The 144,179-nt window shown below is 41.0% G+C and overlaps 1 protein-coding gene across 7 annotated transcripts; it reads right to left on the minus strand.

Annotated features, from left to right (window-relative positions):
* Nucleotides 1-5,853: 5,853 nt before the first annotated feature.
* On the minus strand, nucleotides 5,854-117,786 carry MBNL2 (muscleblind like splicing regulator 2). 7 transcript variants are annotated; one of them, XM_074815427.1, is made up of 10 exons: nucleotides 117,655-117,786; nucleotides 78,957-79,812; nucleotides 40,860-41,024; nucleotides 37,618-37,818; nucleotides 36,197-36,460; nucleotides 29,643-29,696; nucleotides 28,844-28,997; nucleotides 25,481-25,516; nucleotides 23,973-24,067; nucleotides 5,854-8,801 (listed from the first exon to the last, which is right to left on the minus strand). In XM_074815427.1, the coding sequence occupies exons 2-10, from the start codon at nucleotides 79,128-79,130 to the stop codon at nucleotides 8,787-8,789; spliced, it is 1,158 nt and encodes a 385-aa protein (XP_074671528.1). In that variant the 5' UTR covers nucleotides 79,131-79,812; nucleotides 117,655-117,786; the 3' UTR covers nucleotides 5,854-8,786. The 7 variants fall into 7 exon arrangements, with proteins under 7 accessions (XP_074671528.1, XP_074671526.1, XP_074671531.1 ...); XM_074815425.1 differs by lacking the exon at nucleotides 117,655-117,786 and adding an exon at nucleotides 100,875-101,533; XM_074815430.1 differs by lacking the exons at nucleotides 29,643-29,696; nucleotides 117,655-117,786 and adding an exon at nucleotides 100,875-101,532.
* Nucleotides 117,787-144,179: the final 26,393 nt, after the last annotated feature.

Here is a 144,179-nt window from a genome sequence, read left to right on the forward strand (position 1 = left end):
TGGTCATGCTTCTTTCTATGCAGCCCAGGATACAACTGGCTTTCTGGTCTGCAAGCACACATTGCTGACTCATGTCCAGCTTTTCATCCACCAGTACCCTCAAGTCCTTCTCTGCAGGGCTGCTCCCAATCCCTTCATCCCCCAGCCTGTATTGATACTGGGCTTGCCCCAACCCCAGTGCAGAACCTTGCACTTGGCCTTGTTGAATGTCATGAGGTTCAGATGGGCCCACTTTTCAAGCTTGTCCAGGTCCCTCTGAATGGCATCCCATATCTCAGACATGTCAACTGCACCACTCAGCTTGGTGTCATCTGCAAACTTGCTGAGGGTGCACTCAATCCCCCTGTCTATGTCATTGATGCATATATTAAACAGTACTGGTCCCAATACAGACCTTTGAGGGACACCACTCATCACTGGTCTCCATCCAGACATAGAGCTGTTGATGACTACTTTCTGGATGTGACCATCCAGCCAATTCCTTTTCCACTGAACACTCCACACATCAAATCCCTCTCTCTCCAATTTGGAGAGAAGGATGTTGCGGGGGATCATGTCAAAGGCCTTATAGAAGTCAAGATAGATGACATCAGTAGTTCTTCCCTTGCCCACTGATGCAGTCACTCCATCATAGAAGGCCACTAGGTTGGTCAGGCAAGACTTGCCCTTGGTGAAGCCATGCTGGCTGTCTCTAATCACCTCCCTGTCCTCCATGTGCCTTAGCATAGCTTCTAGGAGGACCTGTGTGTTGTCATAAATTACTTCTTAGATTGTACTTCGTAAAGCAGAATATTTAAAATACCTTGCTACAGAGTAAGTTCTGTGAAGAGTAAGAGGAACTGATCTAGATGACAAATGAGCACATCTGAAATGTGTGTTTAAAGATGACTGAAGCAAACTTGAAATAAAAGTAGTTTGGCCCTTAAAAGCTACAAAGGATGCATGATCAATCTAACAAGTAAGCTGGGGAGAAAAACACCAAACAAAAATCTCCATACATACCTGCAACTCCAAATAAAATTGGACTTGAAGAAGTTCAGCCTCTCCCATCACCCAATTAAAAGGAAATAAAATGAAAGTCCATGGGCCACAGGAGGAGTTGCTGGTATGCTTCTACTGCTGCCCATAAGCACTTACCATGGACTCTGAGATGACAGCTGAGGAATGGGCAGTGCCATCAACCCAGGGACTTCTCCAGTGATTGGTCTTGGAAAGTTCACGCTCATGGAGGAGGGCACTGATTCTCTATTAGAAGAGTTCAACCTCATTTATTTCTGCTAGAATGGGTATAAAGTAATCACCTTTAAGGTCAACAGAAAGAGAAAATGCTTTCTATCACATCCTGTAGTTAGAAAACCTACCGAAATCTACTCAAGGCTGACCACTTTTTTCCCCTGTGAGTCCTTGTTTACTTGTACTTGCTTGCGTAGCTTTTCTTTTGAGCACATTTGGCTTGAGGAAGGACACAAAACAGCACTCTTGCCTTTCACCATTTATCTTAAACGTGGAAATGAATGTGTAGGCTCTACCTAACACCTGTCCAAGGGCAGCTTGTTATCAAGACTTACAGAGAAATTAAAGCAACGTAACTAGATAGAGTAGGGTACAATTGTTTCACATGAAACTTTTAAACAGAACGAATTATTTGCATACAGGGACAGCCCATCCCATTGCAATTGCATTCAAAGTTATACTGATAACATCACATCTTCATTGGCATAATAATAATTTAATAAAGCCCATGTGAAGATTAAGCCTGAAGAAATTCTATTATGTGCCAAAGGGTTACCATATTTCTTCATTCCTCCCTGTAACGTGGTAAGAGATAAGAACATCTTGAATTCACCAAATCTGTAAAGTTTGTGTTGTCAGGTTTATGAGCGGCTCTTTAACTTTACATCCACGAGCACATGGGCATGTTAGGTGACATGAAAAACATTTCTAGGCATCATGGTAGGAGAGAAAAAGCTTAAATATGCAAGCTGGATGTAGTCCAAATACCTACAGAGAAGAACAGGGATTTTAACTATTAATCAGACCATTTAAGCCAATCTCATGATTTTGTGATTTCTTGCGCATGACAGTGTTTTAAAATCCATCAAAACCATTGTTACAATTGACAGTCCCTCGTGAAAACAGGTGGAATTCATTGACTGAACTCATCTGAGGTGTTGTAGAGTATCTGAGTGTCGTGGCTTAACCCCAGCTGGCAACTAAACACCACGCAGCTGCTCGCTCACTCCTCCCCTGCCCCTCAGTGGGATGGGGAGGAGAATCAGAAAGAAAAAAAAGTAAAACTCGTGGGTTGAGAAAAGAACACTTTAATAATTAAAATAATATAAAATAAAATATTATAATAAGTAACAGTAATAATAATGGAAGATAACAAAAAGAGAAATAAAACCCAAGAAAAGACAAGTGATGCACAGAGCAGTTGCTCACCACCCGCTGATCAATGCCTGAGCAGTAATCTGCCCCTCCTGGCCAACTCCCCCCAGTTTATATACTGAGCATGACATTCTGTGGTATGCAATATCCCTTTGGCTAGTTTGGGTCAGCTGTCCTGGCCATGCTCCCTCCCAGCTTCTTTTGCATCTCCTCGCTGGCAGGGCATGGGAACTGAAAAATCCTTGACTTAGGATAAGCACTACTTAGCAACAACTAAAACATCAGTGTTCTGTCAACTTTATTCTCATACTAAATCCAAAATACAGCACTGTACCAGCTACTAGGAAGAAAATGAACTCTGTCCCAGCTGAAACCAGGACACTAAGGCACCTGCATGGGGCTGGCAGACTTGAGTTAAGATACCCATCCAGACCTGTGCTCCTCCATAGCAGCAGCTTTAGGCCAAGCGGGTACCCTGCAGTGTCTGAAATGATACTTGACAGCTACAGAGAGAAAACTGGATCCCGCCCTAACAGCTTTCCAAGTGTGAAAAACTTGCTTGCTTGCAGTCCTGAGCTGTGCTGTCAGCTACCAACTTTAGCATCTCTGAATGTACTCCGCTGGCACTCAGTGTGGTGACTACAACCATAAAACAAGGAAATAAAAGCATTTCCTCCCTCTAGTCTCTCTGAAAAGGAGGCATTCATGGCAAATGTAAACACAGCTCAGGTTTAGCATAGGCATGCACCTGGGTCACCATCCCTGGGGCTATTCCTACAAGGTGGATTTAGGTGGTTTACACCTATTGTGGTCACCCTCCTCACCAACACATCCCAGCATCTGTTTGGTCCAGTGACCCTCTGAGGAACCACACACCAGGTAGGCTACACCCTGACTGTTTTGTGACAATTAGACTAAGGAGGATACTCACCGGAATTTGTTTTCCTTAAAAGTAGTATCCAAATCCAGCTCTCTGAAGATGAGAGGAGCAAGGCGTCTTTCCTGTAGTGATTTTCCTAAATCATAAAGCCAAGTTTATTTTCCTCACTCTGTAAGAAGCTTTGGTGGAACTAATGCAACTGCAACACAACATTGCATAAGCAGCTCACACCGATATCTTCCTTTCACATTTCTTAATTTTTTTTTCCCCTGTTACAGCAGAAGGTATTTTCATGTAATGAAACATGTGATCTACTTTCCACAATCTATGGTTTCTGTTACAGAATTAGAAGAATAAAAATTTAGAATACATTTCTGTAGTTTATTAATTCACAGATAATCTGACTATATCTATACCTATCACAATTTGCTTGCAAACCAGCAATAGTAACTGCTTTAATGCAACAGCTGAGATAGTATGGCCCTCACACACACTCACTCCAGCAATAAAAATCATCTTGACCCATGCAAAAAGTCTCCAGAACTGCCAATTATATGACATTAAAAAGGCAGGTTACTCCACAAAAGGCTTGGCTAGCGAAATGATTGCAGGCATAAAGAGCATGGTATGCATATGATCAGATGCCAAGGAAGGTTTTCAGCAATTCCAGACACGGTATTTTTTTTGGTCCCATGAAGTCGCGCAAGAAATGCCTCTAGCAGAAGACTCAATGCCCACACTGTCAAGCAGCCTTGCCCACAAGTCCGTTTTTCCACAAGCACCATACAGAATGTACAGAAATGTTGGGTTGTTCCTAGGCTCTCTTCTGGAGTGAAACAACTCCTCCTGAAACAAAACCCAGCTGCTGTTTCAGTACCTCGCTCAACAGACACTCCCAAAATACAGCACGGACAAGGCTGAACCAGTTTTGGCTTCCTCCGCTGTATACAAACATGCAAAGCTATCCCAGCAGGCTCTGACCCCTCAGATGTCACATCCCCTTTTGTTTCATGGTATTAATTCCAGTGGGCTGCAAAAAAACCCAGCCCTCAGATTACTTCAGACTTTTGAACTGAAAACCAAACAAAACATACTGAAAATAATAATTATGATTTATGGTCATGGCTACACCATGTGGGGCCAGAAGGGAGACACAATGAAACGCTGTGAGTGTGGACCTGGCCAGTCTGCTCTAGAGAAAGCTGATGTTGAGCAACACAATGCTGCTGCAGCGCTTGGCCTGGGGTGAGGGACTGCTCCCTGCTGGGGAGCAGCCTTTGGCACCAAAGCTGTGGCCACGGTCTGTCTGTGAGGACGTGCGTGGCGGGGGGAATACCAAAAGTTTCTAAAGCCTCTTCTCTAGAAGTATCTTGCTTCCTTTTGGAAGCACTGATGTTACCTGAAGGGGGTATGCGCTGCACACAGAGGCGTTACAAAGATTGCTGGTTTGGTGTGGCTCCTGAAAACTCACGTCTACCACAAGTGCTTCTTCACTGCCAAAAAAGTGCCAAAGTTGACAAGAAACAAAGCAGCCTTCAGACAAGAAAATGGACAGTCCTGACCGTTCCTGGCAGCCAACTGTCCAGGGTGGGGTTTAACATAGGAAAGTGTGAACAGACAGGGTTTCCGCTCCTGAATCATTAGGAGTTGAATTTGAATTGTTTGCTGCTTCTTCTCTACAGTGCCCTTGCAGCCCTCTAATGCTCCAGTCCTTCTCTGTCCCTGTAAGTCACTCCCATATCTCCTCTCCACCCCATGTGCTTGTTCTCAGCAGGCTTCTGGCTCAGTACGTTTGTGATACATCCAAATTCACTGGTTGACCTGAGGGTTTTCCACATCACTTGTGTGACCTTGGACTCCTTTCAAACCAGCCCTGTGCAGATGAAACGTATACAACTTTATGACACAAACCCTTCTTGATTCTGCAGGAATTGTATTTCCTTTTTTTAAAACATTTAAAAAAATAGATCAGAGAAGATGGTGTGAAGAAACCATGGAGCTGCAAGCCAGAGATTTTAATCCCTCCTCTGTCACTAGCTTGCCGTGTGATTGCTGCCCTTGGGCACGCAACTCCTCTGCCACGCTGCTCTCCCCAGAGGAACCAGTAGATAATGGGGATTATTGGTTGGTGTAATATTCTCTGAGATGTAGGCAAGAAAAGAGGATGCAGAGGATACACTGGTGAAAAAATCCCCCAACGGTTAGGCATCTGCGAGCCACACCGCTGAGATAACCACTGCCTGCCTGCATCCCAGCATGCACGGGCAGGCAGAAAGGGCACGAAAGGCCTGTTAGGGGCTAAAGCCATGCAGCATGGCATCCTCAGCACGCCGTCTCCAAGGGGAGAAGAGTACATGCTTCCTCACATAGCATCTACCTCTGTCCCGCACCTGGGGATTGCACTTAAGGATTTGTTACTTGAACATGCAATTAAGGAAAAAATAGAATAAAATAGAAAAAAAAGAATAAAATAAAAATAAAATATACTTTTTAAAGACTCCTCCACTTTCTTTTGACTGTTTTTGTTACCCCAGACCCCTCTTCCCAGAGCCGCGCCACAAGAAAGGATCACCGTGACTCCGCTCTCATTTTAAAATGCTTCTTTTTATTTCAGTGGTTGTACATTGGGTGAATGAATTTAACGTCACAACAGAAATAGAATGGCTATTTAACAGACCACTAGTAGTTATATGCTGAAAAAGAGTGAATGGAGGGGTTTCTTTTAACTGTTACCGAAATATTCATCGTACGCGTTTGTCAATTATGCTGGATGAGAGAGGCAAACAAAAAGGTATTTTGGTGAGGTGCTGTATCCTTTGAAGAAAATAAACACTGAGACACCTCAAGTCACTTGAAATCGTGTCCCAGCTACGCTATTCACTGTCTCTGTGTTGGCCCATCTCATGGTTCTTTTAGGGGGTTTTATTTGTTGTTTTTTTTTTTTTTTTTAATTAAACAAAGCATTTAAAATTTAATCATTTTCATTAGACTTTTTTTAAAATATAAACAAAGTTTTGGCAAATAATATTTATACAGAAAAATAGTTTTAGATCTTCCCAAATTTTGAAATAGTCTATAAAATTACTTTATAAATAAATAAAATGCAGAATCTGTTGTACACGTATTTGCACATCTCTGTAATTGCCTCCTTACTGTTAGCATAGGTTTGTACTTGTACAGTTTTCAGGAATATTACAAAGTCATAAAGTCGGAAAGTGGATCTCTTATTAAAAATACATTTTCTCTTTTTGTCTGTCAGTTTATCTGGATGAAAGACCTGATGTATCTGAAGCTGTGTCATCCATGGGCAAAAAATAGTAGTATTGGATTAATTGTAAAAAACATAGAATAACAGTTATTTTGAAACATAAAAAGTTCACACAAAACAATGTCTTGAAGAGTTATCTACATAAAATATTTAAACAACATGGATAATTTACCATTTAGTATTATACAATAAGCTACCCAAATGCCTAAATTAACTATTATAAAAAAATAAAAACAACTTTGACAGATATAGGCAAGTTGCAGTGTCAACTACCTAGTTATAATGACTGAGAAAGTCTACAAATATTAGTGTTTTAATAGTATATAATGGTGATACCTTAACTGCTAAAGTAACAAGTTAAGATACATTATTTTTCCACAAATTAAAACTAACGCAACGTTACAAGCACTATGTTAATTTTACAATCAAATTGTGATTATTTTTTTTCTTTCGGATGATCAATCTCCAGCTTTATATATAAATAGATAGTAATTAGACATCGGACAAACAAGATTTAGCCTGGAAAATAATTTCCTAGACAAATAGTTATATGGTTAGTGCCTTCAGTCGTTCAGAACAGGCAGTGCTGCCAAAGTTTAAAATAGTTTACAATCAATCTGAAGAGGTTAAGTTAAAATACTGCAATCACTAATAATGTCCACATAGAAAACTTATGCTGCAAACAATTATACATAATATCCATTTATAACAGCTGTCTTGTTTTTTTAAACAATAATTTAAAAACTATGTCATTTATGTGATACATGTGCAACATATAAAATGTGAAATATGAAATATTTGGTACAATAGTGCTTGAAACAAATCTCAAATCAAACAAATGAAATTTTAATTATACATATATAATTACCTTGTAAATCAACAAAGTATTTAAAAAAGTAAACAACATTAAAATCTGCTTCATCCATATATATGTATGTATGTATATATAACATGTATATAATTGTATTAAAGATATCTTCATACTTTTGTGACATAAAATATGTTTTTAAAGAAAAACAATTAAAAGAACTAATTTTTTTTCTCCACTCTAATCTGGTTACAATCTTATAATCCAATTAAAAAAATGTAAATACAGTAATGATTTATTAAACTGAATCTCATTCTACATTCTTAGTGTTCAGTTAATAGTCTAGATTAAAGTCACCTACGAAGTTTCAGTGACTCAACTGAATTTTAATTAAATTAGAGTATCATACAAATCTCTTCATCTACAGCCTTCTTTTTCGCCTTTTCTTAATTTGGTCTTTTGTTTTGTTTTGTTTGATTTTACACTCGTAGAAGTTATTTCTTAACAGCTTGGATCTTTTTGGTAACCTGACTATGAGTTTGAAAGATTATTCGCTTCTGGTGAGATTTGACTGTTGGCATCAGGCTCACTTTCATCAAGTCTGATGTGACAAAATTTAGGCACTTCTGCAAAGTCTCTTTTAAAAACATTATAAATATACTCGTAAAATAATATTCTCAAGACTTTGTTCTTTTGGGGATTGAAAGGGGTATGAAGTTCATACTGTGCAAAATTTTTAAATTTTCTTCTGCTATTCTGCTATGATTCAAATGCAACTTCTCCATACAAGTCAAACACCAACCATGTGCATCTAAAGAATTTGTGCTTTACTTTGGACTTCTGGCTAAAAATATTCAGATTGGCAGGGTGTTGTGCAGGACACTGGGCTGCGTTTCACTTCCTCTGTCTTGGAATCAACTCGCTAGGGGAGCAAAACCAAGATTTTTTTTAACCGAGAAGAAAAACCCCAATCATAGTTCGGGTGAAAATTAAACCTGCAACTGGGATAAGTTTTTAGCCAATACAACTTAATTATTGCTGAGCTCGAAAGATCCATAAACACTGAATCTCACGAGACTAACTCAACTGGACCATTTCCGTTAGGTATAGTTATGGAGAAAAGACAATATTTGCAAGAATTAAACTATGCTTAGAAAATCTTTAAAACTAAATGTTACCCTTTATGTCTTGAAACATCACAGCTGGTATCAGGTAGTTAACTATTTTAGGTTGGAGTATAGTAAGCATACCATATTTAATATTCATATATGACATAGCAGCACTAGCTTTTTCGAGTTTGTGATTTGTCCATAAGAACAAATTCTTGACTTAGCATGCAGTTTGTGGCAACTCTAGAGAGGAGGAGACGGGGTAGTATGTACAGTAGCCGTGCTTGGCCGTCCGCAGGGAGGCTTCGTGACACTCCGTTCCGCTCCTGCTGGCTATTTCAGGATTATCTGTTAAGAGAAAGGAAAGCGTGATCGTGCTTTTAGGTGATGCAGGGAGAGCAGTTCACCCAGACGGCTGGTGCTGGACTAACTAAGCTCGAGTACAGCATCCCATATGGGACAGCATCCCATATCCTCACGCTGCCTGGGAGGCATTTGCATTTCACAAACCTGGTCGTCTTCCTCCCACACACTTCCTCACGTGTGTGAGAAGATGCAGAAGGGGTATTTTACGTGTCAAAATACTGGAGATGGCGCCGAAGCCACAAAGGAAGGGCCTGGCTGTAGGTGGGGTGTGCACCCTCAGCGCCCCAGCTGCCAGTGGAGGGGGAAGCAGCCCTGCACCTCCCCAGGAAGCTCAAAAGTGCATTGGTGCCTGGTACAATTCTCCAGCTCCCACCCTGCTCCCACAAAGTCAGGAACAACCAGGGCAAACGGTGGAGGCAAGGACCCTCACCACTAACAAGCAAAAAAATGTACTGGGCTGGGTGTTTTCAAGAAGCTCAAGTGTCTTTTCAATGCACTTTTAGCAGCTGCTTATTTCCTAAAAAAATTATCTGCAGGTCAGAGAACTTGAGAGGTTTTTTCATGCTTCCTTATGTCGGGGAATCCAAGGGGCTGATCATAACAGTACCTCTGTGTGCCTAGCTGTTCAGTAACCTTGCTGCTTTACCTCCACAATGTCTCAAACTGAGGGTGAAGCAACCATTTCACAGATTCAAATTCTTGTGCTTCCGATACTGCAAAGGTTAAATGCACAATGTGCCCACCAACTGACTCAACCTGCTCACAGTATTGGGAAACAGTCCAGATTTCCATCACCTGCCTGAAACAGCTGTTGGTGAAAGTGATGTCAAAAGCCAGGGGTGTGATGTTTTATCACGCCATTGCTAATCTGTGCTCCAGATTTAAGCACAAGTCAAGGAATTAGAGTGCATTGCCTGCTCTTCCTGTTTAATTTGGCACTTGACATATTTTTGAGCTGTATTTGTAGGTGGTATGCAAGACAGTCATGACAGCAGTTTGACCTACTTGTGTATTACGAAGCTAGACCGCTGCTTAATGCAATATTTATTTTAAAAGGAAAAAAAAAAAAAAAGGTGTTTTGAAAATAACTTTAGCAACATACTACCTCTGACATACAGATTGCCTAAAAGAAACACACTCGCCTCTGCGTGAAGGGCACCTGTTCCAGTCCCCTGCCCGGTCACATTTTAACACACCTCACAACCGCAACTGCCTTTCTCTCTGTACCCAATGACCAGCTCCCTGACCCCACCTAACTTGCTGGCATGCCAAAAAGTCATCTTCAATTACCATCAGCACTGAAAATCTGGTGACACGCGAGGTCCCATTGTAATGACACTGTACAAACACCTGCTGCTCCAAAGGGCTTAACATCTAAATACATCATACATACAACAAGGACATATATTTTTAATGAACTTCCACCCATTGTGAGTTTGTTAGCTTATCGCCTATCTTCTGTTTCCTATTGAAATAACAAAGAAATACCATTGCTGAAATAATAAAGCCCTGCCTGTGATAACCCTGGCTCAGATGCAGCACGGTGATTTGACAGTATGTACAAAGAACGCAGCCATGCTGAAAATAAGAAGTGACCAAGATTATCAGCACTGATATTTTTAGCATGTTACAACCCAACATGTCAATGTAATTAATAAAGCAGCTTTAGCTATACTGGGTTAGCCATAATCACACGAGTGTACTTAAGGGATCCTAAGGTCTGATTTAATGGGAGACAACCTGAAATCTGCTCAGTGTAAAAACCCAGAATTTCAGACACTGAAGCTGCCTACATTGTCTGCCAGCTTCTGAGGGGATAAACTTGCATTTTCCTGTAGCTTTTTTCTTCCTGTACAGGGAGACAAGATCACTCCCCTTATGCCGAGATGTCCTAAAAGGTCAAACAGCCCCTCAAGGCTGATGCTCCCAATTCCCCCAAAATGCGTGACAGTGGAGGCAGAAGGCCTAATCTCAGGCTGTTTCTTGGGAAAAGGGTTAGACTATCCCTAGTGCTTTGATTAACCCAAGTGCAACTCACCCTGCCACGTGCTGGGCAGGATGGAGGCGTCCTGGACAGTGTGAAAGATCAGGGACCCCTTCTCTGCCCTGCTCTGGCCAGCGGCAAAGGCCAGGTAAGGACTTCCACCGCCCTGTCCCTACTCCTGCCATTTCTCCCCTCCTCTTGAAACTCAGGAAACAGCGAAGACAATGTAAACACTTTCCTTTTGTGTGAGAGCACGTCCTGTTTATGGGGCTGCGGGTGCAGGAGGAGCAGCTGGAGCTCTGCCCACCAATGCTTCTCCCACTGCCAGTGGCTCCAGAGCTGGCTGGCTCCCGCCGCATCGTCCTCGCCACGCTGCTGCTCGTGCAGGGGATGTAACTAGGGCATGTTGCACCCCGGCTATTTCTAGTACACGTAGGAGTCCTCCTAGGAAAAAACCCTCCAGTCTCTCCTTCAGAACAAGCTTCTCCAGTGTGGAGACACAGAACTGTGGAACTACATTTTTTTTAACCTTATCCACAAAGTGTAAAACATATCCCGTAGTCTTTAATTATACGTTCACACCCTATTTCTCAGAAGATAACACAACTCTGCCATAACTACATACACATGTATCAGCTTCTGCAACTGTTTTTTTCACTGTGTCTGACAGAGAAACATAAAATGCTACTTTACATGGAAAGCACACTGCAAACCTCTTCTGTTTAATCTACAAATGAAGTAATAAACTGTGATGGAAGATGGAGGCTATCTTAAGTCTGCATCACTGCTAATTGCTCCACTGCTTGCACGCTGAAAAAGGAGAAGCTGCACAGAACACACTGACAAAGGGACAGCCCTGCAAACACTTATTACAGAGTCTGTGCTCCCTCGTTACTTGTAAATAGGTCCAGCGACCTTCATGTTCACTACTGTTTGAAGAATTACATCTCAAATTTACATATAATGATATAATAGTGCAAATGTGACAAGTCATATATATTTCACAGCAACTTGATATAATATATTAACATTTTTACCATAGTAATAAGCATAAAACCCTGAAAAATAGGACTATACAATGAGTTTGCATTGTGCCATGTACAAAGGCCTACAGGTCAAGCATGGGAAAGCATTTTCTCATGCTCTGTATGAATAAGATCCATAGGTATGCATACAGACATGCCAGAAAACACACCTTCTGCTGCTGCAGTAAGAGATCTAGTAAGAACACTATTTCTAGCATAAGCAGAATGGCCTGGCACTTACAGTCTGGGGTAGTAATGCACAGAAGATTTAATAACAGCAAAGGCCATTTTCTGGAGGCAGTCACAGACATAGGGTACACATTCCATTGCCTTCTTGCTTGGTACCTGTTTGAAGTGCCAGAAAGCTGGCTACTCTTTAGACTAAAATCACAAAAATTGTGCCAATGTTAGTTACTAGACCTCACTGAAACTAGTAACACATAGTGAGCCTAAATTTCTGCAAACTACTTTCTAACAGCCAAGAAGCATCTGCTCTTCAAAATTTTCCAGCTCTTTAGAGGTGACGTTTTCAGCTCCCAAATGCCAAGACTTTCTCTCTTTTCTATCAGAGTATGACTCTTTCAGACCTTTACCTTTAGGACCTCTGAGTGACCACAGTGGTCATTAAGCCCCTTGTGCAACACAGAACATGCCTAAATTCAGCCATGCTCCTATGGGTGATGCAGTTCTGCAGTGTCATCCATGGAAATGACAACCAAGAGAGATGCTACTTGCCAATGGTTTCAGCTTCTCACTGAACTACCAACCCATGATATGCAGCAGACAAACTGATGTCAGCTTGGGGTGTCCTCAGACCCAGCAAAGGCGGCTGAGATCAGTCATTGTCTCAAGACTTAAAAAGTAAAATTGAGAATCTCTTTTAAATTAAGGTGGAAATTCCACCTTTGTGAACTCTTTTTTGACACCCAGGTTACTATGTGCACAGCTTTACTTCATACACTTCACAGAATTAAACAAATAACCTAGAATCACAACTGGGTACTAGGAATTTCAAGAACACCATTTGGCTTGAGATTTTCTGTTTTTAAGCTATAACTCACGAAGCTTCTTTATTGTCTCTGTGTTAAATTCTGTTTCCAGTTCCAGATTTATTAATACAACGATGAATACAGAAGATTTACCATTCTGCATGAATTCAGTGTACATGAACTCTTGTTCAACTATAGATCTGTCACAGTGGATCAGCTGGAAAACGTAACTTTGCATCTACCTCTGACATGTTTCTCTTTCAGAAGTTTTGAAATTATTTCTCCAAATCACACTTTGCTCTGTAACCATTAATATATTTTAAGGGCATTAAGATCGTGTTTGACCTCCACACTGTGAAGCCCTTATCCCTCCAAAAATGAACTCATACATAGTAAACATTTTAGACTGCTCAACCTTTCATTTTAAAAGCAATGTAGTAATAGGAGCTTCCTGTAGACAAGATTCATCTCTGATGATTTCAGACTTGTACGCCTCAGCTGGTCACCCTATTTTACATCTTCCTAGCCTACCTCAGGCAACTTATTTTAGCATGAGACAGATTATCAAGTCATGATGCTTTTTTCCCCTCCACCAAATGTAAAAGTCTGTGGCAAACAGTTCACACTGAGGTATTTAACTTTTAGACACCCGCATCAGGGCAGATGAATCCTTCCACAGTGACATTTTCTATTTTCATGTTTTTCACACAAGTAGCAAACTGGTCAGATATATCTAGGGTATACATTAAAAATGACAGATATTTTCAGACAGCCAGCTCATATCAGGCTGTCTCATAACTTCTCCTGCTTTCTAAAAATAAAACTAACACCATGTATTTCTTCCCTTTGACATGAAACCCAAGACTATTTATATTTTCCCATGCCTTTGGGAAATGTCTCCATCTCTTTATTTTTCATTTTCTCTTAGAATGCTCTTTTGTGGCATGTGTCGTTCTTTTTCTTCAAAATAAATCAGTCTTTTCTTTTTTAAATCAAAAGTGGAAAAGGATGAGTAAATATTCAGATATTTACTGAGAGCAATCACTATAGTATCAGTTATGCTTGGTCTTTATTTTTACACAGCCTTACAGATGGACTTTTTCACCTCCTATTTCTCCATAGCTTCAGCAGCAGCAGCACCTCCACGGAGCACCAACCTGAGCTCTTTCCAATCCCCCACCCCTGGACTCCCACCAACACTCCCCCAAGGGACGGGGTTTGCCCCTGTCCTTGACTGGCTAACAGCCCAGCTGACTCCAACTCCCTCTTGCATTAAAAGCATCCTGTCTGCTCCCAGTGCTCAGGGTGGAAAGGTACTTGGGTACATGTGCCCCATCTCTCCCACCTTAGCTGCTGTCCTTCCTCCTTTACTGGTCCTCACGCTAGCTGTAATCCCCCGCTGGAAGCCTCTTCCTAACCTACTGTCTGCACTACATTGCAGGTCTTGTCACTGCTGCAAGAGCCCCCCTTCCTTGTCTCTACCAAGTATGTTTGCATGTTTGTGCACCCCTCTAACCCCAGGCCTGCCTCACTCATTTGTCCCTTTCCACTTTCAAAATTCATCGTCACCGGTTTCTACCCCTGTCAAACTAGCGTCCTTCTACAGGGTCATCTGCAAACACTGAAAAGAAAAAAACCTGAATAAATGTATTGCCAAACAAAACCTAGAGGAACTACTAACAGAGTTGGAGGGACCTGCTGAAAGCAATTTGTTACCCCTGCTACCACTGCCGTACACTTCATCACTTTTCATAAACACACTGAGCTCCACCTTGTGTCGCTGGCTTCTTTCCTTTGCTACTCCTCCTCTCTTGATGGCCAGAAACCTCATTCTCATCTCCAGCATATTATGATTTACTCTATACGTGCTTTGTTTTTCTCACTAACTGTGGACCTCTCCTCAATTCAGGGTTGAAGGAGGATTTTTATCTTATTGCTTCTCCATTAACCCAATGCATCCCCAGTACATTTGTCTACTCTGCTTATCAGTAAGGTGACCTCTGATTTGTATATAAAGGGTGAGATGTCTAGGCCACAGATGATCTCCTTGGTTGCCTGCCCATACGGTGACTAATATGGGGGGCATCAGGTGTTTTCTGAGGGGTAGAGGTCCTATTTGCTTGGCTTTCTCACAGCCCATCTCCTGCCACGGTAATTCCGGTGCCTTGCTCCATCCCTAAATCTGAGTGTGCCCAGTTCTGCCTGTCCCATATGTTGATGATATGCCTCTGGAAATGGCTGAGGGTCAGATGTCCAAGCTGAAGTGGACACATCTGCTAGTACATTTTCATTCCATCAGGTACAAGCTGTTGGCCATCAGGTTATCATAAAGCTGACAAAGACTTTGTGTGAATCCAGCTCTTCATGATGATCTAAAGAAAAGATCAAGGCAGCTATGGGATCCCAAAGGGCTCACGGGTTCAACAGCATCATTCTTCTCATTTAATGTTCACAAGATCCTGAAAAAGAGTCCAAAGCCACTTGTGCTGCCAACTCTTTAGCATGCTTATGAGCTTCAATAGGTATTCACTCAAGTAATAATGTATAATATTTAAGTTCAACTTAATAGGTATTTACTCACTCTGAAGAGACAGGACTAGTTGTTTTAAAAATGAAAGCAATCTGGCTCTATTTATTCTTCCTTAAAGTAATAAATAATGCAGTACTAAAAATTGATCATAATATAGTCTAATATATTCTACCAAAATCTATTTTAAACTAATCGCATAGGCAGCAGACAGACTACATTAGAAATGAGAAAACCACTGCTGTAATATTTTAGGAGCACCCGTACAGCGACTGTTTTGAATAGCCACTCAATTTTACCTTTCATCAGGTCTGAACTACTGCAACCATCTGTGTTTTTCACTTCCTATTTTCAGGTCGTTTTCCTTCTCTTCTTGAATTTAAGAAACTGCCAAAATAGGCTTACATAGAGGAACTGAGAGCACAGAGGAGTAAAAGTTGTGCATTACCTGTGAAAGTGCCCGTATTCCTCTTGTATGGGTGTTACTCCTCCAAACCTGCATTTTCTTAGGTGTCCTCACCTAGCCTTTTCTTATTCTTTTAACAAAACCTGCTTCATATTTTCCTCTTGTACATCATTCACGCCCAGATCATGCAAGATGAGGCTGCCACTACACAGATGGCATCCCTTTTAGGCAAACACTGCAACTGCACGCAGAGCATGGCCAGCACTACTGCAGGTTCCCCAGCAGTAACCACTGCCCTGAAACCTCTCCTCTCCCAAAACCTGTGCTCCAGCTCAGACTCCCTTCCAAGTGAGAGACAGTCCACTGTAACATCCAGAACTTAAACACAGAAAGGTACCAAACTTATGTTCATCAAGGTTACTCATCGGACACCACACTTATAACACATCAGTTTCATGAAACTCACCATATTTATAACTTCTCTGAGGAAATCCTACTGTTCCTGACATTTGACTACTTACTGCTTCCTTAATTTTCTTCTTACTGGAATACTCTCACATAAGCAGACATACATACTATTGTGTGTCACTGCAGATAATACTGCACCAAAAATGAAGTCAGTCAGAGTTAACAAATCCCTGCCTCAAGCTGAAAGTCATAACAGGTACAACAAACAAACAAATAAATAAATAAATAGATGTTTCCACTACAGTTATGTGGGCAGCTCTCTGCACACTCCAAGCCAAAGACTGGCATTTCTGGCGGGCAACAAATCATAGACTGAGATAAAAATATCATGTTTGTTTAATTCAAGGGAAAATAGTTGGAACAGCTAGAGATGTCCAGATGCAATTATTTCAAAGAACAGAATCCCAAACAAGTACAACTGGAGCTCTGCACTGCACTGTGTTGTTAAAATTTTATGATGGAAAAAACCAGACTCACATGAGCTGTGTGTATATGCTAAGCACAATGAAACTAACTCATTTTTCCCCAATGCTACAAAATGAGTTGACCTCAGAAAAATTTTCCTATGTTTAAATAAGAAATATATGCCCCAGAAGACTTTTATTCAACTTGTCAAAGTATCATTTGTTGAATAATTGAAAGCAAGAACACAAAACAAAGTTATCATATCAAATATAAATACATTTTTCTAATTGCAATGATATGAAAGCTAAGCCAGTCTATAGCAGGAAAGGGAAATATGTCTTGATTTTTGTTATATAAAAGAAATAAGTGTTTGCCTTTGCTTACTGCTCATGTTATGTGATACTGCCATCTAGCAGGCTATCAGAGGAAGTCAGATTTCAGTCCTCTACAGGGGCGGGGGTGTGTGAGGGGGGAGTTTCTAAAAAAAAAAAACCCCAAAACAGAGACTTTCCATTTCTTCCCACTGGCTTCTTGTATATAAGCATGTGATCTAAAACTCTGTATGAAAGCCTGCCAGAAGTATTCATCATCTATACAGAAACAACATGCTATCTTAAGAGACCAAAAAATGTTATTAAAAGTAAAACAAAGACTTGGTTAAAGTTTGCATGAGACCTAAAATAGAGTTCCTTTAAATTTTCCAGGGTAATCTTTTGGCTTTGTTTCTTCACTGCCTTACAGTTTAAGAAAACAAAGTTTTGCCACGTATTTTGTAACGTCAGTTGTTTCAAGGCAATTCAAAGGCTCTTGACACTGCTTGAGATTTGTTGTGGGCTTTAAGGTTGGAAACTCTCACTTCTTGAGTCTGCGAACTGTTAATTCTGAAAGTTACAGCTACTTACATGTAACTCAGTGTCTTCAGACTAGATAACTTGATTGAATTGAGGCTTGTGATTCTTGGGTGTCTAGCATAAAAGAGGCAGCAAGTGGTTTAAGTTTGCCTCCTACTGTGACAACCTATTGTTATTCAAATACCTTCTCTAGAGAAATGACTCTTTCATGATCAAGGATCATTTCAGTTCATTTTCCTGGCCTGGTGCAGGTGCAAGGTGAGATGTCCAGTCCTGCATCCCAGATGCCAAGGCTTGCTGGTACCTCTACATGCAGCAGCATGGCACCATACATGGGCTTGCTAGATGCCCAACACTCTTCTGCCTAGGGCTCGCTCCCTGTAAGCATCCCTCTGATAACATCTCTGAGAAAGGAACCTGTTCCTCCATCTCCTTTTTTTGACTTTTTCATGTCAGATTCAAATCACCCTTTCTGTTGCTCAAACAGAATTTTCTACAGGAGTATTTAATTTGGGACTTTATGAAACTTTTAGACCAAAACTTTTGGTCAAAAAAAGAGAGAAAAATTGTTTAGATACTTATTATTCACAGCAGAATTGCTTTCCTACCTGTTTCCCCATTCCCTTAGAAACTGCAACTAAAGCTTTTCAAATCACTAACCAGAATTTTGCATAGGCTCTCATTTGTAATGTATACTGGCACTAAAGATGTAAATAACATTTGTTTCCCCTTCCCACCTTCCTTCTCAAAAGCTTGCTTTTAATCAACAAAAAAGGCTGTTTCCTACTACCTTCCAGATTTTTCAAATAATTTTCACAGTATACTGCTACTCTTCTCCCCGTTTACAAGTTCAGTAGGTTTCCACAAGGAAGAAAGGGAACACGAGACAGAAAAAGCATTGTCAGCAGCGCTGAGGACATCCCTCTGCCCTGCCAGAATGGTTCCCAGGGCTAGATGGGTAGCCTGGAGAGGAAGCCCTTTTTGGGGACACCAGGGAATATTTGCAAGAGAGAGAGCAACTAGCGCTTCTGCTTTACGCTGAAGCAAAAATTAGCCGAATAGGTGCCACATGACATTTTGGTCTAAGAAGAATCTGCCTCCTTTGGGAGTGGCGGCTGCCTTTGTGAGCACCTTGGCAAGGAGAGGTGCTGTGTTGCTGCACGTCCCAGCTCTCCTCCCTCCTGAGGGAGCTGCCATGCACGGCACCTCAAATCCCCGTTAAACATTTGGCATGTTTGTATTTTACGCTATGTTAACTACTTTTTGAATTCCGGGGCAAATATTTTAATTGTCTTTTTGTTTGTGGCACTTGAATGTAACATAACTATTTTTATTTTCACTTCATTGTATTTTTACAGATTTTGACAAGACTGAAGGCTACTGAATGATTTCATAATTAATATCTGCATAATTGCCACCTAATTTAGTGTGAACGCTGATGCATAATTTAAAACAGCTGTGCTAGATAATCACAAGCCTTAGCATGAGACAGCCTGTTGATCTGATATTTCTTTTCAGACACAGCCTATGAGTATTTCATTTTTCTACTGGATCTGCCTTTGAATTTTTCCTTCTTGGTTAAAGGTCATATAACCAGTATAATAATGTTGTCACTAAATAACTTTTTTATAGAGCATTCTCTGTAATGCTATTTCTATACTGTCAGTTTTTGGCCCAAGTTCATTGCTACAGAAAATAAAACCATGTACTGTTCTGTACTGAAGTGATGTGAGCAACACTATTTTCTTTAAAACCATCAGGAACTTGGTAGTTGCCCTGTAATAACCAAGAACTAAGGAAGCACCCACTGAGCTTGAGGACACAGATTAAGACACAGAAATGCTGGTGTCTTAACCTCCTGCTGCAGTCAGTGGGGTGATACAATCTAGTCAGTAAGACAAGAAATCCTGGAGATCACTTCACGTGATCACCCACTGCAGGCTCAGGTCATTTGCTCACCAGGCTTTTAGTACCATTTGGGCTAAGGTCTCCTGCTTGTAATCCACCTGCCAGTTCAGAACCGTGCAGATATGTCTGTAGGTCCTGTATTGCATCTGCCAAGCTTGTCAAAATGTCTTGGGTAACCTAGACTTCCAAGGTTATCTTGGGACAATCTTAAACGTTAGTAGACAAATGTTTAGGCAACTGAATGAGTTCTGAAGGGTAAGCCAGACTGTTCTCCAGACTTCATCTGACTGTGCTGATAACCTTCACAGTCTACAACGGATACTTAAACTTCTAGCTGGCATGTACACACCCACACTCAGACAGCAACACTTAGGTGTCTTGATTTTGGGCAGAGTCCTAATCTTTTAATCCTTATAGGACTCACCAATGAGTGTATGTAAATGAAGCAATAGTAAGGCTTTCTACTTAGAAATTTAAAGCCCCCAAAGCAGGTGTTGGCATTATTCAAAATTGAAATTCAGTCCCAGAATTCAGAATAATACCTCTCTAAAATAGTGCTAGGATAGGTCATCCTCTGTGAAACCTGTGAGTGAAGCTGAGCAGGTAACAGTTTCCTTGCTTGCTTGAGTACTTCTAGTCCACTAGCTACAGGAATAATAACTAAAAGCTTTGTTAAAGATCTCTCAAGTATTTATTTACACACAATTACTGTTTTAATATTTTAAATAAGATGTTTTACATACCTCTGCCCACATCCATGCACTAGAGGGAGCTAGGACCAAACTGTCCATATACATGCCCTAATGCTGCTTCTCACCATCATTTCACACTACTTGCTGGTTCCATCTTCCAAGAAAATGTTGTCAGCATCCCCAAACAACAACTGAACGTAAGTTTATGAAGGATCTAACTCTGAAGCAAGGCTAAGCAGCTGTGGCTTCCAGCTCCACTCTGGTAGGAATGGCTGGAGCAGTTGTGAAGGGGGGAAAGAGGAAAAGGGGAATGATCTCTCACCTCTGACAGGTCATGCTCCTGGACTTCTCACATACCTTTGGAAGTCCACCTGCCTTTCAGTGGAAATCCCAAGCTGAAGTCCTCCCCTCTGTCCCCTCTCATCACAGCCTGGCAGCTAGAGTAAGTGGGGACACCCCCTCACAAGATGTCCACACGCAGTGAACAGCAACACCAGCAGCTCTTGTATCAACCGACTTAGATTTCAATCAGGATTTGTAAAACAGGGTTTGCTAAAGCACTTTTGCTCCATCCTGTTTTCATTGCACTGAGCCAAAGCAATTCTTCCCACCTCTGAAGTACTCTGCAAGAAAATTATTTTGGTTTTAAACCTAACTTCCGTAAGTCTCCAATTTTCCATATATTCTTAACTTGTGTCACCCTGCATGGATGTACTACCGTATAGCCTTTAACCCCACACAATTTTCTCACGTGCCTCATGCCATACATTGAACACACAACGCATAGAGCTGCTGGCCAAGCATGACTGACTGTGTGTGTTCAATGCAGACACATTTTGAGCCTCCTATTTTCAAAAAGAAAGGACATATAGAACACATGAGACACAGTTCATCTTTTTTCATAATACAAGCTGACAGCACATGCTAAATAATTTACTGGACCCAACAGAGTTTTTAGGGTTTTTTTAGCCATCAGCTGAGACTTCGTAACTTTTGGAATGCTGACTTTTCCTTCCACTGGTGCTTCAAGGATACCTGGGTCATCACACTCAACCCAAGGAAGTCCAACAGACCTTCCTCAGGGCAGAATACTAAGTCAAATGATACTGAGCTAAATGATTAAGTCCTGCTACAACTTTCTTCTCATGCCTGGCATTGTGAGGAGAAGCCATGGGAGCTGAAGTGGGACAGGCTGAAGACTGCAGGTTGGTTAAAAAAGTGCAGTAGAGACACTGGAAAGAGGAAACCATATCCCACAGATACGTAAAGCACGGTCCAGGAAAGGAAATTTTATCTAGATGCGAATAAAAAAGTCCTTTTCTGAAATACACAGGAGAGTTTAAATCCATACAAGAGGACACAAAGGACATTATGACCATGAACAAAGTCTTAACCCAAGTTAATTACCTGCTGCTTCTGTGTTTCTTGGGCTAAAGAAATACTGAGAGTTAGGACCTACTATAGGGACTTTCCCAGTGTGGTAGCTTTGTCTCCAACTCTTAGGAGGTTGTAAATAAACAGCAAACTTGGAGATTTGCCTCTTATGAAGAAGAAGTAACTACTACTACTTTCCCTACTTTAAAATAGAGTTTTTTTACAGAAGCTTTTAAAGATTTACAGTGACTAAAACAAAGACAGGAGTGAGAAGAAAAAGACAGTGATGGCACATGCTACAGAAGCCAACAAGAAAAGCTGCTGGGGTGGGACTTGTCTCCTCCATGTGCAGTGGTGCAGAGCTTTGGTTATGCACCTACGCTCCTTCCACAGGCAAAAGAAAGAGGCAGGACCCTCCAGGGCAATTCATCTTGCCCTAACACGGACTTCTAGAAAAGCAGATGAACTGGATGCCGAACTTCCAAATGGCTGAAGTTAAACAAGTGGAAACCCATCCCAGTGTTAAACTATCCTTTAATTTCAGCATGAAGTTTTATGTCTACACATACACAAATATATGCAACTAAATAAATACAGGCAGACACTTTTTACAACTCCTGCTAAATTTAAAATGCTCTGATCGTCCAATGCAAACAAAATCTGCACTGGGAAAGGAGGGGCTCTGCTTGCTATACTGCTAGATGAGAAAGTGCATTAAAGCACACCTATTTCTACCCAGTGGTAGTTAGTAGTTACTCATGTGAAAGTATTCCCATTAACTAAAAAAAAAAAAATAAAGACTGCTTACTGGCCCTCTTGTAGGTATACATGTATTTATTCTACTTCAGCCACAGTTGGCCTCACTGGTGCTCAGGAGTGCAGGTGGTGGAGCTGCAGTCCTGTGCTGGAGAGGGTCCCCAGCTGACCCCCTCCCCAAACCGCCCTGTTTTCTCATAGTCCCTTAGCATCTTCAAGTCACTCTGTCACCACTTCGGGATCACAAAACTACACTGGATACCACCCATCAATTTTCTGCTGCAGACGCTGTTCTGGGAAGGACAGGGAAATGCACCATTTTCTTGCTGCATCTTCCTCCTCATCCCAAGTTCATTAAAACAAGCTAGCTCTCAGAAAAGAACACACAAAACGACAACCCTCTTTTGATGAAAATGCTAGAAGCACAAACACCACAATGCTGGCAAACGAGCCTTTCAAAGAAAATAGAGAAAACGGACTTGTTTGTGTTTCTTTAAGAAAGTAGTGTGTATTTCAGAGGTAGTATATTTTTCCTAAATTATTATAAATAAACTCTTGCAGCAATATTTTTCCATGGGATAATTAAATAGGTTTGGACCCAACAGTAAAAAAAAAATAAATCTGCTGGTATAACATTATTAAGCAAAACATTTTCACTGATTTCTCTGTAATTCCTTGGCAGGTGAAGGGGAATGAATCAACACGCGAGTGTTTCTACTAGGTCTGCAACAGCTTGTTGGTCTGGCCAGGAGCAACACAAGGAAAGGTGATGGTGACATAAGCCCTTTGCTTTCTCCTGGTGAGCAAATCTGCTTGCTTCCTCCTCAAGTTAGACTTCTCAAAACCTGAGGGAAAAGAGCTCTCAGGTGGAAGTGCCCAAGCATGGTCCCAAAGCAACTGAAAAGCCAGAGCGACCCAACTGCTGTGCAAACCCCTCTCCTGGCAGAGTCTGGGTGCATCGGGGTGGGAATCTCTACACCCCCAACAGAGGAGTCAAAGCTACACATGCTGAGTCTACCCTGGGAATGAGGTCCTACAGGAGGAGGGGGAAATCCCACTGATATGAAAACTGCCATTAACATAACAAACCGCAGAAGAAAAGGAGAAAGTATTATCTTTCCTAGCCTGCCTCTGCCAATAACTCTAGGGGTTCTTTGTAACAATGTCTTTCCTTAGGGAAATATAATTCCTGGGTTAAAGATATGCTTTCAAACATAAAGCAGGCATAGTCATAAATATCTCGAGTGCTGTTTTGATCTCTAGCACTTACAGAAGACATTCAATTTTGTTTCTTTTCTTTTTTCAGCTGCCTTGTCCCGCTTGTGATTTTAGACAGCTTCTATGCTTACAAATTAGTCACTTCCACACACCACATGGAGAAGGCTACGTTAACACACCTGAACGTTTGAAACCTGTGATGATCTCCCTTTTGAACTTAGGAGTTAATAACAGACTTTTGTAAGTACTTCAGTACTAGGGTGATTCTAACTCCAGCTGGGTTAATTACACAATAATTAGGTACAAACATCGCAACACAAAACACAGCTACATCATTATTTGCAACAAATGTTAACTCTAAATAAGTGCAACCTGTCCCACAAACACTTGCTATAAACGACTTAAAAATAAAAGTAAAATTTGATGGGGTAAACACAGAAAAAAAAAATTCTCTGGGAGAATTTTTTTTGTTAAAAAAAATTAAAATAAAAATCTCAGCACTCATTTAGAGTTCGGGATCTTGTGAAAGAAAGCTTTAAAAGGAGCAAACCTGATTTGCTGTGGCTGTTGCGGCGAAGGGAACACTTGTTGCAGGAGTTGTTGCTGCAGAGACAGTGGCGGCCGTAGCGTTGTGCATCATGGGTACTTTCAGGAGGGGAACCATGGAAGCAATGAACAGGAGGGTGCAGCATTATGGTAAGAGAAGTGGTATTTTTGGCATGGTGAATATCAAGAGCAGCAAGCCATCATCATGGGTTAAACCGGCAGATGGCATGCAATCACAGTGCAAAGCGAGAAAGCGTGGCGGAGAAATAAAAAAAAAAAAAAAAAAGGGAAAATAGCTTATTACAAGTACAATTAAAAGAAGGTTGTCAACACAATCGGCGATTCCCAGAAAAAAGAGCAAGGACCACTGAAAACGCAGGCGTTATTTCTAAGAGGAGGATTATTTGTGCAAATGAGGTCTCTACCAAAATAGGCCGTTACCTGAGAATTTTTACATGGGCAATTTGTTCTCCCCCAGGATCAATACAAAGCACTCCAAAATAAAAATCTACTTAAAAAAATACAGTGGTTTGTACTGGGAAGGAAGTTGATAAATGTTTATCTTCAGTTTTAAACACAATTAAAAAAGAACTTATTTTCATGTATCTTCATTTTGAAGTAAGCCAGATACTCACTGTCTTCCTTTATAATCCAATTCATGCATTTTTCTACTAGCACTGCATAACTGTTAGACTTTATCAGAGTTAAATTACCATCTGCTTTGAGGCAAAAATCAGGAGCAGGATGATAATAATTTTTCTGATTTAAATACTACTTTGTTTGATCTAAAAAAGCAAGGTCGATTTTGTGAAAGTCGCTTCTTTTGCTCATTTTAAGAATTAATCAGCATCTTCATGGGAGAATTAACTTGATGTTTTAAAGGCTTGATATTTTAACTGCTTATCTGAGTAGTCCCACAAAAAAATAAATCACTGGGATAGGACTATATAATAGAAGAAAGATGACTTTTCTGTCTTAGAGGCTGTTGCACTGGACTTCCATTTTGCATGCCCAAAATGTTAATTCCAAGCTGCAAATATATTTAAAGGAGGAGCAAGATTCAGATCATGGGTTTCAACAGAACCTCTGTGGATCAAAGCAGGCATTTCTGGGAAACGCTGATAAAACTTTCTAACACACAGCAAAAAGGAGAAATAGGCACACCACTATGAAACTTTAAAACACTGATGAAATTTGCTGGCTTTTTCCAGTATTTTATGATTTTATAGTACTAGACAATATAAAATATAAAGAGAAATAAAACTTCGGAAACTGAAAAGCAGACTGGAATTCATGGTATTATGCTTTTGCAGTGTAGTTGTTATAGCAGGTGATATCATATCTAAACTGCAGCTTTCATCTACAAATCTAAACACTCTTCAAAGTCAACCAGAAGGACAAGCGAACCTTTAATTCTAGTCAGTGCCTACATCTTGCCTAGGATTTTTGAAACAAGTGAATATACATAATATACAGTATAAAAAGAGATCAATAAAGAAATTTGGAACCTACCAATACTGGTAGCGGGTGTCATGCACAAAACTGACCCTGCGTGTCATGCAATGGTAGGTGAAAAAAGTGGATAAAGGGAAGAAACAGGTTAGCCGTTTAGAGTTAACATTCAAAGTGAGATTCAAGCATAACCACAGAGAAGTAAGTTAGTTAAATGAAACTGTAAGGTCATTCATAGTTTTGCTTTAACACAAAAAAGGTGATTGTGTTCTTTCTAAACTCCTGCGTATACTGTGTGACTTTTGGCATGTTTCTGTGTATATACAAGATACTTCATAAACTTTTTTATTTAGTACTTTTATCCTTTCACCTAGTACTTTTGCAGCAACAGGTTTTTGCTTATAGAAACATCTTTGGTTAAATAGAACATTATTTGGGGATTTTAGAACTCATTGCATAATTCAGACAGCTCAGTAGTGTGCAGATCAACATTCACCAACTTTCTGATGTGCAGCAGAGAAAGAAATTAAAATGGAATAAGCTGATATTGTTCTGCAAGGGCTTTGCCACATTTGCATTTGATGTTAATATACTCATTCTTAACATAATGCTGGAGGTGGAGAGGTGCTTCCGACCAAAGAAAACACTACTGTGACAATTCCCCAAGCTAAACACCTCGAAGTGTGTAACGCTCCAGCAGAAGGCTCTCAGCGCACCTCAAAGATGCTCTGGAAGGATGGCTCGCCTGCCATGCAGTTTAGTTTTGGTGCCTAGTCCATCTTTAACCTTTCTGAGAAGACCAAATGATAAAAAATCCCTGCGTATTTTCAGTACAGTGCATATAGCAAGCTGGTGAAAGTGAGCAGGTAAGACGACTAGTCCCAGGTACCTGCATGTTTGATACAAAGTCAAATATGCTTCCTGTATTCCTGCTTAATTACTACTGCAGCCCTGTATCAGACCATCACAGCAGCAGTGTAACTATGAATGACCTTATCCAAGAACAGTTCCCAGAGAATACACAAAGTTCCTCCTCTAGAGGCTATAGAAACACTAACAAACAGCAATGGGAAGAGAGAAAAGATCTGTTGTTTTTAAGATCATCCACTAAACAATAAGGAGAAGGTGACAAAGCAATCAAACTGATGTAAAACAAACAAAGTGCAGAACTTTGGAGGTAAGCCATGCTAAGTCAAGCCCCACACTTTTTATTAGGGGAGCAAGTGGTTAAGAAAGCAGAGAAGTTATATAAAACAATTAAGTTTTATATATATTCCAGCAGCAAAACTTATCTGAAAATTTAACTTAACACACACACACACACACACACAAGGAACACATTTGAAAATTTATACCAGTTCAGAAAATATCACATATTTGTTTAAAATCCAACAGATTATGTCATGCATTGCTCCTTAGGCCTGGGTGGCATGACAGTCCTTACACCCTTCCAACCTTCCCAGGAAAGGTGGGAATATCAGACGTAGCATCTTTAACGAAAAGTTCATGACACCCTCTCATATAGAGGGGGTTCCCCTTTCCTAACCTCCTTCCATACCCCACTCCTCTTCCTAACATCCCTTCTAGGTGCTCTTGGTGTTCACAAAGAGCAGGAGGTTCAGCACTTTGAGAAAGGTTTTCTGCTCTGGGCTTGGGCTCCATCTGCTATGTTATCCCTCTATTTCTTCTTTTTTCATGCACTTGTTTTGGGGCTTGCTAACAACCTGGCCCTTAAGGTTTGGTTTCAAGATCCACCCTTCCTACCATCAGAAATTTGTAAGATAAAATTATAATTACAACCATTAGTTGAAAAGAGGGATGGACAATAAAACGCACAAAGAATGAGCTACTTAAGGAAGCATGAGCACTCCAAAAGTCTGGAAAATAACCAAATGCTATTTCACTGAAAAAGGTTTAAACTACTGTATTTTCCATAGTTAATTTAAAATCCTTGGCAATTGCAAATAATAGCGACAAGCCCTGAAATGGAGTGCTTAAGAGAAAGAATAATGCATATCCTACTGCAAATTCTCAGGGTTACAATGTAAAATAAATTTCTGGAAATTTCTGTATGTCTGTAAGCATAGGGTAGTCTTCCATTCAAGTCCAAATAGGCAGTCTCACAATTTATTTATTTTTTTCAAACACTTCCATAAATGTCAGTATGTTTTCTGCCACAGATATTCTGGTGGACCAATGTGCTAAAAATACAGCATGCTATAACTTACTATTATAAATACAGGGGCAGGCTCCAAGGTTTGTTACTCAGGCCTTATAGGAAATTCCATGAAGTCAAAGCCATCTGTGTTTGTTTTTATCTTTAAAAACATATGGGAATGCTGATAGATTGGGAAATCATCATGTGTTGCATTTCATTCCTTGTTTAACCTACATTATTTCTATAAACTAAAATAACATCACTGAAATGTCAAGTGCATTTGCAAACACATAGTTTTAAACAATTCTGGAAGTTCACACTCGATAACATTCTGATACTAAAATATGTAATTTGTTAATTACAAATGAAATCACAGAGTTCATTAGGCAGGATATTTACCTTTGGGAAGTTTGGAGTGGGGGTGACTGACATAATTTAGAGGGTTATGTTGTTACTGTTTACACGAGCACCTAGCACATTCTTTCTCTCGCAGTGTTAAAGAGGAGCCCTGCCATCAGCCACGGTGCAGTTCAAGCCATCTCTGAATGCTCTGATTTTTACAGAATTCTGAGCACTGAAATGCAAATTACGTTCACTCGTCTTCAGATCACCCCTTTGAAGAATTACAACCCCAGCTATTAGCTGCAAATGCTAGGAAAAGTTCTGGTGGCGTTCCAAAATGAAAACCATGAAAACGCATCTGATGCCTCAAAGCCCTTTACTGCAGCTGCAACGTGGGGAGCAACGTGGTTCGCCAGTGCTTCCACACAGGTATCGACTGGAAGGTTACGGCTGGTGCTCCCCTTCTTGCTCTGCTCGTGTGCGGCTGGGGTAGTCCCCACGGCTGCAAATCAGCACCCGAGGCAGCAGGAGGATGTGCCCCAGCCACGGCACACTTTGTGTGGCATCTCTGGAGCGTGGGGCTTTTCCCAGCATTTTTGTTGGCGGAACTTTGCCCTCTTGTCTCCTAGGAGAGTGCTGGCAGATAAAAGTCAAAATACAGACAATTTAAGGTAGGAAAAAAGGGGCAAACTCTGGACAACGATGAACAAGGCCATGAATGTGAAAAGCAGCCTAACGGCATGTTGAAATTTCTGCTTCAACTCTTGTACTTTGCAGGAGGAATTAAAATAATGTGTAAATATCTGTGCAGACTTCACCTCAAGTAGGGCAGGGAGCATAATAAAACCTTCAGTTAAGTGCAACTGCCTGACACGGAGACTACCTAAGGAACACAAAATTGGTTCAACGTGGGTACAACATACCTGTTGGGATAAATGCTGCATGTTGCTGCAACTGAGCATTGGCAAGAGCCTGTTGATAGTGCAAGACACTGGGATTGAAAACGGCACTGGCACCATTGCTTTTTTCAAGTGCTTGTCTCTTTGGTAAAGGGTGAAGAACACCAGGAGGAAAGGCCTGTAAATAAGAAAGTTAGTTAAAATGGCGTCATTTTTAAGACATTGTCTGTAACACATACATAAATACAAAAACTTATTATTTTTTAAAGCAGCTAAGGATGCCTTGCCATGCATATTAACTCAAAGCACAGCAATGTAAAATGAGTGAAATTTTGTTATTGATAGCAAAAGCATGGTACTATTAACCTAAAACTGTAGCAGCACAACTACTGAAAAGAAAGGCCTTTAAAGCAACAAAAATGGCATTGCCTTTAAATAGGTTTTCAAATATTATAGGGAGAAAAAACCACTTGTGTTTCATTGCCAAGTATTTTCTTTTTTAGATTTAAATATCATTTCCTATTATTATACAGATTAATGGATTACGTTAAGCGTTTTCAATTACAGAAGCAGTTTTATCTCAATTCGACTTTTCATGAGAGGATATTTAAAAAAATGAAACCATGTTAGGAACCAAACTAAATCGTCTGCGTTTATTACGTATGAGAATGAGATGGATAAATAGAGTTTCTGGTAAATTAACGAGTATGTGAAATCATTTCCGGTTGATGTTCAAAAGTAAAGCGATACAAATTTCATTAGTTGCTTCTCTGAAAAAAAAAAAAAAGCTACATGCAAAGCAAAAGGTGAAAGGTCAAAGTACCAGGTCTACAGTTGCTTCGAGAGGTCGCTTCATTGCTTTGGCAGTCGACTGAGTCTTTTAATAACAGGCAGCGAGCACATGATGGCAGTGGGCCAATGGGATTCAAGCGAATTAACATACAGGTAAACAGCAAGCAGAGGTGCATCATGGGAACGGCATTGCATTTGTGGATAGGTGAGAAGGAAAAAAATATTCTGAATGCAATATACAACATACAAAACACTAGGCATGCACAACAACAAAAATGTCTTCTAAAGAAATGAATATTACATTTCGAATTAGTACCGAAGCAAAAATGCATCTACTATACCTTAGTTAAAAGCATATAAGAGAGTAAAATATAGATGTTTGAAATTCAGGAAAGTTGAGTAAAACAGCAGCTTGCAGACACTATTAAGCATCGTATAAACACTTCACAGAGATGCAGAAAGTTTTAAGGATATGCCTATAAGAATTCCTGATAAGTTAGTGAAGTCACATTTTAAAGCGGAAATATCCATTCGGAAGGCTACATTTTCAAATACAAAGCACTAATGAAAGTTGCAATGCATTACAAATGCTATTAATATCAGTGCTTGCAAGGTGAGGGTCTTTGAATTAAGAGAAGTGTGTCACTCCATAGATTTGGGGTTCAAAATGAAAGAGGTTCTCCTCTTCAAATACAAAGCAGAATAAACAGTATGTCTAGTTACACTAACTTATCATTAATTCCATTTTTTTCCCCTACAGCTGGGTAATTTTTGTAGATTTTTTTTTTTCCTTGAAACTTACCACATTACATTGAGAGGGGAAAAAAGTCTTTCAGAATTTAAAACATATTTTCTAAAATTTGCTACAACCTGCAGAACTAGCTTCAGAAGCAGGGAGTAAAAGTACTGCTCTAAATTCATAAGCGAACATTAACGTATAAGTTATGATACTAGTCCTGCATTATTAATTTTTTTAAAAGAAAGTATTTAGGCATAGTACATAGACATATACATTTATGTATACTTCCATAATAATATCAAACTTATGGCTGATATGATGGCATTTTGTTAATAATCTTCTCATATGAAATACTACTTTCAAGTTTTATAGTGTAAATAATTCTTACAAACCTTTAGAAAGGAAAGGAAGATTTACTTAGAAATCAGAATTTTTACTTTTGTTTTTTAAACACAGGCTGATATTTAGCTCTTTTCAGGATATGCAGATTATGTCTATCTTAACATCAGCATGTGGAAATAGGGAACAAAAGTGAAAAAAAGGAGGACAAGGCACAAAATGCCTACAAACAGGTTATGGTCACAAGATTAGCTGTTGCCAACATTGTATTTTGCAGGATAGCCCTCACTGCCTATTCCTTCTTCCTGGTTCTGTTGCATCTACGTTGCATGGGGCTTCCTTCCCCATCTCTCCTTCAGCACATTTCTGGATTACATACCCTGACCTACAGGATCTGCTCATCTGTTTGGGTGCAAGACTCAAGATATAACAAGAAACACCTGGTGCAAAGTGAGGATCTGAAGAGCCTTCTTGTGTCTAAGCAGGGTGCTGTGGCAGCCCACGTGTGGTAACTGCCCACGGGTACCCCCGCAGGGGACATCACTCCATCTGCACGGGGCACAGCCTCAGACCCACTCTGCATCCACCATGGATGGAAGTCTACGTGGAAGTGAAGCATTACATCTGAATTCAGCATTATGTGATGATGAAGTCCACAAATTCAAACCAACATCATTAAGAGTAAAGCACTTCAGTTAATTACCTTCATTATCCAAATACAGATCTTATCTGATCTCACTTGTTAACTTACTATCTCTCTGTTTATGATGGCCTTTCTCCACTTCTTCTCCATGCTCTTCTTAACCTCACCTCCCTATTTTGAAGCTTTTTGCTGGCTTTCCCCTCATCTTCCACAGCAAGTTCGGTCTCACTGTTTTCCCAACCTGAAGGCTTTAACTTGAACTGTTTCTAGACCTGCTCATCAACCTTGTTTGCATGTAGTCCCTGCCTCTTTTCAGGCTTTCAGACTGACTGTCCATTTTTCTCTCCCACCTTCATATTTTCTTTCATTTTGTCCTGATAGTAAAACCTCCTTTGGCTCTTCCTGTTCCATCAGGTTATCTCCTGCTCAGCATTTGATCTCCTACGTAACTAACAAGCGAAAAAATCAATAGCTACAGTCTGGAGAGGAAAAGGCTACGGAAGGAAATAAAGATGATAATAAAAATGATCAAACATACTGAGGCATAGTATTTGTCTGCCGTATGTCACATTGGTACGCTATGCCTCCTGGAACGTGAGCAAGATCTACACAGCAGAGGCCTGCATGTATGTGCAAGGAGCTCCTCACCAAAAATCAAACACAAGAAGGGATGCACACAAGAGATGGAAGAAGGGACAGATGGCCCAGGACAGAGGGACACAGCCTGAGCATGCAGGGATGGGTTAGAAGAGCCAAAGACCACCTGGAGTTGAATCTAGCAAGGAATGTGAAGGACAACAAGAAGGGCTTCTCCAAGTATGTCAGCAACAAAAGGAAGAGTAGGGAAAATGTGGGCCCACTGCTGAATGAGGCAGGCGACCTGATGATACAGGACACTGAGAAGGCTGAGGTACTGAACATTTTCTCCACCTCAGTCTTTACTGGTAAGACAGGCCTTCAGGCCAGTGGGAAAGTCTGAAGTGGAGAAGATTTACCCTTGAAGGAGAAGGATCAAGCTAGGGAATATTTAAACAAACTGGTTGTACACAAACCCATAGGACCTGACAGGATGCACCGACTGAGGTGCTGAGGGAGCTGGCCAATGTCACTTCAAGGCCACTCTTAATTATCTCTGAAAGGTTCCTGAGACTGAGGGAAGTTCCCGAAGATTGCATGAAAGTCTATGACACTCCTATCTTCAAAAAGGGCAGGAAGGAAGGTCTGAGGAATGACAGGTTGGTCAACCTCACCTCAGTGCCTGGGAAAGCAGTCAAGTTCCTGAAAACCGTCTCCAAACACATGAAAGCCAAGAAGGTGATGAGGAGTAGTCAGCATAGATTTATGAAGGGGAAATTCAGTCAGTGCTTAACCAACCTGACAGCCTTCTACGATGAAACTGGCTTTGTGGGTGAGGGGAGAGCAATGGGTGTTGTTCCCGTTGACTTCAGAAAGGTTTTCAACACTGTCTCCCATTTCATCCTCATAGACAAACTTATTTCATATGGGCTAAACAGGAAACACTGAGATGGACTGAAAATTGCCTCAACTCCCAGGCTCAAAGGGTTGTGATCAGCAACACAAAGTCCAGCTGGTGGCCAGTCACTAGTGATATAAAACTTGGAGGAGTGAATGATACACAAAATAGATGTGCTGCCACTCACAGGGACCTGGAAAGGCTGGAAAAATGGGCACAAAGGAACCTCTTTAAGTTCAACGAAGAGAAATACCAAGTCCTGCACCTGGGGAGAAACAACCCCAGACACCAGTACAGGCTGGGGGCCACCAAGACTTGGCAGAAAAGGCCCTCAAGGTCCTGCTGGACACCAAGTTCAACATAAGCCAGCAGTGCGCCCTCACACCAAAGGCAGCTGACAGCATTCTGGGCTGCATTAGGAAGAGCATCACCAGCAGGTGTAGGGATGTGATCCTTCCCCTCTACTCAGCACTGGTGAGGCCACATATGGAGTGCTATGTCCAGGTCTGGGCGCCCCAGTACAAGAAAGACATGGACATACTAGTAAACAGTCCCTTAATCATCCCCAAAGATGATTAAGGGACTGAAGCACCACTTATATGAGAAAAGGCTGAGAGAACTGGGACTGTTCAGCCTGGAGAAGAGAAGATGCAGGGGAATCTCATAGGTGGATATAAATACCTGACAGGGGAATAAAGATGGAGCCAGGTTCTTCTCATCAGTGCCCAGTGACAGGACAAGAGGCAATGGGGACAAATGTACATACAAGAAACTCCATTTAAATGTAAGGATTTATTTTTTTTTTTTTTTTTTTTTTTTTACTGTAAGCATGATTTAACCATGGAGCAGGTTGTCAACAGAAGTTGTGGAGTCTCCATGCTTGGAGACTTTCAAAAGCTGATTAGGCAGGTCCTGGACAATCTGGTCTAGCTCACCTGGTTTGAGCAGGGGGATTGGACTAGGTGATCTCCAGAAGTCCTTTCCAACACCAACTATGAATTCACATTTTAATTTAGGTTGTACATACTTCAGTGACTTTTTATGCTCTCTGATGAACCATATGAATATTTGGAGCTCCCTGAGTACAGTGATAGATGACACCGTCTTCTAATACACTTCACATTTAAGCTATACACTGTCTATAGCCTCTTTCACAGTGTCTTTTCCATTTCTTTTTACTTCAAATGATGAGGTCACCTAAAATGTTTGAGTAAAAAGCCCTAAACTTCAGTGTACAGAAATACAGACAGGGCATTTTCTACAAGGTCACAGATTGCAGAATTCATTGACCTTCAATGATCTTATAAGGTTTGCCTACAGTGCTCTAACCCTATCCACAACGCTCACCTATACGAGCACCTCTGGACCAGAGCAATGCAGCCAGCTCCCCCAGGAAGGAAAATGTCTCGGACAATTTCAACCTGGGAGCAACCTGCAAGTGAACCCTACAGGGAAGCATTTCCGCCTTACTTCTGCTCTCTAGATCCAACTGAGTATTCTCAGTTGTTCATGGGTGGCCTTGCAGGCATATGTCTTTTCTATCACTTTTTTGTTGTTATTGCCATTCCGGTGATTTTTCATTCGCTCTGATTGTTTCCAATCTATATTAAACAAAAAATAGTTGGATTGTAAAGAATCTTTCCTGTTTGGTAGTCTAAACAAGCCATTAAAATATTTTGTACGTCTTTTTCTGCAAAAAGTTACCCTGAATTACAGGTCCCTGCCTTCTTCTCTGTGGCATTAGAATGCTAACATTTCAATTCTGTGTTTCCAAAGATGCCTCATATTGCTTTGAGGCTAATGCAACTCCAATTACAGCTTATTTAAAATCACAGGATATATATCCAATCATTACTGAAGTGCAAAAAAATTAATCCCCTCATCTCTCTCCTTTCTTCTTTAGTATACTGCCTAGAAATATTACATTCTCAAAATGGACAATAAATATTGCACAATAGAAGCTAATTAGAAAAAAACCTCCACAATCTCCTTTGCTTTAATTTCCAGATGGTATTCAATTTCTACAAGCACAGGAAAGTTTAACTAAAAATCATCCAATTTGAAACAGAGACTGGGGATACTATAAGAACATTAAAACTTAAGGAATGTTCTTCGGTTTAGAGGTTTGCTTTCTTGCATAACTTACCCTTTGTGCCTCAAAAAGTCTGGTCTTTGCTAATTTGCTAAGTACAATAGCTTGGGGTAGTTATATACTGTACTGTATTGTGTTTCTGGTAGGCTTTTTACCCAGAGAATAACTGTATTGTCTGTAACTATTGTATGCACTGCCCACAAGTCCACAAACCACATCTGCTTAATTATTCGTCCACTGCCAGCAATGAGGACAATGATTCTTTGATTTGCTGCCAGCAACTTTGTCTCCCAAGTCAGATCCTGCCTGCTCGATTTATTTAACTTTTATCAATACCACTCTATTTACATTTAACAACCTTCCTGGTAGCAGCCGTAAGAGAGATCCAATACTGGTTAAATGGATGGGCTGACTTGTCTGAACAGTTTTAAGTAAGAGCTTAAAATACCCAATAATAGAAAGTCCTCAAATCTCCTTTCTTCTGACTACAGTTACTATGCTGCTTCTTAATGATTCCCATTTTAGTTTTCTGCTTTAAACCCTGTGATTCAACTAACTTGCCTGTGACAGTGGGAGAGGCAAGAAAAGTCTCTAGGTGTGAGATTCATCTAACCAAAGTTCAAAAAGATATAGTCAACACTTTTTAGTCAGTGGGGATAGACGTTTATCTATAGAACACAGTTCTTTCTCATCCACAGACAGGTACTAATGATAGATCAGATGAATGTGCTGGGTTTTTCCAGTACCTATAAAGTGAGACCAAGGTGGCTAGGCTAGGCTCAGATATCTAACTGTCTGACATCTAAGGTGGGGTCAGTTGAATCTTAACACAGGTTTCTTTTCTACTACCAATCTCTGAGGCAAAAGCTCTCTCTTTGCTTTTCTTCCTTTTCTTCCAAATTTCCACATGTATATCTGTCATCAAAGAGCTAAAACAGCATCTGTGCCCCTATTTTCCAGGGGACATTGAAGTTTATCAGTTTTGTTTCTGTTTGGAAATACTAGGGGCAAATTTAACATATAATCAAGGCAGAGAACAGAAGTGGTATAGAGTGTCATTTGCTTCACTGTCTTGGATAGAAATACAGCATTAAAATAAGGGCATAAAAGAAAAAAAGTGCTTCCTCCCATCAAGCAATAGTAATAATTTTATAAATTCTTATCTTCTATCAAAAAAAAAAAAAGAAAAAAAGAGGCAAAAGAGAAAAGAAAGTATAAGCAAACAGCATTAAATTGAAGCAAAATAGGCATCAAAGAGCTTCTGTCAAAAAAAGGCAGCCATATATGCCAGCACTTACCATCACAGTCGCAGCTGCCGCAGCTGCCTGGGCTGCCACCGCAGCCTGGTTGGCTTGGTGTTGCGCCGCTTTGATTTTGGCCTGCAAATGTGCAGGAGGGTGAAAATACTTGCATTTCTCCCTCATGCAACGACCTTTTATGTAATCCATACACACGGTTACGGTGTTGTCGTTTGTGTCAATCATTGTGCTGTCTGCCGGGTGCGCAAAGCGGCAATCAGTCTCTCCACGCGCACAGTTTCCCCGCTGGAACTCCCTGCACACCTACGTGCAAAACAACACGCGTTGCAGGGGAAGAGCTCGGCGCAATGCAAAAGGGCAGGGAGAGCCCCGCAACCCCAAAAGACAGACCTGCCCCCTTCCCCGGTTAGTTCAAGTTTTTCAGCAAATTCAATTTAATAAACCCTTCATCTTCTGGGAGAGGGAAATGCATCTATTTCACCCTCACATGTTTGGCTCCTCAGGTAGCTCTGCGGTACGGTGGCTAAATGAACTTGACATGCAACAGAAGCATTCCCAAATGCCTTTCCTTTTTTCTGTCTAGAAAACACCTGGGAAGGATACTTACTGAAGTAACTGCCCTTGCAAAACTAGCTGGGAATCAACAACATATTCAGTCCCTTTCTGACTACACTTTATATTCTTGCAGGTCTAGTAGGGAAGAAGTTCCTCTTGCTGAGACCTGGGGAAAATATGCGTCAGATGCCCTCTATTTTTTAGGGAGTCTACAAACAAAATGGAGAGGCTCCTTAAAAATAATGAAGACGTTGATTTTCCCAAGAAGAAACATGCTCTAGACACTAGTGCTTAGGCTTTTGGGAAAGGATATTAATTTCTGCAAGAGCCGTTTGGCCTTCTTGTGTACTTGGTCACAGATTCCACTGAGCCCAGTCATGTGGGGATCCACCAACACCAGGGAGGCTCTGCACATAGCTGGGGGCTTGCCCCTTCAGCCTGATGCAGGGTTGGTAACATTCGAGATCTCCATTTGTAGCTCAAGGCTGAAGGGCTATACCACTCCCCTAATATCCACCTATAAGGCTATAAAATCCCCTAATATCAAGGCATAGAAACCTGGATAGAATCAATACCGCAATAAAAATATGCTTGTTAGATATTTCAGCGAGGCATACCTTTACAGTCATGTATACTTGAGGTATTTTGGAAGAGATTAACTTTACCAAAGATTAAAATTCATGTTGATGTCTGTGTATTAAATTTGAGCAAACACACTACCTTAAAAAAAAAGGTGTTTAATTACCACTGGCTGCAAGTGTAGAAATCCTGTCTGATTACAAGGTCTTTATTTGTAACAACTAAATTTAAGCATCGTTTCTAAAACAATAAAGTTTTTCCCTCTAGGATCTTTCACACAGCCTAACAGAGGATTGCATTTCTAGTTACAGCGGTGTCTACAGTACCTCCAGTTTATCAGTCCTGAGAAGTTTCTGGGTAGCAGTTGAACCGGGGACTGAAACCGGTGGACTTCCAGGAACAATGACAGGCGGCGTGGGTAGGATCTCAGTCGGGACTAAGCCAACTCCCGGTGTTACTGGCGTTAGGTAAGGAGCAAAGCTAATAGCCGTGTTCGTTCCTATTGTGGGACCCACTGGAAATGTGGGCTGAAAAAGGAAAACACAGACCAAGATGAAAAAAAACAACCCCTTAATCAAGAGCTTACTAGTTGTCTTTTGTGTGTTCTTTCTGGCACTGATTCATTTTCTTAATGAAAAAATTTCAAACAGCTGGCAAAACACACGGCATACTCTCTTCTTCTAATCAGGTAACACATTCCAGCAGCATATGAAAAACCGCCTTTGTAGCTCTATTACTAGAAAAGAGGTTGCTGATGCAAAGGAAGTTGTACTTTGAACCTGAATCTCTACAGAGGTCCAGCTTACATTGCAGGCTTATTTACACATCTAAACGTAGAAATAACATAGACTTTATTGCTTTTTCTCAATACTTGTTTTCCTTGGGAAAACAGGCTATTTTTCAAAGTACCAGATTTCATAGGTGAAGCATTATTAACTATATTTAAGCCATATTTCTAATAGGCGTATATATAATGAACTCTTTGGCATGTAACTTCCATCTGTTTGCATGCTGTATTTTGCCACCTCCTGCAATTATACGTTACTATGGCTCACACATCAAAAAACCTCACCTTTGCAAATGTTTGTGTGCTCAGCTGTCACCAGTGGCAAGCAGAATAAATATTATAATCTCAGCTGGACACAATATTTAGAAAGGGATTATTCAGGCTTAGCTAGAGTTCATCTTACGAAAAAGTTTGATTGGAAGGAATGATATGGGTCTAAAAATCTGTTTCATGTCTTCCTACAGCAAGTCAGTGAAGTCACAAGCACAAGAAAGAGCACTTGTGTGATGCTAAAACACCACCCTACCAAGGCAGAATGGTGGGTTTGTTACTGCCAGCCCCGTGGAGGGTGGAGGCAGAACATCACCATGGTCAGACCACGGTCAGACCTGGAAAGTGCTTTAGTTCTGCAGAGCTGATGTTTACCCCAGAGACTGAAGCTATAATTATAAAGGAGAAAAAACTATGCAGAAAAACAGGACACATCTCAGATTAGCCTTCTCAGAAATTAAGTTCCCAAAGAAGCCGGCAGCTAGAAATGAACCATACAACAACAGAACACTAAGGAAAGACTTAAAAACGCTTAACGAAGGGGGAGTGTCTTTCTCATCAAGGCAGCCTGCATGGCCTTTGTTGGTGAAGGAATGCCAGCCATGCACAGTATATAGAAAATATGCAAAGAGAAAGCATAGGAGCTAGAAGGCTTATTTCTGGTTTGGTTTTGTGTTTTTTTGTCTTTGGAATCAATTACCAAATTATAAATGAACGTGAGTTAGTACTAAGAAGGTGCTCTGAGCAGCAGATTAGCCAGGATATCCAACTGTAAAGAAATGGCATCTACCTGCCCTAGAGAGTTAAAAGTAAATAATGCTCTGTTTTTATCAGAGATGAAAACTGCTTGATATCAAACAGCCCAGTTTATATGTCAAGAGCGAGTGAAATTCTTTGGAGCATAGTAACAAACATTTATATGAAACAACGGTTCAACTATGTTGAGGACAATATGTGTTATGTGAAATATAAATAACAGCTTTGTATCAGATATAATTTTAAGAATAAATCCACATGTCAAATGACTTCTATGGAATTTTCTTTCAGTTTTTATCCATTTGGTCAAGACTGAGTCATCTTAGTCTGTCAATTTATGCAAGATGAAGAAATAAAACCCAGTACTTTTATCACAGCAATCAGTACAGCAGGCATTACGTCAATGAAACTCTGAAGTTCTAATGATGAAATGGGTGAGTAGAAAAAAAGTGTAATTTTGACACTTCAATTTTTCTCATAATACTAAGAGATGGAATCTATTACTTCATCAAAACTTTTTCTGGTGAAAACTCACGCAGTAAAAAACCAGGAAATATCAAAACATATTATGTGCCAGTATACCAAGATACATTTCAATGAACATGAAATTCAGGGACTCCTGACACCCAAATTTTGTTCATGCCTCCCACCCTACAGCAGATATTTCATGTGTAAAAACTCATTTGAAAAGGGGATCTGGAGTGAGCTTCCTGTGACCAAATACAGATGTCTTCCTCTGAGATGCTTACACTTGGCTCCTGTGGTAGCCGTGGAAAGACAAAGGCACTTAAAAAAACAAATAATCTAACCCAAATGCAAACGTTTGAAACAAGCCAAGCAAATAGTAATTAGAAGTGCCTATGTCTTTTGATAAACTATAAATGGACCTTGGAAGCCCAATGCAGAAGTTGATGCCAACACTCCAGATGCCTCAAGTTAGCGAAAGAAATCCCACTCCAGTGGGATGCCTTACACTAGGCATTCAGATTGAGAAAACATCATTAGCAGTCATGTGTGAAAAGTTTAATTCAGATTACTTGCCTAACCACGCTTTGGAAGTCTGGTACAATGAGAAGCTCAAGTGCAAAGGCAGCCCAGAGCAACTGATCATTTTAATGTATATCCAAAGGTGTTGCTCATGCATGCAAGGCTATAGTTTTATGTCACCTTCTGGATTTGAAGTGTTCCAGGCACCGTATGCATTACCTTAAAATAAAACATGGAATTTCTAAAGTGCATGCATCAGCAATGTCTTATTCTGGGACACTTCAGATTTCAAGAGAGTAAGAAAATGCTACCCAGAATGACAGTAACTTTTGTTCCTGGTACTGGGATTAAATACTATTTAAAGCCATTCAAACCCATAGACTCCTGAGAAACTCTGCATTCCTACTCAAATAGCTTACTAGCAAATTATTATTATACAGATTTTCACCTCCAGAAGTAGTATGGATAAAAACCTTGCAAATATAGATTGAACCTGACATGAACAGAATGAAGGAAAAAAAAAAAAAACCAACCAGGAAAAACATGCAAATTATTCTGGGATAAAAAAATAGATCAAATCTACAGCAACACTCCATTATATCTTCAAATGTAAATATAAATGAACATATCTCTAGCATCTCAGCAATTCCTTAAGTCAACAGATGAGGACTATTTTTATTGTTACTAGTTTAGAGTACTTTTGCAGGTCAGTATAGTCTTCTACTTCAACTTTACTTACCATTAACACCATCAGAGAAATATACTTACCACTGGCTGTAGTGGTGTCCCTGGAAACATGAACTGCATTTGCTGGGCAAGCATTGCTGCTGCAGTTTTTTGTTGGATTAAGTTGTTTCTGCCATTGATTTCCAGTTGAGTTTTTAAATGTGTTGGTGGATGAAGGTACTTGCAGTTCTCCCTTGTACAACGACCCTGGAAAAAGAAGTCACACTAATTGGTCTGCTGCTTTTGATGATAGTTTAATGCCTTCAAGCAAAATATTACACTATAAACTAAGCAATAACTAATGAAATACAGGGTGTTTCCTGGGAACTATGTAGCAGACTGGGAGGAGCTGATGGCCTTGAGCTCTGCCTCAGCCCACTACCTCTGATTGATCATTAAGGCTATTAGCCATGAAGGAAAAAAAGAGAAGGACTTTGAAACAGCATTTTCATTGTTAAGTATAGATTACTGCTATACACTTAATACTGAGTATTATCCAGACTGCCTGAACTGCCTCTCATGGTATCTTGGCTAGAGTATCTGGTGTTACCATAACATAAATGTCTTTTATAAATTACATTACATTATGAATAACAAATTTAAACCTTCTTTAAAGAGAAACACAGCTTTTAAGTACATTATATTAAAAAATAATTGTGTGTCCACAGCAGTAAGGATCTAAAGTGGCTGCTCTCTACTTGTATTCTCTCATATGTTCACCCTCATTCCAGTTCACTGCCTTCTGGCCTCCTGTTTTTATTACATCAGCACTACTTCGAACTATTTCGATTCAAGTATAAAAGAACAGAAGTCAAGCTGGTACTTTCACAGCCTAAATTTAGAAGCAGTGCATGGAGCTAAATCTGAAGGTACACAGCAAAAGGAGAGCTCCTGGTCAACCTGAAAGCAGGAATTTTTAGACAGTTATGAGACAATAGAGACAATAAAAATATGGGTGGGCAGTCACCTCTGAGGTGGCTTGTGCTGGAGAGGATGGACATGGAACTCACATCTACAAGCAGTACATCCTGACCAAAAGATAGGTAGTGCAGCATAAGATGTGCTGATACATTTTCCCCCAGAAAGGGAAATCGTAGGGTGCATCAGCAGGTTGTGCAGCTTGCAGGAGGGGACTTGCTGAGATCAGAAGCTCCTCGATGACACGGCTCACAAACAGTCACAAAATTTTAGGAGCTGTGACCAGAGGACCTAGAGCATTAGACAAACTGCATTTGACACACTCAACTTGTAGAAGGTAAGTTTCCAAATTGAGGTATTTTTTAAAAGCGCTTTTTAAACTTTCCATTCCCTTGTATAAAGGCTTTACAATTTGTATCCAAGCAGGAATATCCTCCTATAGCCAAGAAAACATTAAGATCCCTATGCAAGAACATCACACCATACACACGTACACTCTGTGTATGCATACACACACATGCACACTGCTACAAAACCTTTAATACACTTCAAATGTCCCAGAACAACAGTGTTAATGTTGTATTTTTTACTCAGACACTTAAACACTGCTGATTCTGCCTCTAATCTGCTGTAAGGATGTAATAAGCACCTACACAGGAGTGAGTTAAACATGTTCAGGAAGGTTCTCCTGCACGGAGACTGACAGGAATGCAAACAGCTATTGCCACACTATGAAACTATTGAGAACAGCCCTTTCCTGAACTGCACCTGGCCACTACTTGGGAGCATGCTAAATGGCAGAGGCCAGAAGAGTTCAAGCAAGCTAAAAATTGAAGAAAAAAACCTGGTCTTGGCACTCAGGAACACTTCTTGGTGCTGTTTTAACCTGCTAGTATAGATGCAGCCATTTTCAGGACATCATGCCTTCCTTCTGACTTCTGTTGTGCAAGTCACTAATGTTTTCTGGAACATTACTCTGTCAGCTGGCATGAGCAGAACCAGAAATAGTCATGATTTGATGGACACAGAAGAAGGCTGGCTCTTCCATTCGAGGAGAACAAGGCCATTGCCTTCATAATGTTAAATTGGAGCATGCTCAGTGCAGGCAATGAGCAAATGCTTTTATGCTGGCTGATGAGGCCAACTGATTAAGACATTTTAAACTGAGATCTCTTTAACCTTAATCTAGTCTGTAAATGAATGGTTCATACAGCAAATCTGAAAATTAAAACAGCAAAATCAAATCAAACCACTCTACCTGATGGAAATACCTGCCTATGGAAACAGAAGTGCTGCTCAAATAAGGATTGAGAGCAACTCTCAATCACAGTGGCTTTTGAAGTACCTTAAGCCTGGAAAGTGCCTTCAGTCAGCCCTCCAGTCTTACCTCTGAAAGCACATGGCTACTATATACCATCACTTCAAGCTCTGCAAAGCAACCCACAGTGCACAAAAGACTGGTTATTTCAGAAAACTTTCTAAAATAATCCAACTGTACAAAAATGTACTGTCCTCTCTAAACTTATCCATGTCTGTGCCTCATTTACTAGTTTTTTGAGCTCCTGGTTAGCAATGAATGTACTATAAAAGAGCTGTGTGGCCCCGTCACACTACTACAGAAAGTGCTGTAAACAGATCAAGCCTTGTTGAAATTAAATGACCCAAAATAAACCGCAGTGGAATGAGCACTGAAAATAGTGAGCAGATTAATCCAGCCCTAGCTACCAAAATTAAATAAATTCTGTGACCAGCTTACATTTTTTGGACCTACAATGGTTGTGGGAGAACGCCTATAAGCAACTTTTCATTCCTTTTTTAACAAATGTTCCGTGTCCCACTGAACTCCTGATGAGATTAGTTTCAGAGAGGAACCGTGCTGATTCTCAACTACCGATCATTGCAAGAACAAAAATTCAAACTTGTAATGTCATCTCAGTCTAATGAGACCCTGGATGTTTCTGTTTATTAAAAAAATCAAATATGAAGTCCAACTGAGATGACAGCATATATCCACCACACAGCAGAACAGGCAACTATACACAACGTACAGGGGTATTCAACATGTTGGCTGGGTTAACATCTATAGTAAGAGTCCACTTTGGATTCTTGCAAAAAACTACTATGCTAGCAGGCCACCTCATTACAAATACCGAGACAAAACCGAGTGCTTTGACTTGTAGGATGCATCAGTATCAAGCCTCTGGAGTGAGGCTTGGTTCACCACAGCTCTTAAAACCACAGCAGTTCAGGAGCTGCTCCCCAGTCCCCTCCGGAGCATGGCAGCACAAACTCTGTCAGCAGAATGAGGCAGGCAGCAGGGAAAATAATTGCTTCATACAACTTTTAACCTGCTCCCACATATGAGTCAAGAGTCCTGAAACTGAGGGCGCCAACAGATTGGTTTGAAACTTGGTCCCTAGAAGCTCCTGTCACCCGTGAAGCGAAGGTTATCAACAAGCACATCATAAGCTGTTGTGTATTTCACATGCAAATTCACCCAAAAAAGTCAGTTTCAATGAGCTGTCTCCTTATCTGCAATGGATAGTAACAATGAACAGACATCAGATTAAATTCCCAGCACTCTGTTACTCCCCTCATCTTGCAAGGATGGTACCTACCTCTAACCTTTCATTTCTCTGCCTTTGCCCTCTACAGCTAGCCTACCCTAATGCATAGAGCCACATTTCAGGCAGGTAATGGAAAATTTTAGCAGAAAACCTACTTTTCTACCGCTAATTATCCAGACTGGGAACATGCTGTGGCTCGCATCGGGGGTGTGCCACAGGCTTCATTCCAGTAAAGAAGTAGGAGAAGGAAAGCATGCACCAAGGAGCTGGGAACTCAAAGGACTCCAGTGAGCATCAATCACCCAGGCACAGCAACAAGAGGCTCCACTTCTGCAGGGACAAAGGTCTTGGGAGCTGCTACCTGGCTGGCTTAATATCAAAACCACATCCCTTAAGCCATGCCACACCACTGATGTTTTTTTAAAATCAATCGATTTCCCTATTAAGAACTATAGGTAGTCAGCCTAAAATCAGTGGCACAAGACAGCCCACAGGCTGGAGTATATTAAAAAGCTAGGTATGTGCTAAGAATTATGATTTTAAAATAAGCAAAATGAGGCGAATGCAAAGTAACACCCTGTAACTTTGCATATTAAAATACTAAGAACCCATTTCCTGTCTACAAGTTGTATGGCCAGCCACATTTCTGTCTTTAATATTTTATAAATCCACAGCTTTCCTCAGTATTTTACTACTGCTCTAATAGTAACAACAATAATAATAATTCATCCAGGCTTAGACTGGGAATTGCTTATGCATAATAATGAGTTAGTTTTTGCTTACTAAAATTATGTTTCTCTTTCATAAAAAAAAGATGTTTGAATTAAATTTTTTTCTTTAAAAAGGCAAAACAATGTTTCTTTCACCTCTTAAGGCGAGAATCAACCAATGCATCCACGAGCATTTCGCTCAGGTACTGAATTGACTAACTCATCTACAAGCGTTTTGCTCAGATACTGAGTTCTGCTTTTAAGATGGGGGTCAATACATATTCTTAGCATGCTTACTATAAAAGTCCCACTAGTGAATATAACAGCCCCAATCTATACAGTCAATCTAGAACTGCTGTAAGACTCTCTTCTGCAGCACAGTGTGGTGGGCTTTTTTTGGCAGAAGGAGAGGCTAATTCAGGTTGGAAGGGGCCTCAAGAGGTCCGCAGTCCAACCTGCTCAGAGCAGGGTCAGCCCTGGGATCAGCCCATGTTGCTCCAGCCAGGTCTTGGAAACCCCCACGGGTGGAGCCTGCACAACCTCTCTGAGCAATCAGATCTACTGCTTGGCTGTCATCATGATGAAGACGATTTTGCTTATATTCAGTCTGAACCCATCCAGTTTCCACTTACACTGGCTGCCTCATGTCCTCCCACCATGTACAGCTGTGAGGACCTGGGCTGCACCTTTGGACAACCTCCTTGTCCTTGAAGGCTGCTCTTACAGGAGGAGCACCACCACGCAACATCGTCGTGTTGTCTTCTGTTAGTGTGGCTGTCTCAGGTTTGAGCCCTGAGGGATACGTGTTATTTTTTTAAACCATACCAGCTAAATTAAGACTCCCTCTATGCTTTACCTCATACTTTGGGAAGGCAGCAGCCATGGTTACCTGCCATCCTATCAAAGCAGCAGTGTTATCCATCATCAAACCAAGAAAATTATTTACATTTTCCTTAAATAGTTGAAATGGGGAAAGTCCAGCTTGAAGCTGGGCATATAAATCCAAAGTTAATTGAGGCAATTTATTGATACTATTAACGGGAAATAACAGAGCATGCCTCCCCCACCTCACAGCATAGCCTAACATCTGACATGGGACACCCCATCACCTTTAAAAGACAGGTTATCCAATGAGGAGCAGAAACAGGGAGGCCTACTTCCTTGCAGGCATCTGTCCCTTGTTCCTAACCTCGCTCCCCAGGGTGCTTCCAGCTCCTCCTACCCACCTCTGTTCTCTCTAAACTCGCAGCTTCCTCCTGTACCCCACCTCCCTCCTTCCTTCTCCCCACCTCTCCTAACTATAGACCAGGAAACAACTCACACGATAAATATAACTTGCTCAAGCTGTGCATGTCCTGAAGGGCCAGCCAAAATGTGCACGCGGCTGGCAGACCACGCTCGGGAGTGGCTCAGTGCATGCTCTAGCCTTTTCCTTAACGGGGCAGTAATTTGGATCTTCCTCTTCAACCCAGGCACTGATTTTTGCATAACCAGTAAGAACTTTGCAGTATGTCTTTAAGATATCTGCTTCTAGCAACTTTGCTTGAAATTGGCCAGGGTGTTCAAAAGTTATTAGGGTGCCACGATGATGCTGGCAAAAATACGGATAGTGCAATTATGCAAAACTTGTTTCCTTAAGAAAACAAGCTAAAACTAACAAATGTAGATGAAATTGTATGATCTCTCAGGATTAAATATGCAGTCTTATGGAAAAAAAATAAAATATATGACTTCCAAGACATAAATGGTTTTACAAGGCATCTGAGCAATTGGCTCTACAAGGACAAAAAGATTTTCTGCTTTCCAGCTAGAAACTCTGAGATCCAAATATTTGCTGGAGGTAGAAAAGACACACCAAAACAAATATTTATTTAAAAAAAAATAATAATCACCTGATGCCACAACCAACTCTCCTACTGGAAAAAAATTTTTGCAATTTTCTGTATCATGCAGGTTCAGCAAATTAGCACGTGCTTCTGAAGATCAGATCACACTTTGATAAATTAACACACTTGTAATTGCGAGCATGCTGGTTAGCTAAACATCACCTGCTTGATATTGATATTAGATACCTGAAGATATTACATACTGTTCAAACCTTGGCAGAGCAAAAGCTAGCACAGGCCACTGTCTGGGGCAGTGGCAGCACACAGCAAGAATAGCCACAGAGACAGCAGTGTCAGCAGCTGCAGAGGTACCTAAGCCGTAAATACTCCTCTGGAAGTTTCTGACAAGAGCAGAAACTGTTTCTTCTCCTTTGGGATTCCTCCTCAGCAGCACCTCAGCAAATTCTACTTGGGAACATGTGTGGCCTCACCCAATCAATTTAACAATTTCACTATTGCATAAACCAGGAACTTTTCTCAATTCCAATAATCCTAGGCTCTCTGGGCCTAAAAACAGACCCAGTCAATAGAAGGGCAGGGTATTTTGAGATATTTAAGCTTCTGCTCCTGTCCATAGACATCCACACTAAATGTACCACCCCAAAACATACAGTTAAAATGTTATTTTTCAAATGCAGAAATACCAAAAAGGAAAAAAAAAAAATCATCTGAAGAAAACATTGACTGTGTATTCATATCCAGAGAGGGATGATTCCTCTTGTTCTACAGGACTTGCATTTATGCATTCCCCTATATATTTTAGTACATGAGAGCTCCGTCACCAACAGTACTTTCAACGCTCAAGGAAAACCACTACACTTCAGTTTGGACTAAGTTAAAAAGTATTTTCCATCTCACATCAAAACACGGGAATTCAATTTTCCTATGCAGGTCTATCTGCTTCCTAACTTCTCTCAGAAAGTGAAAAACCAGATGCCACGCCTCCATTAAAGTATTCCCTTTGCACTTGCTGTGAATACGTATCATCTCAAACAACCTGTAGGGCTACACATGTCCATAGAGTTAAGCATATGTGCAAGGACTTAGGGGATTTAGTTAAGCCTTAAGAATGGCTACTCATAGATTTTAAAAAATGTAACTCAGCATTTTATTTCTTCTTTAAGGTATACAAAAAAATCTTCAAACATTTTCTGAATTTTGCATAATTTCACATCGAGGGTATGTTGGCCTGCAAATACGCATGCTATGATGAAAACATGATTCCTTTAGCCCAAGTAGAATCGTATCTAATTTTATGGAAAGAAATGAGGATCAGAGTAAGATCCCCTTATCTTGAAAATGAGACATACTTGAACTATTTGAGGAAAAGAAAAATAATTTCAGAAGGACAAAACTGACTAGTAACAGAAATATTAAGCTTCTGATGGAGAGTTCAAACGCCTCACACTTCACTTGTTGCCACACACCTTACCAGCACAAAGACCTAAAGGAAAAAATGTCTTTCAGAAAACCACAAGCATCTCTTATATTACACTTGAAATATTTCAGCTGTTGCATCTGTTTTCTTGGAAAAAAACGCCCAAACAACACAATACCAAACAAAAACCACTAACAAAAACAACTTAGAAACTTCACTGAGATATTAATTCTGTATTTCTAAAGCTACCTTGCAAGTCCACCCACCAAAGTTAGTGAGTGTGCATACATATTTATATGCACCTACACACTTCCGTTTCAAGAAAAAGTAGAAGGCAAATTCACTTTCTTACTTTAAGTAGAAAAGGAAAAGAAGGCAAAAAATTCTCAGGTGACTTCAGCTTGATACAGTTTCCAACAAGCTAAGAAAACCCATTAGCTGCTCTTCTAATGATTTCAATTATTTGTAAGAAATGACAAGCTGGTAAAACGAAAATGATCATTTTATTCATAAAGTTAGAGAACAAGAACTGCCTGTAACAGACAGAAAAAATAGAAAAATATTGAAGAAAAATGGAAGTCTTACAAAAAGATGGAATGTCTAGATGATGTAAGAGTCTTAACTCTAAAGACTTAATAGGAGATATTTATTTAAATGGAAAAAGACAAAATGTTCTACTGAAGAGCACATTTGCAATGCACAAAGAGCTCAGAGTCTCTCAAGATGCTCTTTCAAACAAATGTTGAGAAGGATGGCTATAGAGAATGGTTTAATAATTTGCTTTCCAATATCAAGGGAAGTGTACTCAATATTAAATTGCACAGAAGAGAAAGAACTCAAGCAGTTATTGCAGACACCAAAAAAAAGACACTTATGAAATTGTAAGTCGTTTGACAAACATCCTCAAGATTACTCTAATAAGACAAAGAAAATTCAGACAAAGAAACAACAGTTTAAACTAATATAAACTTATTTTATTTCTGTGTTTACCGCCTTGAAAATAATTTGAGAATAATAGGGAAATAAAGATTATTTCTTCCCCTTTTCCCATTTTTCCCCCCTCACTGGCACTCAAAATCTAAACCACTTATTTTTATCTTAGCTTCATGTTTGGCTACCAGCATCAATCAGTACATCACAAGCAATTGTGGACAACCCTTGAAATAAATCTTCACTCTAACACGCACAGGCAACTTTCATGGAACGAGAGGCATCCAATGCATAGTATAGGGGAAGAGCCCTATGGAATGAACAGAAAGAAAGCAGAGGAAAGCATGACCTCGTTTAGTTAAAATTCCTTAAATATCTGATTTCTATTACCTGGGTGGTGAGACTCTTCACAGGATGCGAAGTCGCCTTGTGCAGGGCTCTAACAAAAAAACCAGCTACTCCCAGGGTAGGACTAGATGCAGCCAGCCATGTGACTCAAGATGGGTTGCAGTAGCAGAGCGGTGATTTAAACCCTCCAACTCTGCCTGTTTGGAGAAGTCAACATATTCGCAGATTCCCGTATTATAGAAAAAATGCCTAAAACCTTTATGGAGTCTCATGATACAGCGTTACACACAGTTAACTGATGCTTGGGCAGCTTTAATGCACCCACTCATCACAAGGATCAAGTGTTTTCGTGGAAGACAGAAGAGAGCTGTGCAAATTGCAGGTGAGATCACACAGTAACTCAAGGTGACACAGATTTTTTGCTGGTAAACAACATACTCCACCATTAAGTTTAACTTGACTGAACTGTAAAAGAAGTTAAGAGCTTGGAAAGAGGCAATTTTCTTCAAATTTTCTCAATATCTCAAAAGCAGACAAAAATAGCCATTCCAGAAGTAATGCCAGTAAAGGAAGGCAAGTTGTTTAACTGCAGGTCAGCTGGCAAGAGAAAAGGCAACAGTGGTGTAGCAGAAGACCAAGCAAGAAGATGTGCATAGCATGGTGCCACTTCCTGACATATCTCTTTCCTCACCTCCTTTACAATTCCTATAAAAGCCTTCAAGCAGACATATGCTGACTTTAATGCAAGCTTGTTCATATGAACCGGACTGAGATTAAACTCCCTTGGTTTGGAAATACCATTTTTCAGTGAAAACATAGGCAAAGACAACTGCAGAACTGACAGTCAAGCCCTGAGACACCTTATTTATCTCTTGGTGGCCTGTGAAGGAAAGCCACCATGTCTCAGCACAGGGACTACACCCTCCAAAGTCCATCCACACATTCTCCACCATAACCAGGCTAGAAAAGAAAGAGCAAGTAGTGAGGACAGGTCTTTGCTGCTGGGGTGCCCGTGAGCCCAAATGGTAAGCAGCCCAGCAAGGACCAGGCGATGGGCTGGTACACTGGCAATGGTTCCCTCAACACCACAGAGGGAATCTTAACATGCCTCAGAAAAAGCCATAAAATCAGTTACATGGCATCAAAAAGGAGCAGGAGACATGCCGTGGCAGTGAAGAGCCCAACTGACCGGATCAGAAGGAAATGGGAGGAGATCACTGTAAAACCAATCACATTAGCCTCTTATATCACCTGCCCGAGGGAGCCTTGAGAAGATGCTTCATTTGAGAGCTGTAGTGAAAGAAAAGAGATTTGGAAAAGGTCCATTATTTGGAAGAGTCCTACCATATGGAAAAGGTCATCAGCACAATGTAGCAAGTCCCTTACATATCAAGGGACCCCATGGGTGTGCTATGGAGAAGGGTGGACCCAACATACTGGGAACAAGTGACCACCTTGGCCACCACCATGCCATAGCCCCCAGCTCTTGAGCTGGATGCCCAGCAGCCATGAACTGCTACGGGGGTGACCTGATCTGCTGTCAGCAAGTCTCTTTGCTGTTCCTTGCAGGGACACTTTCACCCTGGCCAGGCCATCCTGCACCCATGTGTGCACTGAACAACATTCTGGGGCTCCCAGTCCAGCTGGGGCTTTGCTGGGCCTCTTTCTTCTTGGGGATTTCACACTTTCTTGACAAATCACTTTACAAAGTGAAAAAGCAAGGGCCGAGTTAGATACATGAATTGCCAAGGACACCTTATGTAATTGCAGAGGTGAAAAGTACACTGTCTTGTCCCTCTGCAGAGGAGGAGTGTTTACCCGCCTTCAGCCGCAGCACTGGAACCGCAGCTGCATTATTAATAAATCACTGGCTTCACTCTCGGGCCGAGCCAGCCAGGGCTCGCGTCTGACAGCAGCTCTCAACTCACTGGAAGGCTGTTGAAAACACACAGAAACTTCTGTCTTTTAGAAACTCCATGTATTTGGAACTGCATTAAAAAGCACAAATTAAAGAAAAAACTCCCCAACATTAAAGTATATTTGCATTTCCAAAGAAGAATTACATGTAAAATCCCCCGTATTATCTATAACTGCATGAGAAGCAGAAAACAAATTATCGAGATGAAAAGACACCATATCACTAAGGGACTACTTACAGAGAGCAAACAAATGTGCCCAATCTGAAAAGCCAAAGGTAAGCAGGCACCTTTCCTAGCCTTTTCTACACCCAATCCATGCTCCTCCTCTTCTGGGAACTGGTTTCTTAACATCAGTGATATGTTTCAGTTTCTATCTTTTCTTGCAGTCCAACACACCTTGGATTTCCCTCCTCAGGGAATGGGGAAACCAGCACTACCAGCAGGAGGGGCAGTGAGACCCCTGCTCTGAAGCAGCAGGACATGAGAGTTATCAGTGAGAAATACCCAGAGAATCAACAAACTAGACCAACTTAAAAAAAAAAAAGAGATGGGAGGAAGATGACAAGAGGTCCAGAAATTCAAGCAAGAGGAAAGAATGAAGCCCTGGCATCCCAGTAACCAAAAAAACACCTTTTCTCTTTGCTGAAGGGCTACCTGTCACCCTCTACCTGCTATTAGGAAGCTTCCAGAAGATCTAGCAAAAATAGCAAGACGTATAATGCAGTTACATTTATCTCAAATGGTAGCTTACAGAATTAAAGAGCCAAATCATGGTTATGAGAAAAGATAAGACACATTAGGATGTATTATTACCTTCCTTGAATTCATCTAAGTACTAGAATATGTGATTGTGGTCTTGAGAGTGCTTATAACTTTTCAGTGCTGTGTTGAAGGAGCAGATAATTATTTTCTTCCTTAAGACAGATTCAGCACGAACTAAATAAAGTTCTAGGTTAATCTCAAATTAAAATGCTGTCTCTAGGTTTTCCAAGGCATATATCTGTGCCTTTCAACGGAATCCCTACCATTTATTATACTGCAGCAACATTGTCAGTGTATTCCAATGTCCATGGTACCTGTCTTCATCACTGTCGTGAGTAGATGAAGTGATACCAACTTCAATTACATGACTGCATCTACTATTTTACACAGCCTTCTTACCCAGACAGAGAATAGGCAGTGGAATTGTATTTCTTTTAACTCTGACAGTCAGTGGGTAGCAGTACTCTAACACACGTTCATCTATCTCCTGGCCCGAATGCAAGATATTCACTTCCTTTTGGGCCTATCCATAGGGCTGGTTCTGTAAGATCACATTAGGAATGGCTCTTCTAAAATTATTGATGGATCTCTTGGTCTTCTTGTGAGATTAGACAGCATTACTCCCACTCTACACAGAATAAAGTGAGACCAAATATCGTTAAAGAGTTGAGAAGTGCCCACAGTTTTTGGCTGCACATCTCTGCCCTACTTCCACTTTGCCGTTGAATCCATGTGGCACATGCAGATGTTCCACTAGACTCCTACTGCTCTTGGGTTTGGGGAGTCCAACCACATAAGGGCTAGTGGTAAAGACACCAGTTTCAGGGACTCACTCACTAGTCTCCAGAGAAGCAACAAATGCCTGACCAGGAGGCCACTGTCTGCCTCGCTTGCTGCACCAGCACCCTTTGGATGGAGACCTGATCCCCCCACGTGCCATCCCTTCTCCAGAAAGCTGTCTGTGACATGCACCCCCTGAGGCAGAGGAAAATACAAGGCTGGAAGAGAGCACACACTAACGTTACCTGGACTGCACATCTCCAACACATTTTCCGCAGCTCTTGGCTCCCACCCAGTTCACCTGGGTGACCCAGCTCTCCTCTTACTCTACCTTTCCTCACCTTCGACACTGTCTCTTCCCTGCTCCCAGCACGTGACACCAGATGGAGTAAATGCAGACAGAACTGTTGCTCGGTCCTCAGTCTGAAGCCAGCTCAGTGCACACGGAGCCTGTCTGATCTGCACGCCAGCCCATGCACAGCCTCTGCTAGGCATGCATAGATGGTGAGTTTTCACACTTGTAAAATGACCAAGTTTGGGTGAAATTTCACAAAAATAGCATAAGGCAAATTACTGATATCAGAGCAATCCTTCTGCTCTGTTTCGAGCTTCAGCTGTAAACAATGAGAAATCAAGTTTATTATTGAACCAGTTTTAAGAAACACTTAAGAAGGAAAAACAAGGTATTTACGTCTCAGCTGTTTCTCAAAAACCGTTGATGTGTTTGACCAAAACTTTAAATAAACACTCTGAGTCAGTCACTCATATGCTTCAGCCCAGATAATTGCATTTTGAGAGATTTACAAACCACAGAAAAGGATAATATTGTTTGGAAAGTGGTGGGCAAGATTAAATCCAGGTGATGATGATGGCACACTGTTGGTAATAAAACACTCATGCGTGCCTCATCAACACACCCGACCAAAGGCTAATGATCACAGGAACTCCAAGCAGTTATGGGGAAATAGAAGTATTTAAACAGAATTACAGTAAACAAAACATTTAGTAACACGTTAAAAATGAAGTCTGCTGGATCATTTGTCCAGAAATACTTTAATGCAAGTAGTCATTACGTGTCCCAGCTGACGCACTCCACAGACAGAATAAAAGCTACCGAACAGCATTTTGGAGAATATAATGCCTATAAAGCATATAAACATCATTTCAAGGCAAATTCTTTGTTATATCTCAAATTGCATTGAAAGGGATCATTACTTGGAGCCATGTCTTTCCAGTGTCACAGCAAAGCCCTAGTGATCTATGCAGAAAGAAAAAAAGTCATGACCATCTGACTTGAACAAGGACTTCTCTGTTTTCTTCAGCATTTTGAGGGTGATATCTTCCCACCCTAACTCTTAACAGCTAAAAGAAGTTCAACAAGTATTGACAAGCTGTTACGAGATCTACTGTAAAATGTGCAAGCCCACTTGGATAAAGGAACCACCTTTGTGACTTGTTCTCCCTCCCCATTAAAGTTTCTACAACAGACAAGCAGGCTCCCCTGCAACAGTGACAAACTGACTGCTTTCAGTCTCTATCTCTCGGAAGTCTTCTGATTGGGTTTGCGTGGCAAGGTTTTGGTAGCAGGCAGGCTGCAGGGGTGGCTTCTGTGTGAAGCTGCTAGAAACGTTCCCCATGTCCAACACAGCCAGTGCCAGCTGGCTCCAAGACGGACGTGCTGCTGGCCAAGGCTGAGCCCCTTCAGCAATCATTGTAGCGTCTCTGGGATAACATATTTAAGAAGGGGGGAAAAATAAACATTGCAATTGCAGCTGGAGGGAAGACTGAGAATCAGTGAGAGAAACAACTCTGCAGACACCAGGTCAGTGAAGAAGGAGGGGGAGGAGGTGCTCCTGGTCCTGGAGCAGAGATTCCCCTGCAGCCCATGGTGAAGACCCTGGTGAGGCAGGTTGTGTCCCTGCAGCCCATGGAGGTTAACGGTGGAGCAGATATACACCTGCAGCCCATGGAGGACCCCACACCAGAGCAGGTGGATGCCCTGAAGGAGGCTGCGACCCCATGGGAAGCCTGCACTGGAGCAGGCTCCTGGCAGGGCCTGTGACCCATGGAAAGAGGAGCCCATGATGGAGCAGGTTTGCTGGCAGGACTTGTAACCCCATGGGGGACCCATGCTGGAGCAGTCTGTTCCTGAGGGACTGCACCCCATGGGAGGGACCCACACTGGAGCAGTGTGAAGAGCTGCAGCCCTGTAGGAAGGACTCACATTGGAGAAGTTTGAGAAGGACTGTCTCCTGTGGGAGGTACCCCACGCTGGAGCAGGGGAAGAGTTGAGGAGTCCTCCCCCTAAGGAGGAAGGAGCAGGAGAGACAATGGGTGATGAACTGACCGCAACCCCCATTCCCCAGTGCCAATTTGGGAGAAGAGGTCAAGAAAATCAGAAGTGAAGTTAAGTCTGGAAAGAAGGGAGGGGTGGGGGAAGGTGTTTTAAGATTTGGTTTTATTTCTCACTATCCTACTCTGGTAATATTAAACTAATTTCCCCAAGTCGAGTCTGTTTTGTCTGTGATGGTAATAGGTGAGTGATCTCTCCCTGTCCTTATGTCAACCCACAAGCCTTTCATTATCTTTTCTCTCCCCTGTCCAGTTGAGAAGGGGATTGATAGAGCGGCTTTGGTGGGCACCTGGTGTCCAGCCAGGGTCAACCCACCTCACCTTCACAGGTTTGGCACCACTCTCATCTGTTTCTCAGGAGAAACTAACACAGGGTCTGAAATACCGTTCTCCTAACAGGAACCAAAGTACCACATAATTTATGACTTTCTTTTGTGGGTAAAGTGTTTCCACTGCCTGCACCTTATCTGGGCAGCAGTCACAAGACAGAGATTCCCATCAAACATCTTTTTGTCAAATGCTTCCCTTTGTTTGGGTGCCAAGGAGGAAGAGGCAGGATGCAGTCAGAAGCCAAGGGCACAGCCAAGGCTTCCATCATTGCTTTTTATGCCAAAGTGGCAACAACAACTGAGAAACTCTAGGTGAAGATTGCACCATGCCCCCCAAGCAAGAGCGGAGAGAACAGAAGCGCTGAGAACTTTCCTCTCTGGAGTAAGAAGGAGGAGAAGACCACAACCACCAAGTCCTCAAAACTACACACAGATTTTGAGACGATATCTGGCTCACCACCTGGCCTGGCAGGATGGATGAACCATGTCTTCATCATTCCCAGAAGAATCATTCATCACAGCTACATTGCAGGACTTTGGTTTAAATGTTCTTTATAAACATCACAAGGCTGTTAAGAACATACTAAACCAAAACTTCACAAATCAAAACAAAGTTTTATGGAAGAAAAAAAAATAATGCATAATGATCTCATGCTTTTCACAAGAGCACTCTCTCACAGCCAGGAACCATGAAGTATTTGTTTCTATTTTCTATTTTTATTTGTCTGATACACACATCATAAAGTGATTACAATTGCCGTGGCATGTCAAATTCAACCTGAAGGACATTCAGGTTAAAATGTAGTATGGTATGAAATGTTAATCATAATTGAAACAATCTTGATTCAGATTCTTCAAAAAGCCTTTGTAATTGCAGACAGTCTGGAAAAGAAGTATTTAAATGGCCAAATCAGTGTTTTTTCCCATCCTGCTGCTTTTCAGTGAAGAAAAATTGTGATGAGTACCATACACCAGGATAAATAGTCAAAAAATGAGATCACTAACCAGCATCTAGACAGGGTTTAAACCAAGTCCTCTGTTTAGTCATTGGGGATTCAGTGTCTAGATGGAGCGAGGGCAGGAGACAGTTTAGACGATTCTACAAATTTAACACTAATGTATTAGAAACATTTTAAACAGCTTGTAGTACCTAGCAATATTCATCACAGCAGAGAGAGGACTCTCTCGACCAACAGCGACTGCATGAAGGCTGGCATATGTAGCACGAAGAGCTATTTTACCATTTTAGCAAGACAAAGACTAGAGTTAGGTTTTCTTTATCAAATGTAATGTAAAATCATGCCCAAAAGATACAGGTCCCGATACAAGCTGTCATTTACTTCCTACCACTCATTCACAAGGCAGCCTACAAAATATCACTCTTCAGGCTATTAAATCCCTATGCTATACTACTTAGTAAATAAATAAAATAATGAAAGCAAAAAGAAAGATCTACTTTCAAAGATGTTTTCACATCTTCAGGCCAGCCTTGGGGGCACATAAGCTGCTCTGTAGGGGTAAGTACCAGGGTACCAACAAACGCAGTATGGGAACCTAAAACTCATTAGGGGTCCTCTGGAAGACCTATGAGCCAGATGAAGCATCTTCATACGAGGGCAAAGCTCTGACCCTACGCACTGCCAAATAGACCGCAAGCACACAGGTGAAAGATGCAGGAGGATGGAAGGACTGCACTCATCTCCCCTCACTGTTAGGCAAGCCATACACTACATGATATGTGGATTATATATATAGGCAGACATGTACAAAAAGTGAGTTTTTTATAAGGGTACCTCTATACCTCTAAAGATACAGCCTCTGATGCAGAGATTGCTTTGGAGATGAGTTAAAAACAAATGCACCCCAAGCACGTTATTATTAACTCTACAATTATTTAGTTCTATTTATTTTTGTAGATTTTTAGATACCTTAAAAGCAGAAGTATCTTGCCTTCCTACAGCAGATCATGTGGAATATAGTAAATAATCTCAATGTTCATTGGAAAGTAACTTCAGTAGAAGGGAAGAAACTGCCAATCGGGAAAACATCTTTTAGTGAATTTTAAATTGGCATTAAAATTACAGCAGCGCTGTTAACATTTTTAAAGAAAATTATCTCCTCCAGTAGTGTCACTAGGCTTTTAATTTATTTTACTTTACTATCCCACACTGAAAGCCCAGTGTTTCATCAGCAAGTATTTATCCGCATTCTTCTCATCAATGGTAGTCCCAGTCTTAAAGTTTCAGTGAATAGAGAATGCCAAATCAGCTTTAAATGTCAACTCTGCTTTGAGAAGAAGAAACACAGTGAATTTTAAAGGTATCAAGGCCTCAATAGAAGGTTCATCATATGTACAGCCACCCACCATACTGTAGACCATGCTTTATTAGTTTTCCCATGCTATAATCCTGAGAACAATGAAACAGAGAGACAATAAAGAATGGGGATGCATGTCTGAAGGATTCCGTTGGCTGGCTGTATTTAACAAATACAGCGTTCAGTTTTAACTAGTTAAGGTACATTTGATTAACATATCATAGCAAAACCAAAGAAAAAGTAAGAGCTATGAAAAATCTTTCCAAACATCAAACAGAAATAAAAGAAGCTTATAAATAGAGTTGTCTGCAAGCAAACAATTTCTGGAATGTACTGGGGGAAGCAAAGGAGAATCCCACAACAAAGGAGATTGCAAAAGCCAACCCAGTTTAACAAGTGGAATTACCAGTTTGAAGACTACAGGGAAACAATGAAAAAACACCAGCAAGTCTGATACAAAGAAATTTTCTCAGCATTTAACAAAAACCCCAACATAAAGGCCAACATAAAGGTCAATTGCTAAGCAATTAAATATGGCTCTTTGGAAATACAAAGCCTTACACAGAGTTGTTAACTACTTATGGAGTACTAGAATTAATGAGGAACTGAAGGTCTCTCGAAGTAAAGCTGAACAATTTCAGATACATCTGATCACAGCTGGAAAATGTTAAGCTATTTGAGTACCAGACAACAATTTATGTATCAAACAGCTGTCTGCCAATTTATCATGTACTTCTTGCAGACACACAAAGAGCTGATAACCTATGAAGATCTCTAAAACATGATTCTAATGCTTTAAATCTACCTTTTATGATTGCTATTAAAACCAAACTCACACACACACTAGACCCTAGATGTACAATGAAGTAGTTTTCAGATCTCTTTGACTGCAGCTAAGAGGACGATGGCAACCTTGTTATAATGGAAACGTGATGGCTACCACTGCTCTCCAACACTCTAAAAGAACTCCACAATCCCCACCCCAGTGCTGTAGGGGAGTACGGATAATTGAGCATTTGCTAGTCTGGGAATGAGAGAGTCATTCTGCGACATTTCTCCGTGTCTGTGCATGGCCCAAGGAGGCACTGTGGCTCATGGATCCAAGCAGTGAGCTGTCTATGGAGGCTGGTGGAGTCCCCCGGCTGTTGGGCACCACACTGCACTCCACAGCAATATTCAGTGTTTGCAGTTCCCATTGCCTCTTTCCACATGGACAGAAGGATTATCCAGGATGCTCTGAGTAGCTGCACTGGGAGGTGTGGGATCGCTGGTGCTGTCTACAAGTCAATGCCCATCTCTGAAGATCCAGCAGAAAAGACAGCAAAGAACCCTACCCAACCCAACCCCCCTCACCTTAGCACTGGCAGATGCCACAAAACATGGGGTGGGCCAGCCTGAGCTTGTGTATTGAAATAATTAGCTATACATAAGCACCTATTTAATGCTCTTCAGATAAACATCATCTTCCATTTGAAAAAGCAACTTATATGCAAAACAAACTGCAGACGGTCTTCTCTTTGGCTCATGTTCATGAATAGATTAGGGGCTAACACTAACATTCCTATATGTCTTTAGCTGCCCTATAGTTAGGAAAAATAAATTCATATTCCAGAAGTTTAAATTTTTCTTTGTTAAAACAAAACTACATGTTGGCATTCCTTAAAATGAAACTGCTTCAAGGACAGTGGAGTCAGATAAAAATATATTTTCTGTTGGCTAGTTCACCATCACCCGAGAAGTGAAAACTGCTATTCCAAGTAATGTAGCCAGGAAGTATTTAGGACAGATATTCAGCCAACTTTAACTAACTCCCGAGCAACAAGTCAACAAAGTCAGTATCTGTACATGCTCTGACAATTTATAACATAAAAATAAGGGTCAAGGTTTTCAAAATTTTGAGCTCCTTTTAAAAATATAAAAAAGAACATAGAGGTAGAAGGTGAATGAATGATAAAAATTAAAAAACAACAGTATGTGAAAAACACCAACCTGGAGGAAAATAATTAAATAGTGCACTTAATTACAGAATCAGTTCTGATGACTAAATGGGTAAAGGTACAGTAAAAGTAAAGTAAAAGTCTAACTTTGATGTCCAAATGTAGAAATTGGTTGGAAATTCTGTGAACACAATCCTAATCCAAAAAAACCTTTCACCTTTCCATATGGCCACATACACAGGTAAAATTAATGCCCAGGAATCTTAAAAGACCTCACTCTAAGGCTATCATTGTAAGAGCATCTTCATTAGTCCAGTGTCAATAACAGTGTTTCTATGATTCCCAGCCATGTCTAGGCTCACGGCAGCATACCACAAACCTGTTATTGACTTCAGTGGTATATGAATTAGGAACACAAAAAAAAAAAAGAACATTACAAGGCAGTAAAACTCACATCTCCATGTCTACTTCTTAAAAAAAAAAAAAACACACTAACTTTTTATTAGTCTACATATTAAAAGGAAAAAATATTTAAAGATCAACATTAATGTCAAAACATAGACGCTTCAAAAAGAAGGTGTAAAAGGATGTTGTGGGCCCTTAAAGTTTTGCTAAACTGACTATTTAATAAAACATTTACCATCTACAATTTTGATAAGGTATTATGGAATTTGGATCCCCCCCGAGCTGTCTCCTATTCCCCTTCCCAAGCAGTGGCAACAACAGCTACCAAGTCTCAGGCAGATTTTGTTCCCTTTTGGCACCCCTTTTTTACCCCCCAAGCTGGGGTAGCTCCCCTCTTTCTCTGCTGTTGGGGTCTCTGGCTCTTCTCCTCCTCAAACATCCAGACTTTCTGCAAGTTGCACACTTTATTGCAACACAGACTTACTGCCTCTGCACTCAGCAGAAGGTTACAATTAGGAACACTTTTGTAATTACTTAGATGAGCTGTTGTACACCTCTGAATTTGTCTTCATTTCTCAAGAGCAAACCACAGACTCTGCTTCTCAATAGCCACTGCAGCAGCATACAAATAAATAAAAATCACCTTTTCTGACAAATGATTCAGCGTTCAAGAAAATAAAAACAGCTGTACAGTGTTAGACCAAGGTCCATCCAGCCCAGTATCCTGTTTCCAAAAGCAGTCGGCAGCAGATGCCTAGGGAGTAGTATAAGAACAAGGAAACCATTTAATGATATATATTGAAAATATTTTTCACATATCCTTGATGAAAAACAGAGATGGAATTTTGACAGAAGAGGGAAAAAAAAGCAAAAGAAAACAAAGAGTCCAACACACACTCTTTGCAAAAGCATGAAACATTCCTTTCAAAAGAAAAAGAGAACTGAGGGGAAGATAAATCTTACAGATTTCCTTCTTTTTTTAAAAAAAAAAGTCGCCTGCAGGAGTGAGAAAGAAACAGAATCTCACTTGCTATTTGCAGCAACAGTGTAAGCACATATTGATGCACATCATTGGCCAGATAATTTTTAAGAAACCTTGACTATGAGTGTCAATGGTTTTTCTCTTGTGCAAGGGTCCTCACAGAAACCTACAGGTAGGGATTCATGTTGTGATATCAGAGCTAAGAGCTCCCAAAGTATTTAAATTAATGGATTTATAAATCCAGCTTTGAAAAATATATACCTCAGACAGAAAGAAAACCTGTTCCACTTAATTCCCCAGGTAGAGGAACAACCATTAAGGCATCATACTGGAAACAGTCAAAACAGGCTGCACTTAGAAAGGTACAGAAAAAGTAGGGACAGTGAAGTGCCCCATGAAATCAACTAGAGGTTTACAGGCTTAGCTGGACATCAGATCAGTCCTAGGAGAAGTCATCCATGGGGACACAGGCTGGAAGGCCTATAAAGTCACAGATGCAGAAACCAACTGCTTTGATTACACTGTTAAGCTTCGTATCTCTGGGGCACCAGATCTGTTTTTTTCAGAAGCTCCAGATAAGCTAATGAAATGTGCTGATGACTCAAGCTCATTTGGCAATGGGAAGAGAGAAGAATCAGGGTATGACAGAAGATGATGGCCTTGAAATACAGAGAACAAGAACCAGTATGAAAGAACAAAGTATTTCTAGCCAGTGACATAACACATCAGTGCAGACACAGATAGGAAGGTGTTCAGCTATAACCTGGGGATGGAGCTGGCCATGGCAGAGAAGAACATCATGGATGCTTTGATCAACCTCTGACTGACAGTGCAGACACAGGTGTGACAAACCATGAAAAAGGGAATCACAGCCCCAAGGATGTATCAAACAAGGATCGTTCAGCAAAGGCAGCAAGCTGCTGCAGCAAGGCTTCTTCTCTTGCAGCAAAACTCTACTTGCAATGCTGTGTGTGTTTCTGGTCACCAACATCCAAATAAGATGGATTCGGCCTGGAGCAGGCACAGGCAAGGGCTGCCAAGGTGACTTAAGGAAAGGAAAGCCTGTCTTACAAGCAGAGAAATAGAGCGTGGTGGGGTTTTTAGGCTGAATAAAACAAAGGCCAAGGAGGGGTATATGCCTGTTTCCACTGAATGTCCCAGGAGAAGTTGGGGCGGCAGGGAGGGGTGGCAGGAAAGGGGGACACGGTTGCTTCAGCTGCAGAATAACAGCAGCATTCTGGTGAACAGAGGTAAATTGGCAGTGATTAAATCCACACTGGAAATGAGAAGAATGCACTTGAGAAGTGAAGCTGTAGAAAAGTCTTCTGATGGAAGCAGAAAAAAATCCTTCCAAAAAACCCCACCCACATTTAGTATGGAGATTAGTACATAACTTTAGTGAGGAGGTGACATGGCTGCCTGTGATAACAGCATGGAAATCTCTGCTTTCCACAACTCCCTCAAAGCTATCTTTCTAACCTGTTAGGTATCTGCTAATGTACTGGAATGGTACTGGGAGTTCAGAAGTCCTTGCTCGATAGAGCACTAATAAGCAAAACACTCGAGTGCGCTCAGGTCCTTCCTGTCTCAGCAAATCACTGGGCATAAAATGCTGCAGTGGAATGCTTAAGGGAAAACCTTTGCTGAGGAGCAGGCAAGGTGAAGGAGATATATATATATATATGTATATAAACCAGATACCATACACTTTTTTATATATATGGTATCTATTAAAAAATAAAGAAACAATCAACCTCACTGGATTTTTGAGCCTTCAATTTCACACTGAAGAGTTGCATTACAGGTAAAAATTAAAAAAGGTGTGGAAGGATTGCATTCAGATTTTACCATACCTTTCCAGGATCAGTTTTGATGACTAGAGAAAACCTCAACAGAAGAGCACACTTTCCCATTCAGAAATTAAGAGAGAAGATTACATCAAGCTTCAGCAGATATCCTAGCATGAAAAAACCCTCCTGTGTGCTTGATAGGTTTTGAGAATCTCTGGCATGCTTTACTTTAAAAAAGATGGAAATGAAGTCTCACTCCCTGCAGGAGCAGACGTTAGTCTCTTCCAGTGCAAATCAGCACATGTAACCCACTCTCTGCAAAGCCTTCAGTGCAGCACTGGGCTGTGAGTGTGGCTGTGGGGTGCCTAGGCCATGTCCCTTTCTCAGGAGGCTTCTCATGTAACCTGCCTCCACTTCAGGAAGCCCAAAAGCTCAAAAGGGAGAGACTCGACTTTAGGTACTACATCCAGGGGACCTAAATTAATGACCTGTGCCCTGAGCACTGGATTCTAACTTACACTTCAATCACCAGCTGCTAGAGGTAGATAAAGGTCCCTCCGTAATTTTGGGTGTGAATCTCTTCTCCGAGCTGCAGAAGCAATCTATGGTGCTCTTAATCGCTCTTAATTCTACTGCTTCACCCTAAGCTACCAGTTTTTTGGGTGTCAGGAACTCACAGGCAAATTCCATTGCACTGCAGGAGTGACTCTTACTGTCGATGCATTCTGGGTCCACCAAATCTAGTGCACAGCACACACCAAATATTCTGCGTCTCTTTCTCTCTCTCTCTCTGTATGTGATCTATGCATTCATGGACTCCTAGGTGAGTAATAAGTTGCATTACTGATGCAGTCTCCTCAAGATATTTGAAAGTGCTATTTTTTTGATGAGTATTTACAGACCTGCTCTATATTTCCAAGACACTCTATAATTATCTGTAAATATGACCCAAAGAAAGGCTTGTGAGCACAAAAGTTTGCCTGTTTTTTTCCAAGCTATGTTAGCAGGTCTAATAGAAAGTATTGTCTCTCTTTACTAACCTTGAACAGCTTATTGATTTCCCCTACATCTAAAGGAAAAAGAGAGGATCAGTGAAAAAAACCCCCACAAAGCAGAGTTATATCCCTTTCACAAAAGGGAAAAAAAAGGGACAGGGATGTTGATCAATTTGCTTCAAATAATATAGCACATCATGTCAAAAGCCACTATTTAAATAAACATCTTCCAATATCTGAGGTTATCTATTTGTTATCCAATAGAGGTCTGCTACAATGTGAGTGGTTACTATGACTTGTAGACTGAAGACTTACTATTTCAGCTTAGAACAGGCAGATACAAGTACTTTGCAAGCAGAGGTGGGCTTAAATATGCATACAAAGATTGATATCTTCTGATTTACCACTCACTGATTTTAAGATTGGTGTAAGAGAAAGTCATACCCATAGCAGACCTATAACTAAGAAAATATTTATAAATACTGTAAATTTTACACATATTAAGAGGTCTGCGCTGCATTGTCAGATAAATGAAGTCTTATAAAGAAAACAGAAAAAAATACCACATTTAGGAAATTGTAATCAAATAAAATTTAAGCATGTCTCCTACACAGTCTTTGGGGAAGAGAAAGCATGCTAAAGTTACTGCATTTATAATGATAAGTTATGGTTATTTAAATTGGGGTCTTAACTGCACAGAGTATGCACATAAGAAATGCAAACTCAAATATCAAACTAATCAATTTTAATAACGATCCTACAGATGCCATATCAGAAAGTTTCAGCCCTCCCTTCAGATCACTTAAGGTCTTTTTTCATTTTTCTTTGTTTATAGTTGCACAGCAAACGTTTATACCATACGCTAATGCTGTTCTCCAAGTCAGTCTGAACTAAACAGCCAAGGCAGAGAACATGCAATACCATCTAAGCACCCTCATAGCAACACTGACATTCCCATGCTCTCTGTACCTGCTGGTTTTTATCATCATACCAGAAAACAGTGAGTTTAGAGAGAACATTGCTTCACGTTACGTGTAACAGCAGCACACAGCTCTGCCTGCAGCTTTCCCCTTTCTACATGTCTGCCTTGTTCTTACAACTGTTGCTGAAAAACCAGTGCAGCATTTTCCAAACTGTGTTGTCCTCTCTGCCATCTTCCCCTGGCACCCTCAGTGATGCAGGGCACCAGTGTCTATTGCTGGGCTCTGCTACCTCACCAGTGTCACCCTCTCTTCCTTTGGGATGCTCTACTCACATCTTGTTTCAATCAATAAAGTAGTCTAAGATCACAAGCACGCTGGGATCAACAAAACCTGTTAGGTGTATCAATTAATTAACTTCTGTTGAACTGAACCAAAAACCAATTTGCCATCATTTCTTTACAGTGTCTAAAGAAACTACACATTTATTAACTTATTGCACTACTTTTCCATTTGATATTTGTACATCTATATCAATAAGTAAGCCCACTAAATAGAATTTGACCATGTGTTATGAATTAATTGATCTTTACTTGCTTCACTTGCACTTAATTAGTCGGTGGTAACATTTCACATAAAAAACTTGCTGGCTACTTTCACACCCCTGATTCTCAAGTGCATTGCTGAGATACATGGCTGCTTTATATCAAATCAAAGCACACCAACACACAATTAACACATCACAGTGGATCTTTTTGCAGCACCCAGGACTGAAAGGCAAATAGCTAATTATAAAGAACAGTCTTATTCAACTCCCTAATAGTAAACTCCCTTGCTCATTAAACACATTACATATATTGTAACAGCTGGCATGCTGAACTATCTGATAAAGGAAAACCTCCTTATAGTATTGTTGTTGCTTTAGGGAAAGCTGGCTAAATATGTTTTCTTTTTTTATAGTGGTACTTGTTTAAAAGATCATCTATGCATGGAACAGTGGAAGATTTAATTACACTGCAAAAATGTCAAGTTTGGGGGAAGAAAGAAAGAGAAAACATCTCTTAGGCCAGCATTGAGTAATGCCAAAGACCAGCTTACCCCTGCACCGGGATACAGGAAGAGTCTTGTGGGATGCTGTCCTGAAAACAAAATGAGATGCTACAAGCTCAGGACAAAATGGCATATGGTTCTTACATGAAACATAGTCATCTCTGCTTCCAGGACAGTGTTAATTTTTTTCAATCAAGTGGCTGTCTAAAGAAAAAATGCCTCAAGAAACCTAGCAGCAGAGATAGTAACTGCAAACTCCTTCCTTCCAGATGAGCTCTAACCACATACTCTAGATAGTTACATCTTCTCTTGTTCTCTTAGGGCCTTTTATAATTTCTGTGGTGCCTTCCATAAAACAGCCAGCTTCAGTGAGGGGTGTCAACCTCCCCACCTGTCATCCAGGATCCTTTCACTGCCTTGCACACCCATCTAAAATAAGACCTAAACCTGCATTCCTAATGGAAACTTCCTTCCCCCTGAAGAAAAAAAAAGCAAACCTAAGTACCAATGACTCAGTAAAATAAATCTGCTATTTGAAAAGGTCAAAAAGGAAAATATCATGAAAACTATGCTTAACAAGCAAGTGCAGGCAAAAGGTAAGAGGGAATGACTGCAAGCAGTCCTCTGCAACAGCTCTGCTCAGCACAAAGACCGTTAGTTTCATTAAACAGGTGGTACCGCAAGCACTGGCACAAATGAAGGCAGGGGCTTTACACATTTGCTTGCAAATCCCAAAACCTGGCTTCCTTGTGGTTAACTAAGTTTTAAGGATCTCCTCCTTCATGTGCTGCTCCCTGAGAACCTCTTCTTTCATTTGGGAGAGCTTACAGGTCTCTCCCTTTTTCTCCACCCTACTATTTGGCTGCATGTTCTTAAAAAACTCGTAGAAACTTAATTATCCTCAAGACTATGATCTCTTTGTCAAACTTGGCTGAAACTGGCCAATGGGTTCACAAGTTAGTGGGGGAGGAGGGAAAGAGAGGCAGCCTAACTGCATAAACCTCATTTCCTCAAGAATCCAGGCTAAAAACAATTATAGCCAGAAGGTTCAATTAAAGAAAGAGAACCGTAGACTTTTCCTGCACTTCGAACACAAACCGGTTCATGCATACTAATCAGCTAATGCTGTTCTCACTGAAGTAATGAGAGTTTTGCAGCAAATTAATATTTTTATTGATTTATACTGAAGACTGTCGCAGGTTGGAACTTCAATGGCATCAACGTGTTCAGTATGAAGCACAAAACTGCCTTCATACCCACACTGTAATTTACAGATGCTCACAGTATCTCCATAGCCATATCCACACACCTCCATCTCTGCACATGCAAACCCCATGCCTCCATTTTTACTAACACTGACATATACTGTATGACCAGTGCTATGAAGCACACTAAGTCAAAATGTGTTTGGAGAAGTAGCCTACATTTTCGTGAACATTCATTATTATCCACTACCTTAGGAAAACCACCATTAAGATACTCTTTGAAAAGCAAGTATTTTTTCCAATTTTATATCAGAAACCAACTAAATGCATATTTGATGGCACTTGACATATGTTCACATCTGCAAATGAAGTAATGGAGAATTATACTTCAGGGGAACGGGATTTCTTTGTTGCAACTTTCATGGTTTTTCAAATGCATAGACCACATTCTGGTTAACTTCTAGCTTTAAAATCTTCATGAAGAGGTAGTTACAGTTGCTATTCAATTGAAATATGCAAAAGGTTGCCCATATTTTTATTTTGCAAATAGACAGAGTTCACTGTCATAACATCCCTATGCCTAGAAAGATTCTTGTCATAGATAGCAAAAGATGAGCCCACTTACATTGGTTACAACTATTTCAAATTAACAAGTTTACATTAGCTGTTAGCATTACTAATGGTGAACTATAAAGTACACGCTGAAAATGTTCATCCCCTTCTTGGTCTCTGCAAGGGCATTTTTCTGCTACAGAAGACAGTTTCTTCTGGGTTTGGTTTATATCCCAGCTTTCCTCTCAGCCAGGTCACCACTGTGGCAAATGCACTGTCCACCTTCTTACTCAAAGCAGTTGACGTCAGAGTCTCCAGTTAGTACACAAGCTAACGCTGCCTCATGAGAAGGGCTTCACCCTGTTGCCATAGAGAAGTCAGCAGGACCATGTGGAGCACCCTGGGGCATCCTGGACCTCTGCATGGTACTAGCCAATATGACACACTCCTCTGACATGTCACTGGAAAGCCATCAAGAACACTCTAAGGTATCTCAAATAGTATCAGATGCCTCTTTTTGGGCAACTGAATCAAGTCCAAAGATGCAAGTCCTATCCACAGCAAATAAATACATATTAATTTTAAAGTGATGGCCTAATCTAGAAAGTGATCTTAGGAAAAAAAAAAGCATTATACATCTCTTGACTCACATGTTACACCTAGCTTAGAGAGTTGGCTTTTGTTGATTTTTTTTTTTTACTTAGCTGGGAGTAAGGGCTAGGGGCCTATCTGATAGCAGCCCATGGGGTTTGGTCTAGTGCCTAACATGCTGGATTTTGGTTTTTGGCTTACTGTGAACCAACAGAGAAGGTCCCAGCAGCTCAGTTAGCTTCTGAATCACAGCCGAGCTGTTCTTACAATCACTGTGTAACTCCACAGGTGCCATCAGACTGACACTCAGTAAGCTCCTCTCCTGACAACATGTAAGATGGTACCTGAACCTGTTCAGTCAGAGGTATAGCTTCACTGTGGAGTACTCAAGGCCCAAACTGGATTTCAAACAAAAGTAAATAAATGAGGTTTTCAAAGTTTAAAAGGTGTCTGGCCTATAAGGCATGCAGGTGAGGCAGCAGCAGCACACCCAATGTGCTGCTAGCCCAGGCTGTCCGTGCAGCTTCCACAACATTGCGCACCCTAGATCCCATCTTGTTCAAGCCAAATGAGCCCAGGAGGAAGCAAGGGCTGAGAACTTGTAATGGCTCATGAAAAAGGATACATCTACACCGCAGTGACTGCACCAGGTCACCTTTCAGTCAGGGGCATGGCACTACACAGTGCCATGTTACGGAGCAATGCGTGAGTCCGCAGGGAGGAGGACGGCTCCATTGGTCCCTTGAGCTGCCACGTGCACACAAGGGTGTTGCACCGCAGCAGCTACGTGTCTCATACATTTTCATGCAGTTTTCCACTGGTTGTCGTCTTCTTTCTTTCTACCACTCAATGATTTGTCTTTCCAAGCACTGGGGCTATCTGACTTTCAAGGCGTTGTTTGCAACACCCTGCTACACAGCTCATTGACAAAGTGGATGAGAAGCCAGTTTCTTTTCCCCATTATTATTTTCTTTGTTGTGGTCAAGACTTTGCAGGAATCTAATCCTGGATGGCACAGCATGCCCACACCCACAAGAAACACATCAGTGTGGAAGAAAACAGATACTTATGATTTCCTCTTACATTTCAGTTGTGGGACGGGTACCTCACAGCAGGCTTTCAATGATATGTTCCAGCATCTTGTAAATCTCTAAAACCATAACAGCTTTCCTGCTATTGCAATGGGTTTCCAATACAATCCACCTCCTCAAAAACAAGGTGCCAGTCTTTAATGAGGAGATATGAGTTGGGAGAGGGGTATGGTTGTCAAACAGATTTGCAAATAAACTCCCCATTTCTTGTTGTGTTTGGTTTTTCACATTTAAAATATTCTTCTGGTGCTGGGGATGACCCAGGCTAACAGGAACATGGGTCTTGTCTCTGCTAGGCTTTTACATCAGGAAGCTCCCTGCATCTGAGCGCAACCCTGTCTTTTGTATTGATGATGCAGTCAAAGTAAAACAGCTTGGGAAGAACAGCTGACACTTGAGCTGAGAGAAAACTACATACACAGGGCCAAGGGGAAAAAAAAAAAGGCCTGGAATGAAAGAGGAACCACCTGCCAGAAAAATAAAGGAGTAGGTGGGGAGACCTGGAGAGAGCAAGCCTGTGGGAACAGTGAGTGACCTGAGTTAATAGGGAGCGTGGGGGAGGAGTGGGCAGCGAGCAATTGCTCTTGTGTTCAAAATCCTAGTGATGGGATGAGTCAGAGACTCTGATTGAATTTTGCCTTCACTACACCCACAGACTGGTTATTATAAAGCTTAGGGGAGCACGGGTTGGTGCAGCAACAAAAACTACACAGTGAATCAATAGGTATATGAAGCACCCCCAAGTGCCCAAAAATCTGAAGAACATCTGCCAAACACCCTGCCCTTTCACACAAGGTTTCCTGCAACTCTAACTAGTCTGTGTAGCTGCTCTTCTTTGTGTAATAAGACTTAGACTGATAACCAAGTTGCAGCTGCATCTGAGATGAAGGGATATGGCAGACTACCTGGGAATGCTCTTTGTGAGCCTGCTGGAGCTTCTGAAAGCAGCAAGCTCCCAGAGTTAACTCAGCCCAGCAAGACCACTGCCCAGGAACTACTAAATACTCTTTTAGTCCCGCAGGACAACACAATTCAGTGAACAAGAAGATATATTTGTATTATGTACTTCAGTGACTGCTCTTTAACTGCCTTTTCTTTCAACCATTTCTGCTCTTAGTGCTCATCCTCCCCAGGCCAGGGGCCAGGCGACCTGCTCAGCAAGTTCTACCACACAGAAACCAACAGTGAAAACTCCTGGTAAACACCCACTGGCTCCCATCAGGTGGTCCTAACTGGTCAAGGGAGGCACAAGTTCTTGACAGGTCTCCTGCCCATGAAAAGCATCTGCTCTGAAAACCAAGAGACTTTGCCATTTTACCGTGCAATTGGGAAGAAGGGCTTCCCACGCCTTCAGAGGGAAGGAGGGTCTGGGTAGCTCAGTGATCAGGTGTCCAACCCATTTTTCCTCTGAGAACATAACTTATATCAAGTTAAAACAAGGTGCACAGGTTTAAAACCTGACAGGTCAGGTGGTGACAGGGGACACCAGTGACAGCCAGGAGAGCTTCATGCTCTCAGTGCTGCTGCCGAGAGAGAAAAACAAAGATACAAAATGGGGCTTGAAGGGGAGACTCAGCTTTTCTAGCAGCCTACATAATGAACTTCAACTGGTTCAACTTCTCTGCTTTTCATAGTTGCAGTTTGAGGGCAGAGACAGTGGCAGCAGGTTAGGACTTGCTCCTCCGAGTTGACTTGATGGCCAGTGCACCACTGCTGCAGGGGCCAGCCCTTGGCTCAGCCCTGGCAGCCCGTCGGGGGCTTCTCCTGCAGGTTAAACACCACAGGCAGCGGGGCTGAGCTGTGCCTCCAGACTTTGCTTCACAACAGATGAGAAATGACCCTCTCAAAAGAGGGACAAATCCTAGCGACTGGCACAGCCCCCTTCATGGTGCACAAACGTCCACAGCTTTGTTTTTAAAAGCTAAACACCATGTAACATAACAGTTAGGCTTATTTCAGTTTTGTTTGATTCTCTCCTAACCAATTCAAGCCAAGCTCATGGATTTTTAAGGGTGTCCACCCAGCAGCTCAGCTAGTTGATTTTTAACCCTACCTTTAGATAAGCCAGAAGAGCTGGCATGGAGACAGCTACATGAATAGATGGGCAGGAGGCAAACAGGAAAAAGGAAGTGTTAAAGGAACTTGTGCATACTGGGAGGACTACAGGAGAACATTCAAAAATAAAAACAGGCTTTTTTCAGAAAACAAACAAGAACAGGTGACTGACAACACAGGGAATAAAGCCTCTAAACTCAACGAAGGGGTCTTCAGAAAGAGATTCCCCTTTCTTAAACCCCATTGTATCTCAATTTATGCTAGATGCTGCTCCCTAAATTCATAGTTCAACCTTATATTTAATGCAGTTCTTCCCTTTCCTTTGGATCACCTCAAAACAAGTTGCATGGCCACATGATCACTTGAACAGAGATAAAAAAGGGAACTAGCTGTGATAAGGTACAGGACTGGATGTAACCATCTCTTTTTAGCAGCAGCACAGTTGCACGGGTTGGGTATAAGGTGAAATACAGTCTCAGGAAATAGGATGGCATAATTTCATGCAGCATCTGACGCCCTGCACTTTATTCTGAGCCAAAAAATTCCCACAGCCTGAAAAATCAGGGCCTTCAGCAATCATACCTGTCCTGGGAACAGTATTTTCACACAGTAGATTTAAAACAATGAGTCTTCTCTCATGAGACTTCCTTTGAACTCACTGGGGAGAAACATGCCCCTTCCAAAGACAAGTCAGTGGAAAAAAACCACCCAGATTCATCCTTAGGACAATTCACAGAACACTGTCTTCTGCTTTTCTAATACAAGAACTGGGGGTATCCACGAGGCAAGGAGGTTTGAAATGAACAACAGAAGTTTGTTTCCATGCTGTACGTAATAAAGTTGTGGAAGTCTTCGCTGTGGGTACTGAAGGTGTACACGATTCAAGAAGCAGCAGGACAAATCCAGGGGTCAGATGGTCACTGAGAGCTATTAAGTACAACCATATCATGCCTGGCTCTCAGTGTCCCTGAGCAGCACACCACTAGGAACCGGGAAGCACCCCAGGAAGCCATTGCATGTTTGTGTATCACCTCCTAAATATTCACTACTGGCTGTTACTGGGTCACTGGGCTAAATGGGGCTTTGGTCTGATCCAGGGTGGCCACTACTATTCTGAATACAGAGGCAGCCTACAGAGTTAATTCTCAGTCATCTAAAACTGGCCTTGATTGACACTTTCTCTTCATGCCCACACTTTGCAGCAACTCAGACACATAAAAGCTTCTGCCAGGTGGTGTTCTCAGACTACCTGTAGTTTATTGGACTTTTTACAAGAAAAAACAGAGGTGGGTGAAAAAGAAAAGATGTGACTGAACTTGTTGCTCTGCAGGAAGAGTGAGATCTGGATTCTGCAATCCCCCACCTGGAAGGTTTCAGCAAGCAACCTCCACATCCCCAGAGCCCACAAGTACTGAAAAGGGCTGCTTATACGCCCCCCATTCTGCTGAAATTGGGTCACTGTGCAGCAAAGCAGGCAAAATTCATGAGCCTAGAAAGAATATACCACTCTGTTGCCCAGGGGAAATGAGTCTGCCTGTTTCAGTCATTTCCCCCCACCAGCTATAGGCACAACCCTTGAACTCACCTTGTCTTTGAAGTGTCACACCATGTAACCAGGTGATGGGCAGAAATTCAGCCAGCTAGGACACTATGAGCTCCCATTTAAATGCTTTCTAGTATAGATAAAACTAGCCAATCCCTTCTGCATATGGTGTTCATCTACAGTCTGTCCAGACTGCCTCACCTGCCAAGTGAGAGCACTATCACCTACTTCAAAGTGTGAGATGATGCTGAGTCCTCGACATTTGTAAAACATTTAGAGACCCACAAAAGAATCACAGGAAGGCAAATGACTACCTACAGCATTCCAACTCTGAGCTCACTCTCTTACAAACAGCCTTCTCACTTTACAAAGACTTTGTTTTCCTTTTTCCAAATAAAGGTGAGGCAGTCTTAAACAGATTCTTTTCAGTTCCAGATATTTCAACAAAGTGGATGTTCCTAAATTTTCTGTTTTTTCCTGGAACCCTTTTAACTTGGTAAACAGGTATCTGTGTAAAGCTTTCAATTACCTTTTATTCTGTGATGCCAAATGAGACCAGATAGGCATATTCTTAAAAGGCTTTCATGAAAATGCAAATGAACAGTTCACTAGTCTGCTGGCTCAATAAATAGAACAGTTCGAAGTGTTTAGACACTAGTAAATAGATTAAAAAATACAGAAAAAGCCATCTGTAGCCCTAAAGAAGCTTTCGTTTTCTTGCTACCACCATAAAACCTGCAATAACAGTTATCTTCAAGATACCTCCTCTGTTATCTGTATTAGCTTAGACAACATTTCCTTCTAGTAGCTGACCTGCAGAAAGGGTATAAATCTGAGTTGAGAAATAACACCAGAGTTTAAAACACAGACTTGCCTGCAAACATAAAAGAGTCAACTTCCAGCAAAATGCACAAGATCATATTTTCTCATCTGCCAAGCTTTTTCCCTCTTCCCCTCCGAGACATCACCATTTAGTTTTTTTTTTTTTAATTCCAGCTCAAATACAGCAGTGTTGCATGTTCTTGTCCCCAAACATTGTATTATATATTAATATTCCTTTGAAAGGATTTTGGTTTTACTACTAGGCCAAGAAAGCCTTGAAAATAGGTTTGCTTATAGTGTCCAACTTGGAGGGATCTAAATGTGATATATTAAGTGTTATATATCCAGGTTCTTCACTTTTAAATTAAGCTACTTGAACCCAGTGACAAGTATAAAAACAAACAGACCAGTTCCTGAAATTCAAAATTCCCAGTTAGGCCTCTTCACAGACCCTTCCCACTGCACAAACACTGCAGCATCCAAAGGGGAGCCTGTAAGGGCTCTAAAATGGCTTTGGGAGGGTTTAAGGCAGCAGACAAGTCTCTGGCAGTGCTTCCTCAGCATCCTCCATCTTCCTGTCCACCGGCAGGGCTCTGGGCCTGGCCACGGAAGTACCCCTTCATTCACCGCAGGCCCAGTCAACCCAGATTAGCTTGGAGACACCTTCATCCTCACATTAAGCATCCCGAGGCCACTTGACTAGCACAGTTTTGGGCGTGCCCACGTGGTCATACCATCTGGCCAAGTCATGAGTGGCTTCTGCTGGAGGAAGCCCCATCGCTGGAGGTGATGCTATGACCAGCTAATGGACACGCATCTGGCACTGGTGCATCCACTGGATGCACAGGAATGATCCACCTACACTCTCCTAATACCCCAAAAATGCCTTGCTCAGAACAGACCAGGCTCTGTCCTTCACCAAAGAGCAAGAAACAAATGCTGAGCTGCCTCTCAGAAGCGCGTGCGGTAGAACCTGCCTTGAAATCAGCAAGTTTTTGGCCTGAATCTGAACCAGGCTCATTAGTCTTTAGCTATTTCTGTCTAGCCTGAAGCATCTCACAGATGAAGGATATTCAGAGCCCAGAGAGTCTTCAGCAGTGAGCATTTTGGATCCTCAAAACTGTAATCAGTCCACTGGCTTGCTGTTGCAACTTTTGCTGGGTTTAAAGTCAAGTATTGCAAGGACAGGTATTCCAAGCCAAAAATTCCTTTTGAGTTAAAAGCAAACAGGGTCCGCTGACCTTTTACTTGGAACCATCAGACCTACAAATATACTTTAATACAGGAAAATTTGGATTCTGATGCAATCATGTTACTCCAGAAGCCTGGCCTAAGGCCACAGCACTATCACCGGCAGAAGTGACCCAGTGCTCTGCTGGTGCCACACGGCCCCTCTCCCTTCTATCAGCAGCAACTGCAACAACTTAGGTTTAACCACAATCATTTACCAACCTGGTACACTGCACAATCACAAAGACAGTGGTGGGAGCACAGAGGAGTACATGGCACAGCATGGAGGCAGGTGTCCCTGGCTGGGATTATTTTTTTCAGTCCCAACACCAGCTTTTGCTAGCTTAGAACAACCCTGAGGCTACAAGCAAGTCAGTGTGAAGATGCTTCTGGTCACGCAATCACAGGACAGTTGAAGCTGGAAGGCTCCTCTGGATGTCAACTGGTCCAACCTCCTGCTCAAGCAGGGCCACCCAGAGTCAACTGTCCAAGGACCACGTCCAGACAGCTTTTGAGTATCTCCAAGGAGGGAGACTTCACAACCTCCCTGGGTAACCTGTGCCAGTGCTTGGTCACTCTCACAGTGACAAAGCGTTTCCTGCTGTTCAGAGGGAACCTCCTGTGTTTCAGGTTGTGTCCATTGCCTCTGATCCTGTCACCAGGCAAAGCCCGGCCTGTGTCCTCTTTGCAAACTGATGAGATGCCCCTGAGCCTTCTCTTTTCCAGGCTGAACAGTCCCAGGTCTCTCAGCTTCTCCTCATACCAGAGATGCTTCAGACCGTTCATCATCTTTGTTGCCCTTCACTGGACTCTCTCCCCTAGCTCCATACCAGTGCTTGGCAGCCTGATCCAGCTGGCAGATACTGATACCATGCTCCCTCATCTACTCTAGAAGTCTGGAAAGAAGGTGGCACGCAGGAGAGGGCATGTCCCTTCCCAAAAAAGAGGCTGTTTTGATCGATCAGCATGTAAAGGAGAGCCTGTCTCAAGAGTGCTGTATCTTGCAGTTGACTCACTTCTTAGGGAGCAGCTGTAACTACCAGGCACCACCTAAATGTAACACATACCTCAATCTGAGACTAAAAAAATTCTCTGTCTTCTCTGGGTAGGAAGATGTTTATTCAAAGAGACTCAACGTACTCACTATAATTTATTTTTACAGCAGGTACACCAAACCACGACAGTTAAAATGCTAAGTCTCCAAAGCTTTAGATATTATGTAAATAAACTAAATAATTGCCTGCATTAAAGTGTGGTTCAGTGTTCAGCAAGAAAAACAACTCTTGTTTTTTTTAATTAAATTCTGATTTTATCTATAATTCTAGACTGTTCTGTTTGTTTATTTACATGAAAAGTTATCCTCCTTGTTGAGTGCCAAAGCCTTATTCTGAAACTCTATGATTAACACCAGCGTTTCCAAAAGCTACACATCAAATAGATTTATGTGACTAATGACATAAGTCCCTCGACTGGCAGTATAAGCTAACTGAGCCAACCAAGCACATTCTTGCTGTACATACAGCAATTTAGAAACACTCTTATGAATAACGGAGATAATGGCTGTGAGGATACCAGTTGATACAGCCAAGAGTCATGCACTCGCAATGATTCCCAACAGCTTTTTACGCACTGCAGGCTCAGGCAGCACTCCGAAACACATGCCTCCAACTCATGCTCAGCGGCAAGGAGCTGCAATTGAAGACATTGTCATCCCGTTATCAGATCTCCCTGTGCCTGCAGCAGGGTTGGCAAGAAGAAACCTGTAACTCCACCTCTGCTGCTTCAGGCCACAATCTGGCTTTTTGGTATAATCCCATCTCTACCAGCAATTTAACCCAATAGACTCAACTAGAAAATGCAAGACTGGAGGCCCAGGTGCATGCTCCCTTCTGCCAGCTGGGAAGAGGGTGATGATGGGCAGCAGGACGGAACAGCACCACTTCAGCAACCAGAGCCGGGCTGAGTGAGCTGGCCCCTCAGAGCAGATGCCCTCCCACACTAGGACAAAACACTCCTGCTTGCTTTGACTAAATTTTTCACATGGTTTTGGACTCCTCTCCACTGAGCAATGATCCTGGCTGTCAGTAAGTTATCCACAGCGATCCCTCTGGATTTCTCTACATGGCATTATTAGTTTAGGCTGTGACTCCAGTTTCAATTCGTGCATAAAAGTCTCCAGCTCGAATAGCTGGCACCTCCGCCATGAGTGCCCTAAGCTGCCAGGAGAGCAATGCTGTCCTCAGGCAGTGAGGACAGGCGCATCACCGCTTCGGCCAGGATGATGCAGCAGCAGCACCTCTTGCACTGCAAACTACCAGCCCAGGGGTGACCAAGCCCTGTTGTCCACCTTCAGCCTCCCAGCCACAGTCCCGAGTCTTTACAAGAGTTAAAAACTGTATTTAAAAAAACTTCTACTGATTTGCTTATTTCCCATAAAAGCTGACTGTTGCCCATTTCCTGCGGACACTAGCCTGCCTGTTGAAAAAAAATTATCCCGTTGGCAGGCAACCAATATACAAGAACATCTACAAAGAAGCTGTTACAGTTTATCATGCAGTAATACACGGATTAAGGTCATTAATAGCACTCGATGACATACTGCCATGACTCCAAAGGTGCTGTTCTGGCTTGCAGGATATACAGAACGTAACCCCCTCCCAAACATTTCCCCTGAGTTACTTTCTTCGAAATCTTCAAAAGAAGAGAAGAAGTGAGAAAACCCTGAAGACAGACGCCTAGCACAATATCTTGCATTGCACAAAAAAAGTTATAATGAAAATAAATTAACATTCTCAAGTAACACTGAATTTTCTTCTCATTCACACTGATGTTCTCACAGTAGGAGTTCTTGGTGAGTAACTGAAATTTTGATCTACAGAGCTAAATTTAAAAAGCAAACCAAGACATTCTCCCATGCCCAAAAGACAAAGCCACAACTAAAACTTTCAAAATAAAACCTGAAATGCTCAATTTTGCCCTTTAATTATTTACATGAAATAAGCTTTTTCCTTCTGTTGACATGAGAACACATGTATCATCACAGAAAACTCCCCATATCCCACAGGGCCATTAATCTTTTATGCAGTACACAAAGTATTTTCACAGAACTTTTAAAATAGTTTTCTAAAGCTTGCCTGATGTCATTAGGAAGGCAGAAGAAGTTGATGGACTGACAACATAATTGCTAAATATCCTCCAAAGGACAGAACCCTTCATTCTGTTCTAAACTTATGCTGCTATCTGCACCATCCATACATGTAATTATCAATGCTATTAAGTTATCTGAGAGTCCCCAACACCAACGGTAAATAATCTGTTGTGTCAGAATTGAAGTAATGGATAGACTTTTCTTACTTCTGTTGATTTAAACAGAAGAATCTATGCTCTTTCCATTTGATTTGTTTCATTAGGACTCTGGTAATGGCCTAGGACTGTGCCACTGTGTATTTCCATTTGCCACGAAACAATGATAATTCATAAAATGTGCTCGGGAGAATACAATTGTCCCACCAGCTGTAAGCAATCCTGTATCCCACAGTCATATGAAATTTTTGCAAACAACATACTGACAGTGGAAAAGAAAATCCTTAGAAAGAAATCTTTTCAAAGCTTCAATAAATAAAAGTTACAACAAATAGCATTCGTATTAATATATATCTTGCCAAGAATAAACCACTTCCTGATTAAACTGGTTTAGTTGTAACTCATCATTTCACGTTTTACTTTCAGTACAATATAGTAGCATTTTCACTACACATGCAATTTTTTTTTCTTACCTTTAAGGAATCAAAGCAGGCAATAACTCTTCCATTTTCAACCTGGCAACTTTTAGGGGGGTGTGCAAATTTGCATTCTTCATCAGAGCGTGAACAAGTTCCCCTCTGAAATTGCCTGCACACTTCTAGTGTTAGCCATTTTGTATCTCTTACTGGAGCGACATTCAAAGCCATGATGAAGAGCTGATTTTGAATTTGTAAATTTCTGTCAAAGGAATTATGCCGAAGAAATTTCCAAAACTAATGACAAAGGGAAGGGAGAGAAAAAGAAAAAAATCAACAACAAACAAAAAAACAACCAGAAAAAAATAATTTCAATTCCAATTGAAAAGAAGGTTTAAAAAAAAAAAAAAGCAGGGGACGATTAACGATGTCCAACGCACACACAGCAGAATAAACAGAGAAAGTTTATCAGCAAGCAGTCACTCATCAATCATTAAGTCCCGCTTGTAGACTTTTGGCTGGAAAAAAACATGCTCAGTCGCATTTCTGTCTGTAAAACACGTGGGCTTGTTGATTGTATCACGGATGCACCAGTTTTAAGCCAAGATCCTTCAATGCAATGGCACTCCTTGGTAGAACAGTAGTTCTCTGACAGTTGCTTGCTGGTATTGATTACAGAAGGAAAGCAATGCAGTCATTTGTTCGTGTCCATGAATAATAATAGTTCTTCTTCCTCTTTTTCTTCTTTCAGTTTCCCATCAACTGATTGGCAAGTGGAGACAGCTGAGGTATCTTCCGCCAGGTGTAAGGTGAAGGCAATGTCTGGCTGGCAAAAAGAGGATTTTGAGAACACAGGCGTAGCAGTCCTCGCTCATAAAAGTGACTTGACAAAGGCACTTTTTAAGTCACTCACCTGACAAAACAAATACAGTATCAGTTCATGTGCAACTCATTCAAATCAACATTATGAAACCTATCATCCCCTTTTATCAGATATTATAAACATACTGCCAATGCTCACTTGTATTTCTTTTTTCCAAACAAAATCAGCCTCCTTCGTGAAGTTACGCGTGACAAGGGAATAACCAGTTGAAACACATACTGCAGTAATATTCTAGGCAGCAATCCAAAAGTTGGGAATGTTTTAAATAGATGAATGTGGCAGACACAATAATTAGGCATGCTGGTTGTGAAACAATTCAATCTAATGTGCTTCGTCTCCAAAACAATATACAAAACCCCATTTCCATTAATTTATCATTTGGCCCTTTAGATTGTGTTACTACATTATAAGCTGTTACTTGTTATTTGTTCTTCCTTAGAAATGAGGACAGTAGTATTCTGTTCATATTTTTTTCTCTTCCCCTCTGTTTCTCAAGGGAAAAAAAAACCAAAAAACAAACCCCAAAAAATTGTCATTCCAAAATTACAGGGAAAAAAATCCCTTCCATATCCAGAAAAGAGTTAGTTTCCCTGTTAAACTAAAGGCTGTTTCATAAAGGCTTCATGAAACGGCTCACCACTAAGTCATCATCCTCTAATGAGTTCTTTCTAACATGAAGCACTTAATCTAAATTTTCCTTTGATTAAGTTAGCTTTCATGTACCTTTACAAATACATGGTTCAGCATCAAAATCTAAGACTTAAACGTGGGACTTAAGGATTTGGGGACTATAAAATACCTAGGATATTTTATAGATAAACAGATGTGAAAATCAAAGGGTTAGATATTATAAATAACTTTTAATAAATGACTATATTGTGTACGCAGACGGTGAAACCACGGACATGATGCTTCATTCTATTCAGCTTCAAAGGAACACAACTTTCACTTTGCAGATACCAGCCAGAAAGTGTTGATGGATTATTTTTGTGCAAGAATAAAGAAAGGGGGAAGGACTGGAATAAGTGTGGTTTTAAAATGCATCAATAAAAATAGCTCTAAAAACACTGTCAGCTTTCCCATGCCAGAATAATTACCATTCTGTGCTTGGATTCATCTGATTTAATTGAAGTCAGTACTGTTAGTAATGCAAGAATTACTCACACACAGTTTCAGGAACAGATCCCAGTTCTGGCTTCCAGGTCTTCACATCAAAAGGCTTTTCTATTACTTAGTAATGTTACCAGAAAGGGTTTTACTACTTTACTGATACCTACACCAAAATTTGGTACTGCTAGCATGAATAAAAGGTAATGCAATGCTAATTGCTGAAAAATTCAGTTCCAAGACCAATGTGCAATTAGATGGGTCTGGATGATACTTAGCTAGCTTTACCTGGCCATCAAGAATGACGAGTTGCAAGATAATTATACTTTTTAAAATAATTCTACACAATTGTAGTACAGTACATGAATTAAATATTCCTCAAATTAAATATTCCACCAATGTTGTCCCACAGCATCAATGAAGAGTGAGGTTAAGCTGAAAACGCACAAAGAGGTGAGAAATACTCATAACTGATGAAAAGGAAAGAGGGGGAAAGACAAGGAGAGCCTCTCCACAAGAGCTTGTTGAGCTGATAGCTTGTTGGGCTGATGATTTAGCTGGCTAAATGTAAAAGAGGAAATATTCTCTCTAGAGCCACCCATTCCAATTCAGAAATGTCAGTAACGGTTTTCAGTAATAGATGTAGGAGACAGATGGAAATTTTGGGAAAAGGGTAAATGTTATACTGCACACTACTGAAAGTCACAAGTAGTAATACTCTGCCAGGTTGCATACTATTAAAATTGACAAAGTCATTTCTCAAGTAGTAGGTGTTAAGACTGAAGAAAACCAGATATTGCACATGGGGGCAAAGCAAACAGCATGCGCTATATAAGTGGCAGTAGCCACGGTTTTAAAAAAAATGTACACAACAGAATCACATACAAGATTTGTGAGATTGCAGCAAGAATTAATACGAAAAAACGTTTGGGGGATAGAGGGTAGAAGAAGAATAAAATACAGCGTCATCCTATTTCCTATCTTCTTACTACATGAATATTTTCTTTAGAAAGGGAAGCATGGAAAGTATGTCTCAAAAATCATGACACTATCTGATTTCTCAAGAGATACTGTGTGCTTCAGCAGTTTCTACCGATGCAGGCTTAGAAGAGACAGAGCCGAGACCTTTCTGAAGGAGGCCATGCCTTCAGCAGAAGGCAGGTGCAAACATGGAGACAGAATTTGGAGTGCTTCATTCCTACCACTTACATGCCCTATGTGTTCATGACCACATCCTTGGCAGCTGCCATACCTCCTCTGCCCATCACCTGCACCAGAAGGGTGAAGGAAGAGATGCCACCTGGAAAGCCTGACCATGAGGGGGAAGCAATACAAGGAGAAGGGAGAGGAAAGACAAATTGGGGAAAAAAAATTATGGGAGGAATCAAGGAAAGTAGAGTTCAAGATATGAGGAAAGAGCTCAAGAGAAGGAAAAAATGGGAGTGGAAGGTAAGAAAGTGAAATAGCTGGTTGTGGATGAGGAAGGAAGGGAGAGTTTTCATGGGAAATGAGGAAAAAATAAGACAGATGTGGAAGAAAGAAGGAGGGAGGATGTGAACACCGGGGGAGAGAAGGGCGAGACGGAATTTTAGAAGGAAAGCAGAAGAGACGACGGTTACAGGGGAAAACTCAGCAGTTTGAGTAAACAGAGGGAAGTAAATGTGGGAAAAGAAACACGGGATTTCCAGAAGAAAATACAATAATAAATAATAATAATAAACCCTAATAAAATGCCTCCCAGGCCACAGGCCATTATTAACATCACAGCCCACCCTGACCTTACATGTTGCAAAACCCACCCATATGGAGAACGCCAGGGCCTCCAGCAAATGTGAATTCTGCTCTTCTTTCCACTACTTCTATTTGTGTCCCAACATTTCAGCCAAAGTTAGCTGTCCTGCCAAAACTGGCAGGATCTCACCAGTCTAGAGCCCTCAGCACCAATGGGGTCCTTTATCCAGGCAGAAAGTTTGCTTTTTGGTTTGCCTGGGGTTTTTCCTTCATTGTTTTGTTGTTATTGCCAATGACTGATTCCAACTCAAGCCTACACTCCCCACTGTAGCTAAACAAACTACCAAAACTTATACGTTGACAACTGAAATACAAAATGTTCTTGCTGAAGCCAAAGAAAGCCCTCAACAGAATAAGTACAAAACAACTAATTCTGTTTGGTTTTTTACAACTCCTGCTGTTTATTTTCAGTCTCTCACACACTTGGATCAATGGAACTGATCCAGAATACACATCTACAAATGCAGTTTTTCGTATGCCAAGTGAAATAAATTCGTGGACATGTATTTGTAAAAACTACTTAGCTTTAGACCCCTCTTTTCAGATAAGCATCACTTCCCTTCTGCAGAAAGCTAGCCAGGCATGGAGGAGTAGGAGGCTTTTGCCAATCTCATGTTCTCTTGAAAGAGCGGGAAAGAGTCTGTGTTAGGCTACAGATCTTCTTTTTGTTCTAAACCACAAAAATCACTTCTCCTTTTTCAAGTAAGCAAAAAAAATCCTGGTTAAAAAAAAAAATCCTTTTAATTATTAAACAAGGCAAAGCATACAGGCACTAGAAGGCCCTAGTAAAAGTTCTCGTTCTGAGGAATGCTGGGCAGCCAGCATCTTTAGGAGTTGCAACCGAGCACAAAGCCCTGACCTATTACTAACCAGCTGGATCTCTCAGATGGAAAATAGGAGCTCTTGTTATATACAAAATATGGGCTGCTCTGGTACAGTAGTTTTACTTATCAGACAGATTATGTGGCAATGGATTATGTAGCATCTGTCTAATGGAGAAGCTGAGGCTTCCTAGACATGTTGTATTCATGCTTCAGTAGATAACGTGTAGTAATGAGCAAAGACCTCGTCTTCAAAAAGCCATCTCTGCAGGTGATGACTTCCAGTAAAGGAGCAGAGTCCTCTACATGGTCCCAACATAGATCTCTAGTGGAACTGCTAAGTTAACTCAAAAGGTGTTAAAACAGTTTTTCACTTTACCCTTACAGAATTAAGCACTCTGTATTATTCAGCACATTAAAATCTTCAGCAAGAGATGTCAAGACTGGGGCTCAATTTTTTGCTCCTACTGTCAAAGTTTATCAACATAACCCATATATTTCTTCTATATATACACCAGAAACTCAAGAATTAAAAAGTTAGAAACCCCTTAGTTGTACCTAAGGGAGATTGCACAGTTTAAAGTATACAAACTCTTCTTTCCCAGCAAGCCAGAAGAGATGTGCTTAATATACCTAGCTTTACAAGTTTGATCATTTACACTGTGGAAAGTGGGTGTTCCTCCTTTAGGTCACTAGCAGGGCAGAAAACAGATTGCTGCCCAAATTCAGTTAAACACCTGAACTCAGGTGGGATAAAACTCACCTTCAGGACCTACCTACAGTCACCAAAATCGACCTGCTGGAATCTCTAATGCCAGGACAATGTCTTGAGAACTTAGTTTTCAAACGCAGCAGGCATATACTGCAACTCTTCAGAGAGAGACTGTTAGTTCTGCTAAACGTGGGAATGCTCTCAAGAAGACCAAAGTCACACCTCTAATCTCAGGGAAATGGTACTGCCCAGTTTTAAACCCTGGACCCAAAGCAGGTTACTGCTACAACGTTTATACACTTCCATGTAAACACAAGTTCATGTTGCTTACTTTCAGAAAATCATGTCCGTAGTCTTAAATTTGCTTCAGGAATCTTTTACCAAAGAGACAAAACAATGACCCTGCAGTAGACACCAGGCACAAAGGACTTCAGGCTGAAATTTTAAGCTCTGTCTGGAAGTTGTAAGCAGCAGAAAACAGGCTCTCTACCCTTCGACACAGTTAACACTGGCTTCACACTCCACGAACCAGCAATGTCTTAACCACACATTACCTTAATTCAGATTCTTATGACATTCTTATTTGTCCAGGATATAAACTAATCTATAAGAAATAATATCCTCAATTTAGCCACTCCCTTCAGCCTGGATTTACTAGTTTTGAGTCAGTGACTTTACCTGGGAGAAGCAATGTGGGGCAAAATACAACCATTCCCAGATGTCCCAGGACATCCTATGACATTCAAACACAAGGATTAACCAATATGCCCCACTCTACAGATGCATCTTCAGACTACTGACAAGCATTGTGTTCCTTCAAAAAGCTGCCACTCCAGCAGTTGACCGCATTTGCAAAGGAAACTTGCTTTGCAGTTCACTATATTTATAGCCAAAACCTAGTGGAAAGATTCCCTGTATAAGTCTAATACATAGGGATCCTTCTATAACCAGATTAAGTGTCTTGAACATTCACGATGGAAATACAGATATTCGAAGACTGACAGCTACTGAACCCTCACCCTTTAGGCCAGGAAAAGGCATCCAAATCCTGCTAAGTCATACCTCTTGTTTGCAGCTGCACAGTGGACTCCACTTTCAAAGCACTTAAGACACAGCCACACGTTTAGGACGCACTGGCAGGTGTTTTAGTCCAAAAGATGGTGGGACCGTGCTTCAGTTTTTCAACTAAACCTCACTGTTACATTCTTTTAAATGTCATTTTCGCCCCATTGTTTGTACTTTAAATAGCATTCAAGGCCTCCAAACTGAAGAGAAGCTGCACGCCAAACAACTGCTGTGACCCCACGAGCACACTTCAGCATCATTTTCAATTCTAGCTACCTGCCATTTCCTTGACTCCCCTGCACTGTTTTCTCTTGCCCTCCCTCAGACTCCCTGCCGAGGAAAGCAAGGCTGCAGCTTAATCCTAGGCTAAAGCTAGATCCATTATGATTTGCCTCCCCAGGTGCAGAATAAAGCCAACACAGCAGCATAAAGCACCCTGCATCACACGTGCTGGCCAACTCAACCGAGATGTGCCCACTGGCCCATGCCCCACACCTGATGGAGTAAAGAGCAGGGCAGGCATGACTGGGCACAATGGCATGGGCTGCAGCCTCACTCCCTCCCCTGCACCCCACCGGCTGCAGGTCTGGCTCCTCGTTACAGGCTCCTGTAATTACGATGCTGTATCCCACGGGACGTGCTCCCCGTCCCTGGAAAGCAAGGCTGACTCTCAGTCATTGCACACTAATTTTAAGCCTCACTGTGCAAAATTCCCCACTAACCAATACAGAGAGGACCTTGTATCAAAGATGCTAACGTGAATGGAAAAAAAAAAGGTAATTTTCCAAACAAATAATGTGACAGTCAGCATGCTTATTAATCACATTTGAATAAATTACATTCTTAAAGAGAACATGCAAGAGATTTTTCGTGTGGTGGCTAGGCTTTTCTCACTCTGTCAGGCCACCAGATTATGAAACAGGACCAGAAAGTGATGTGACAGCACAGAGCTATCATTCATCAGTGAGTACTATGTCCATTTCTATTCCTCTCTTGAACCAATTTCTAACATTTATATTTTAATATGTAACATAATACTAGATATGTAGTAAGACTGGACCATGTATGGTAGAGTTTAGTTATGTCTTTGCATAGTTCAGTAAAATTACAGCATTAAGACCAGAATCAGGCTTCTGGCTCTCTTCTGAATTGTTGTGAAGTCACAAAAAATAATATTCCCTATATTCAAGAAACTAGAGAAAACAAGACAGACTTCTATGGGACATCATCCATTCTTTGATGGCAAATACAAATGAAAAACCTTTCTGCTGTCATAACATTTTAAAGAAATTATAACAGAACGTGATGAATGCATTTTCTTCTACAAATTTCAAATGAAACTTATGAACATTTCTTTAATCATTTTAAGGGTTTTTTTTCCCACTTTAAGATTTTAAGTAGCTTCCATTTGGCATTGAACAAACCAGCATTGCTCAAATGAGAAAGAAGCCAGAACTGCCCTATTAGAGAAGCAGCCCACTAGTTTGACCAGGTGGCCAGGAGCCAAAAATATTAAAATTCTAACCCTGATTCCTGTATTGATTTGATCTGAACTCAGCTGAAGTAAAAAGTATCCTGACTTACAAAAGAACCATTATTTATTTTATTTGCTTGACTTGGAGATGACTATTGCAACATCTCTCTTTGCCTGTTATACAACCAGAGATGAACGCTTGTCAACTGTAATTCAACACTTTACCCAGTCAATCCTAACTATTTTAGTTAAGCTGAGAGAAGTCCAGGTACAGGGTAGGAAACACCAGTCTGTTCTGTTTAAACCGAGCATGACCTCCAAATATCAGTTTTGCTAAGTGAGCCATATTCTCCTTGTCAAGATCACTAATGTGCCAGGTTCAGGGTTTTTAGCATGTCCCACGCTATTTACAGTATGGCAATGAGCTTCTTATTAAAACCTGCCGGTTCACTTTGAAGCTGGCTTTACAACTTAATAACACTAATGTCCTTTGTCCCTGGGGAAGCAGGTGAGGAGGAAGGTGTACCACTGACTGTGAAACAACAGACACAGCCTGGGACCTTTTCAGCGATCCACTGTACTACTTTGCTAATGGACCATGAAATATTTTTGCTGAACTCTAAGTCTGTAGATGGCTGGAGCTCACAAGAGTATTTTCTAACATCAAAGTGCTTCGAAGTCATGCTGATAAAACTAATGCTCATTATGCTTCAGTTAAAATGCAATTGCAGAAAACAGTTTTTCTTCTTCTAGAAAACTTCTTTTTTCCCCACAATGATATTCATCCCACTCCACTTAACCTTCTTCTCCTTTCTTGGTCTGTACTTTCTCTCACAGTCAGAAACAAGAAGTGTTTAAGTTGCAAAGTTCAAAGAAACCTGATTTTATCCTCTAGGTGTATGAATTTCATACACAAAATTCTGCTCCCACCTTGACAAGAGGGTAAAAGCAATTTCTGTTTCTGTGCCTCTGCAAGACGAGTTAATCATCCCCGGCAGCAATGACGTTATCACTTGGCCTCTTGTGGACACAAATGTTTTGCTTTTGGCAGAGTGCACCACGTAATAGCTATTAATCAAACCCAACTCCCCAGGGAAGGGTACCCCAGTGCATTAGGAGCTTCCACTCACACCCAGCTGCAGACATGCATTGTATTTATTTTTTTAGGACTGTAAAAATATTTATAGAAAAGTGTGCTTATGTACTGTGAAATTTTTACAGACTGGCATGGAGGGAACACGTGATCAAATGACTGTTCTCACCTGCCAAAGGACCGATAACATGCTGTTACACAGGAGCACAATTTAAAAGAGCTCAGGCTGTTGTCAATTTTCTATTTTCTCTACTCCAGTTTCGCATGAAGCCAGAAAGGCAGAACTCTTACCGAGGTATTTGTTTGTGACAAACAATATCCTTTCACACTGAAAGACAAGGACAGGTCTGAATAAACCAAGGACTCCATGTAAACTCAGATATGTTGAACTCACAAACTGAGAATATGTTTAAGACTGACAACAGCATTATTAATAATATACTCCAACAAATTACCCAGCTCTGGGAAGTTTCATGGCACATACAAACAAATCTCCTGAGGCGAGGGCAGCAACAGCACTACCTAATGCTATTAAATCCGATCGCCTCTTAAGCACTAAACCCATTCTGATGAACAGATTCCCTGCACAAAATCGAAGCAGCATCACTGTTCTGAGATAAAATACCTATATTTTTGCTGTTTTCTCCATTTGCAATTTACCTGAGCACAGGATACCGAAGTACACAAGGATGACTTTAGCAGGTCAGCCAAAAAGTCCATCTCGCCCAATATCCAGTCTCCAACCACGGCCAATACCAGATGTCTGCAGAACAGTGCAAAACCAGGGCAGGCAGAGCATAATTTTCACGAATCTTCTCCCAGCAACCTGTAACTGATGTCTTTGTATTTAATAGGTCTCGATGGATTTTTCTTCCATGGATTTGCCCACTCCGTTTTTGAACACTGTTCTTCAGAAGTGTCTTTCATCATGCGTGTGGGAAGTAGGATACCGAGAGGGAGCCTCACTGATTTTCACAATTGTTGACAAAAGCCTGGATTCTCAGGAGACGAGTGTGGATATGGAAGGAAACATTTCAGGGCTTTGGAGATTTACAGAAATTTGCAAAACAACAAATGGAGTTGGGGAGTAAGATGACTGATTACAAAACTCCTTTAAGTATATCTGTGTTGTTACTGGCTTTTTATTACCCCTGAATGGGTTAAACTAAGAGAAAACGTACCTTTTCCTTCCAGCAAAAGTGAAGCTTGGAGAAAATCACTTTTAAAACCTACCAGAAGAGGAAGAAACACTAAGACCCCTTCTTCACCCCAAGCTGCATCACCTAGAAGCATTCCTAGAAGCAATGCTTTCTTAACAATCCAATGGAGAAGGAGGAAAACCCAAGAGCATGCCCAAAGGAGCCCAAGCGAGGCACTCTGATCATGTTCTGCCAGGCCTGGAGCACTTCACAACCATCTCAAACACATTTTGGAAGCAGCAACTCATCACAATGGAAAAGTGCTTCCAACAGGGAAAAGAATAAACCTCAATAGTGTCTTTATTCTCAGAGGGCTGCCCAAGCAAGACTTCATCAGTGTCCATTTTATCGCAGGGATTCAATTCCCCTTTCTGTCTCCATTAGGACTGTGCACGTAACACGCAACAACAGTTTTATTTACTTCCAAAACTAAAGCAATCCTCATGAAGCAGAATATATGCAAGTGCTTTACTTCTTACATGTCTCATGGGACATACTGCAAAGCCAGATTAAGCATTTATGTCGGAATACTTTGTATCTTACAGCAGTTAAAAAGATGGAACAGCAACCTAACTTTAAAGACACCTATGGAATAGTAGATTGTTATCAAGTATGTTCAAAGGCAATTTAATTTTTTTTTAAATAATGTTTTTTATGCTGACATTCAGACAGCAAATGTTTTATATACAGAAGCTGAAATCTTCCACTAAAAGCCTTTTTCAAAGACCCTTCCTAGTCAACGAGAAACCCAGTAATAGGTTTTTTTTGGCACAGCTCTGAAGAAAAAAAAGCAGTATTCAACAGGTTATTGGTGTCTTCTGAAGGCAGGCTGCTTTTTTGCATTTTGAACAGAGATTGCTTCCTGCTTGATTATCTTTGGTCCTCCAAGGCAAATAAATAAAATATCTAATCAAGCTCAGTGTGAAGATGACAGTAAAAAGCTTTCTTTTCAAAATTCAAGCCATTTATTTGTCCACAAAAAACCCCCAAACAGCCAACATTTAAAACTTCAGAGGCTACCTGTGTTGTGTTTGACAATACATAATGGAAATTTATTCTCGCTGGAATAAAATAAATTTGCATCCAGTGAACCACTATTCTGTTGTCAAATAGGTATCAATGGTTCAGAAAGAAAACACTTTTCCTCTAAAATTGTTTTTCCCATTGGTGGCAAGCAACGAAGAGCTCTTCACAGAGTACTTGTATGCTCTGGTGAACTTCTGTTTTCCTGGAAATCTTGAAAACTTCTATTTAATCCTGAGGCAGATAATGGAGTTACAACTGGAAAAAGCGCACAGTAACTCTCTGCAGATATTGCCTACCAGAGTAAACGCTTTTTTTTTTTTCTCACACTAGGATGATGAATTTGGGGTTTGGTGTGCAGTATGGCTACTGACCCTCCTTTCTGCTTGAGCACCAATTAAGAAGCGCTGACCCAATAAAAATGGGTCATATCAATCTGTTGTTTTAATTTGTATAACATGTCTCCCTCAGTCCAAAAAGCTAACCACCCGTTGCCACTTGAAGAAAGTTACTTTTTAACCCAGTTTCATTTCAGAAAATAAACTTTTTTTTTTAATAAGTAACAGGAGACAAAGTACTTAACACACAGAGAGGATACACATGAACAAACCCAGAAAGTTTATTAGCCTACAGTAAGGACACTGGATGAGTTCATACTCATTTTTCTGCCATGTGCCATAGTTCAGCTGTCTGCAACAGTAAAAAGGGGACATAAACTACATTCAGACTTCTGGAAAGAAAAAAAAAAACCCTACCACTGCCTTGTAAAAGCAACTTTAATGTACAGAGCCTTCCTCTTCATTTCCGTTAGCTTAAAAGTTGAAAAGGGAATGGATTCAGGCAGCAATACTGACTGGTTAGGCAACATTAATCCAGTACTCCTAGAGCCCAGACCCAGGCATGTCCCTACCTTAAATCAAAAAATTTCTCAGTATTTAAATGACAATCCCTCTCTATTTTAACTCAGCTATTTAAAATGGAAAGAGACCAATAGGAAAAAAAGTCTTTCATACTCTCACTAGGTCTTGTTGAAATCTTTCCTGAAGGAAACTTCAGCATCTGACTGAAAGGTGAAAATATTGGGGGCAAAAGTAGAGGTATTTTAGCAATACTGAAACAATTCCATCACAACCTGTTATTTTCATATGGTTGAATCATTTTATTGTAACTTAAATATTATCACGGATAAGCACACAGTTATTCAGGAATACACTGTAAATTGTGTTTCAATAGGGAAGTTGGAAAAGAGTTCTTTCATCCTTTGACACAATGAATTGCAATATTTTTGCAGTGAAAACTGAATACATTTCCCAGAAATGTTTTGACAGAGCACTTTTCCAGACCTTTTTCTACTGTGTCTGCTTACCTGTAACTGCAGAGATTTCTCCTTCCTGCTAATCACAGCCTGGCGTTCACCAGCACTTCCAAAGCAATGGATATGCTTGTGATGCTGAGTATAAGCAAGTGGCTTTTGGCAAGAAAGAGTTTTCTGCTCACATTGCAGTGGAAAATCTGGACTGGTTAAAATAAGTCCTGACAGTTTTGTCCTTTTCAAAGGTTTAATTCATTTGTTGTACTTCAAGCCTAGTCCCAAATGGGTAAATCCACATTTTGTTTATGCACTGTACAATTTGTATTGCCTTGCACAACTTCTGTGTTAAATCATTAATTCAAAAACTTCCTTTAACCCTGCATAAATCTCACATTGATAGACAGCAGTATTTTTGAAAGCCAATGTCAAATTTTCCATGTTACAAAGTCAATAAATAGCAGAAAAATATTTTTGATTTGGTCAAACAAGTAATATCAACAACAACATTCAGAGATAAAGAAACTGTCCATGTATAAACATAAAAAGTGGACTGCTGCTGTTAACCTTACACACATTTCTATTCCAAGAAAACAACTTTGCAAAAATGACTTAAACTTCTGTGTTGAATATGCCTCACTTTAATGCAATATTTGCTTAGCTTGTAAAAAAGAGATTTTATAACTTCTAACCTCCAGCCTATGTACACACACCAGCCCCTGACATTTGATAGGACTTCTTTCCATTCCATACAAGATTTCCAGGACAAAGCAGGTGAGACACAAAATCAAACCAAACCAGAAAAACAACCAAACAAATTATCCGACTCTCTCTCAGTCAAAATTATGCCCTCCAGTAATCCTCTGCAACTTTATGGGCTGCAAAGTATACATTACCAATATTTGGCTTTCACAGAAATATTCACTTTATTACAATGCATAGACTCTAGAAATCTTGAAAACCTACTTGAAAGGCCCTTTTCCACGTTTATCCCTCTGTCCATCATCTGAAATAGTAGTAACCATGGTACCACTTTATAGCAACTGAACAGAACTGCCTGTCTGCTACCAAAAAGCAGCACTATTATACTCTGAAAAGACAGAAAAGGGAGAGACTAAAAAGATGCAGCAGTATTCTACTTTTAAGTTTTTAGGACTTCTTCTCAACAAAGTTCACCCAATTTACATATGAAGAGGGTTGGGTTTTTTTAAATTTAATTATTATCATTCTGTAAAGTTGGATGGAAATCCACAATTTAAGATCCCAGGTTTTTTCTGGCTTTGTTATTGCCAAACATTCACCAGATGAGCAAGGTCCACCAGGAAAAAAATTAAAGAACAATCCTGCTGATGCACAAGGCACAACACAATCTGTATTTCATATCTGCAGCACTGGAATCAATGCAGCCACACAACTAAAGAAGTTTAGTATTTTTAAATCAGAAAAGTACAAACTTGCCTGCTGTTTCTAAAGTCCTATTTCAGGGCAATCATTTTTACCTCCAGTAGAATACTTAAAAGTTGAAAACCATCACATTTACCTTTTCCCTAAGTGAAAAGAATGCTGACATTTCACTGTCTGGAGGCTAAGAGGGTTGAGATACAGGTATCTGCTATCTTTACCAAAGCAGACCATTACTACTAAGTCTGTTTTACTTTCACTTCCCTTTAAGAAAAAAAAACACCACACAACAAAACAACAAACCTATATTGATTCCTACAAGAATCCTCAAGTTTAAGGACCCACTACACAACCCTACTGCAGCACAGCTACCTCTCACCTCTTTCACTGGAAGCCTGAAAATATCAAGTGCATTTCATAAAGCCTTATCATCTACAAGTATGTTTACGAGGAACTGCCAGTTTTTATTAAAGAGTACAATTTTGACAACTGTAGAGAAGAGCTGGAAAATACAAATCCTAAAAGCTCAAAATTAAGCAAAATGAAGGCAAATTAATCATCCCATCCTTGTAACCTGATGATTTTTGTGGGACCTGGTTCTCATGATGACAAGACTCTTAACGGATGTTAAAAGAAATTTAATTTAAAAGGTTAGCCAGAAGTGATAAGCATTTACAGATAGTATGAAGACTGAAGTCAGAGCAGAAGTTCAGGGTCAACAAATTCTACAAAAGCCTCCAAATCCAACAGTCTCACATGGTTAAATATCATGCTTTTACTTCTAGTAATCTTCTGTAATTTTCATAATGAACTTTACTAACAGAGCTGTCATCCTCTGCTTTGCAACATAACCATTAACAATAAAAGATAGTTTGCAGTTAACGTAAAATTTTTGCAAAGTCAAACCTAAAGCCAACTGTGAAGAGTTACAAAAGGATCTCATGATAATGAGCACGCTGGATGATAAAATGACATAAGAGTTTAACATAAAGATAGGCAATTCAATGGGAACTCCAGCAAAATACTCAGCAGTTGATGGAGTATAAAGCAAGCAGAACATTTGGCAATACTGAAGGAAAACAGGAAAGAATTATGCTACTAGGTATAGTCATGGAGCACGTAACTCTTGAGTGATAAATCAAGTTTGTATTACCCCCATCTCAAAGAGATTACAGCCGAGCTAGAAAAGAGGGGGAGGACAGCAACAGCACCATCAACACTACAGAAAGGCTTACACATACAAAGGATCAACAGCAAGGCTGCTGACAACAGAAAGAATATGATATTTGTACAGACTGATGATAAGGACCACTAAATTTTGACTAGGAGGCAGGGGGCACTCAGTGAATTACCAGTCAGGAAAACAAACAAAAGACAGTTATCTTTGCATATGGCAAACAAATAGAGTGTGAAGTTAAATGGTAAGTGATGTACTGAAGGTCAAAATATGAACAAGTTTAAAATAAACTTTCCAATTTAAAAATCAGATTTAAACAGTCATCAGAATCACTGATGGCTACTAAATTCAGTGGTTGAGAAGGAAAGTCCTCTTTGGAAAGCCTCTCACCCCTGGTGACCAAAAGCTAGAGTCATGCTCCAATCTAGGCACATACTGCTGTCCTCAGCTTACCCTCCTGCCTTCTCCACCTCCGGACAGCAGCTTCTTAGAAGCAGCCTAGATCTGCAGCCAGAGCTGGCTATGGATCCATAGGGACACGCTGATCCTCAAGCCCTCCCATGAGAAACTCAACACTTTCATCTCCTATTTCAAACAAATGGATTTCAGAAATGGAGGACTCGTTCTGCCTATCTTCAGGTACTTAAATGTGTCACTGGCCATCAAAAAGCACAGTCTCCTTCATCGTCCTCGTGCCAAAGGGGAGACACGCACTTCCAAAGGACAATTCAGTATGTGAAGGCACAGCTTTACCTCCTCGGGCCACAATGATGCCACCAACCTAACCAGACAGACACATGCCCACAAGGACTGGCAGATCACTCAAATGACTCTGCCACCTGTTCTGCACTCCAGTGGGATGATTTACCGACTTGGGAAGGCAAAAAAACCCCTCTCAGAAACACATGTTTGTTCTCAGGCCTCACTCCCTTGCCCTTCAGTGGTTGTGTCCTGCTTCTCAAGAGACTGGGGAGCAAAGTGGGGGACAGAAAGAGAGTGGGAAACCAGAGAGAGAGAGAAGAGAGGGACTGGATCCCTCAAGTCCTACAGAAGTGTCCAACCACTTCCAGCTCCACAGGCGAGGTCCAGGTCCAGGAGACGGATTTAGTTCCAGGTATTGCTCTCCAGCTTCCCCCCTTAAGATGGATGTTGTGGCTTCTTACCCCTTAGGACCTTTTACACCAAGGATTAAGCCACTGGCTTGTCCCCTGCTGGCGTTTCCACTTCAAAGAGCTGCTACTGTGGATACCAAAGCCTTTGAAAGTGGCCTCACCGCACAAAGTCGTGAGCATTAAATGAGGTCTTAAAAAAAAAAAAAAAAAAAAGCACTGGCTTTAAAAGTGGCTGCACTGATGTGTTTATAAAGCCTTTCATGCCTTCTCCACTGTGGCAAAGAAAATCTCTGGATTTTTGGCTTCCCCCCCCTTAAAATTATGGCAGTAAAGCAATCCAGCCCCAAAGCGTGTCCCAACGTTAGCAGCAGGGAACTAAAATACACACTGGAATTATGAAAAAGAAATAAATAAAAATACACAACACGTGAAGCAAAAAGTTTTTAAATGCAAGCGCTAGAGCTCCAGGACAGCAGCGCGCTGTGCTGCTGGTGCATGTTTAGCATGCCAATAAGGACTGCAGCACTGCAATCCCTAGCACAAGCAGCCCACACGCTGGCGTCCTCCTCCGCAAAAGCCTCTCGCCAGCCGGAGGAGCTGCCCCAGTCCCCACCACTTTTGGGCTGCGAGGCAATAAGATGAAGGTGGGAAAGCCAGCGTTGGTCTCCTCATAGCAGTCAGAGGCCGTAGCTGGTGATGCTGTGCCACGCGTGAACGCGGCCATCAGTGAAATCCCGTATGTGTTATGGCAGCCTTTTAAATAAATAAAAGCGAGGCAGTGCCGAAGTCCTGAATCATTAACTGGGCACAGATGTATGCTTCCATCAACGATGGGCCTGCCCATCCCACTAGAGGCACAGCTAGAGGTGTTTGCTGACAAACCAGGGCAGCTGTAGGATTGAAATATGCATATAGCTGCTGCTAACAGCACCACAGACTGTCTGAAAAGTAGGAAGGAATGCCCCCCCCCAAAAAAAAACACCCAAAAAAAGGACTGAAACTAGGCTTTGATATCCTACAAGGCAGCCACTTCCCCTACCTCAGGAGTCTCAGAGATAGCTGCCAGAGGAGAGCATTAAGGTGCAAACCCAACACACCAAAACCCGGCACTGAAAAATCATCCTTCTGAGAGCTTGAAAATAAACAGAAATCTTGCCACTTTGCAAATTAAGGTTAGTTTTTGACTAAGTTCAGAACACTGCCCATAATACCTATAAAGTGCAAAAATCATGACAGATTCAGGAAATTGGGGGGTGGGGGGCTGAGTCATTTAGTATACCTGAAGCACATATAACAGAGCATTTGAAAAAAAACAGAAACACAAAAATCCTCAGAAACCTAGGAAAATAAAAAGTATTCAGCCTGGATAGGAGAGTATACTAGAGGGTTAAAAAAAGACTAAAAAAAAAATATTATTTGCTAGGCATCTCTTAAAAGTGATGACACACACACAAAAAAACATATCCAAAAGTTGCCTTCAGTATTCACAAAAAGAAAAAAAAAGTCATTTCTAGCAGAGTCCTAGTTTCCTTCCATAAAACTAGAGGGAAAAGATTTCTGCATTTTTCCTTACTTGTATTCTCTAATTGTGCCAATTGTCAGAGGCGCTGTACTCTCTGCAGGAGAGAAGATTTTACAGAACATGAATCTCCACATCGACCTTGTCTCTATTCATGAGTTCAGTAGTGTGCGACACCCAGACCTTCCTGAAATGCTGTTTATCATCCACTCGGAAACTGATAAAAAATTATTGATCTAAAATAGAAAAAATTAATAGACTCTGATATGAACCATCTGTTCCTATTTCTTGATCCATTGCTTTATGCAACAACTGTACCGCTAATTCCCTCCTACTGTCTTTATTAGCTATTGGTTTTGTACTGCAAAAATCACAAAAATGAAAATGCATATTTTTATGAGTGTGTATATTACATATGTGAGTATGCATTTGAGGACATACATCTAGGTATAAAAATGGAAGAGGGCAGGAAGGAAAAAAAGGAAAGGAAAAAAAGAGGAGCAAGTACATGTGCATTTATCCCTTTTGTTTATAGCTGAGCTCATCTAACTTGCAAAGTTTAAGGTATCACAAATCCACCAGGTCCTTTGTCAGACTTACGGCTCCAGGAATCCTACAGGTCTTCTGCAGAAGCGGCAAGTTGCACACTGACAGTTCTCAACAGCTTTAGTAATCATCAGTAGCACAGAGTCCCCTACATAATTAGTATTTCTTTGTGTTAATTATAAGGATTTTGCATTTAATCTCCTGTTAGGTATGGTCTTCAATTTTCACAGCCCCAAAGTTTTCCTTTTTAAGTATGCCCAAAATACTGAGCTAAGAACCTTACATCACCAGCATTGTCAGAGGAAGTGCTCAGTGTTTTAACAGCCTTATTAGAACAGAGTAATTAAAAAAAAAATTAGGACATCAAGAAGTTGGCAGATTCTAGAAAGGGGCTGCATGATTTCTTTCTCTTCACACACCCCTCTACCCCAAATAGAGCCAAAAAGTTTGTTTTCAAAAGAAGACTTTGGACTCCATATATCAATAACCAACAACTGTCACTGCATTTGCTAATAATGTGTAAGAAGATTAGTTTAATTAGTCAAGCAGTTAATACCACTATTATTTGAACTAGTTTTCAGCATTGACACCCTCTTGAAACGCGTTTTATTTTCCTCAGGCTATAATTTCAGTCTGTTTACAGACCAGTTACATGGCACTGGTTCACACTACAGTTAACCATAACACATCGTTATCAAACATATCAAATTAGCTTCACAATCAAAGTCTGGAAAATGATTTTGAAAAGAAAATATATACTAAAAAACTCTAAAGCAAGTGATTTTATTCTCTTTTACTACAATATTGTAACAGCCACATTCACAAAAGAGGAAAAATCATTGGGTTTAAAAAAAAAGTGTTTCTTCCATGAAAAAAAAATAATCCTCAAAGTCAGAAAGTTCTAGTAACATAGAAAACAAGGTAACACTAATAGCTATTATGTGAAATTTAAATCTTAACAATGTGTCTATTTAGGAAATTAAAACTGAACAGACTAGAGTTTTTTTACAAATAAACACACTACAGATTATTCCTGACATACTTGTGAGCAACAGAGAACATTCATTCACAGCAGAGATGTTACCAGATCTGAGTGCCTGAAATCCCACATAACATTAAGAGCTGTTTTTCTTGCTCAGAAAAAAAAAAGTATTTGTAGCACATGATTATCTTAGATTTCTATAAAATGTACACTTACAAATGAAGAACTTGATTTGACTGTATAAACACTCTACAGCCAAACACTATATTTCAGGACTTAGAAAATCCTGTCTTAGGAAAATGAAGAAACTGATTCTAAACAAGAGTAATTATTCCTTGAAAACAGACAGACTGCACACAGTAAGACGTTACTGCACTAATAGCTCTAATGAAATCCACAGAGCAATTAAGCAGAAAAGATACTACTAAATGAAAAGAGCTACCAGAATCTGGTCCACAATACTTTTATTACCACCTATTTACATAATAAATGTATATGCAGAATAGTCACTACCACCTCTACACTCCAAGACGAAAGCCCACTTACCTATCCATATAAAGTAGTAGTATATATACACCTTGAGGAGGAAATATTTTTTTTTAAAATCCTTTTGTCACTTGATTGTCTGTAAATAGTTTGATACAAACTGTTTGATCGAGTGATGGATGTGAATTTTCACTTTGGCAGTCAGGCATAAGGAGGATAATTCTATACATTGCCATCTCCAAGGTATGAAAAACAGCCACTTAAATTATTTGAAAGTAAGAGACAGTCTCAAAACACGAGACTGAGACGGGTTTTTTTTGAAAGCTATGCATGACAATGGTTTTATCTGCAAAAATTAAAAATTCAGCTCACATTTTATAGCTTGAAAAAGATTATTTGACTTGCTTCTAATTATCAATCTTCACCTCACATGCTTAACACACTCGGCACACAAACAGCACATTTAAACATCAATAGTGATAGTTAAACATATACATACATACCCTATGGATTTTTATTAATAATGCTCTATACACTGATGTGTGTTTCACTTTTTAGCAGTTTCAAATTCTCAAAAGACACAAAGCTGATTTTACTTAGAAGAGTGTAGCATTTAAAAATAACCAGTTCATGATCTAAAGATGTGTCCACAACCTAGCTGCAGGTCTTCCGCTAGTATTTAGCCAGGGAGCAGGGAAGTTAAATCCACCTCCTTTGAGCAGAGTCAGCTGTGAGGAGCCAGGAGGTGACATCAGGAGTTCTGAGCCCATGTCCTGTACTTCTCCTTGGAAAAGGGGGGTGGGGGTGGGGGGGTGGACAGTTGGTCTAGAAGGGCCTATTTAATGGAATACTTTTAAAACTAGTGTAACTTGTTCTAGGATTAGAAAAAAAATCTTGAGACTTTCCCCAAAATCTCAGCACTGAAAGCTTTTCTAGGCAGTAAAATGATCTTTTACCTAATTTCTTCTTTAAAAAAATCATCTTTAGTCTTCCTCAGCTCATACACTTAATTTTTCTACCGACATCCTATTTGAATACAAATATCTATGTGCAGTGTTCTTGGCTATTACAGGAGAAATAAGATGATAACATTTTCTTGCTGTTTCACTAACTGTTAGTCTTGGGAAAAAAAATTAAAAATCTTATATACAGTACATATACACGATGCTGCTGTAATGCAACTGATGACAGTCTGTTAATTCAGGTCACTAATTAGGTGGGATCCTGAAAGGTAGTGAGCACCATCAATGCATATGGCAGTCTAAGAAAGTTGAAGAGGCTTCAGGCACATCACAGGATGAGGCAATGTCCTCAGACCCCTCCCACAATATGACGGTAAAGTTTGCTTCCAATCTAATAAATAATAATAATTAGTAACTCCCCTATTCTTCCAGAATTTTACAGACGTCTGCCTAAATAATCCTTTTCCTTCTCTCCAGAACATTTAACATAAATCTTCTCCATTCCTTCCTGTGTCTCCTCCTCAGCAAGAAAGTTGATGTGCCTCAGTACAGTGAAATCATTGCTCTAAAAGCCAGCCTGCTCATTAAATTATTCTGCTAGCTGTGTGTTCTCTCATTAAAAATGTATAAAGATCAGATAATTGTAGCACGTATTATTAACCTTGTTTTCCTTGTTTTCATGTATAGGTTCTGTTTTGCTGCCAAGAAAAGGCAGGGGAAATGCTCAGCTGAACTACAATACAAAAAACTCTCCTGACTTGCCTTCAAGAGCACAAGGAATCACGGTGCAGTCAAAAATGCCCATACTTTTTATAACTGGGTAAAAAATTGTAATCTTGTTGAATGCCTCCTATAAGTCTAAGACAGGCAGTCTTGGCTTTAGTTAAAGCGTCTGATAGGGAATTATTTAGATCAGCCAGTCTAATTCACCTAAATCTTCAAATATATCTGCTATAAACTTCACAGATTTCCAGGTTGACTCCTTCTCAAAGCTAGGAAGCACTACCAGATGACAACCCAGCTAAAAATCCAATTAGGGTAACAGCACTTCTGAAACACACTGACCTATTTCTTTTTTTACTTGCGTTATTTTAATATGCGTATACTCACATTCTATTTCTGAAGAGAGCTATTTACATTGGAAATTAATTCCCTTTGAAAACAAGTTACCATAAAATCCACTTATTGCATCCAAACAGAATACATTCACCGGAGAAACATTGTTTCCCCGACTCCCCCAAGCAACACATACAGCATGCAGCATACTGCAGCAAACTCTTTAAACATTCAATAAAAGACAACGATCCTCCTACCTTGTTTAGCCCTGTCTATTCGGCACATTCCCAACGTGAACAGGAACATCTGATATAAACAAACAGCCATATCTTTCCCATCACATCACGGTAAGTCATTTTCACATGAAACAATGAGCAGCCCGTAATTTTTTTTTTTTTTTTTTTTTTTTTTTTGTGCTCAGAAAGCCTTGTGCCTTAGCTGGGGATTTTTTCCTCAGATGATGAAGCAAAGACACAGCCTAAACTCTGTTGCTGAAAGACTGCAGCCCTTCCTTCTCCCAGAGCCCTCCCAGCATATGGCAGCCAATCACAGCGAGCTTCGTCAGCCCTACTGCTCTTAAACTGATCCTAACGGAATGATTGACACAGCAACACAGCACTTCTAATGTGTAAAAACAATGCATCCATACTGATGAACCAGGAATTTCCCTCACGCAGGGAAGGAGTTTTACCGGTGAGGTAAAGCGATACCTCCATGAAATAACATACGCAGCAAAAGCAAACAACTCCCTTCCCCTCCCCTGCAACAGCAGCTACACCATTTCTTGCACAAGGATTTTTGAAGCTTTTGCTAATCATAAGTGCTTGCACAACGTTTCCAAAACTGCAGAACTGCAATGATGCTGTTTTGGTTGTAGAGGTGAGCTGTGCACTATAAACCCATCTACCCTTTATTTTAACATGCAGATGAAATGCACTCCAATTCAGGCAGTAATAGTCTCATTTTAATACTGCATAATCTTATGCGCAGTGTTTGTACTTACAGCAATACACGCATAACGTCTTTCCAAATATTTGAGACCAGTTGTTAGGGACTGCAGGTATGGGATGCTTCTCGATGAAAACATAATCTCTGTGATGGTGTTTTAACATCCTTGGCAGACAAATCACAGCAGCATCTAAACTGCAGTTTGTATGATTAGCTTACAACTGATGTTTGTTTGTTCCAAGGTACTGGCATAGGGACTATGATACCAGTTGCCATTTTCAAGTCAGACTATGGGCAGCTCGATACTCTTGGTACACAAGGTCTGCTGTCAATCAGTTTTCCCACAAATTTTGCTGAAGTTTTAAAACAAGAGAACAAAGCAGCCAAGGATTATTGAATGTGAGTTGCAATTAAGAAAAATACAAAAAGGAGCTTAAACCGAAAGTCAGTCTTTATCCAGAAAAGGATAAAGATTGCAGTGCAATACTACTTCAGACAGCAGTTCATGCAATTCAAGCCATTACGTAAAAAACATGTAAAAAGTGTTTAAAATTCCACTAAAAGTTTAGAAATATGAATAGACAAGAGGAAAACAAAGCTCTCATTCACTGGCAGCTCTGTCCCAAGGCCCCATTGTTTCCTATGGACTGTTTTGCATATTATAAACGCGGCTTCCCAAAAATCCATTATTCCTCTATCCCGCAAGTAAAAACTATCTTTTGGGCTCTACCATCTCCCATCCCATTTGTGAAAACTCTCCCCTCCCTGGCATGGCTGAAATGCGCTCCTGCCAGCCAGTCCTCGCTCTCTGCTCAGTCACCCCCTCCACTCTGCTCTATTCTGCCCTATATAAAAAAAACCCCACACAAACCCAAAAACCAAACCACCAAACAAAACCAAACCCCGCAAAAACCCCAAAAGCTGATTCTGGTGGGTCTCAAGAGACCCCGGGGACAGGAGTGGTAACTCCACCCATTATTAATATGCCCTGGTGCATGTGGTATTTTCCACATTCTTTTGACTTTGCCGAACTCAAGCTGCCTGTGTTAAAAATTTTCCATGCTGGACATCTGCTGCAGGATTTATTTACTTTTCTGCCAAAACACAGTTTGCCCATTTCTGAGATAGCTGAGACAAAAACATGTTGCTCTGCCACCCTTGTAACTCACCCACTGGGGAACTCTGGCTCTCCTGCCCATGTTGGGGCAGTCTTGAAATCTGGCAGTGCTGATCCCTTACTTTTTCAGCTGGTTTTTTGTTAAATCAAGGATACATTTTTTTCTATACTTATGATAATATTTTCCTATTTGACAAAGCCTTAAAACCTGCTAGAATTCAGCTGACACACATCATCTTTTTATTTTTTTTTTCTGATCCCTACAGTGCAAACCTCAGAAAATGTTCTGCAGTAACCGTCCACCTCCTCCTCCAGCCATCCGTCCATCCGTATGCGGCTGGAAAGGCACCAGCCCCACAGTGCGACTGAGCATGTAATGGGCTCAAGTTACAGGAGATTAGCAGGATTTCCCCTGTAACTGCTGCTCCCATCTGCCAGAGACCAGACATTGGAGCTGACAGCAGGAAGACAACCTCGCCTGTTGCTTTCATGACCCTTAGGCTGGTGCCCCACGGACATGCAGGAGACAGGCCCTTGAGAGCACACTGCAGAGGGGCTGTGAGAAAGGTCAGGTGGACCAAAATGTGTCATGAAGCTGGGCAGAAGAGGAAAAGACAGTGATGAGAGGGAAAGGGAGGAAGAGATGCAAGAGCCAGAGTCTGGAAATCCCGGGTCCAGTCAAGCAGAAAGTTTCAACAAGGAAGAAGATGGTGCCCAAGCCAGGTGAGAGCTGCAGAGAGTAAGTGGCACAGTCCACAGACCACCAGTCAACAGGAGCCAGCCACCCTCCCCATGGACCGCATGCACGTTCATAAGGCAACATGTGCCAAGAGCTTTTGTGATCCATTAGCTTGCTTCTAAAGAGGAAGGAAATTTGCAAGTTACCTCAAAAAAACCCCACAAACCTAAGACGAGTCACTACCACAACCCCCTGACAGGCGAGGGTTCAGCACTGTCTGCACACCCCTATTTCAGTGCCACCGCTTCACAGCACATACGCCAGCCAGTCTTCAACCACTGTGGAGCTTCAAGTGCAGTCAAACAGGATTGAGGCACTCTGAGGTATCATTCCTAGGACTCTCAAATCACTAACACAAAACTAGCAGCCACGTGCCCACCCAGCTCCTCGCGTGCGTTATTACGTTTTGGTTCCTCCCTTGCCAAAGGATCAAAGCTGCTCAACTCGGAGCATGCTGAGAACAAATCACATTTGTGAACCATTTGGCTAGGCCCCCATCAAAAAGCTCAAGAGAAAATGTATGATCTTTCTCAAAAATGATGCTTTGAGTAGTGTGCAGCAAATAATGCATGAGTTCATGCACTGAAGAAAAAGAGATTTTTAAAAACACCTGCTTGGTACATTGAGGAGTGAGGAGTTCCAAAGTGACTGATCTTAAATTGAGATATGCACACATGCCCATTTGTTTTTCACATCAGTTACAAAGAAAAAGGCCAGGATTTCAATTTTCAGGACGATTTATACAATCATATTATATATTTAATTGCAAAATGACATCAGCTTAGAGATGCTGAGAAATTCAGATGTCAAACCCAACAAAGAATAACAAATAAAGTTAAATTCCCAACTCAGAAAATGCCATCTGCTCTGCTTGACATGCTCCTATAATTAATGAATCAAGGGGAAACTGCTGCTAAAGGTGACCGTTACACACAATTTTCTGAAGGGTGTAGATATAACTTTTGGAGAAAAGTGGACTATTTTGGAAGTAATTAAGAGGAGGAAAACTGGAACATGCAGAACCCTCACAGCTGTTTTTCCTTCTTTACTCTTGAATCATAGCAATTAGGTCTAATCCCAGAAACAACAAAACTTCTCAATTTAAAGGGAGTTTTGCAAGAAGCGTGGAATGTATATAACACTAACGTTGAAAACATCAAGCAATTTATGTGACATTCAGTACAGCAGAAAGATGATTTTGAGCCTTGTATGGAAGACCTATGGCAATATTGACATTTTGGTAAGTTCAGCAATGGCAAGAACAACTTCAAAACTATTTCCTGTGTCAGTAATAGACTCTTCCCTTAGTAACTTCCCACAACTGCTACAACCAGCAAAATTCAACTTTGGTAGCTATGGTCTGAATGACAGCATGAAGAAAAGTCAAGGCAGCTGCCAAGATTTTAATACTAGGCACCTAGACCTATTCAGGCATAACACCACTGATGCCAGCCTTTGCAAAATACCTCTCTCTCGGGGCTGAAGTGATGGTAGAAATCGTATGTTACAAAAATAAAGAGTAATGCCAAAATTCAAGTTACTAACTGGAAACAGGTATGCTATTCTGAAAAGGCACTGCTAGGTCTAATTTTGGTATTAAAAACATGCTTATCAGAAGAACTTTAATTTCAGAATTTCAATTGTTTTAACTTCCTAGCACCCAGATATCCCAACATCTCCCTAACCTAAGAAAACTGGAGATTGATTGTGGACAGACATGAAAACAGACTATTCTATTTTCATCATAAATGCTGAGAGAAATATGAAATGAAAACACACCACACAAGCAAGCATATATTCAAGTCACACGTTAGGATTCAATCTTACCAAAATTAAGGTGGCTTCTGGAGGCCTTCCAAATCCCCTCTCTCCTTCCGCTGGTTGCACAAGAAATTTAAGCCATGTCTAAACTGTGAGATCCAAACACATGGGTTCAGGCACGCATCCAGTCTACATCCTGACTTTATTTTGGGATGACACCAATTCCCCATCAGGATGAAAACTGAGTACACGTGCACCCTTCCTTCAGAGGGTGGTTCCAGTTGGGAAGGGTGATGAAGGCACCAGCCAGAGGAGAGCTCCAGTACGCTCCAACCAGGCTTTGTAGCTGAACGTTTGAGGCACATATCCTGGGTGCCATGGAGAGCTGAGCTGCCTCTGGATTGTAGCCTTATGCACTTAGCTTGAAATATATTTGACCAAATATAAACAACCACATCTCACTGAGTCACTCTACTCCCCCTCTCTCTTTATAGTCACTGAAGAGAAATAGGCATTTGTGGGCTGTGATTCATCCTATCCCAAAGCAGCTATTCTAAGAGATTCCATCATATCCTAAAATCATCTGTGTTTCTCTGTTGGTTACCTGAGATGGTCACCCTTAGGCTCATTCTATCACGTCCTTCATTAAACATATAAGAGGTGAAATCTTACTACAGAAGAAGCTTTATTAGGAACATAAATATTTAGACACCTAAGTTACATGCACTGGATAGCACTTTTGATTTTCAAATTCATTTAAAATAACTAAAAACATTAACATATAGCTAAAGAACACCTGTATTTTGACAATGTACAGTTACAGCTTTGGTGTAAATCCTCAGCTTGCCATAAGCATGTTCCAGCTATGTTGCTATATAAGCTACATAAGCTTGTTCTCTAAGCTATGCTGAACATGTTCCAGGGTTTTTTTCCCCTGACTGAACATCAATCCTTGCACTCACTCATGCTTCCTTCCTCTGAACAACTGATTGACACCAAATTAACCCAAGAGGAGTTGGTACTTGGATCCTCCTCTTGATTTTCTTTTTGGTTTTGGAGGGGGGGCATTTGGGTGGAAGGGGTGGGGGGAAGGTTGGTAAAACAACTAATATCTTGCTGACTGTCTATATAAGCTAGGTAATATAAACTGGCAAAATAATAAGCTAGGTAAAATAAATTGGCAAACCACCTATATGTCCTTACTCTCAGAGTACAGACTTACGCAGAAGCTTTTTCAGGAAAGCGATGCTATTTTTCTTTATGACAGCTGAAAAAAAGCTATTTGCAATTTGCTGATATGAAATACCAAATGACAGAAGTATTAAAACGTTAACATTTAAATTTTAGCCATTCAAACCCAGACATCTAGTGCCTCCTTAGATGCCCTAGGGAATTCCTGGTGGCCTCCAGTGGCCACTACTGTAAAGACTGGGTTACTGGTATGTCCTGGCTTTTTTTTTATCTGCCAGCCCCGTGCAGATGTCCCAGATATAACACAGTCTAGTGTCATTTTAGATGCCATATATTTAGGTACCTGTATCCATCCAAAAATGTAAACCATTTCCTCAATACATATCAGAGTAGATCTTCCCAACTCTTCTAGGAGAATGTAAAAGGGTTACATACAAAACAGTAACCCTTTATCTTCAACTGCTGAACCCTACCCAGAACAGATGTTTTATGAATCACAAGGAATCACAGGGTAAAAGCACAAGCACTATTTAAGCCAGCAATATATATCATAAACTCAAGATAAATCCTCTTTACTAACCGACTTCATGTCCCCCTATTTTGTACAGCATCTACCACAACCAGTGAATTATCTGATGGAAGTCTCCCAAGTCTCTCACTCCAGCTGAAATAAACACCAAATGCTTAAACCTTCATAAAAATGTATTTTGAATCCATGTGGTTATGAAGAATACTTTCCAAATGTGTCAAATTAAAAAGAAAGCAAGTGTTGTACCCTTTAGTCTTTAATACCCAGTCAGAAACAATGCGAAAGTGTAAACCACCACTACTCACTAATGCCTAAATCATCCTTAGTGAGACCCCCGTACATTGGGAAGTTCTTCCATTGCTGATAAAAACATTCTCCTTCCTCCTCAGATCCCTCCATGACTAATTTCCTCCATAGCTATTGTTCTGGCCTCAGATTTGGAGTAGCTCCTATTCAAACCCACAACAGGAGGAAACCGTTTGATAAATCACCTTGTCAGAGAACCTACTAACTTCCGCCACAAAGTTACATGGGCATAGGAAAACCCTCTTGTGTTTCAGGGAGCATAGACGGAGGATGCATACACTAAGATTCTGCCCCTTATCCTGAGAATTGGCTGGCTTCCTGTAACAGCCAACCTACTGGGAAGACACAGGAGCAAGTTTTGTCCTCTAAAAAGTTCCCAAATTACCAAAATTAATACTTCACATAACTGCATGAGAGAAGTATTCCAATTACATTTTCCACAGGTAAAACAAATATTTTTTTTGTCTTCTATGAAGCATTAGTTATCAGCCTCTAATGAAACCCAGATCCTGCATATAATTCAAGCAATGGCTGCAAATAATAAATCTTCCAAACAGTGATGTAATGAGGACTCTCTAATTATTCTTTAAATCCTAAAGCTCTATTTTATTACTCCATTATAAACCCAAAGGGAAAAAGATGACACTGAAACTAAGCTACATTTTGAATTTTCCCATCTTCAATTAGCACAAAAATAATTCCATTCACTCTAATTCATTAAAATTATCCTACTCTTTTTGCACACTACTGCAAAACAGGTGTAAAACATCCCATTGCTATTTAACAGGTGATGCTAGATCTCATTTCCCTACAAGCTGCCGCTCAACAGCCTGAGTCTGTAGGGTAGTTGCTCAGGGGCATGCAGCAAAATCAGCAAGCAATCTCCACTGTAAGCAGAGAAAATAGGCTCCAGGAAACTTCACAGAAAATGAGAGCCAATTGGATAATATTTGTTTTTTAAAATCAGTAAGAGTAGGATTCAATCCCTCACCTTTTACAGCAATTAATAACCTGCACATGTAAGAGCAGAGGACTCCATATAATTAACAAAGCATTACTTTGGCAAGGAGGGAAGGCCTGGAGTATGTAAGTACAGGGTTTTATTTCTTTCTGTGAAGTATGGATGACAGGTAGGAGAAAGCTATGCCAAGTGAACTGCTGGCAAGCAACTAGTCTTTTGGTTAGCAGGCAGCTCTGTTTTGTGAAGTCTCTGAATTTGTGTTCACATAGACAAGCTTTTCTTTAAACATCAGACTTACATGCATTCAGTCATGAGTTTTGCACCAAATTTCCATTTTCACCTCAAAAGAGGTTGTTTTGTTTCAGCTTGCTCTCTGATTGCTGTGAAGTGCCAGGAATACTTTTATTTGTATAACGTTTTTAAACATTACATGTAGATCTTTGCCTAATTACTTTGCCACATAATACTATATATATATGATCATGAACTTTCGTTTTTCCCAATGTCATGTTACAGAAACCAAATAAATAAAGAGCTGTATACACACAAAGCAAGAAGAATTGTTTTCAGTCAGGAAAAATAAGCAAACAAGTAAGAGCATATGAAGGGCAAGAAACAAGGTCCTCTAGCAGAAGCACTAGGTGTGGAATAAAATGGCATCCAAAAGCCTGATCTTGGATGACAGCATGTTTCAAGCAGTGCACGTCAAGATTTAATCCTGTCACCTCAAAAATGAAGTAAATTACAGAAAGAATCAAAATGCACACAGGACTTCATTCACCAGAAGTCCAAAGGTAGAACAGAGAGTTTATTTGTAGGGAAAAGTCTGCAAGGGGATAGCATGCAGTATTCTAACATGGTGTACTTCACCTCTTCAGCATTTTTCTCTGACTCTCCTCTCTCTCAGAAAAAAAAAAGTGCTATAAAATTGACAAAGCCATTCATTTGGCTACTCCCCCTCATACCAACTCTAATAACGATAACATATGAGCACTAATACATATTAGGAGAGCCAAAATAAGATTAGAAGGCATCCTGTCTGCTACCTTTAGCTTATTTAAAGGTAGTACCAGGCAAATGGGACTGCAAAGGAAAAGTGCAGGATGAAGTTTACACAGATCTTTTGCTGGGGGTATATAGACTTATGAATTTAAGATCATAAGGCCAATTTCATTGCAGTCCACCTGTCCTCTTGGGGATTGTAATGCCACCTCGTCCCCTGAAGCCATCTTTGACACAAGGAGGGGTTTGCCTGTTTAGGCAGTATTAACCATCAAAGAGCTCTGCCCCTTCCCTCTAGGCCAGGTGAGAGAAAAAGAAACCTGTTGACAAAAATAACCTGCAGGTCCTCAGGTCATAAACACAGGCCAATAATACTGATCTCAGTATTGATCACTGAAGCATTATTGTATGAACTACAAGAGCTGTATTGAGGACATGAAATTAAGTTTACCACTGAGCATCCCACAGTAGCTGGTCATTTCAGTTCAAAGTTGCCCAAAAAAATTCTTCATTTTGGGGGGATCTGAGCCAGTCTCCTAGAAACTTTGGTTGGAAGAAACCTCTGGAGGTTACCTAGTCCAGTCCCTGACTCAAATCAAGACTCTCACCAAGAGCAGATCAGGCCAGCTGTGGCTTTGCCTTGACAAGTCCTGAAAAGCTCTAAGGACAGATATTAGCTTCTTTGGATGACCTACAATAGTGCTGCACTACCCTCTTAGTAACAAGGTTTTCCCAACATCCAACCTAAAACTCCAAAGCAACAATTTGTTGTCATTGTCCCTTGATGCCATTTGGCACTACTAAGTAGAGTTTGGCCCTCTTATCTTCATAACCATCCTCTAGTAGCTGTAAACAACTATAAACAGCTACTGGATTGTCCCTTAACCTCCTTTTCATCCAACTAAAGCAGTCCAGCTCCCTTAGACTAGACCCCTACTAGACAGCTACTATTAATAATAGTAGCTCTTCACTGCATCTAGACACAGCAACAGGACTTCATCTGAGCTGTAAGTATAGCCTTTGACAAAAGCAGTGACCATGTGCTAGTTCCCAATGGATGAACTAGCTTTATCTCTTCCCTTTACTGTTGGCAGCATATACAAGGGAATATCACTCACATGTTTTGCATGTGCATTCAAAGATTCTTCTTTGAACTACTGACAGAAGGGATAGGTTAAAAGCTCTGGATCCTGTACAGAAACGTCCACAAAATTTCAGACCTTACTATTTCAGTCCTCTTGCATATCTTGCATATCAAATGCATTTCCATTTTACAAAGAAATCTACGACCAAGCCATCTAACAGCAAAAACTGAAGTTACCAGTGCTTACTTTCTGGAAGAGTTCTTTACAGGTCCTTCAAAAACCAAAATCTGAGGCAGATATTTCCAATTACGGCCATCTCCAAAGGTATCTTTTTGATACAATGTAACTTCAAGTGCATTGGCAGCCCCCAAAAAAACCCCAACCTTTAAGGATATCCCATTCATTCTGCTCCATTTTTCAATCTATTATGCAGAAAGCAAAAAATAACTACGAACCCACTGACAAAATTGTGCTGAAGTAAGCAAAGTAGAACTACAACAGTTTCAATCGTTCCTTCTCTTTAGAAAACTCACCTCAATCCTAAAAGCCTTCTACACAAATCGACTTTTTCCCTCTTTCCAGTTTGTTTCCAGCAGCAGGCTCCACCAGGGACCCAGCAGCAGCAGGGACCAGATCTAGCAGGTTTGGTACTGCTGGTTGCACATAAGAAAGAGTGCCTCAATCATCTTTGAAATTTGTAAAGAAGAATGAGGTAAGCTTTCTAGAAAGCAAGAACAATGCTGTAATAATCCTCCTGTCAGCCGCAGGGCCATCACCACAATTCAGATGACCAAACCGCTCTGCTGCTTCATGAGGGAGGAGTACTGAGCTCCACCCAGATCTGGCCTCCAGTTAATGCCACCCTATTAGTCAAGCTCTTTATAGCTCAGAAAGTGTATTGATTTTTCTTCCCTCTTCCTCTAATTCACAACAGCGAAGACAGATTACTTCAAGAAAATGACTGACTGAAGCCACCACCAACACCTCCTTCTGATGGAATGTGCCTTAATCTTACCATTATGGCTATTATGCCCTCACCCTTCCTGTCCACACTCACCGCTGCTCCCACAGGATACATATCCAAGTCTAACTGTTCCCAGGATTCAACAGCTTGCACCTCCAGAAAGAATCACACGGTGTCCTTGCCTCTCCTGTGGCACCCAGCAATCCGAAATGCACAGCCTACTTCATCTGCCATGGTATAAACTGGAATGGGCTGTTCAAGGAATTAGGAAAAGAACCAGAGAAATCAGATACCTTCTAATAGCTGTAAGTAGCAGGAGAAATATGCTCCACCACAAACAGGAAGCAAAGAACATAAAGCATTATGAAATTAAGTGAATGAATTGAGTAACATTAAGACCTACCTCTAACTGCCAACAGGCAATACACAATCCCAAGAGTGAAATACCTGATATGAATTGCATCACCCAAAGCTGTCTAGATGAGATCTAAATCCCTGCCTTCCCCCCCCACCCCCACCCCCCCCCTTACTATAGGGAGTCAAAGACTCAGGCACAAGGAGATGGCAGGAAGCACTTCATTCACCTGTTCTGCAAACGTGAAATCTAAGGCGCTCTAGTAAGGCATCTTTACTAGATTTCATTAATCTGAAAAGCTAAAGCTAACATTTATTCACTTAAAGACAATAAACAAACAGCTCTAGGAACACTAAGAACTAATATTTTGTAATGGAAGGTAGCAAAATGTCCCAGAATGATAAATCTCAGGAATTTCAACAGATATATTGACAAGGCTGAACATGCTGAAGTCTGCAAGATTCATCTTTTCATCTTTTGTATGAAAAGACAGTTTTCCTCATAGTCCCCTTGGCACCTTCACAGGTCACCTCTGGTCCAGTCTGCAGAGTTGGTCATATTTTTGACCTGACACTTGATAGAGAAGTTGAACATTAAGGACATCACAACACTGCTGCTGTTATGGAAAGAGCATCACCTCATTCAAGCAAGTGAAAGAATGTCCAGTTTTCCAGGAACTAGAGAAAGCCTCAGTAGAGCAAAGACCGAGAAACTCAAAAATCTTTTACAGCTCACAGAAAGCCAGCAGGGCAAGGGCCTGAGGGCTCAGGGAACCACACGCTAGCGATGATCAAAAATACAGTCAACCACTGCTCCAGTAACACACCCCAAAATCACCCTGATGTTTTCAAAATCTTACCATATACACAAATAGGACAGAAATTCCAGATTTGAGAATAGTAAATAAAGGCTGAAATAACTAATGCATCAAACCCTATGCTAAGGCCTTCAATGCTCTGTGCCTATGATATCTATATAGACACACTGCACTGCAAGGAAACGCTCTACTTGTGAAAACCTTGCGTGCACTTGGAAAGCCCTCTCAGGTAACAAAAATGCACTTCACCCATACGCACCAACCGCCAGCTTACACAACTGAAGTCAAGCACATTTAGATACCCCCGTACCTTAAAACAGTTTTCTTTTTCTCTGAGACCTGTGAATTCAACCCATACTCCTTCCAGTCTTAAATCATTAACAAAATACTCAGAAGTTTCCTTCCCCCTTGAAAATGCAATAGTCCTACCATTGCTGAAGAAACTCGCCATGGATATACTCTCTTGGGCAACCACTGGCTAGTGCCAAATCTCCCGTTCCTGAAAAAGGTCAGCAACAAAGCCAACTATCGGCTCACTTAAATGAACATAACACTATACACCAGGGACAGAGAACATGGACCTTCTTATACTTCAAATTATCTCCTGTCAGAGGAGGTGTGGGCTCATATATATTCAACCTCCCAGACCTCCTTTTGGATACCATCAGGCATGAAATATTTGTCTCCCACCAGTGGGGTAGGGACACCTCACAAGGGCCCACAAAAATATGAACAACAATGTGGGTCCTTCCCGAATAAATTAGGAGCAATGGGGAAACAAGCAGCAGTACAATCTAGCAGCAGTGAGAAGCTGCTTCATCACTCGATCCTTCCCCTGTGGAGACCTACAAAGCTCAATTCCCTCTATGCTACATTCTAACATCAGTGTTAAACCACCAGGTGAACCAGCCAGAAAGAGTTTCAAATTCTCTCAATGTGGAGGCACAACAGACCTATTTATCCTTCAGCACAAACAGTCGCAGAACCATCAAAACAAGGAGGAGTAGCTGAAGTTAAACCTAAACATGGAATTTGGTGGTAAGCAGAGGAAAACACTGTCACAGACAGACCTTGGTTTTGTGGCTTTAAGATACATGATCCCAACTGGTCATAGGTCAGAAGTATTTCTGGACTTTACACTGACATTATACTTTCGCACTGAAACATTACTCAGTGACAGTGTTGCTGTCTCAGCTCTATATAGGCAGAGTGACTTGCATCTCCAGCACGCCGTGGGCAGCTCAAGAAGCCTTCTAGTCTAGAAAATTTGATTACTCCAGAACGTGTTATGTCTTTCCCCAGTAACACAGCTGCGTACCATCATTCTCCCATCTTTCAGGCTGCATCCCCACAGTGCTCAAACACCTACCCACAATCTTACAGCTCCCTGTGGTCCCAGCCAGCAAAAGGGCTACCTTGGGCTCCACAAAGTAACAGCCCCTGACAGTCATCATTGTCATCAGTCACCCAATGTGAGCCAAAAATGTTGGTGTGCAGCTGCAAATCAAGATAAACTGTTGAGTTATTCAACACTTCAAGCTCTTTGGGTAAGTCTACTCTTCCTTCATGTCTGTAGTTGATTGAGCCATACTGACTACATTTTTATTCCAAATTTAGTTGAGTGTTTCGATACTGTGTTTCTCTGAAGCCATAAGCAAATTGACTGTGTCAAACCCAGTTATCACAAATAATCCAACCACAATGATCAAGACAGCAAAAAGCACAGGGGAAATATCAGCAGTAGAAAAGAAAGAGATTGTTTTTGTTTTTAAAGGTTTATTCACCAGAAATGAGTGACTTGAAACTGAAAAGTATTTCTGATCAACACTCTTTCCTGATTTTCACTTCAATGACATTTTAATGAACACTTTCTAACAAGCTCTACTTACGTAAAGTTGCAAATGAACGTGGGAGAATATTGAAGAAAGGTAATGGGGGGGAAAAAAAAAAGAAAATTCCATCAGGCATTTTATTTCTTGGATGCCTCTGAGAAAACGAATAATAATTCATCTGGGGAAAAGTGATCCAGCAAAGATTCGATTGGTAAAAGACATCTGGAAAGGAGTAATAAGTAGACAGAGAGTCTGAATTATGATAGAGGGACATGAAGAAAAATACAGTGAGATCTGGAAGCCAATTAGGTTACTTAGTAATTCTGCAAAGATGAAGGTAGCATGTTCACATCTGTCCTGAGTACTTCAGCCCCAGAGAGCTAACAATAAACTGCCAGAAGAAAATTTATAGAAGAGCAGTAAATGTGATTGTAGGACTGGCTGGAGCCATGTGAAGTGAGATTTCTACCCTGATAACTGACAGTATGAAAATACCCTCTTTGATAACAGGTTTAATATGGTTCATGGTTCATTATTTCTGTTTTTATTGACAGGTTGGACCAAATTCTGAAACCTTCCAGTAGAACCACAATAAAACCTATGAGGGCCTATTAAAAGTGGAAAAAAAAAGGCAACATAAACAAGCAGACTGTTCATTCACCTAGCATGGCAGGAGTTTCAGTGAGAACATGCCAAACCTAAATAAATTAGGTTCTATAATTTTACTCGGCAGCGTAAGGAGTAAAATAATCACACAGTGCTGCTGAGATTCCAAGAGCTACCCAGAGGATGAGAAAACATCTAACACCATCAGGCAGCAATGGGAATACCAATTTAATACACTTTTTCTTCTTCCTGCCATAAATTGGTAACAGAACTTTTTCCAGCGTCTTGTAACCAAGCTTTTAATCCAAGAAAAAGCAAGACCAAGAAGTTCCCAAAATGGCAGTCATATGCCACTGGTGGCAGGACTCGCATATCACTTTTGCTATGTTAGGTATACCACAGTTTAAAAATCCCTAGGTTAGTAGAAAAAGTAGTCTATTTAGCACTGCACACTACAGTTCTACAGACTCTGCAACCAGCAGAGAAACTACAGAGCAGCTGTAGTAGAAGAGATGAAAATTTCACCCACCAAGTGTTAGCAGCAAGTAGACTTTATTTTTAATCTTCTTATGACAACTGTTATTCTGTAAAAGCCAAATTTAAGAAAATGATGCTCAAATGAAGATTTCGGCATCACAATCCCAAACATACCACCGCCAAAGATATGAGATTTTGGCAGGTTTACTCATGTCTAAAAACAGGCCATCTCTTCAGAGAGAGGGCCGTAAATGATAAAGGAGATAAGTTTCAGAAAGTATGTTGAGGTGACACATGTCATGCCACCCACCCATTCCACCTGCACAATGCAGAAGTACCACTCCTGTGGTGACAGCAGGGATACCAAAACAAAACTGCCCATCTCTTCAGCTACAGGAAAACATCACTGTATAGCCACCGTCCTGCAAGTTACCTTGGACGGACAGACCGACCCCTACACTAGTGCAAATCACCACCACAGCCCACTGATATTCCAAATGTCACTCACACGTAGATGAGCCATAGCGTACACCAGCAACCATGGCAAGTGCCAAAGACCGCCGTGCCCCAGCTCGAAGCTCCAGCCTGTGTCAGAAGTTTTGTTGCTACGATCTCCAACAAGCAACACCAGCTGGCATCCCACCACCACCTTATCACAGGAGAGAGGAACCGCAGGGCTCCACCTGGGGTTCATATACCCTCTACAAGCATACGAGGTTAACGATACACAAAAGGGCCTTGTCCGTAGTGGGAAGAATTACATGCCGTCCAGCAGCGGTATCAGCTGTACTGACTGTATGCAAATAGCGTTAATGCCAAACACAAGTTACAAATTGGCATCACTGATGCTGAAGCATTTTTTTTTTTTATTTTACTGAACATCCCCAAAAACTGTATGAAAGATGCTTTCCACTAGTCCTTGACAGTAACTTCAGAGCATTTCCTGGAAGAGTTTAAATATGTATTTGTCCCTAAAGCCTACCACAGGCACCTTTTTCATTTGCGCAGTGTGGTATGTGCACTCACAAAGGGAAAACGGAGGACAGATGGCTAAATCTATGCATATTTACCAAGGTATGAATACCATGTTAAAATCATAAGCACTAGGCCAAGTCACATGTTTAAAATTAATTACACTTCCGCTACTACCTACAAGTCCACACTGCTTTAAAAATCTACAAGTCTGAACAAGATACGTCAGTGTGACATGATCGCTTAAGTATATTAATCCCACATGGATATCCTCTGCAGCTGAATTAAAGGCACACAAGTTGTTCCATGCTACTGTTCAAATACGTATTCAGCAACATTACTGCTGTCTGCTCCCCTCCCAGCAGAAATGCAAATGAGCCTAAAAGAAACAGAAAAAACATCTGGAAAGAGAAGCCTACAAGCAATGTTCTCAGAGCTCCAAAAAAATGTGTATATATTCCATGTATACATAGGTAAGCGTTACATATATGTACATACAAGGAATAAATATATGGTGTTTCCGCACAAAACTAGTAGCAAGAACAACACTTAATTTGTGACAGCTTTTCCCTGCTGTCACACTCACCTTCACGGGTGGCAGTTCCCCCCCCAACCTGCCCAGCGTTGCTGACCACAGCGATCCCCCGGCCACAGCGCTGAAGTGGGGTCGTGGGGAGGGGAGAGATTTGGAGGAAGCCGCTGGGGCGGCCACGGCCCCACGCAGCTCTTTTCCTTTCCCTTCCAGAAGTAACAAAAACTTATGCCTCCCGCTCGCTGCTGCTCCCCGCAAGCACGCCGTGCCAAATGCTGACTTAACAAAACCATAAATCACCGCTGAACCAGATGCAGCGGGCAGGCAGCAGCGCCCGCCGCCTCCCGCCCCGTCGGCTCCCCCACAAAACCGAAGGGGACACGAGTGGCGGGGGGAGGCGGGGGGAGGCGGGGGGAGGCGGGGGGGGCACCCGAACAAGTGCCTGCCGGGCTCGGGGCGCCTTCCCGCGTCCCCGGCGGGGCGGCAGCAGGCGGAGAGGCCGCGGCGGGCTCGGGGGCGGCCGCCGCCCGCCCAGGTGTGGCGGGACGGGCAGCGGCTGGGCCGGGCGCGGCCCGGCGGCCGCTCCCCGCGCAGGGAGGCGCAGCGGGCCGGGGCCGCCGCCAGGCTCCCCCGGGGGCCGCCGGCACCGCCGCCGCGACTCCTCCCCGGGGCGGCGGAGAAACGAAACTCCCGCCGCCGCGCACCCGCAACGTCCCCGCGCGGCCCGGCCCGGCGGCGGGTGGGGGACACGGACGGACGGACGGACGGACACGGGGACGCCACGGGACCCGCTGTCCCCCCCGCCGTGGCCCCGCCGACGCGGGGCGGAGGCGGTTGCCTTACCTCGGAGCGGGGCGCGGAGGTGGCGGCGGCGGGGAGGGGGTGGTGCTGGGGCGGGGGGGAGAACGGGACACCCGCTTCTCCCACCCGGGCGGAGGCGGCTCCGCGCAGCAGCTTGTCACCTCTCCCGCCGCGACGGCGGCGGCTGCTCGCGTAGGGGCGGTGCGGCCCCTCCCTGCCGGGGCCGAGCGCCGCGCCGCGCCGCCCCGGGGCCGGGCCGGGTCGGGCCCGCCCGCCGCAGCCCGCACCGCACCGCCCCTCGCCTTGTCCCGCCGGGGCCGGGGTGGAGCCGGGGGTGCGGGCGGCCCCGCCGTGTTGTGTGAGTGGCCAAAATACTGGGTTTGAGGCGTGTTGGTCTGCGTCCTTTTTATTGCTGGAGCTGTGGAGTGTTACCTGTTACTGTCGGCGATTTTCTGGAGGAAACAAACGCGCGGTTAGGCTCCCAGAGCAATTCTTCCCAGATTTTGACCCGAATTCGTGAGCAGTTTCTGTTCCCCTTAAGTGACGTTCCCAGGCGAAAAAGCGCTCCCCTCTCGCCCGCAGCGGCCCGCGCAGGCCCGTGGTAGCCCTCGGGCCCCGGCCTCCTGCAGGCCGCTCTCCCTGGAGCGAGGGTTGGCACCTTGCCCTAAAAACCGCGGAATATCCCCAGCCAGAGAGAGAGGGGGGAGCTGCAGTGGTTCCCGCTTTGCCTCCAGCCCCTCAAACTGCGCTGGTGCTCTGCCAGGTGAAGCTAAAGGTGGGGTTCAGCCGAGCTGTTGGGGCACTGCCGACTCCGGCTGTGCACCCCCGGCAGCTCCTTGACCCCCCCACGATCTCAGCTAACCCCTGCTCTGTGGGCTGGAAGGGCTGAAGCCGATGACAAACGCCATAACCCCTCTCCAGGCAGTTTATGTCCCCGAGCCGGCTCTCTAGAAAGCCAGGCAACGAGGAGAGGGTCACGCGTGGCCAGGAGTGAGGCTGCCCCACCCTCAGTGGATCTAAATTGCTGCAGCATCACAATGTAAGGGGGGGGGGGGGGGGAGGGGGAATAAATCAGAAAGCATCCGCACTTCGATTTCATCTAAATTCCTTTAGTTTGTGGCTGATGTCTTCTGCAAGAATCAGTAACTGGACTTTCAGATTTCTGCTACTGCAAAATGTGTTACGTTTTGAGAAAGTGAGCCTTTCAACTTAGCCACCTCCTTTAGTGTTCAGAGGCTGAGAGACAAAAAGAAACCCCTTTTTTATTTTAAAGTAATGAGCAGAGTGATGAATTAATATTTTAAGGCTAATTGGAAACCAGTTCTAACCAGTCTGTTCCAGGCGACCCCATGTATAAAGGTGTTTAAATATAACCAATGAGAAAAGTATGTTAATATTGCTCTACTTTGAAAGGGAAATATAATAAATGGAATAAATACAAAGCCCAGCCAGACCCTAGCTGAGGATGCCACCAGGTACAATAAGCACCCTCACCCAGTTGGTAGGAGAGAATGGCTTTGAAAAGGGCCAGGGAAGTGGGGGGGGGGGGGGGGGGGTGGGGTTTAAGAAAAAAATTCTGCTGCTGCTCCAGCTTAACCCACTGCTGAAGATGGTGGTCCCCAGGCGACCAGGAGCAGCAACAGCGTCTCTACTCATTCCTTCCCTCCATTTGTACGATTTTGGTCTTGGTGAATGGCAGTTCTGTGAAGGAAAATAAGTGAGATTGTAAAATTTTTTCCCAGCATGTTGTTTTTTAATCTTCATTAAATGAGAGAAAGCAGCACAGAAAAAGATGTTAAATATGCAAAAAGTCTCAGCAGAACGTTCCATCAATAAGACTTTAGTACACAGCTGATATCATAAAACGCGGATCTCCTGAGGCCTTCTATTAGACATCTACTCACAGTAAAGCAGGATTAAATATATTTCAGGTCAAATTCAACATTTTTTTTTTTACCCTGCCTTAAAAACCTCAAGTGAAGTGCCTGTTCTCTTCAGGCGAATTAACGTGCCCATTAACTGGTTTTGTGCAAGCCCCTCTTTCTGCAAATTAACACCATTAAATTTTGTCTTCCTCTTGTGAGTGTGGAGGACAACCGATGTTATCCTATTTACGACAGTCTTTTACATATACATCTAAATCTATCATGAGCTGTATTTTCCCTTCAGACTTCGCTTTTTGATACAAATGGTCATGTTTTCCCAAACGTTTATCGTTCTTGTTGCTGTCCTCTAGACACTTGAATGTCATGTCCACAATAGGGCACTGTGGACCAGCCAAGCCTCAACAGTAATGAAGAGAGTAGCATAATTAACGGTGACTTACATAGAGTGTATTTGCCAATAAATTGCTCAATGAGATTTGTTCTTGTTGCAATGGCAACCTTATGTTGACTCATTGAGTAGGGGGGCAGTGACAACAGCACCCTTTCTTCACCACCTCTTCCCTGTTTGAATTTCATGCCTTCCTAAGTGCCCACCCACCACTTGCCCTCATCTTGTTCATTTTCCATACTCTCCACCAATGGAGAATATTTTTTAGTAACAATAGTTTATCAACATACATTCCAAAGTGGCTTATTGATATTGGAACATGGATCATTAATTTTGCGTTTTTCTTTAAAAAATAATTTCTAAAAGTTTAATGAAGCTTAGTCAATATTATCTTGTTTTGTAAGGTGCACCCTAGAAAACTGATGAGAAAGCAAGACAAACACCATTAACTCTTTCATATTTGCAGGGTTATTTTGTCCTGTTTGTATTATTACTTTTTACTAAGAAAATACCACAAAGACTGAAGGTATCAACAAAATACATGAATGGCCCTATTCATATTTTACAAAATGATAAAATGATATTCAGAAATTTTGCATAGACTTAAAGCCAATCTGTCAAATCTTTTAGGAGAGCATGAGATCCATTCTTCTGGTCTCCACTCTCTACTCCCCTGCTGCACCATTTGCACCCTCAGGGGCTTGCCCTGAGGCCACCAGCCACGTCCCTTGCCTGGAGTCCTGGAGCGTCATACCAGCCAGCCTGCAGAAGGTGCCAGCAGACATCCATTTTCCACCAACAGCCATCCCCCGCCCAGTGGTGCCCTCATGTGTCTCCACACGTGAATTTCAAACGTTGGGATTCCAGGAATTTGTTCGACTTTTACCTGACACCAGAAAACTGGCATATGCAATCTGTATGCTGTGCAGCCCCTTTCTCTGGAGCCTCAAATCAGTTTGGGAATTTCATACAAGGGAAGACATATGGAGTGAAATAACTTGAGCCCATACTGGCATAAGCCATGCTTTTAGTTGAGTAATAGTAAGTACCAAGAAAATCCAACAATTTGTTTTAGATCATGGCAAACTCCTAAATTCAGACATGAATTCTCTTTGCCCCTTAATTTTCAAGGGTACCAGTAAAAAGAAACTTTACAAAAGACCTTTTTAGTATATATATATTCACATGCTACAGCAAGGGAAAATTTGGCATGCTTTCACTGACATTATGCCTGTCTACACAAGCTGAGATTAATTTGTTGTTTCAAAGGCAGTCAAGTCAGTTCAACCCTATCTCATTTTTTTTAAAGAACAGAAAAATTCTGCTGAGTATGAAGTTTTCCTGTATGTGGGCACTTATATGTACATACAGAGGCCTTTAGGATTCATAGACAGTTCTATAACTCATTCTTTTATTTCTTTTTTTTTTTTTTTTTTTACTAGTAAGGAGAAAACATGAAACTTAACCTATGAACTCATGCAACTTAATTGAACAAATATTTTATTATTTAATGCTGGATCATCAGGTTTCCCTAAACAATTCACCCTAAGTTTGTTCAGTGCCATCATTCAAGAAAACTAAGTCTGCAAGCTGCTTCTTCTGCACAAGTTTTACAATGCCTTTTTTCCATGTATGCCACATTAAATTTGTTCACATGATGACTGGGGCATCTGCCCCATCTGTTCAGGATGCTTTTTGGAAATAATACTTCAAATACCTTCATGACACATTTATTAGGAAGTTTCACAGACCTTCATTATTTCAGCACTTAAGGCCATAGTGGATCAATAGATTGCAGACACCATGTGCCATGTACTATTAAATTTTCTCAAGACACAGCCACAGAGAGCCAGCCCAATGACTTTGTTACTCATCTTCAGCAGTCACAGCAGAAGCTATCTTATCCCATAACAGACTGAGCTTTGCGTGCTATACTCAAAGAAAAGGAGTCAACTAAGGTTGACCAAGGGCCTGGTAGGGGCTGGCTTCTTCTTTAATCTGCAGTGGTGCCATATCTCCAGATGATCCTAAGAGAAAACTCATGTTCTGTGCTTCAAAGGAAGGTAGGATCCCCCTGACTTGGAAGCAAATTCTTTCCCATTTATAAATTTGTTGAATGCTTTGGCACTTTGTTCACTGTGTGAAAAAGCTGTAGCAGACAAGCATCTGAGAATGAAGGTTCTTCATATGATTTCAGAAAATGAGTGTGTCCTGGTTTCGGCTGGGATAGAGCTAATTTATTTTTTTTCATTCTTAGTAGCTAGAATAGTGCTGTGTTTTGGATTCAGTATGGAATTTGGTATGAGAAGAATGTTGATAACATACAGATGCTTTTAGTTGTTGATAAGAAATCAAGGACTTTTCAATGTCTCATGTCCTGCTAGTGCACAGGTGCCCAAGAAGCTGGGAAGGAGCACAGTCAAAGCAACGGACCCAAACTGGCCACTGGAATATTCCATATCATATAGCATCATGCTCAGTAGATAGATGAGGATTGACCAGGAAGCTCACTCTGGCTTCTGGGATTGTGGTTTCAGGATTCTCTCTTCTCCGGGAACGCTAGCCGAGAATGGGCTGGGCATCAGTCAGCGGATAGTGAGCAATCGCATTGTGCATTACTCGTTTGTATTTTCTATTATTACTATTATTATTGTCATTATTCTTTTTCAATTATTAAATTGTTTTTATCTCAACCTACGAGTCTTCTTACCCTTACCCCTTCAACTCTCTGCCCCGTTCCCCGGAGTGGGGGAGGGTGAGTGAGCAGCTCTGTGGTGTTTGGCTGGCAGCCGGGTTTAAACCACGACGGAGTGCTTTCCCACCAATGTTCCAGCTCTAGGAGAGACTCATTTCCCGTGTGTCAGAGGGAGATAACCCTCTACCCACAAAATACAATTGGGCTTTTGTGCATCAGAGAGGAGCCTTTCCTTAGTGTGACAGCCAACCAGCTGAAGTCCAGACATACAAGATTTTAATACATTCATTGTCTTAATGAAGAGCTGCAAATGTAATGAACATGCTCCAGGCAATACAGTGCTCATATCCTCCAGCAGGACTGCAGAGGGACATCTCTATACTACTACATGAGACTCTTCTCTGACCCTATGGCCAAGTGACACAGTGTGTGTTGCATGCACATGGATGAACTTTCTTCTATGCTCAATAAAGCTGTCCGCATCTGTGATGCGGGGTGTGCACAGGTATTCCCTGAGTTTAGGGGATGGTGTTGTCTGTTTACACGTTCAGTATTGTCTGAGTTAGCTGTTGTGTAACTATATCATGTGTTAGGTAGTCATAAACAGTATGGACCAATGCAGATTGCCAATGATGAGCCCATACTCTCACCCTGTGCAGTTTACTTATGTACGTGTAACCTCATAGAGTCCTCAAATAAAAGAAACATGCAGCACTATGGCTATCCATCCTGAAACTAGGCTAAACTGCATGTGTGGATAAGAATTCTGATTAGGTTTTCACCCACTTAGTAAGCATGAGTCCTCCACCTTCCCCAATAACCTATTCTGACAGTTATGTTTGCTGCTAGCAGGCTGTCTCTCATTTCAAGTTTGTTTTTAGCCAACTTCAAGTTTTGAGACACTGAATAACGTTGTACCTTTGACGTTCAGGTTGAAACGCCAGCCCTGACTGAGCTCTCTCTGCTTGTTGTTATACCTAGCAGTCAGTTTAATTCTCTTCAGTCTCTGATAAACCACACGCACTGCATTTCTCAAGTCTCTTATAGTAAAACTCTTCTGACCCTGAGTCTCCCACCCTATAGATACAGCTAATGTTGTTAGATTCCATGTGTAATACATTGTATTTGGGCCTTTTAATGTGCCTTTTTGTTGGACTGTAACTCTCAGTGAGATAACTCAGACCCACTGGCAAAAGTAGTACATGCTTTCCAATATTTATTATCATCTGCAAACTTTACCATAATATTTTATGTTGTCTAGATCATTGATAAAAGTATTAGGCAAAAAAAATCAATTTCTGGGAAAAAACCCTCAACAATAATTTTCCTTGTTTATGTATTTTCATTAACAGTGACATCTGGAGATCAACCAGGGAGTCAGTTTTTAATCCGTGTAATGTTAATTTTGTATAATGGAAGTTCTTTTAAATCAAAGTGTTATTGTGGTATTGACTGAAAAGCTTTGAAGGAATCAATGACTGTTATGTGAACACAGTCGTCTTTAGCACTCAGAATTACATACTGTTCAAAGCAAGCAAAGAAGCACAGACACCCCCCCAGCAAAAGAACTATAGTAAGATCTACCTTCTGGGATGTCGTGTTGACTGATTTTAATTATATTTTAACCTCCAATTTTTGTTAATAAGATCCCAAAATAGCAATCTCTTTGCTGTGGTTATGAATGACATCATTAATTATTCAATAGGTCCTTTCAAGGTTTTAAGACTTTGACAATACTCTTCTGGAATTACCCATGACCTAAGGAAATGCCTTATTAGCAGCTGAAGACAGGTACTCGCATAACTCTGTTAAGGCTGAAGTTTAACTTGAACAGATCCTGGCCTGCTTGCTCTCTTGCAGGGGATATTTATTCTTTTTGCCTCTTTCTCACAAGGATACATAATCCCTTTGCTCCAAATACCAAACAGAAATCTCTTCTACTGTTTATCTGGCATACTTCACATATACTTGATGTAGGATTCTTCCTTTCTTTTTTTCCTAATGCTTATTAAAAGTGCCCTTTTACTGCATTTAATCCAGTTGCCCACTAGTACTCCAGTGAGTAACTTTTAAAAAATCTTGTTATTTTTAATCCCTGTCATTAATTTCTTTGTTTCCCGCCTGAGTCTTTACAAATTGATTTTCTATTTTCTCATTTCCTCATTTCATTTTTTAACCAGGGTGGCTTTCTGCTCAGTAAAAGCTTTACATACTAATGAAATCATGGATATCTACATATCCAACTGGCTATCTTTGAACAACTGGCAGTTTCTCTTAACACTTCCTACTTCAAAGCCATGTTCTCTGTCCGTTATGCTGACAATTAGTCTAAGCTTTGGGTAATTAGCTCTTTTAGAGTTTCATAGATGAACGTTGGTGCTACCATGTTTACGCAAATAGAGTGTAATCAGATTCTAATCAGAAATACATAAACAACAGAGTAATTTTTCTGAGTGACAATTAACTATTGTTTGTCAAGAGAAGGTCTGATAATGAGTCATTCCCTTTGGGAGCAGGGCATACTGCATTAAGAAGCTTTAAAAAGAAAATAACCCTACTCCTTGAAGTTTGTCACTTATTTTTTTCCATACAAACTGTCCAGCAAACATTCCCTAGGTCAAATTAACCAATGGTATGTATTTTCCATCTTGATATTTTATATATAGTTCATAAACTTTAGCATAAACCAATTTGTTGTTAGGTAGGATCCAAATGTTTTGACAACGCATATATAGAAGAACATATTTCATGTGTTTTACCCTACAGCTTTTTAAGGCCAGTAGAGACAACATCAATAATCCCATCAGACCTGCATTAAAATAGGACCTACATCCAGGCCATATCCCCCTAAACTCATCAAGAGGTCAGATGTTGCACCAGTTATTCCTACTGCCATGACATTGTCTAAATCAGGGTAGAACTTAATGCTGCAGATGCTCATCTGCTAGGGAAGTTGTATTTTTAAAATAATATTTTTTTTTTTTTATACAAAACCACCGTGTATCTGTTTCTACACATGCTTTTTAACATACAATTTTTGTATCTAAATGTAACCAAACTGTATAACTCTGTAAAAATATAGCACACATATTTTTAACTATTCTTAGTTCCCTATCAGAGAAGTTTTCTCAAACTCATTAGTAAGATTGCTAAAGTTCATACTTTACAGTTTCACCTGTATCTATGTAATAATTTACAGGGTGAGAATTGCATCACTGAATTATGTTTGAACAAAGCACTTAAAGTTAAGCATTTGTTTAAGTTCATTGCTATTTGTCAGGCCACTTAAGTGTGTCTTGAAGTTCCAGTGGAGCCTTGGTATGTTTAAATGATTTGCTGAATAGAGATGCATTTAAGTACACCCGTTTGTTTGTTGGGCTTTTTTCTGAAATAGAGACTTATTCTGCAATTTAATATATACTTCAGTGTTTCTCCTACTGAATGTCTAAGAATGATAGATCTTTAAGAACTTTGATTTTAAAATTACCTAGGAAAAGTATGCAAATATTTTTTGTAATATATCCTTTGAAATACAGAACAAAGCATTGAAATATCCAGTGGCTTATAAACTATAGTAAATTTTTAAAATGTGCAAATGACTCTTATAGGGATATGCCCAATGAATACTTAACAGATCCCTAAAGCTACTGGCACAACTTCACAGAAGTTATGTCAGAGTTTTATACCTATGCAGCACTGCTGCAAATGGATAATGTTTAAATAATTCATTTCCTTCTACATGCAATGCATTGACAAGCATAGGTGCCCTCCTAGCTACCTGACCCTCAGTTATGGTGTTTAAAACTAGTTAAGATTTTCTGGAAGCACAGAGGTGTAAAAGTAACATAATGAAGTAAACTGTAAATTCAGACACGAAAAATGAGCACTGAAAACAAGAGGCAACTAATCTATTTAAATTTGTTAAAAATCCATTTAAATTAAAAAAAAAATAATTAAAAAGTACAGTAGAATTGTCCCAGCTGCAATGAAGCAGGCTCACAACCAGGCAATACTGAGTGCCCCAGTTCCTACTGCCATCTGAGCTGGGTATTGCCACACACGTGGTGCAATCAGGGAGCAAAGGCTGGGAGAGGCCAGCCAGGAGCGGCAGATGAGACAATCACGTTGGGCGACCCTGGCAGAATGTGGAACTGGAACTGAGCAACCGATCAGAGCAAAACCAGAAGGGTTTTTATTTTCAAATCAATAGAGAGAGCAATACAAAGTGAAGTTGCAGATGGGAAAGTGATACACGCTTTCACATCTACATAAATCACCACTAATGTATGATTCATATAAGCACTTTCTTATGGAGAAATCCCAACGCTGCTCCATGAAGAAGCAGTGCATCTGTAGGTTAACTAATAGTGTATCTGGCACGGAACGGGGAAATCTTGTACTTGATTTTACATCTTGTACTGATGTTACATATGGAATAAAACTGATTTGGCAGCATCCTATTTCTAATTGTGATTTGGCTAGTCTGGACTAAATTTACAGCATGTATGGTACAAATGGTGTCTTAAGTATGTTGAACGTATGCTTTTACACTTAAATGGCTGTCTGTACTGTGTTTTACAAATCTGAAGAGGCACATATGTTGGGTATAATCCCCATTATTTTATCTTTGCATTTTCTCTCCTACAATTTAATGAGTGCCCCCCTTTTTTTTTTAAATCAGCATAACTCAAAATAACAGTGGAAGTCCTCTGGCTACCCAGGTTAGACCCTTCTTTATTTAAAAACCTTCAATAGAGTTTTATTTGGGAAAAAACCCTTTAAAAAATGAAGCTGTGAAACTGTTTCACCTGGAAGCATTATGGAAACATGGTTCTTCACCAGTGAAAGCTCAGTTGTGGTTTGTGATGTTAGAAGAAATATTAGATAGTATATAAATATACAATATAATTTCATTTTACCTAATCTTATGGGTAAAACACCCATCTTTAAAAGTATGGTTATTTTATAGCAACACATCTTAAGGGAGCTGGGTAGGGTTGAAATTATATATGAATATTTCTGTTCATTTTTGATGGATTTTAAACTGGATTGCAAAAACCAGCTGCAGCTAAAAATTGCAACCATATGAAGTCCTAGGTAATAACAAAGGTCAGCCCTTCTTATTTTGTTATTTTACCTACCATTATCTACCTTTAGATGTACCATTGCTGGGGCACTTGAGTTCTCTGCAAAGTAAATTCAATTCAGTGGAACTATAATATAAGGTAAGAGTGGCACCATAGAAAAAATGAGTCAGGCAAAATGGATATGAAATCACTGGATAATAAAAAAAAAGTGCACTGTGTATAAATTGAGGGGGTTGTTGCAGAACTATTTCTGTTACTGATCTTTCTAATAAATTTGGAAAACCAGAGGATTACACAGAATAATTAACTCAGTGGAAATCTAAGTTTGGGGCTTCGATTTCTCATTGCCAAAAACAAGAGCTGGGAGACTGATACAGTTGTTTGTACCCCCAAGTAAACTACCACAGTCTTTTCAAATACTCAATAACATCTTTTTGCTGCATGATCAATACTTCACAGCACTTTGCCTCTTCAAAGTGCAACATAAGTGCTACAAATTCAATATAATGTTATACTAAAGTTTAATGGGCTAAAGATTATACTCATTTAAGAGAATGCTATAAAGTCAGAAATTACATTAAAGTAACTCCTCTTATTTGTGTTATTGATTTCTTCTAAGCTGCCTTTTCTTCTAAGACTCAGTGCTATGCCTACCTATATGGGTTCTGTCTATTTAACATGAGAATAACACCAATCCTAAACCACTTTTTTTCTTTTATTCTTTCCCTGCCTGAGCCATCACAGGGTTTATACACTTCATACCAATACTACAATATAAACAAAGTCCCCATATCTTTAAAGAGGCAAAGGCTCATGCCTTAATAATCTGAACTGAACTTAAGTCTTCGTACTGAATATATTTTAGCAGATTGTGTCAGAACATCCTCTTTTTTTTATATATATGTCTTTTAATTATGGATGTATCTATACTAGAGGATTTTCCTGTTTGCTCCCATTGCACCTGCAATAAATACAGTAAGGATTAGTGGTAAATATTACTATTTTGAAAATACGTCTTATGTATAAGTTTCCTGAGATGGTGCCTCATATATCAGGGAGAAAATGCAGCAACGGCACATTTCCCCTTAGGACAAGACGTAAAGGCTGCCTGGATCACGACCAAACAGCCTTGGCGCACATACCACAGGTATATATTCTCAGTGCACCAAGCTGCCTGGGCTCAAGAGCAGCCTAAGCAAATGGGAGACTTTATTTCTAGGCCCTGCAACAAAACTAACACGCAATATACTAATCCAGAGCCAGAGAGCATGGAGAAAATGATGTTTTTGAGAAAACATGGCTTCTCCAGGGGGAAGATGAATGTGGGTGACAGAGGCTCTGGAAAGAAAACAGTTTTGTCCAGATCCCAAAACACACTGGGCTCTCTTAAGGATGTAAACTGGATCTGTTCCTTTCTTGTATCTGAAGAGGGCCACTCCAGTAGTTAGATGAGATGAAAATGTAAGTTGTTTGCTAAAGAAAATAATTTATAAGCAACAATTTACTCAATTTGCTAATAATTTTCAGCTTGCTTTCAGAAGGCTCTTTTCTCATCTCTATCATGATTACCATGACAATGAGAGGTTGACCCAGGAGACACAGAACCATGTGATTCCAGTCAAAGAAGAGGAATGCTATGAAATTCCACACCTACCTGTGAAAGGGTCGAACGCTTAAAAGCACACACTCATTTGCTCTTCCAAATCACACGCCACTGCTTTGCTGTATTTTATAAAATCATTGCACACCATATAGAATTAAAATAGCATCTGGGAATTGGCTCAGAATTCCCAGTTTCCATATAATCCTCAGCCATATCTTTCCTATTCATACATACACCTTGGATATCTTCTGAATTATTTATATCGTCTACTTTCTAGATGACAAAAAAGCATATCTATGTGGTTCTTCAGGAATTTCTTGGCCTGCTGCATTTTTTTATTCCAACACACAAGACTGGAATTTTACATCCCTTTTTACTTATAAGAATCTGTACAAGATGATCAGTACCATTTCATCCTTGTATTTAAATCCCCATCCAAAATCTTTTTAATAGTATTGAAAGCAGCACCCATATAGCTGTGTGTTTCCACTCTTGCAGATAATTCTGAAGACCCTTACATGCATTTTGCAGCTGTGTACAAGCATTGTAATGCTTCCAGACAATCCTTCAACACTCAGCACACACATGCACATAGAGAGAGTCTGAATAATATTCTCGATCCTTTATAACGATGTTTTTTGGACAAACAGAGAAGTGGATGTCTACAACCATTTCAGATTCCCAAAGAGACACATAAATGAAGCTTGTGGTACAAGTTCTTATTTTTCATCAGATAGATCCAGAAAGAAATAACAGAGAGAGGGATAGACTTGGACACATAATTTTATTATTCTGGAATTCCTTACAAGAGGAACTGTGATACCACAATCTTCTTCAAATTGTCTTCTGAAGCATGTGAAATGGCAATGAGCAGTGACTGATATTACACTTGCATTATTTACAACTCTTTAAAAGGCAGATTTAAATTATTCTTTTAGTTACTATGGTAATCTAGGAGACCTTTGCAGCCTCCAGCTTTTCTGAGTAACTGTTGCTTCAAAGCACTTTCAATATTGCTACAGAAGATTATTTACAATGCTTTTTTTTTTTTTTTAATCTTTTCCTTTTATACTTGTTTGGCTGGTAACACATTAGATTGCTGTCATCTGGAGTGGTGACTTCAATGTAATAATTCTGGCAACAGATCTGTAGACAGCATGGGTTAAAGATGCTCAGACTTTTATCCTCATGTGTAATGATGTAAACCTAGATTTGCCCCATATCAGATCATAAAGGTACACCTGATTAATAAAATATGAGGTAAAAATTTGGAATTTATTTTATTATAACATTACATAGACTTTTCCATCTTTTTTGTATGTCTTCACCAGAGGATTTACATTGAATGTAAGATTTACGTTACCCTTACAGATGCTCTTTTTCTGTTGAGACTTACGAGAAATGTTTACAAGTACTACCTCTGAACTTCACTGAATAGTACTAAACATTGGTAAACTGCTTTAAAATATTACTCTATTACTCAATTTTCATGCAATCTCTATGCAAATAAATAAATTTTTTAGAAGAATTACATAGCTATGAAAGGTGACAGACTGGGAGGGCACACACAGAGAAGGTGTGATGCTGAGTAGTGCAGCACTGCAGGTTTGCGTATGTTGTCTCACCATTCTGCCCAGACCTCAGATGAACATGGCAGTGGGCTTAAGAAGGCATTTCTGTCTCTATGCTCCTCCACCTGCTTACTGTCCAGATATCTGAGTCATTTGTTAGATCTGGTGGAAGTGTGGTGGAGAGTTTTGTGATACACCCACAAACATTCAGGGAAATCAGACTGACATCACCTCAGCTGCTTTAGAGAATGGTCATCCTGATGATAACAGCTTTCAGTCATTACTGACCTGGATTTGATTGGAATCAAAAATCAAAGGATTAGCTTTAAACATGATTTATAGTTGATTTTTTCTTGTTTGAATGTCAGTAGATGTAATTCATATTCCTTTCATCCTGGGCATAATTCCCAGTGTTGATTAGAAATCATAATTTCAATCAAAAAATATATTTAAAAAATTTTCTTCTGCTGCATTTTTCCCATGTTTGCAAAGGTAGAGGCACTTAAGCATTCAAGAGATTTAGGTAGGCTTTGCATTCAAATTACTTTCTTTGTCCAAACTCCTGTATACACCTCATGGAAAATTTCACAAAAATATAACTTAACTTGTAAGTTTCTGTAAACAATCACACTGCAGTGGTAACCACCATCTCAGGACTTCTCATAGCTTAACTTGTTTCTCTGGCGTTTAAACCCATTCTCTATGCAGCATCGTAACGTTAAGTAAAATTCATATTGATAAAACTCATGCTTCTTTCCAGAGGAAGCCATTGAAATAAAACATTTGGATTTTCCCACCTCATTATAGCCCGTTCTTCAATTTCAAGCTACTTTTATGTGGTCTTTCAATAGAAGGCATATGGAATGACAGTGATTTTAAGTTACATGAACTGTACACATCTTGTTGATCTGAAGAAAATGTTGAACAAGTGACCAAATATAATTAGAAAATGAATTAGGCTCTGTCTACATTTTGTCATTTTGGCTTGGACCCTTAAAGCAGTTTTGAATCAAATTCCCCAGTTGTTCACACTTACTGCATGTTGTTGCGTAAAAGGAATGGGTTTTGTATATACAAACTAGATTTCTTTCAGAGAAACTGAATCTCAAGCCCCACACCAGGTGTTCCCCAAATGTGCTCCACCCCCATGCGGGGTCCAAACCACAGTGCCCAAAACAAATGTCAGATGGTTCCTAACTGCCTGTGTGCCAGAGACATTTGGTCCAGAGCACCACATTAGACCTACTCTGAGTCAAAACTTCAGACCACATTTACTGAAGATGTAAAAGGCTCAGCATCTAACAGCAGATCTATTGATCCGCTCCTAATGCATCACATTGCTGGCTGACATACTCATAGCCTCCGTTTTCTCTGTGTGTGTAGGCCTGGTGCAGCTAGAAGGAGGGATGTGTCTGCATGCTTTTTGCAAACCATTGTGCAAACCCAGGTGCCGAGAGAGACATCTCTGTGGTTGATGGAATCACAGCTACTAAACCTTGCTCTGAGACATGCCGATCATCGCACTAACGTTGCTACATGGCTACTGTGCAGCTCAGCGTGCAGGCCAGCTCACGTCTGCCCGCCAAAAGCTGCGTGCCCATCCTCAGGGCACTGCTCCACATGTGCTGGATGTGATTCTGCACAGAGCTTCCTTGAGAGCAGGAAGATCACCCAAAGATGCCGCTCCCAGGCTGGGGGCCTGTTCCGGTGCCCCTCAGAGGAATGTTTTAATGATGGCATGCAAAATTATACAACGCTATCAGATTTCAGCCAAATCGGACCATAGGTCACGTACAACACAGAGATGTCTGGAAAACAGATGCTCCTCATAGCTCTGGTTATCTAAATGTATGTGGTTGATTGCCTTTTTCACGTTAATGAATAGAAATCATGGGAAGCCTTCAGATAAGAGATTAAAATAATCATGACTGCTGTGGGTCCAAGAGGTCCAAAGATGTTTTGCAAACACGCTTAAAAATGCAACAGTTCTGAAACTACAGTGAATACTTGACACAAAGAGTCATCTCTGTCAAAACGTATAATGTCCCCCTTATTGTTGTTGATGAGATATTCAGAATAAATTTCTAAGGCTTATTTTTAAGCCTATTTGTGGATTACTTCCAGCAAGTCGGTTTTACAAAACAATCCTAACAAAAAGCACACGGTGTAGCTCTTTATAGCAATATATTTCCTATTCCTCTTTTTTATAGACACTTTATAGTCCACCCATCTTATCACATAAAAGGAAAAACACTTTCATTACTGAAAACTGGCTTTCATATGAAATAGCATAACTCAATACTTTTCCGCTAGATTGGAAAATGAATCCTTCCTTGTTAAAAAAAATTGTTTTCATTTCACTCTTTTCTCTTTATCAACCAAAGTAAAGATGAGCAAACTTCAAACATATGTTCAGTATTTCAGCTAAAAATCCACCAGTGTATTGGAAAAAGTCAGCCTTCAAACAGGCCAGAAGACAGTTTCTCTCTCATGACACAACTTCGAAGGACATTTACCAGAACACCCACTCACTTGGCCAGAAAACCTTCTAGTAACCAGAAATGACAGTTCAAGCATACATTTAAGTGGTAAATTCTAATGCCCAACATTAAATGCTTGGCCATCTCTATGGCCATCAGGCAAAAGAGCTTCGCTTTCTTTTTCTGTCTTCCAGTTAGTTCAGCTGCTTGCCTGTACGCATCTCTCCCTTTCTTATCAGACATAGAGACATCATAAGACTAATATCTGTAACAGCTTGTTCAAAAAATAGCATTTTTCCTGCAGGGTACAGAGGACTGGATGGCCAAGCAGCAAAATTTGCTACTGTGAGATTTATTCCTATAAAGTAAATGAGGAAGAAGTCAAGAAATTATTAATCTCTCTTTAAAGATAAATTCTGGATGCAACCTTGAAATGTTTTCTAGCATTTCACAGCATTTTATTTTCATAGAATTGATCCTACTGCTTAAAACATCAAGCAATAAAAGAAAAGGAAGGAAGGAAAAGCTTAAGTTAGTACCTCCTGACTGTCCTAGACCAAGACAAGTCGTCTTCATTGTTCTAGAGATACTCACTGAAGCTGTTGTCACTAGCCAGAGGTTCAAAGTCAACGTATATCTCAAGGCATTTTAAGGAGATGTTACAGAAGCAGAAGGTAGTTTGCTCTAGTGCAACTCAATAGTGAAAAAAGAGTTAGTTGTGGGTAAAAAAGGGCGTCTTGCCTTCAGCAATTCTTCAAACACACTTGCTGCACAAATGTAAGCACTTTCTTGCTGCTTTTGAGAATGAGTCTTAATCAGCCGAGATAGTCCTGTTGGAGTCAAGCAAAAATTAGTACCACCTAGTCCGAATGTGTCCTCAGCTGGGCTCCCGTGTGCAGCTCTGCCCACCCATGGTTAAGAGAGAGGAGCTGAAATTCCAGCAGTTGCAAATGATACTCAGATAATCCAGGGAATGGAGAGCTGGTTTTACAAGAGGAAACTAAAAGGCTTTGGATTGCTTAGTCTAGCGAAGAGTGGCTGTGGGGGAATATGATTCATGTCATGTGCTTGGGCTTGTTCCAAGCTGTGTGAATTCTGACCAGCAGGCCAGTACACACGTGCTAGCTGGCTAACAAGCAAGCTGAACACATCAGAGTCACGCTGGAGCCTCTCCAACAGTGGCCTGCTGATGTGGTTGCCTACCTAGCAAAACTTTTAGTTCCTTAAAACTCACGAAAACTTAATATCTGAACTTTCAGTCCTTCTGACAAATTCAGCTGAACCCGAGCCATGGCTTGAAAAGATACTGAGTCTAGAGCAGACTGAAATGGACCGACTGACAGGCAGAGAGACAGAATCAATAGTTTCTTAGGAAAGCAGCTGTGGACACTTTATTAAAAATGTATAGTGACAGTAAACATATCTTAAACAAGGAAACAATCATGAGGCAGAGAGGTAAGGGAAGAGCAAGAGGTATTTCCATACATAAGCCAGGAAAGAGAACAGTTCTTTTGAGACTTTGATCAGCAGAAGAAGTGTATTACATTTTGAGTTTCTCTAATAAACAAATATAGACTGCAAGTAGAAACAACTACATAAAAGATACAATAAACAGCATACTATATTATTATTTCAGATTACAATGGTCATAGTTTAGGGAATTGCACTGAGGTAAGAAAAATCAGCAGTGTGGTTAGTGAATCTATTTGCACTACTATAGGTGCTACCTTTCAGCATTTAAACACTTATTTTAAGAGGACTGGTTCACCAACGTACCCGTATAAAGAAAGAGATGAGTGTCTCTGAAGACCTATACCCCTTCACTTCCCAAAGAACCTCGGTCCTTACTTTGGGAATGGTGATTCAAGAGGCATCTAAAATTGAGGTACAAGTCAAATATCCAAGATGTGTGGATTAAACATGATCCTTACAGTGAAGTATGTTCTCAAATCTTATTTTTTTTGAACCAATACCTTACTGATTGCAAGAAAGCACTTACTTTCATTATTTTTCACACATACACTGTGAACAACACTGTTACCTGGTCCCTGGCATTGCAAAGTGTAGATCCCTCCCATGTACATTCAACATTTCAACATCCCACTGAAACATTTCAATCTAGTTAAGGAGTTGGCTTGGAGAGCTGATGGAACAATCAGCTTTCAGCTGCTGTCGTTCATGAGTTTCAATAAGAAAATATTTTTTCCTCCCTCACATGTTATGAGGGAATTAGATTCTTTTTCAGTCACAGTTTATTTACAGGAAGCAAGACAAAAGTTTATGACTCCACAGACCACCAGACTGGAAACACTTGTAGTCAAGAATTAAATTCTACTTGAAATACTCAAACATCATTGCCTTGTACATATGGCTTACAATCAGCAAGACCCATTGGTGACACTTCCTGCTAGTGGCCAGGGCTTAATTAGCACTAGGTATTGATTGCAACAGGTTGTCAGTAACCTACAGACAGATTTCCTCCGGGGGATGAAGGCAATGAGAAATCGTAAAAGAATATTTTGTGAGGGGTGGAGGGGGTCCTGTACCACCTGCAACAGGAGGACTGCCAGGAGGGATTGGTTCTACATCATTTGTGTGGAGCGGCATGGCTTCTGAGACACACGCCCACAGCAGAGAAGAACTGAAAAAAGAAAGAGTGCAGGGGATCCCATGTCACTCGTGGGCAGCTACAAGGAGGGGTGCTGCATCGTATCAGTCAGCAGGGTGATGTACACGGCACTCCAGGGGGCTAGGAGACACCTTTCTCCAAATCGCTGAAGATGGCGGCTTCTCTGCCTTCCCACTGCCAGAGGCAGTGCATGCAAAAAAGACTGAAATCCAGATGTTGGGAGCTCTCTAGTGGCCCTTGTCTTCTGGATTGCTACCAGAAAACATGAGAGAGTAACAGTGAACATACTATGTTTGTCTGACAAACATGTCCCCATGAAGAAATCATATGGAGAGTCAGAATTGCAGCTTGACAGAGCTTTTACAGAGGTGGGGACTTCTTTTGAACAAAATCCTAACTCCTAAAAAAAAAAAAAAAAAAAAAGAGAGAAAGAAAAGGAAAAAAATTAAAAAGAAACCCCAGCCTTTTCTCTCTTTATTCAGCCCACTGGTATAGAGATCAGCCTGGCTTTTTATTTTGGGCTGGTTTTCAGTCTAGTTCTCCACAGGAAGTCTGTCTAATCTAATAACTGCCTCAGACTGACTCCAGGCCAGTAACTGGACCTGAGCAGGAGGACCAGCACATTCCTCTAAAGCCCCATTGAACTGGACCACCTTTCAAGATCAGGTCTACCTAGCACCATAATTATGGAACAGTTTTTCAAGTGAACATGATGTATTTCAAGGAATATAATGCATTTAATACTTACAGTATCCTAGCACTTGTGTGAGACATTAGAAAGTGCGCAGCAAAGCACAGTCTTGGCAGATGGACTGGCTGATCCAGTATAATGAAAACTTTTCATTTCTAACATCTGTAACAATGTCTCCATTTCAGGCATTTGTGACAATGATCTTTACTTGCTGTATTTTGGATTAGTCGTCCAAGTGATATCCTTTCCAAGTATTAGCAGACAGAATAATAATAGCTCATCGTTGTAGATGGCAGCAGGCATAAACAGTAGGAGACATTAATTATCACCCTTTTGGTTTACAGCAGCAGAAACCACCATTATAGAAAAAGAGAAAACCCTAAGTACAAGATAACTCTTCACTATCAAAGCTTCATTTCCTACCAAAAGGTGACCTAAAAAGGAAAATAAAGTTCAGACTATGCCAAATTTGGGTTGTGTTTTTTTAACACAGTACAGGGGCAATCTGCAAAAATATTTTTAATCTGCCTATTGGTTCCATTTGAAATTCTGATGTGTAATATATGGAGAACAAAAGGGATGGGGACCTGAGATGTAGCAGTAGAAAGTGAGCACAGGAAGAAGGAAGGGACTTACTCAGATTACATGTTTGACTATCTGTTAGTAGTGACAAGTCCAGGGTAAATGGACAAAAGGATGAGTAGCACAAAGCATAAAATACCACTTCCACCTCTGTTACAACACACAAAAAAAGTAGCCACATTATCTTTTGCTTGGTGTGACAGTAGACTAGTATCAACTCTTCTTTGCCCTAATTGCATTTTCTTATTTTCTACAAATATTTTGGGCATTATTGCAGGGAAGGCTTTCATAAGTGTAGTAATTTTTGGTATCAAATCAATTCATAGCAGCTGAAGCAGTGATACAGCTATTGACAGCATAAGGTGTAGGAGTCTGGGCTGCGCTGGACAGAAGTTAGTGCAGGAGGCAGAAGAATGCAAGGACAAAGACAAGGCCAGCAAAATAAGGCTGGCAAAAACACACAAGATAGCAGATAAGTGAGAAACACCTGTGGTCAGCAAAAGCACACAAGTCTGAGCAAAACAAGGTATGAGATAAGGGAGTTTTGGCAAGTTTTGGGCTTTACGTACTAATTGCAATTAACCAATGCAAATGCTTGTAGAGGCGCATGAACAGTGCGTGCAGATAACCTGTAGCCTATTAGAAGATAGATGAGTGCATGACTTAGTAGAATATAAATGTAACCAGAATTGGGAAATAAAAGGTGGACGATCTGATCATCATATTGGTGTTGTGTTGTTCCTGTTCCCACATGGAGAAATAAGGACCCTGGCTAATGGTGACCCCGACAATAAGGTTCTCTACCTGTATCATGCTTCCCAACTTTATTACTATTTCTCTGAATAGACAATTTTTGTCAAGATTTTAGAAAAGATAAAAGAAGATCACATTAGCTCTGAAGACTTCCTCAGAAAGATACGGATTAGGGAATCTTCTCTTAAAAGGAGATGTGATTTAGGGTGAGGTTATAGCAATATACTAGAAGCATTTAAAAACAATTGGGATAGAACTGAACTTAAATCATATAATGTGACTTTACTCTGGAGATCTTTCAATGTCAAATCTCCATCTTGAAATAATCCTGCAATAATTCTGTTTTAGCAGTTTCATCTATTTTAGATTTTCTATTTGTAATCTTGAAGTTGACCAGAGGTGTTTGATATAAAGGTTGCATAGAAGATATTCAGGAAAGAGCATGCATTAAAAGCAAAATCTTTTATCCCACAGATCTGACACTGATCCAATTGACCCGTCACAGTATAAACAAATTGCTGCTATACCACATCAGCTTTTCCAAAACCAACCTGTGTGATTTATTGGATTGTGTGTTTGTGATCTCATCCTCTAGGTTTTCAAGGCTAATGATTCTTCATATGCCTATTGTTGGAAGTTTCTAATAGCCTCTGCTATGTATCTGACGTTTGATATATATCAAACCAATTCAATTTAATTTTTAATGCAGCGCCCCAGCTCTGCTTTTCAACAATATCTAATGCCAACATTTGGATGAAAGTTCTTGAAATCTCCCTTCTGATGGGATTCCAGGAAGGAGAATTCTGGGACATGGAGAGGCACACACAGCAAACCCCTGTTGCAAAGGCTTCAACTGAGGCGTTCAGCTCAGGTAGCATCAGTCTCTTCATTGGTAACGGATACTTCTGCACAAAGCTTGTTCTTACAAAAGCATAATCTGTCATTCTTAAAAAGGCTGTAAATCAAAGAGTGCTTAACAGTTTAAGATAGTGCTGTCGCTGAAAGAAGAGGTCCCTAATCTCCTCCACTCTCAGCAGCTCATTCCCACTTCTGCACTACTGCCGCCCTTTTGTGGACACAGCTGTTTCCACAGCTACATGCTCAGTCAGACAGGAGATGGGGTCAGGCCCTGCGTTAGCTTTCAGCCTAGTCTATTCCCCAGCCTAGGTCATGGCATAACCACGCAAACATGTATGACTCTATAAAGCACGGAGAGAACAGCTGGGGACTAGTGAAAGCTTATTCTGTCTTAAAGAGTTCCTCAAATTACAGGCTTGGCTATAAGCCACACACAGTGATGGCTACTCAGGCTAGTCAAGTCCTGAAAAGACCCCTAGGAACATCAGAGGGACTTACCTGGGTGAGGTAAACAAATAGCACAATCAGATTAAGCTCAATGTCACTAGATAACACATGTGGGAAGGGAAACTTGAAATTATTTGGGATTTTTATTCAGGAAGGACACCTGCTTACCACTAGGGACAGCTCAAGTTAAAACCTTTCTTTAGTACACAACTATGTTCAGAAACAAAACCCAGCATTAGATTGCCTGAGAACAGCACTGAGAAAAACACCAAAAAATACTACAAACCCATTACATTAAAAGAAAACAGGTTGCAGAAGTGATTGCACCATCTGCCAACAGAACACGGTACAAAACAGAGGTTGTGGGTATTGAGAGGAAAGCAAAAGAAATGATGAGGAGTACAGAAAAACCATGCACAAATAGACTGAAATGATTAGGATTGTTCGTTTCACAAAGCAGACATTTGAAAGAGAACATGATAATAGTATTTAAAGTAAGGAATGGTACAGGCAAGGTAGATAGAAAGCTTTGTTGAGACAGCTTTGTTCCCTGGCTCAACACAAGACTGTGGAGACATTCAGTGAAATTGTAATGTAGCAAATTAAAAACTGATTAGAAATAATGCTTTTTAGCACAATATGTAATTAGAGGATGCAGTGCTGGTGCAGGAGGTGGGGTGTATGGAGTAATTTGAGGTTTCTTACCCCTCAGTGAAAGAATAAGCTACTTAGCATGAAGGGTAAGGTAAAAAAGCATGAAGTTAGGTAGTTACTATAGAGCAACATTGATTGCCACCAGCTGCCAATTTACACTAGCTTGCTGTCTGCCCTGACTTGTAACCATCCACCTCCTGTCTTGCTGAGGGGTTCATAGTTTGACAAACAGCAAGACTCCCATCTTCTGAATAGTATGGGAGGTGTCTATTCCAAGGAAGTCAAATACATTCACTTTATGGGATTAAAGGTATGCAAGCACAGAATCATGTAGAAGGGCATTTCCTAAAAAAGAATGGTTTACAAGGGAACTCTCAGTGCATACAGAAGAGATACATCACCACAGAACATGTCTGTTCTGTTTCAGAAGAGATAAACTGTCATGTCCAAAGATTTAGGCCAATTTGATGTACCTGACCCTCAGTACGGAGCAGAGGCAACAACTCTTGTTTTCCCACCATTGGGCAAGCAGTGAAGACCAATACATGAAGTCATCAAAATAAATTACTTTGGAAATGAGATCTAAGGCTGTATTTGTCAGAATTAAATAAAAAATCTGCACATAAATCACTTCACAGGGGGGAAAAAAAAGCAACATTTCAAAGCAGACTGTTGACAAGTGACATTATCCTGCCACCTGCTAAAGACAAATGACTTGTCGAACACAGCTACCCTGGATGCAGCTGTTATTTCACTGCTGGGTTTTCTGGCTCCTGTAGTCTCTCGCTATCACAATGTGTGTCCATGAGACTGTGACTCAGCGTTGTCAGACCAGGCTTTCCCTAAGGAAGGTTTTGCCGTACACCAGAGCACACTGGTCCCCAGCCCCTGTCTCGGCAGGGCTGGCATCCCTCTCCACCACCGAGCAGCGCACCATGGCAGCCACAGAGCCGAGGGCTGGGGGGGAGCCCCATCCCTCAGGGACACTGTTCCTGCACCGACCTTGCATGGGGAAGATGGCTGCCGGCCACGCCAGCCACCAGCCCCGCCAAGACCAAGAGAGCCACGGATCCCTGGGATCCTCCCACCCAGGCACAGGCAGGAGGAGGGAGGGATGGGGCGGTCTGCCTGCTGCTGTGAGATGCTGTGAGGCAGCCTGGTGGCCCACTATCAGGCGCAGGTGGTTGGACCTGGCAGCGAGGCCTGTGTGTGACATGGCTCCTCGCCCTGGAGGGCTGGGCTGGGCTGGGCCAGGCCGTGCACCTCTGCTGCCTGGGGTGTCACAGGTGTGTGGGAGGGTGATGCCTTGGCTGTGCTCGGGGCCAGGCTGTGAGGGCAGGAAGGTGCTGGCTTCCTTGCCTCTCAAGAGGTGTGACCTCTGCTCCATGACACCGTGGCCTTTGAGGCTCGGGCTCAATGGAGGTGTCGGGAGAACTGTGGAGTTTTCAAATGACAAGTGTATTGGGCCCAACAACCCTAAATAAAATTGTAATGCTGCATTTACAGTACAGCTGGAGAAGAGGAAGCCACATGATAGAGTTGGGGTACAACATAAAACCAAGGGATGGTTTTATTTCAGCTTCTTGGCACTAACAACCCCTTTGAAAGAAAGAAAAAATGAGCAGTTGCTATAATTTTAGTCATGAACTTACTAATTTTTTTTTTTGTAAGAGGAAGCGAAGACTCAGAGAAGCACTAAAAACTAATACTGGTTTCTCCCACTTTAAGGTCATTCTCTGTCCTGTCAGCTCTGACCACTTGTTCTCTAAAACTATTTTCCTCTTTGGTGAGCTGACTCTACCAGGCCAGCCATTCTGCTCCCCCTCAATCCCCTCTGCTGATCGGTCCTGCAGCTATGAAAGTCGCTCTTCTCCCTGCCTCATTCAAAACCGAATTACAGTGGCAGAACCTTTGCTTCATTTTGGAATTACCTGCTGCTATCTCTTTATGCAGCATAGCCTTACGTACACTGTTATCTTCTCTCTTTCTTAGTCTGACCTTTCATCTTTAATAATGTTTGGGTTTTATTCTGTTATGTTATTCTGTGTTTGGTGATTGGGCTTAGGAAGGAGCAGTTTCTTGGTCTAGTTATGATTAGATTTTTGCCCTCCTGTGACTTTAATATACATTTTCTGACTTCTCCCTTCCATCCCATTCATGAGGGACACAGCAGCTCTGTGGTAATTTATATATATACGTGGTGTGCAAGGTCAAGCCACACTCTTGTAAGTATCTAAGCATCTTTGGTTTTAATAGGGCTTCAATAGGTCTGGAAACACTTGAGGATCTGGGCTTGGTTATTAGCATAGTCACAGACAGATTATATTACTTTAGTTTGGTAGCAGTTTGTTGACATTCCATGAGAACACAAGGAGAAGACAAGACAATAATTTAGCAAAGTCTTTGCAATTTGATACAGAGCACAGCAACTGTCCACAGAAGGTTAGGACCTATTTGTCGAAGAGCTCACCAAATCATTTTTGACTAGCAAGGTCAAAAACTCTAGGAAATGAACCAGAAAACAATCTAAATTGACAAGGACATTTTTCTATGGAGATCTGGAGAGCTGTTTGTGCAGAACAAGCATCTGCCTGGAAGGCTGCAGAAGACTGTGGAAGAGTACATTCTGGGCATTTTATGATGGCAAAGCTTTGCCAAACTAGGTAACTGTATAGTCCTTATAGGTTTGGGGAATGGCAAATCCTTCAAAACTATCCTTTCCCTTGACTTAAAATTTGCTTTAATCTCTGAATGATGTTTTGATAAAACAATCCTGTGTTCACAGATTACTAAGGGGAAGAGTTATACCCAGACTGCCAGTATGTTTGGTACACAAGGTGATAGAAGAGTTGCAGAAGTGGCACCCTGAAGTTGTCAGACCTCACACTTGAGGGGTCATACCCAGACAGGAGAAGAGACAGTTTGCTTGGTACTAATGGCGCCTGTGCCAAGAACTGTTAAGTTGTCTTGAGTTCATGGAAATGTTAGCAGTAGCACTGAACAGTACCTCTATATTTACTGAGTGAGGAGACAAGAAGGAGAACAAGACAGTAGTAAATCCAAATGACCTATTTGTAAATGTAGAGGTCATCACATCCATTTTGTAACAACTTTTGTTAAGTAATGTTAGCTATATAAAAGTGCTCAAAATTGATGTTATTCTGGGCATGTTTTTCTCTGAGGGAAGTAGAAGACCATTTTGGCTCCTAACCTCAATGTATGTCCTGTCACTGTTTTGAAGGAGAGCTACAATAAGCCAGTGAAGTCAAGCAGAAAATGCTGGGCATAAGTGAGAAAGATAAAAAGAAATCCAGTGTTTCTCCACATAGCTAAAACAGACCAACACTGTTCACTAGTTGAAAAAAAGCTATTTGTTCTGTCAGCAGAAGCACAAGTTTCAGAGTTTACCAAGAGAACCAAAGCGGAGACAAATATTAAACTGCCTAACTTTTAGATGTCAACACAACTTACATTCAATAATTAAGTATGAGACTGACCTATTGAGACAGGTGATAACCGTATTTCAGGTTCAGTGGTTCTCAATAACAGCACTGGAAGAATGCAACTGAGACTGGAGACAAGAAGGTTATTTTTAGAAGCACTAATGCTAGGGCAGTGATTAGAAAGAAATAAAGATGCTTTTCTCAGGTAGTATCTTAACCAACAAGCGTAATTCCCAACATTTTGAGACAAGACTGTGCGCCATAAGTTAGGACCAAAAGCTTATATAGGAGCACACCTCTACTGAGCAAAAAACAAAAGCAAAGATTAACTGCTTGAGGAAAGAGAAAAAGGGATGTCTACTATGAGATTTTCTATAGTGTAATTAAGAACCAGCTGTCTGCTCCTTTGGACAGGGAGAAAAGAAAGAGGAAGCCCCAGAAGCAGGCTAGAAAACTTAAGTCAGGACATATGAAGGAAAAGACCAGCACTAGCAGTTAATGATGGGTAAGGAAGGAGATTTCACTAGAGCCATGGCCAGCCAGTGTCTAGAGAATGTAGAAAGTTCTTGACCTAGCTCTTTACTCCCAAGCAGGTCTGCAAGAACAGGGAAACAAGTCCATGCCAACAGCAATCCAGTAGCCTCATACAAGCCTTGACTTACAATTAATCTAAAGAATGAAGCTGTGGCCAGTGGCATAACATGGTGAAGTTCCACACACGTGATTGAGACCCCAACCTTGAGATCACATTTTGTGGAAAGAAAATGCTGGCTGTGAGTTTTATTTGGAGGAAAGTGAAC

This window comes from Strix aluco, chromosome 2 (genome assembly GCF_031877795.1).
Source record: "Strix aluco isolate bStrAlu1 chromosome 2, bStrAlu1.hap1, whole genome shotgun sequence".
In the NCBI taxonomy this organism is placed as follows: domain Eukaryota; kingdom Metazoa; phylum Chordata; class Aves; order Strigiformes; family Strigidae; genus Strix; species Strix aluco.

What these genes read in the sequence shown, in the direction of transcription:
- MBNL2 (XM_074815427.1), bottom strand. Translation starts at nt 79,130, where the DNA reads ATGGCTTTGAATGTCGCTCCAGTAAGAGATACAAAATGGCTAACACTA. An exon ending in GGACACCACTACAGCCAGTG is followed by an intron (nt 37,819 to 40,859) that starts GTAAGTATATTT and finishes TTCCTTTTTCAG; the next exon opens with CCCACATTTCCAGTGGGTCC. An exon ending in TCGAAGCAACTGTAGACCTG is followed by an intron (nt 28,998 to 29,642) that starts GTACTTTGACCT and finishes TCTTATTTACAG; the next exon opens with GCCTTTCCTCCTGGTGTTCT.